Genomic DNA, 128,149 nt, shown 5'->3' with positions numbered 1-128,149 from the left:
AAAAATATAAATTTATATATATTTATATAAAAAATATAAAGCTTTGCTTTAATTTAGTGAAAAATTACTAAAATCATTTGTATTGCACTAAGTTTACAACCTGGTTTTACTTCCAAAGATGGAAGTTTTATCAACACAAAAACAATATTTCAGAAAGAGCTTTTTATTTNAAAAGTAGATTAAACACTCCTTTAACCCAATTGGAAAATGTATTTCATTTTTCTCTATTAAGAAAGAACTGGAACTGAAGTAAAAACTTCAAAAACTGAAGTGCATTTAGAGCCTCCCTCCCACTCCTGCCACTTAAAAAAAAGGAGCTGTTCTTTATTTTTTGGAGAATTTGTGCCAATCACCAATTTGGCATAAACAAAAAGGGGAATTTTTTAGCTCATGTAACTGAGTAGTCCAGAGGTAGTGCTGCTTTTGAGCACAGCTTGATGAACTGGCATAAATGACATCCTTAAGCATCTGTTTTCTCCTCATCGCTTGGCTTAACTTGACTCTTCGTGCTTTGGCTCTGCTCTCTAACAGGCTTAGAAATACTAGCTGTAGGAGGTCAGGGCTTTTATATTCTTTCAACTTCAGTTCTCTTAGTAAGAGGCAAGGTTCTTTCCAATGCAGTTACCAGGGAAATTTTAGTGCATCCCTTTGGTTTAAATTGGGTACCAACCCTTGACACAAATGTACGGCAGGAGAATATGAGTCCTCCATTGTCTGAGGGCCAAGTCATTCACATGATTCTCCAGAATCTGATCCCAAAGGTAATGATCCCTCTGTAGGTGATTAAGGTAGTACTCCTGGGAGAAACCAGAAAGGAGGACAGAGATGAGAAAGAAACCAAGCAAGCGTGTAATTTGAGACAGAGTCCAGAAAAAGAGTGTTTCAGATACTGTCCAGAAAGAGATGTCTTTAACCTTTCCTGCATTTTACTCCTAGTCTTTTCAATTACTGGACGTAAGTAAACATAAACTCCAGACCTGCTGTGTGTGAGGGCAGAGTGGTCCAGGATCCTGAGGGCACTCTTTGGAAAAGAAGTCTTAAACTCAGGGCACTGTAAGCAAATGCACATGGGTGCTGGGCAGGGACACGAAGAAACTGAAAAGGATTGGAGCGACAGTGTTTACTACGAACACTAAGGTCAAGGAGTAGCTAGGGATTTGATTCTATTGAAAACCAGGCTGTGGTTACCAGAATATGGGTAAAATGAGTTCTGTGTAGTACAAAACAAGAGAGTTCCATTACATTCTCTGAATCAAATCCTAGAAACAAAATACTGGTTAATTGGTCAATAGCAGACATCTTGGTTTTCTATTTTAAAGGGCACTATTAGAAACTGAAGCAGGAATTGTGCAATGAATGAGCATAAGATTTAGGAGAAAGTTGTGGTTTCAGCCTCTCATTTAGAGTGTAAATTTGGACAAATCAATTAACCTTTCTGAGCCTCAATTCCCTTACCTGCAAAGTGAAAATTAAAATAAGACCTTTATCACTAGTTACAATGAAGATCAAATGAGCTAATGAATGCACAAGAGGTTTTGTAACTGTTACACTGCTTGGAACATTAATGAATCCACCTTGCTCATCAGTGTGTAAATGTCTGAAGGCCAGGACCTTATCCTCCTCAACTATTCTCATTGTTTAGCCCAAAACTTACACTGAATTTACCTTGGAGATTCAATAAGAAAACATATATTTGGAAGGGAAGATTTTTGCTTTGGTATCTATATACTCATAGGCATGACTGCCTTATAAAAAAAAATCACTTTAATAGAAACATAATAAACTATTTCAAATGTTTTAAGCCATCCTGCATATTTATTGATGCAAAGAAGGAAAGACTGTGAGGCAAGCACATTTTGATTTTGTATTCCTTGTCTTAGGCCTTTATACATTTTTGTTTCATTGAGTAGAAATTAACACATAAATTCCAAACATTCAAAATAACTACCAGTCATTTGCTGTCAGAGCAGTAGTCTGGCTCCTTCAGAAAATTAAGTTTGTATGTGTCTGGAAGAAAACTAATAGTGCTTTTCAGAATTAAAATGTCATCAAAATTGTCTTAAGGAATGATGTAAGATATAAGAGGGTGAGGAGAGATAACATTAGAGGTGAAAGAGATTCTAGGATATTAGAGTGGCTAACTAGACTTCAGAACCAGGTTATCTGGAGTTATTATGTCAGTTCTGTGCTTCTATTTTCTCATCTAGAAGAGAATATAGTAATAGCATTGTTCTCCTAGGTTGTGCTGAGAACAAATTACTTTAATCCATACAAAACACTCTATCAAAGTATATGCTTTGTTTTACCCTAATTAATGTTCATTGTTAGCCTAAAATTACTAATGGATAAAAGGCACTCAAGACATTGCAGGGCATCCAGAAGTATTAACTGCAGAATACATTAACACCTGTAAAGGCAAGTACAAATTAAAAATAAGAGGCAGAGGTACCTGGGTGGCTTAGTTGATTAAGATTGGGACTCTTGTTTTGGCTCAGGTCATGATCTCACAGTTCATGAGTTTGAGACCCATGTTGTGCTCTGTGCTGACTACATGGAGCCAGCTTAGCTTGCTTTCTTTCTCCCTTTCTCTCTGCTCCTCCCTGACTTGTGCTCGCTAGGGCACACATACACCCTACCTCAAAATAAATAAACTTTTAAAAATAAATAAATAATAAGTAAAAATAAAAGATGTAATTCTCCCTGTTGGAAATAAGGGAAAGATTTCCACCCCCCACTCCTTTTTTTGTTTTAAATTTGCTTTAGAAAGTAGGTAATTGTAAATTCTCTCTCTGTTTTAAATGTATGTCAATCATTTTAAAAACTAAAGAAGTGTTTTGTTCGCTGTATGATTACTCAGAAATGCTTTTCTCAAGGACCTGGGAATGTAAACATCCAAGGAAGGTAGGATCCCTGTCTAAGAGACGAACTTCCACTGGCTTCAAGCTGTAAAATTGTCTTCTGTCACAGAGATACGAAAAGTTTATTTTTCCCTTGAGTCACTCCAATTGCCAGGTGATCGTAGGTGGTTGCCCTCTGGGTGATCAGGATGCTGTCAAGTCCTTTTGCTTGAAGACTAGTTATTGTTTATCTTCAAAATATATACACAATGGGTTGTGGCTGCTTGACTATATGAAAGGATAACATTTCTTTTTGTCTTTGCAACCTCCTAGCTGACTGCCTGGGAAGCACATCACATTCTGACTTAATGCTTCCTCAGTAATAACCTGTTTTCTTTCTCTACTATATTTATGGACAGGTTTTCTGGGTTGACAGAAGATTTTGTCTTCAATAATATTTTACCCAAACTTACCTTTCTCTTTCTATGTGCACCAAGTAATACTTGGGCATTTATAGCTATAAAGAGAGGAAAGGAGACAGCTGGTATTTCTCCCTTACTTATATTTTGCTAATTTTTTTCTCCTCTGTACATATAGCAGTAGTCACAAATCTCACCAAGATTTATATAGACAGTCTTTCATTTTTTAAATGTTTATGTATTTATTTAGAGAGAGAATGCAAGCAGGGGAAGGGCAGAGAGATTTTCAAGTAAGCTCCACACTGTCAGTGTAGAGCCCAATGTGGATCTTAAACTCATGAGCAATGAGATCATGACCTGAACCAAAATCTAGACTCAGACACGTAACCAACTGAGCCCCCCAGGCTCCCCTAAAGAGTCTTTCTTAAGTGTTAGCAAAGAATGAATCCATCAGAATCACTTGTTCTGTTGATAAGAAATAAACATACAGGACTCACCATATGCCCAAGTAAGATACAGTTGCCGGTCCTATGGATTGACCTTCAGTACCAGTCCTATGAACCTTCAGTTACCAGTTACCAGTCCTATGGATAAGTAACTTAACTGTCCAAAGTTTCCGCTTAATCCTCATTAAAATGGGGAAAACAACACCGGCTTCTCTGGGTACTTATGCTTAGTAAACTTTCTTATGCAGCATGCTAGTCTGTTTTCTCTAACATTGTGCTGTGGATTTGCTGTCCTTGTCATTATTCTTTTTGTTTCAGTCATGAAAATCTGTGATTATCACTGAATTTCTTGGTTCCGCTATGGACATCTGCTTGCAATTTGTGATTGTTAATACCAGAACTGCCAGTTAAAAAAATAAAAAAGATTTTTAAAAATTTTAAAGATTTCTACATTAGTATAAAAAATGTCCAACAGGAAAACACAGTTAAACACATTAGAAAAATGGATGAAGTATAGGATCAATTTAGAAAACAAAATACTCCAAAGGCTAAAACTATATAGGGGCGCCTGGGTTGCTCAGTCAGTTAGGTGTCTGACTTCGGCTCAGGTCATGATCTCATGGTTCATGGGTTCAAGCCCTGCATCGGGCTCTGTGCTGACAGCTAGCTCAGAGCCTGGAGACTGTCTTCGGATTCTGGGGGTCTCTCTCTGACCCTCCCCTGCTCACGCTGTCTCTCTCTTAGAAATAAATAAAACATTAAAAAATTTAAACTATATGAAAAGACAATTAACTCTTCTAACAAGAGAAACAGCGAATTATGTGACACACCTTCAATCAGACTGGCATACTGGCAAACCCTATGATAAGTATCAAGGATTGTGTACTAAGGTGATGTAGTGATGTGCAGGCATTCTTGGAATGAAAGCTGGTATAGTTATTTTGGAGAGTACATTCATAAGATGTAGTGCAATGTAACATGCGTATATAGCATGACCCAACAATTCTATTCCACATCCAAACATACAAACTGGCCTCAAAAGTGAATTTTGTAGAATGTTTACCATAGTATTATTTGTAGAAGAAGAGAGTTGGAATAATCTAGGTGTCTCTAACAAGAAGTTAAATAAAAATGCAGTTAATATATACGATAGAATGGTTGCAGCAGAGTTGGAAGCAATGAATAACATTTTTACACTGATGTGGACAGATCTTAAAAATATAGTGTCAAGTGGAAAATCAAGATATGGAAAATAGATCTATAGCACAATGCAACATATATAAAGGCAGCATGCATAGAGGCAAGTTAAAACTTCCAGATTGCATAGTCACATTATCTAGGTATGACTTCTTATTAGCTGTGTAAGCTTGAGGAACTCTCACTAGCTCTATGCCTCAGTTTCTTCATCTGTAAATAATGGGAAAAAATGATAGTACTTACACCACAATAAAATTGTTATAAGAACTAAATGAGTCAGTATGTGTGAAAACCACTTTCTTTTCTTTTATAAAGTGTATTTATTTATTTTTGAGTCAGAGAGAGAGATAGTATGCACAGAGGAGGGAGAGAGAGAGAGAGAGAGAGAGAAAATCCCAAGCTGACAGCACAGACCCCAATGTCTGGCCCAGCCTCACAAACCATGAGATCATGACCTGAGCTGAAACCAAGAGTCAGATGATTAGCTGACTGAGCCACCCAGGTGCCCCTCAAAACCACTGTCAAGAGTGCCTGGCACATAATAAGAGCTGAAGAATTCTTAAAATTTCATTATTTATTGTAAAATATATTTAAAACATTTACATACACCCAACAATGCTGTATATTTTTGTAAAGATCTATGCACTTCCCTGATGATCTATGAATGTGAGAATCTATTTCAGGGTAGGATAGGTATAAAATAAAATAAAATGCAGGAAATAAATAAAATAAAATATAAAATACAAGAGAGGACTTGTAAAGATTGATGATGATAGAGTCCCGTGAGTGGAAGTGCATGATGATCTGAACCATTCTCAGCTGAAATCTAAATAAAACTATCTTGCTACTTTAATAACTTCAACTGTATTCAGGCTTTTTCAGGACAACTTGTCACAGTTATTTAAAATACCATTTTTGCACAAATCCTTAACAAAATTTACATTTGATCATGTATCTAGAGAATAATACCCTAAACACCTTATAGGAAATCATATAAAGACATTCAATCAAAATTCAGTGTTCCTAAGTCTTGCCACCACAACATATGCATACAAAACTTCTGATTGTAAAATCAATTATTCTTTGGTTTGCAAAAAGGGACAGGGAAATTGAGTTTGCCCTGCTGGACGGTAAGCATCAACTATTTTTTTTTTTTTTAATTTTTTTTTTAATGTTTTTTATTTATTTCTAGGAGAGAGATAGAGACAGCATGAGCAAGGGAGGGTCAGAGAGAGAGGGAGTCACAGACTGAAACAGGCTCCAGGCTCTGAGCTGGCAGTAAGCACAGAGCCCGACGCGGGGCTCGAACCCACGAACCGCGAGATCATGACCCAAGCGAAAGTCGGACGCTTAACCGACTAAGCCACCCAGGCGCCCCAAGCATCAACTATTTTTAATAGTTTTAAACTTAGCTCTATAAACACATCTGACACATAGATTCTCAGTTATTATTTGTTGAGATAATGAATAGATATTATGGTCAGAGATGTCCACTCCTCTCTCACTGGTGGATTTTGCTTGCATATTTAAGAGCTTATTCATTCTTAGGGATTCAATGGTCACTACTTCACAAATAACAAATGTAATCATAATACTTTATGATCTCTGTCCCTTCATGCCTGTGCTGACTGCCCAATTAATGAAGCCTGACAGATGCTGCTGCCATTTCTTTCTGTCCCCAGGCAACTAACAATGAACCTGATCGCATATTAGAAGCCTTTGGATACAACAGACAGAGTCAGAATTTTGTTTTCTGTTTCCAGCCCATTATCTAAAATGGTTAAAGTGAGGCCCCCAGGCCTGAACTGAACTGCTCCCCTTTCTCTTCTCTCTGCCAAGTGTACAAAATCAGCGTGAGGACATTTCTGCCAGAGTATTTTGATTATGCCCTCATTTCCTCCTGAACTTGTCAGGAGCTATAGTAACTGGTTAAAATCCTCATCAGTTTCTCCTCTGTGGTTGAGAAGACTCTACTTGCTATGATCTCAGTGAGACTTGGGCTCATCATCCCCCCACTTGTGCTTAGAGACTCTTGTGATGGATGGGTGCCACTTGACAGACCAGTGCCCCTGGACAGTTACTGGGTGTGAATCAGACCAGAGCTGACTTATTCCATATCTCTGGGTGTAATGCTCTGGGTCCTTCTCTTGTGTTCCTCAAATCTTGGCCAGATCAATCCCCAAGCCATTTCCCTCTTCCTGCCTGCCTGATTCCCATACTGATTGTCGTTGGGCTTCCATGTGTTAACATAACAAATTGTCTGTATAAATGTGTTTACTATTTTCATTTCAGTTATCCAAGATCAGCAACCCCAACAGAAGTCTGTTGATTAAATCTGAACATATGACAATGAATATGTTTACGTCCTGATCTGTAACTACAATAAGCAGCATTTTTCCCCTAATAAGAAGGATCATTGTCTTTGGTATTTGAATGATATAAACCTGCTGAGTCTTCCTTTTAAGTCACTTCAATAATATATAATAATAAAATGTTTTGTACTGTATAAAATATGTCTTCATTAACAACCCTTTTATTTCCTCCTTTTCTTCCTATTTATTATGAATTTAAAATGGTTTTGAAATTTCCTCACTGCATAAATCTGACTTAGTGATTAAATTAATCACATTTGCCTTCATATGTATCAGTTACTAATTATAGAATGATGGCAATGATGAAAACAAATATAGCAAAGATTATGTTGTAGGACCAACAGAAATTGTTACAAGCATGTCTTAATTTTTCCCAAAGTAGATACTAGCCCTACCTACCACTAAGGATTGCTATCAGAAGTAGATTTGGTGCATATAAGGTGCTCAATACATGTCATATAGGATATCAATATATACTATGGTGCATATAACATATAAGAGAAAAATATTCAGCATAGCTAAAACAAGTGTGATGTGTGGTAATTGTATTCATCCAGAAATTACCTTATTGATCATAATAGAGAAGAGTAATTGCATCTTCCTGTGGATTTTCCTTGAAGCTGACCAATCTAAACAATTCATTTTATCTTAAAGACACTAAGCAGGGCTTTAGAGTTGAAATTTCAGAATATAATGTCTTTCTGACATCCCCGTGCTGAATTTACCACTGGTTGTAAAACACCATGCCTATCATCTCATGCTATAAAGGAAACTAACATGACAGATTTGTTTCCATGTTGTATTGTTTAATGCAGCTTGTCCTTTTATTCAAAACCAAGGTCAGCATTTTCAAAAATCAGGATGGATTTTGAGCTTTCTTTTTTTCTTTTTCACTGAGAATGCTGTAAGTAGCATCTTTTATATTGATGTTAGTTATATAGCCTTTGTCTTGTGTACAAAAATTCAAGCTGGAAGGTTCGTTTTATGTACTCTCTTGCTTATTTAATGTGCATTGTAAATTACCCTGCCACTATATTATCTAATAGATCAAATTGTTTGATGTTTACATAGGACATGCTGTCTCAAGATTGCAAATAATTTCTCAGGCAACTCATGGGAAGTCAGAGAATCTCTATGAAATAGTAAATGCAATATTTATGAATAATGACATTTAAAAAAAAACATAGTTGATATTTTTGAATTCCACTCCTGAGAGAATAAAATTCAAATGAGATTTTGGCAGGTCATTTTGAGCAGGTGAAGTTTCACTTTACCAAAGCCAGATCTGTATATCAAATTGGAGTGCATGGTGAATTTAGAAGAGATTCTTATTTTCATATCCCAATATCTGATGAAAGATTCTTGCTTTTCTACAGTCATTTAAGTGATTGGAAGCATGTGAATTCTTAACAATTTCATATGGACATCTGGGACTAGTAGATTCAGAATTTGGAATTTAAATATATTTTTTGTTATCTGTCAACATTATAACAATCCAAATTGATGGAACCACATAGTTTACTACTCAGAAAAAAGAATTAATAGTTTTCTCAATAATATCAAGAATGATAAAAAGTTGTAAGATACAATAAATATTTTTTTCAAACAATCACATTTTTAAAATTAATTTGGATCTTGAGACAGCATGACACGCTGCCAGGCAGTATAGGTTTTGAAGCACACCATCTGGAAAGAATTCTAACTTACCACTGCAAATTATTTAACTTCTCTGTGCATTAGATTCATATGTTATCAAAAGTAAGAATAATAACAGTGCCCAACTACATGGGTTGTTTTGAATATTAAGTGTGTTAATACAGATAAAGCACATGATATAAAATAAGCACTCAAAATAATTTTTATGTTTTTTTAATGTTTTTTATTTATTTCTGAGAGAGAGGCAGTGTTAGCAGGGGAGGGCCAGAGAGAGAGGGAGACACAGAATCTGAAGCAGGCTGCAGGCTCTGAGCTAGCTGTCAGCACAGAGCACAACGCCGCGGGGCTCAAACCCACGAACAATGAGATCATGACCTGAGCCGAAGTTGGATGCTTAACCAACTGAGCCACTCAGGTGCCCCTCAAAATAATTTTTAATATCAAAAGTCATCGTGAAGAACAAAGGAGAATAAATATTTTCAATAAATGTGATATTTGGCTGTACTAATTTTTCTCATAAATCTATTAGAAATATTTAAAACAGAACAATGGATAAAAGACACAAATATATAAATCAAAAAATATATGTACTGTTTATGATACATATAAACTTCACTGGTAGGCAACGAAATATATATTGGAAAAAATTAAAGTATTTTTTGCCTTTTAAAGTAGTATGGGGGCCATTTGTAGCAACGTGGGTGGAACTCGAAGGTGTTATGCTAAGTGAAATAAGTCAGGCAGAGAAAGACAGATAACATGCTTTCACTCATATGTGGAACAGGAGAAACTTAACAGAGGACCATGGTGGAGGAGAAGGGGAAAAAAATAGTTAAGGACAGGGAGGGAGGCAACCATAAGAGACTCAAATATTGAGAACAAACTAAGGGTTGATGTCAGTGGAGGAGAGGGGAAGGAAAATGGGTGATGGGCATGCAGGAGGGCACTTGTTGGAATGAACACTGGGTGTTATATGGAAACCAACTTGACAATAAACTATAATAAAAATAAAAGCAAAAGTAAATAAATAATAGAGTGGTATAGAGGCACCCAGGTGGCTCAGTTGGTTGAGCATTTGACTCTTGACTTCAGCTGATGTCATGATCTCACGTTTGTGACTTTGAGACCCAAATCAGACTCTGTGCTCAGGGCATGGAGCCAACTTGGATTCTGTCTCCCTCTCTCTCTACTCCTTCCCCACTTGTTCTTATCTCTCTCTCAAAATAAATAAAAATAAACTTAAAAAATAAAAAAAACAAAGTAGCATAGATATGGGAAAATATAGGAAAACATTATGCAGGAAGTTTATACTTTCATAACATTCTTGCATATTGCTAATGGGAGTGTAAATTCATGTAACCAATTTTGAAAATCAATCTGGCAATATTTATCATAAAACTTAAAATGTTTTTATTATTTGACCTAAAAATGATATTTTGTAAATTTGCTGTTAGGTTAAAATAGTTTTAGGCAAAAAAATTAGTATAACATAATTCATAATTGTGAATTTTTTAATCAATATAATATTTTAAAAGTCACTGTTAATTATGTTAATTTAAATTATTAAAATGCATTTTGGAACATAACATGAATTATGATTATGGTGAACTGTTAATTTAAAAAAGAAGAATATAAAGTACACTATGTGTTATGATCACAGCAATGTAAAACAAGGAAATGAAAAGTACTCAGAAGCAAGGCTGAGAGAAATACATCAAAGTATAATTTTAAATTATTTAGAGATAAAGAAATAAAATATGATTTGTTATGTATATTTTTCTAAATGTTTCATATTTCTATAATTAGTATATATTATAAAATAAGAAAGCAAGCTTTGTTTTAGGAAGAAAATAATTCATAAGCACTTAAATTACTAACAAGAGCATTTGTTAATTCAATGCTATAGGAAACATTCAGTTCTCATTTTATTTTTACTTTCTGTTATTTTATTTTATTTTTAATAGAAAGAACATTTTATATATTTTTCAAGTTTTTATTATAAAAACAGTTAAGAGTTAACATATACTGTAGTATTAGTTTCAGGTGTAGAATTCAGAGTTTCATCACTTACAAACTACACCTAATGTTCATCACAAGCATCCCTCCTTAATCCCCCATAAACCTTCAACCCAACCCCCTGCCCACCTCCCCTCCGGTAACCCTCTGTATTTATAATAAACTATAGTTTATTCTCTATAGTTGAGTCTATTTTCTGATTTGTCTCTCTTTTTTTCTCCTATGTTCATCTGTTTTGTTTCTTAAATTCCACATAAAACTGAAATCATGTGATATTTGACTTAGTTCGCTTAGCATAATGCATTCTAGCTCCATTCATGCCGTTGCAAATGGAAAGATTTCATTCTTTGTTATGACTAAGTAATATTCCTGTGTGTGTGTGTGTGTGTGTGTGTGTGTGTGTGTGCGCGTATACACACATTCATTTATCCATTCATCAGTCGATGGACATTTGGGCTCTTTCCATAATTTGGCTATTGTTGATAATGCTGTTATAAACACTAGGAAACATGTATCCCTTTGAATCAATATTTTTGTATTCCTTGGGTAAATATCTAGTGCAATTGCCTGATGTAGGGTAGTACTATTTTTAACTTTTTGAATAAACCGCCATACTGTTTTCCAGAGTGATTGCGCCAGTTTGCATTTCCACCAACAGGGTAAGAGGGTTCCTCTTTTTCCACATCCTCTCCAACATCTGTTGTTTCTTGTGTTGTTGATTTTAGCCATTCTGACAGGTGTGAAGTGATATCTCATTGTAGTTTTGATTTTTATTTACCTGGTGATTAGTGATGTTGAGTATCTTTTCATGTGACTGTTAGCCATCTGTATGTCTGCTTTGAGAAAAAGGTCTATTCATATCTTCTCCCATTTTTAACTGGATTATTTGTTATTTGGGTGTTGAGTTTTATAAGTACTTCACATATTTTGGATACTAACCCTTTATCAGATGTCATTTGCAAATATCCTCTCCCATTCCATAGGCTGCCTTTAGGTTTTGTTGATTGTTTCCTTCACTGTGCAGAAACTTTTTATCTGATGAAATCCCAGTAGTTCATTTTTGCTTTGTTTCCCTTGCCTCAGGAGACACATATAATAAGTTGCTACAGTTGATGTCAAAGAGGTTACTGCCGGGGTTCTCCCCTAGGATTTTGATGGTTTCAGGTCTCACATTAGGGTCTTTTGTTCATTTTGAATTTATATGTGTGTTTATTGTGAGGAAGTAGCCTAATTTCATTCTTTTGCATGTTGCTGTCTAGGTTTTCCAACATCATTTGTTGAAGATACTGTCTTTTTTTCCATTGGATACTCAGAAGCAAGGGTGAGAGAAATATATCCAAGTAGAATTTTAAATTATTTACAACTTATTCTTGCTTTGTCAAATATTAATTGGCCATATGGTTGTGGGTTCATTTCTGGGGTTTCTATTCTCTTCCAATTGATCTATATGTTCATTTTTGTGCCAGTACCATACTGTCTTCAGCACTACAGTTTTATAATATAACTTGAAGTCCAGAACTGTGATGCCGCCAGCTTTGCTTTTCTTTTTCAAGATGGCTAAGGCTATTTGGGGTATTTTGTGGTTCCACATGGAGTTTTGGATTGTTTGTTCTAGTTCTGTGAAAAATGCTGTTGGTATTTTGATAGGGATTGCATTAAATGTGTAGATTATTTTGAGTAGTATAGACATTTTAACAATAATGGTTCTTCCAATCCATGAGCATGAAATGTTTTATCATTCTTTTGAGTTTTTAATTTCTTTCATCAATGTTTTATCATTTTCAGAACATAGGCCTGTCACCTCTTTGGTTAGGTTTACTCCTAGGTATTTTATTATTTTTGGTGTAATTATAAATGGGACCAATTACTTGATTTCTCTTTCTGTTCCTTCATTATTGGTGTATAGAAATGCAAAAGATGTCTATACATTGATTTTGTATCCTACTACTTTAGTAAATTCATATATTGATTCTAGCAATTTTTTGGTGGATTCTTTTGAGTTTCCATACAGAGTATCATATCATCTGCAAATAGCGAAAATTTGACTTCTTCCCTGCCTATTTGGATGCCCTTTATGCCTTTTTTCATGTCTGATTGCTGAGGGTAGTACTTCCAGTACTCTTTAAATAACAATGTTGAGAGTGGACATCTATGTCTTATTCCTCACTGTAGAGGAAAATCTCTCAGTTCTCCCCATTGAGGATGATATTTTGCTGTGGGTTTTTCATATATGGCTTTTATTATGTTGGGTTATGTTCCCTCTAAACCTACTTTCTTGAGGGTTTTTAAATCATGAATGGATATTGTCCTTTGTTGAATGCCTTCTGCATCTGTTAAGAGGACCATATGGTTCTTATCCTTTCTTTTATTAATATGGTGTACCAGGGTGATTGATTTATGAAGAGTGAAGCACACTTGCAGCCCAGGAATAAATCCCGTTTGATTATGGTGAATGAGTTTTTTAATGTACTGTTGGATTAGATTTGCTAGAATTTTGTAGAGAATTTTTGCATCCATGTTTATCAGGAATATCAACTTGTTGTCTTTTACAGTGGAATCTGTGTCTTGTTTTGGAATCAGGGTGATCCTGACTCCATAAAATGAGTTTGGAAGTTTTCCTTCTATTTCTTCTTTCATAATAGTTTGAGAAGAATTGGTATTAACTCTTCTTTAAATGTTTGGGACAAATTCTCAATGAAGCCATGTGGCCTTAGACTTTCGCTTGATGAGAGATTTTTGATTATTGATTCAATGTCTTTGCTGGTTATCTGTCTGCTCAAGTTTTCTATTTCTTCCTGTTCAGTTTGGGTAGTTTACATATTTCTAGGAATTTATCCATTTCTTACAGATTATCCAATATGTTGGCATGTAATTTTTCATAATATTCTCTTACAATTATTTGTATTTCTGTGGTTTGGGTTGTTCTTTCTCCTATCTCATTTGTGATTTATTTATTTGGGCTCTTTCTCTTTTCTTTATGATAAGTCTGGCTAAGGGTTTATCAATTTTCTTAATTTTTTCAAAGAACCAGTTCCTGGTTTCATTGATCTTTTCTACTGTTCTTTAGTTTCCTTATCATTTATTTCTGCTCCAATCTTTATTTCTCTTCTGTTGGCTTTAGGCTTTGTGTGTTGTAATTTTTCTAGCTCCTTTAGGTATAAGGTTAGATTGTGTATTTGAGACTTTTTTGCTTCTTGAGATAGGCCTCATTTGCTATATACTTCCCTCATATGATTGCTTTTGATGCATTCCAAAGGTTTTGTTCCTTCGTGTTTTCATTTTCATTTGTTTCCATGTATTTTTTTAACTTCTTCATTAATTTTCTGGTTGATCCATTCATTATTCAGTAGAATATTCTTTTCTTTGTTTCTTTCTTTTTTTCATTGTTTTTAGAGAAAGGGAGAGAAAGTGCAACCTGGGGAGAGGGACAGAGAAAGACTTTTTTTTTTTTTGAGTTTCTAAATTTATTTGAGACAGAGAGAAAGACAGAATATAAGCGAGGAAGGACAGAGAGAGAGGGAGACACAGAATCTGAAGGAGGCTCCAGGCTCTGAGCTGTCAACACAGAGCCCAACATGGAGTTCAAACCCATGAATCGCGAGATCATGACCTGAGCTGAAATTGAACATTTAACCAACTGAACCACCCAGGTGCACTGAGAAAGAGAGAGAGAGAGAGAGACAGAGAGAGAGAGAATCTTAAGGAAGTTTCACACTCAGCACAGAGCCCAACTTGGGGCTCTGTCTCATGACCCTGAGAGCATGACCTGAGCTAAAACCAAGAGTCAGATGCTCAAATGGCTGAGCCACCCAGGCACCCCAATTTAGTAGTATATTCTTTAACCTCCATGTATTTGTGGTATTTCCAATTTTTTTCTTGTGATTGACTTCAAGTTTCATAGCATTGTGGTTAGAAAAGATGCATAATATAATCTCAATCTTTTTGTACTTGTTGAGGTTTGATTTGTAACCTAGTATGTGATCTATTCTGGAGAACATCCATGTCCACTTGAAAATAATATATTTTCTATTCAGCTGCTTTCTGATGAAATGTTCTGAATATATCTGTTAAGCCTACCTTGTCCAGTTTGTCATTCAGAGCCATTGTTTTCTTGTTGATTTTCTGCCTAGATGATATGCCTATTGATGTAAGTGGGATGTTAAAGTCCCTACTATTATTGTAAATATTATCAAAAAATTTCTTTATGTTTGTTAACATAACAATCTTTATGACTGTTGCTTTAAATTCAACATCAAGAATATTACTCTGTTTCGATTAGATCTCCTGCTGTGACCTTTTCTTGTTCTTTCTTTTGGGATGAATTCCCCCATCTTGGCATTTTGTCTAAGTCTCTGTTTTCCAATGTGTCTTAGAAGATCTTGTTATGTTTCATGCTCCTGAGAGTAGTGGCTTTATGAAGAAGAGGTCATATAATGTCCATTGCCTTGTGCTTCAGGAATTGTCTGTAGTATGTGCTGTGTGCATTCTGCAGCTGTGTTTGGCTGCTCTTTTCCTCAGGTCAGTTGTGTGCTGAGTTTCTCCTCGCCTGCAATGAGGAGTGTTTGTACTTTGTCCAGAGTGTGCCAAGTTTTAATTAGGTGTACTTTGGTCTGTTTGTTAAATGAGATCTGATGCCATTTCCACTAGAAGTGAAGCTTTGCAGAACTCATTGTTTAGTAGACATGGGGCATGTGGGGGGTTGGGGGTTGGCCCTGGTCTTCTAGGGAAGGGGCTTGTTGCACTGGTTCTTAGACATGTTTGCCCAAGGACAGGAGCACCAGCAGACTTCAGGTGGGGGCAGAACTTGTAAGTACATTAGGTAGCCAGTGTTGGCACGGTGATGCTTACTGAAGTTAGTTTATGCTACGTGGTAGGGGAGAAAATGGATCCTGCCATTTCCACTCTGAGGGGAGTCTGTGCTTGCTGTTCTCAGGGAAGCACTTCCAGAAGAGTGAATCATTTCCTCTCATGCATCGTAGGCATTTTTAGATCACTGTTTCACACTGTCAATGTCTGGGTTGCTTGCCTGATGGAGCAAAGCAGTACACTTTGAGCTGTATATCAGCCAAGTCTGCTGACTTTTTAAAAAATATTTTTAATGTGAATTCATTTTTGAGAAAGAGAGAGAGACAGAGCATGAGTGGAGGAGGTGCAGAGAGAGAGAGAGGGAGACACAAAATCTGAAGCAGGTTCCAGGTTCTGAGGTGTCAGCACAGAGCCCAACATGGGACTCAAACCCACGAACCTCGAGATCATGATCTGAGCCAAAGTCGGATGCGTAACTGACTGAGCCACCTGGGTGCCTCAAGTCTGCTGATTTTTTAAACTCCAAACGTTAGGAATCTGGTGTGGTGGGGGCTTGCGCTGTTCTTCTGGGGGAGGGTCTCACCGTACTCAGATGAATGCAGGTTTGACCCAGAAGAGTGGTCACACCAGAGTACAGGGTATGGATTTTGGAGCAAAGCAGGCTGAACTGCCAGTGTCTGGATTAGCGGCCCCCAGCATGTGTCTCTGTACCTATGCTAAGTGGTAGGGAAGAATATGGCAACTACTGGCTATTTTGTTCCAGGAAGGGCAATGGCACCTCTCACAGATGTACACTAAGAAGAAGGAACAGTCTCTCCCCATGCACCTTAGGTGATCCTCAGACTGTGCCATTTAGCCTGGGGTTGCCTGGAGGCCTTCTCTCCCCGAGTAGGGCAGTGCCCTCAGTCTCTATCTGAGCCAAGCCCATGGACCTCTAAAACTTCAGTCTTTGAGCCCCACTAGTTACAAAAACTCACTAAAGTCAGATGCTCTCAGTTCCCAGACGATGGCTTAGGGGAAGCGTTCTCCCTATGCATATCCATGTGCACTCCACCCTCTCTTGCCTTTCTCCACACTGGGGCTCCCTTCCCTCCACAGTACCCACAATCAGTTTCTCCCCAAACCACATCTTTACACTTCCTGCCTTTCTCCATGTGGCCTGTTCCATCTCTCTAGTTCTGCAGTTTGTTCTACCAATCCTCAGGTCAATGTTTTGGATATTCAGAATGATTTGGTAGTTATCTAGCTGTGTTTGATAGACAAGGCAAGTTTAGTATCCTATTACACCGCCATCTTACCTCCCTGTCCAGATCTCAATTTTAATCTGTATATTTTTAATAAGAACAACAGCAGAATATCATGCCACTGATTTAAAAATTATATTCATAATGATCACTAAGGATTCCATCTAAATATCTTAATTGTAAACTTTATTTAATTTTTCAATTATTTATTCTCAACTCATTTTATTAATCAGGAAGCTGAAGTTCAGAATAGTGAGATGAACAGCCTCAGGTAACTGAGCTCATAAATGGTAAGAGTGGAACCTTAGGGTATTCTGATATTAAATGCATGTGTCTTGCTTTAAACTGTGTGGGTGCTTCTTTCTTATTTGTAAGAATTAAAGGAACAAGGAACAGGTAAGTTGTCATACCAATTTTGTTATTTACTCAAGTATTCATTGAGTATAACTGGCATCAGACCATGTGATAACTATTGACATTAAAAAGTAAGTCAGGGGCTCCTGGGTGGCTCAGTTGGTTAAGTGTCTGACTTCAGCTCAGGTCATGATCTCCAGGCTTGAGTTTGAGCCCTGTGTTGGGCTCTGTGCTGACAGCTTAGAACCTGGAGGCTGCTTCGGGTTCTGTGTCTCCCTCTCTCTGCCCCTCCCCTGCTCATGCTCCATCTCTCTCTGTCTCTGTACTATTTAAAAAAAAAGTAAATCATAATCCTAAACCCATGAGTCTTGAAGGTTTGATGGTGACAACAAAGAAACAAATACAGAAGATGTCATCTTGGAAGTATGTGCCAAATACACACAGTAAAAACATCTTGGAAGTGTGTCCCTAGTGCAATGAAAATATAGTGGAGGCATAAAAATGTCAACCTGGGGAGGCAGGAAAGTCTTCATAGAAATGGTGATCTATGAACAGGATTTCACCAGACTGAAGAGGAAGTAGAGAAACAAAGTCACAAATCAGATGGCACTTTAGAGGAACAGTAGGTGATTCTCTAAGCTGCAACCACAGTGCAAAGAAGTAGTGCGTAGAGCTAGGACATGAACAAGCTTATTGTGAAATTATAGATGATTTGAGTGTGATTAAAATATCTGGAGTAGTGCAAAAAAACATTAGACCAAAAAAGAGAAATATTAGTTTCCAGTTTGCCTTTGTTTTTTAAGCAGTCATAGTGAGTCTTTTATGTGCTAGACACCATACTACTTTTGGAGCTTATGTCAATTGGCAAGGACAAATAAAAACCCTGTCCCAATGGAGCTCAGAATCTAGTGGATAAACATACATTTTAAAAATATTTACAATACATCTTATAGTTGCTAAGTGGTATCTGGGAAGGGGAAATGTGTACAGGGAACTAGGACAGTATGTAGGAGATATTAGAGACTTTCGAGTTCAGATTTAAGGAGAAGGTGGAAGTCCATGTAGAGAAGGGAGCAGCAGTGATAAATCCCAGAGGCATGCAAAAACATGCTGAAGTCAGTATGGCTGGAGGATATCCTTTGAGAAGGAGAGATGAGAAGAGTTCAAGCAGAAAATCAGAAGTGGCCAGATGAGTCACAGACTTGTAATGGAATTAGGGGTTATTTTAAGGCAACAGTAAACTTTAGAAATTTTATGACATCACTGTGAAGAGAATATTTTTGAATTACCTCTCATTTATCAATGTGGAGAGTGGATTGAAAAACACAAATCTAAAGACAATGATACCACTTAAGGTATGGCAGCAAACAAGGGAAGGCATAGTGGCAGTTTCAAGTCATTAGGGTCATTGAGGTAGAGAAGTCAATTTTACTTAACCTTCCTGAGCCTCAGGTTCATCTTCTAGGAAATAGAGATGTTGGGCTGGATGGACTCCCTTTAGTTTTCCAATGGAAAAGTTCACCCCAGAGTGTTCAGCTCATGAAACACTGAAAAGAGCATTTCACCCCCACCGGGGACATTCAGAGAGCAGGGCTATGAAAATTTGACTTACCACATAGCTGTCAGGGACTAGGCTGCAAGAGTTTGAAAAAGAAAGATAAAAAGCAGCCACAAGAGAAAGAAGAAAGCTAATAAAGTGAAATGTCTGCTGGGAACTGCTTCACACAGGTTCATTTGTGGAGATTCCTAGGGGAAACCAACAAACTAGAACAGTGTGAAATTTTTATCAGAAAACCCCAAACCACATGAAGACTACCTCCTTCCAGTTTATGCATAAATGTTACACCAAAGGGATTTTATTCATATTTGGAGAATGTTTTCCCCTTAGCTGAGGAACCTTTCATTTGAGCAAAAAGAGAGAGTCGTTACCTTGTCCAGAGATGTTCTCTCCAGGTTCGCTGTCCAGCTCCCTGATCTGTAGAAAGGAGTGGAGATGAAAATATAGGTGTTTGGCCTTTCCATGTTACCACATGGAAAGTCAGAGCAAGCCTTTAAAAAAAAAAAAAAAAAAACGTGAAAAAATAACCAGATTCCTACCATTTGTAGCCAGAAGTGGATGAGTTCTCACCTAGCCTTCTCTTTCTTACACACCACTCCCCTAACTCTATGGCTACCTTCTCCATCATTTATGGCCTTTCACAATGAGGGGCCCACATGCTTTTGGATCAACCTGATTGTTAGAATTTTTTTCAGTCCAGTCATCAACTTGGCCCACCTCCTGCTCCGATGTGCCCTTTTTACATTCTGCCCTATTCGTACTTGATGATGTTATGATCAGATGTATAAAATCTTAAACTTCAAAGAGCTTTTAAGAATCCTATAATCCAACAGCTTCATCTGACTGCTCTAACAACTGAGTTGAAAGTCCATGGCATCCTGTGCCTTCTCAATCTTATTCTGAACCGGTACTGAATAAATAGGGAAAGGATGCTTCATGCCAAGTCACAATACTGAAGAAGTCTCCTTCCTTCTATTACCATGAAGGCAATCTCTTTGCCATCACTCTGAACTCAATAAAAGGCAATAAAATGGTATTTCTATTTCTGAGATTTTCTAATTCACATATTAGTGTTTATCCTGAATGCTAGAATTCATTCTCTGCTTGCCTTTACAGAATTTTAGCCTGATGGTTTAGGTGAAGTTGTTGATGAAAATTAATTCAGAAAAGCATCCGTGTTTATAAACATTAGAAGTAGTATTGATCTGGGGCGCCTGAGTTGCTCAGTCAGTTAAGCGTCCGACTTCGGTTCAGGTCATGATCTCACGGTTCGTNGTATTGATCTATTTCTTCTTGACATCCCATAATGCTTCATTCATTACATTTAGGAGTCCCCTGACATGGTTCTCTCATGTGTCACATTACATGCCTGTCTTCTTTTTATACTGTAAGCACCTTGATAGCAGGACCCATACATTCTTCATTTTTGTATTCTAAACCTCTAAAACTGTATCCATCATAGAGAAAGTGTTGAGTGAATAAAACTTTAGTTTTGATCTGAAGAGACAGTGTCACCTATATTAAAAAAAGACATAAAAATCATGTGAAAAATATATCTGCCAATGAATTTCATTTAAGATAGCTTTAGAGTTTTCCTGCTTATTGAGGTATGATAGAAATTTGAAAAAAATAATTTCTTCAACTTTTAACATGCTTCCAATTTCCTTACATAAAACTAGGAAGGAAATAGTAAAAGACACTAGATCACTTAAATTGTGTATTCTCATATTTATTAAAGGATCATGCAGGTTAAGAAATATGGCTTGAATTGGTCCATCACTTCAAAGGAAAAAATTATATGTTTACCTAGGGTTTCTTTGAGTTTTAATTGGTACAAGAAAATCATGAGCCTAGTCTTTAGCAAAAAATTGTATTACATATGCTAACTTCATTTTTTACACTTTCAACTAGTCTTTATTCATTTCAGGCTGATATAAATATTTCCACAACAAAGGTAGATGTGTAGTAAATGGAGGTCTTAGACATACAGTAACATTTCTCATATGGTAATTCCAATTCTTTTTACATTTAAATCATTGCTGTTACATAAGGAAAGACAAATTCTTCAGGACTGTGGAGGCAGCCATATATTTGTTTCCTGGAATTGGTGTTAAAAAGAAGCTTTGGACAAATGATCATTAAGCCACTGACTAAGACTGCCTAATAAATATTGAACCGTCACCTACAAGCTGTAAACAGCAGACTCTGCTTAAATTTGCCTTTGGATCTTGCCAGAAAGATTTATCCTTGATGTCTCCTTTTACAAGGCAGCAAGGAATCCTTCTGTACAGTCTGTACCTGTGAAAATAATATGTTCCCTTTAGCTTTGCCCTTGCTGCTTAAGGGCCGCGTTGACAAACTAGTGCACATATTTCTGTAGAAATGATATAGAAGAGCATCCTTAAAATATATTCTGTGTAATACAAGTTTAATTAGATTTACCTTTTCAAAAGGGGATATGGATTCTGTGATCCAATAGTTTAGGAAAACTGATTAGACAGGTTCCTTTACTGATGGATTTCTTAAGAGTTTAAAATGCTGTTACACATTCTCTATCTCAAGAAAGGAGGTGGAGAACATAGTGTTTTTCAAATGTAATGACTACAAAATCTTTATTCAACTCTAAAGCATCTTGTGGGAAGAACGTTCTGTTAAAAACACATACCAAACTTATATTTATGTCAATGGGAACAGAAGTTAAAGAACCACAGTCCATTCATTGAGAAAACTGAAGCAAAATAAACTCAAAGGACAAAACAATTATCACTTTCTGCGACAATGCCGACTAAGTATAGTAAGATTTTTTCTGTCTCCATTCTGTATTTGTCTTTTATTCCATAGCAAGAACCCTAGTTCCCAAAAATACTACTGTGTTTGCTCATTTGCTCAGTCCTATAATACAACATTATTTGATTCCTATTTCTATATTCTAAAAGGATATAGTAATAATGGAACTACAGGCACGGTGAGCACACCTCACAACTTGTCTTCCAAATACTGTCCACTAAAAGCAGGAGTACTTAGAGTTACAGCTGATTACAAGATGATTCTGGAATAACGTATTGAGCCAGAAAGTGTGCAGTCACTAAAAAATGAGGGATCACATACAAATGATACAAGAACCAATTTGACAAATGTGCCACTGACCAAATCTGAGAAAGTAAGTCTTCAAATTAAAGAATGACTATTATAAACTGAAACACAATGGAGTATTCTTAAAAAGTATTGCAGAGAGCAGATATGTACAGCAAGAATGTATATATAAAATACACACACACACACACACACACACAGATACATACGGTTGGGTTTAAACATGGGTTTGGACTGGTGAACTGGACGGGTCACTTATACACTGATTTTTTAGAATATAAATACAATATAGGACTTGTTGTGAGGTATGCTCACTGAGACTGTAATTCCATTGTTTCTATATCCTTTCAGAATATAAAAACAAGAGAGGTGCTTGGCTGGCTCAGTCCATAGAGAATGAGAAGATCAAATCTTAGGGTTGTGAGTTGAAGCCGGAGGTTGGGCATGGATCCTACTTAAAAAAAGAAGAATATAGAAACAGGAATTATGTCAGGTGTATTGTAAGACTGAGCAAATACATCGATATTATGGGAGCTAGTGTACTTACTATGGAAGAAAAGACAAATAAATACAGAATGGGGAAAGAATAACCCTGTTGTATTTAGTTGGTATTATCAACACAAAGTAAAAATTTTTGCCATTTGTAGACACTTTCTCTTTTTATGATTTTCTTAAAAACATTTTCTTTTCTCTAGGTTACCTTATTGTAATAATGCATGTAATACACAAAATATGTGTTAATTAACTTGGTTATCAGAAAAACTTCTGGTCAGCAGTAGGCTATTAGTTGGTAAGTTTCTGGGGGGTGTCAAAAGTTTTATGCAGATTTTTTACTTCATAGGGGGGTTGGCTCCTGAAATTCTTGTGCTGTCAAGGGTTCAGATATCTCTATCAAGCTACACAAGGAGTATTATCTTATAAAATTACAAATAATTGAGAAGAGTTACATTTGTTTAGTTTTACGCAGTATGTTAAATATTTTGAGTAAGTGACTCACTCCTTTATAATTTTCTAAAGGGTTAGTTTGCTACTACCCAACAATGCTGTGAAAATAAATGAGAAGAGATTTGGTCAATGAACAAAAACCCACAATAAGCAAAAGAATTCATGAGTCACATATTTATGCTAAAGACCAAGCAAACAAACTCAGGGAGAGGAGAAAACTCTTTGTTAGTGTAGAATGCCAACTAATAATTGCCAAAAGAATGATGGACTTAGAAAAATCACTATTCTGTAACCAATATAGAAAAATAAATTCAGGCCAGGATGATTTTTCATATAGTGTTTTTTCTACATTACCTTTGGCTTAATTATTTGTAACTGAAACTATGAGCACTGATTGCCAAGTGTAGTCCACACAAATATGAAAGAATGAGAGGTTTTAACGAAAAGTTATATTAAAAGTCTGGATGCCGTGCTGATGGTTTTCTTTTTTTCCCAAAATGATTCTGAATTTAATGATGTGACTTAGAATTCTTAGCAATATTTTGACCAATTATCTAAATTGAGTAGCTTATTCTCCACTTCTGTCACTAATCTTCAGAATCATTAACTTTTTTCTTGATGAATTCTGATGAACCATATGTTCTTTCTCAGTTTTTGTTTTTGTATCATTTCAGCAAACTGCAGCTAACATCAGAGTATAAGATTGGTTATATTACCTACACATTCTATTTCTTTTCTTTATTTTTTATAATTGTTTGTTTAGATATTTCCCTGCTGACCACCTGATGCATGGTATTTTCCCTCTCATATTATTTCAATTGGTTATATTTTCTAAGTTGGTAAAAATTAAAGGAACAATAAGGAAGCAACAAGGAAACCTACCAGAAACAATATTAACCTTATAAGAAAAAAAATAGCAGTTTTCTGAATTTATCAATTACTTTTCTTGTTGAACATATTTTTATAATACTGACTAAAAACATCATATGTTTCATATTCTAAAGTAATTGATATATTAGCTGACTTTGTCATAGCAACTAACAGAATTGAAGTTTTCACATTATTTTATCCTTTTTTTATATCTCTTCTTTCCTTCTTAGTCTCTGGGAAGCTGCAGGTATGCATCATGAGCCTATGAGATCATTTTTGACTTAAGATTAAAAGCTAGGTGGCTCAGTTGGTTGAGCGTCTGACTTCTGCTCAGGTCATGATCTCATGGCTTGTGGGTTCGAGCCCTGCATCGGGTTCTGTGCAGGCAGCTCAGAGCCTAGAGACAGTTTCAGATTCTGTGTGTCCCTCTCTCTCTGTCCTTCCCCCGCTCATGCTCTCTCTTTGTTTCAAAAATAAACAAAAACTATAAAAAAAGCTGATGGTTATAGAAACAGAAAGTCATTGGGTAATTTTTTGATGTGATTCAAACTTTGGTGTAGGCAGGTATCCTGTCATAATGGAATCTGTTTCATCACTACCTAAAAATCTAATTTGAAATATCTTTTGATGGTACAGTTATAAACTGACAAATATAAAACAATTATTACAGGATGGATGGTTTATTAAAATTGCTACATCATTTTTTGATTTATTGGATTTCCTTGTCTTCTCTAAAGTTGAAGAGTCAGACATCAAGGCATTTAAAAATAGATTCTCTATAAGTAAAACATGTGTTATAAAAACATCTAACCTAGATGTCCTTACATCTAACTTGATACTCTTGTGGATCTATTATAGTAAGTAATACCATGTGATAATAGTTGTTAGGGCTCCTCACTGCTTTAAATAAATCCTGTAGGAAGCAAAAATGAAAAATCTGCTTAATGAAGAAAATGCAAATGTTTTCTCAGAGTCTATGTATACCCAAAGTCATCTAGATATGAATTTAGCCCTCCTTGAATAAAACAGTGTAAGTAGTTCTGTTCTTTATGATTTAAGAATGACAACAGATACTGTATAAGTTTAGTTTCTTGAAATATGATGTATCCGTCTTGCAGAGGATGTAGGTAGATGAAAATTATGTCAATTAGGTCAGCAAGATATTGCAGGAACAAATTGTTCACCTTTTAAATTGCCCCAAAACAGTTTCTGGCAAAGGAGAAAGATGAATGATAACATCAGAGTTCACTGATGTGGAATTAGGAAATAGTAGTTGAATTGCTGAAAAATCAGAATCTTTGGGAAGTTAAGGATGATCGGCTTCTACCAAGATAATAAAATATGAAGTAATTTTCAATGGTGTTGACACTTAAGTTTCGTTTATCTGGACCTACTTTATTGATTAGATCACAATTATGATTAAATTGGACATGTCATGTTCTGAAAAAGATAAAGACAGGGGCCATGCTTCTTTTTTTCTTTGCAAATAGGATGGATAACCTAGAACCTGATATATGTAGAAGGAACCAAGTAAAAGTTTTCTGATCATATAAATGGTTAAATGAAAAGCAAAACGAATGACAATGTTTGAGGTGTATGGTTCAATTGAACAAAATACCTCACAAATTACTTATTATCCCCTATAATAATTCTCTTTTTACATAATAATAAACTCTAGCCCCACATATTGACTTGCAAAGAAAATTAAAAAGGGCTTCATCTTAGTTAAAATGAATACTGAAAGAACATAATTTTAAAAGGATTTGTTGAGCACCAACTCTGATTTGTAACACAATGGTTTTATCCATTAAAAATCCTAAGTAAAAAAATGCTTAACCTTAGTAACACTTTAATACAACATTTAGGAAAAACAATCAGAGAATAATCATTTGATTTATTCACAATAGCCACCAAAAGTCAGGGAGAAAAGTCAAGCAAAGTGAGGGGTTATCATCTGCAGTGGTGACAGGGGAAAGGAGTTGTTATTTTGTGTAGGTTAGGGAAGGCCTCTTTGATAAGGTGATATGTAAACAGAGTCCTGAAGAAAGTAAGCAGGCTAATCAGGAAGATATCAGAAGGAGGAGGTTTTTAGGCAGAAGAAACAGCACGTACAAAGTGTGGCCTGGAGTGTGCATGTTGTATTTGAGCAAACTGCAAGGAAACCAGTGCCGCTGAGATGGGGGAAATGAGGAAGAGGGTGAAAGTAAAGTCTGGAGGGTTATACCAGCTCAGTTCACGTAACCTTAGGGCTCATTTTAGAAATTTTGGACTTTTACTTGATAGAGATGGGAAGCCATGAAAACATTTCAAGCAGAGGACTCAAATGATGTAACTTACATACATTTCAAAGGGATCACTCTGTGGTATGTGGAGAATAGAGGTGGCAAATGAAGGGTCTATTCAATGCAGGCAAGATATGATGGTGACTTGTCACCAGGGAAAGAGCTTTGGAAGGACCAGAAAGTGACCATAAACTGGACACATTTTTAGGAAGAACCAGCAAGATTTGTGCTTAAACTGTGTGGTCAGGCCCAAACCGAAGGTGTTTCGGAAGGGTTCAGGTATCTTTTATTAACAGGGAGAAGACTAAAAGAGGAATATGTTTAAGGAGATGGAAACCAAGAGCTTGTGGAAAAAGGATGATGTCAACTGGAGAACCAATGGAAGATGATAATTTGGTAGCTGGGTATAGAGTTCGAGGAAGAGATATGAACTGGGAAGTCATTAACTTTTAGGTAATGTCTACTGGATGAAATCACTTAGGACACGACTGCATTAGTAAAGAAAATGGTCTAACTATTAAGATCTAAGTGCCAATTCCTATCCCTTAAAAACAGAACACAGGATTAACGTTCCTTCATCAGACCTATCAAATCCCATACTTGCAACAATTGACGAATAAAGATATGTCTTAAAAATAAAGAATAATTGGTTATTTGCACTCATTATGAATTATCATTTATTTTATTTTTTAGAATTAAAAAGAAATGGAATATATTTTCCCTCCAAAAGGAGAAAGAGAGAAATATGTGTGAGGAAAATAGCTTCTGTTGACAAACCTATGTGTGATTTTTTCAGGCCCAACCACAGGTAATTACAAAGGTTTCCCATAGCAGGCCTGATGGGAACACCAGACTCCACATCCCATTTAGAGCACAACCACTACATTGCAGCCACTGGGAGAACTGAAGTCAAGAGTTCAGAGCCCACTGGCTGGTTCTGCTCTTCTCATTATGTACGTTCTTATCTATAGGACTTTCTTTCCTATCTTTAAGCCTGGGGCAGAGGTCTTTGAGGGCCTCTATTGAGGCCTCCTTATGAGGGAAGGGGAAAGAAAACCTGACACCATTTTTACGCAGGCTGACGCAGTACTTTTCCATTCATAGCCCTTCCTCTTTGGTCTCTTCCCAATCCCAAACCCGTAAGACTGCCAGTGCCTCTTGTTCAGGGCTTCCTCAACCCAACCCCACAACACAGGACTGGTGTGCTGTTTAAGGTGGGGAAATGGAATGGGGGAATGGACACTTTTTTCAGTATCAGACTCTTGCTTAAATTGCAGCAGTAATTAGGGGTGCATGGGTGGCTTAGTTGGTTAGGTGCCCAACTCTTGATTGCAACTCAGGTCATGATCTCATAGTTCATGAGTTTGGGACCCATGTCAGGCTCAGTGCTGACAGTGTGGAGGCTGCTTAGAATTCCATCTCTCCCTCTTTCTCTGTTTCTACCCTGAGCTCACTCTCTCTTTTTTCTCTTTCTCTCTCAAAATAAATAAACTAAAAAAAAATTATAGCAGTAAGTACTTACAGACTTAACACTTTCATTTTGGTTTGTTGCCTGAGTGGGTTACTTCATCACTGGTGGCTCTTTCTCAATTTAGCTGAGTTCTTAACAGTGGAAATCATCTTTTTATAAATTTTATCAGAAAAAAGTCAGTACATTTTACTAACATTGTGTAGATTAAATTTATATTGAGGTGTCTTTCTACAGTGAAATATATTATGATTTCAACATTTCTTTTTTTTTTTTAATGTTTTATTTATTTCTAGGAGACAGAGAGAGACAGCATGAGCAGGGGAGGGTCAGAGAGAGAGGGAGTCACAGCCGGAAACAGGCTCCAGGCTCCGAGCTGGCAGTCAGCACAGAGCCCGACGCGGGGCTCGAACCCACGAACCGCGAGATCATGACCTAAGCGAAAGTCGGACGCTTAACCGACTAAGCCACCCAGGCGCCCCTGATTTCAACATTTCTTGATGTTCAAGTAGTCATTCCAAAAATCCTATAAGCACTATTTTTATAGGCAAATACTGATCTGTCATTATGTTAATGTTTTCATGTTCCCATAAGTGCCTTGGCAAAAAAATAATAATAATAGCCAACAAATCATATTTTACTCACTAAGCTCTTTCTCCTGTTAATTCTTCTAGCAACACTGCTAAGTAATTACACTTTCAATAAATTAATGGTAAGCCACAAACTTGGTTTTATACAAATTACTAGAGTATAACTATAATTAATTAGTCTTCCCAAACTTATTTGTACTGCTTGTTCAGTACTATAATTGATAAACATGATTTAATCAATATGAAAATCTGCCATTGTCACACATGTAACATGATTTTTGCTGTTGTTAAAGCTTATTTATTTGTTTTGAGAGAGGAGAGAGAGTGAGAGAGAGAGAGAGAGAGAGAATGAGCATGAGGTGGAGAGAGGCAGAGAGAGAGAGAGGGAGAGATTTCCAGTTAGGCTCCATGCCGTCAACACAGAGCCTAATGTGAATTGTGAGCCAACTCATGAACTGTGAGATCATGACCTGAACCTAAACTGAGAGTTAGACACTTAACTGACGAGCCACCCAGGTGCCTGAATATGTAACATGTTTTAAGGTTTTCTTGAAAAGACAGAATACTAAAATTTAGTCAAAGCCAATTCCATTTTGATTCTAGCTATGTAGAAACAAAGATTACTCATGCATCATCATGAAAAGTTAAAACAGTCTTTTCAGATGACTTACTTTTACCCAGTACTTCGTTTCATAGGAATTATAATATCATTTAAATATTATTCTTAACTCTGTTTTTAATGTTGTCGTTAGGACTCAAAGGAGCAAAATGTTTTACAGATGACAAATACAGTTCACTGAGATTTATGTAGAGAAAATTAAATGTGAATAGATGTCAATAGGTTCTGTTTTCAAGTCTGGAAATTGCGAGCTGATGAGTTCTATCAAAGTCACTAAACCTCTCTGAATTCCAATTTCCTTAGCTCTAAAATTAAATATCAAAACATTATTTCAAGAATCAAATTAGTTGGTATAGCTTAATAATGACACATATTGTGACTATTCAACACTGTAATATTTTTATTACAATATTAGATTTGTAGAATTTCTTGGGGGAAATGTATTGGATCTTCAGTGTGGCAATAAATAGACTGTACCTGGGGAAATTTGTAGTCTTCCCTTTATACTTCTCAACGCCTTCAGCTCTTTGCCTCTTTGCTTCCTTGTTGCCCACCAGGACAAAGGATCTCACTCTTTTTTTTTTTTTCTTTTTTAATTTTTTAAATGTTTTTATTTATTTCTAGGTGAGAGAGAGAGAGAGTGTGAGCAGGGGAGGGTCAGAGAGAGAGGGAGTCACAAACTGAAACAGGCTCCAGGCTCTGAGCTGGCTGTCAGCACAGAGCCGGACGCGGGGCACGAACCCACGAACCGCGAGATCATGACCTAAGCGAAAGTCGGACGCTTAACCGACTAAGCCACCCAGGCGCCCCCAAATGATCTCAGTCTTGTATCCAAAAGATATTTGTTCCTGTGGGCCCAGTCCTTTCTCTTAGCCAGAATCCTCTGTCTCCTTCCTCACATCTCACAGGGCTAGATAATCTGGGCTGGCCAAAATGAAGGTCACTAATCAGAAACGAATGGTGTTGTGACAGAAAGAACCCTGGAATTAGCCCTGAAAAGTCACAAGTCTTTGGTCTTAACTGACTACTTCTCTAACTTTCAGAAAACAACTACCTCTTGTTCCTTTAACTGTGTGGTAGGGCTAGTAACACTCTTTAGCTACTTTTTGAGTGTTTGAAGATTAAATGAAATAAGTTTCCCTAAGGTGCCTTGTAAACAGTAAAACTTATAAAAAGCAAATAGATATTACAGTTCAGAAAAACATACCCATGTCGGTGGAAGGAAGGTAGTGACAATTCCTTGGAAGCCTTCTGCCATTATGAAGAGGTGTCTGAATATTTATCAGAAACTTTCCAGAGATGAGATCTCTCCTGTATTTTTGAAATGATAGGAATGGCATAAAATACTGCCTAGGAATGAGGTAAATTTAGTCAAGGGGGTCCTATAGGTATCATTTCCGTATTAAGAAACTGATACCACTTAAAAAAACCTGATAACCTAGATGTAGAAATATACCATTTAACTACATATATATAATTTTTATTTTTAAAAATTGTGCAAGGTGAAGATGGTAATGGCAGTTCCTCTGGCATCCCTCTCAATAAGCATTTTACATAACTTATCTGATCATGGATTTCTCTTTCTTGGAGAACTACCAACCATCCCACAATACAGTTACGTGTACTATTCCCCCTGTTCACATACATTACTTCAAAAAGGTCAAATTAAAAACTGGATAAAATATACCTGTCGTTTGAAACCAGTAAGAGGAAGAAAAATTATTTGCTCTCTGGTGAGATCAGGCTGTCTTACTACTCTTAATATCAGCAACTGTATTTGAAATTGCTTGAGGTTCTTAATTTCTATTGTTAGGTCTTATGGCTTTGAATATTTCTAAACTAATTCTCAATGAATAGATGTCATGCTGTGTGTCTGGAATAAGTTTCTGAAACTGAAATGAGTAACAGATGGTTTTTCATACACTGGAAGGACTTTTGATTCAGATATTAAAGATGAGATTCAAAACACTCGGACTATATATAGTTGTTCTAAACTGGTAAATGGAAAACTCAAGTAATTTATTTAATGTGGTTGGATACAGTTGATGGATAGTTGTCTGTCTGACTCTAACAGCACCTTTTCTTCTGGTATATATGAAATTACGAGGTGTAATATATGTCAAATGGTTACTATTAGAAGTGTAGTCAGAATTCCACAAAACAAAACAAACAAATATAGCAGAAAACATTTCAAACTTGAAAGTTGTTAATATACCCTTGAGTAAAGGTCCATTGAAATTCAATGTTATTTAGTGAAGAATCTCTATATTTAGTAGAAATAAAAATTAGAAGTGATCCATGGAAAAGTTGATGGAGGCAGAAGAGGAAAGCTAAGTCTAGGGTTTTTTCTTTGTTATGAGTGGTTTGTGAACACTGAAGACCATTGCCAAAGAAATCACATTCAGTTTCCAATCAGTTTAAACAGGCTTTAAAACAATAGCAAGATTCTTCAAGCATTTAGTGATTATCACAAACAGGCAAATTATTTCCATTGTTTACAATTTACTAAAAAAGTTTAAGTTTGTTACTTGGTATTTTTATGGCATTTAAAAGTCTTATTTCATTATTAGGTGCTCTCATCAATCCTTAGGGCAATTTGACTTTATTACATTCACTTCACTTTTATTACTTATTAATGTACTTTTGAGATGAGAATATGTTTCTGGTTGTGGTATTTCAGCAATTTGGAAAAAATATTATTCTAAAACAATAGCTTTTGGAAAATAATCCATGATGTTTGTAATATTTCACATTGAGAGCCACCTGTTCCTAATCTTTCCGTGATTTGATTGTTAATTTATTTTGCTTTTTACAGAGGTAACCACATATCTTTTATTTTCCTCTATCAAACTGTGAAGGAAGGAAGCACACACACACACACACGCACATACACTATAATTAGGCTAATCTAACTTCAAGTCGTACTCTGCCATTTACCAGTAACATGTATAAACAGATAATTTTATCACCAAAACCTGCACTACCTCATTTTAAAATAACTACTTCATAGGGAAACTGCAAAAATTAAGTGAAAAAATGTATCATACATACATACACACACACACTTATAATAAGAATGCATAAAGAATGTATTATATTTTAGTATGTCTCCGTGATTTCTGTGAGATATTGGTGATCACAACCCTCTTGGATTATCATTTCAGAAGATCTTAGTGATACGTACCCAGTAATATTCTGTCAGTTGTGGAATTATAATTGTGGAGTGTGGAGCCCAACATGGGGTTTGATTCCATGATTGTAGCTCATTACCTGAGCTGAAATCAAGAGTCAGACACTAAACTAACTGAGCCACCTAGACACCCCAGATTTTCTCTTTTTGAACCATTATTTCAATATTTTTTTCAAATAATAGTGACTGATTTCCCCTTATGTGATAGCTATTTTGGCCCCTGATTTTCTGAAGTTTACAACACAGAAAACAACCAATTAATTAATCAATCAATATTTATGTATAAATTTATAAAAGTTACTGCTTATTGTAAGTGCTGCAAAGTGAATAAATGGACTCAGATCAGTCAGATGTAGAGAATAGAGAATAATTGTGGGTTCCCACATGTATAGAACAGTCAGAGGATGCTTCCTTTAGATTACAATTAAGCTTAGCTCTACAATATAAGAAAGGACCATCAAAGCAAACTATAATGGAAAGAATGGTCTAGGCAGAAATAATAAATTATACTAAATTTCTTAGTTGTGAACATCCTGGCATCTTTGAGATGACACTAAACAATCTTGTAGATGTTGGCAAGGCCAAATATTAAAGGACTTTATAGTAAATAAATAACTGAATGAATTTATATTAACAAACAAATAAGCCTCAAATTGCTGTGTGAAGAATGGATTGCAATGAATAAGAGTGGAAAGGGAAACGACAGAATACTGAGTCAATTTAGGAATTCAGAAGACATAATGAAGATAGTGTTTATGAGCTCACAGTCGAGCTCTAAAGAATAAATCTGAAGGTAGAAACAACAGGTATGTGGTATGAATAGTATCTATGGGTTTTCCCAGAATATTGAAGCAAATATTAATTTAAATGCCTTACTTAGGATATATTCTTTCGGGTGGCTATGCTACTTACCAATACCAGTCTTGGGTAAGTTGCTTCAGAAATTGTATATTTAGATAACCCACCTGGCCTAGAGGGCATTTAAGTTAAAAGATAAATATATATCCCTGCATATGTGAGGATCACATTATTCAGAATAATTGGAGAGATGATACATCAAGAATCCTAGGTTCTATCATTCATAACTACTTCATTTCTCTCTTTTTCTTTCATAGTTTATTGTCAAGTTGGTTTCCATAAAAAAACCAGTGCTCATCCTAACAAGTGCCCTCCTCCATGCCCATCACCCCCCTTTCCCACTCCCCCACCCTCATCTACCCTCAGTTTGTTCTCCGTATTTGCCTCCCTCCCTCTCCCCGACTATTTTTTCCCCTTCTCCTCCCCCATGGTCCTATGTTAAATTTCTCCTGTTCCACTTATAAGTGAAAACATATGGTATCTGTCTTTCTCTGCCTGACTTATTTTGCTCAGCATAACACCCTCAAGGTCCATCCATGTTGCTACAAATGGCCAGAATTCATTCTTTCTCATTGCCATGTAGTATTCCATTGTATAGATAAACCACATCTTATTGATCCATTCATCAGTTGATGGACACTTAGGCTCTTTGCATGATTTGGCTATAGTTGAAAGTTTTGCTATGAACATTGTGGTACATGTGCCTCTATGCATCAGCACTTAGGCATCCTTTGGGTAAATTACTAGCAGTGCTATTGCTGGGCCATAGGAGAGTTCTACTGTTAATTTTTTGAGGAACCTCCATGCTGTTTTCCAGAGGGCCTGCACCAGTTTACATTTCCACCAACAACGTAAGAGGGTGCCCGTTTCTCCACATCCTCGCCAGCATCTATAGTCTCCTGATTTGTTCATTTTAGGCACTCTGACCGGCGTGAGGTGGTATCTCAGTGTGGTTTTGATTTGTATTTCCCTGATGATGAGTGACACTGAGCATCGTTTCATGTGTCTGTTGGCTATCTGGATGTTCTCTTTGGAGAAGTTTCAGCAGTTACTTTTACTGCTTAAAATACCTCCAAACTTCCTGAATGAAACACCCATGTTAATATGCTCTCAGTTTTTGTAGATTAAGAATTCAGATATGGCACAATGGGGATGATTTGTCTTGATTCCACTATGTCTGGAGCCTCAGGGAAGAAGATTGGATAGCTAGAGGTGATTCAATGCTTGAGGACAGGAATTAATCTGGGGTCATCTCAGTCACATGTTGAATAGTTTGATGCTGTCAGCTAGGACCTTAGCTGGGGTAAGGGTTAGACTACCTGCATATTATCTCTCCTTGTGATTTCTCTGTGTAGGCTATTTGGGCTTCCTCACAGCATCTTAGCTAGGTTGTAGGACCGAGTTCCCCAAAAGAACTAGTTAAAAGTTACATTGTTTTTACAATATAACATTGGAACGCTCATATCATTACTTCCACTAGAGTTACAAACCTTTCCAGATTATAAAGACATAAGTCTTACCTCTTAATTGGAGAAGGTCAAAATCACATCGTAAGAAGTGCATGTGCATTGTCAGTGTTGTTGCAACTATTACTGGAAAACACAATCTACCATGCAATTGATTCAGTAAATAATGGAACTCTGGAAGCCTGGTTTGCAAAGTGCCAGTCACATCGTTACTTCATTGAATGTATCATCTTTAAATGTTATTTTAATTTTCATCTTGATAGTTTAAGGAAAGTGGGTCATGGTTGAAAACCACATCATTTAAAGACCATTAGGAAACACATTTTTCAGAATAGTCAAAGAAGCATTTCAATTTATTAGCTTTCCTATGATGAATCACAAAATGAATCAGCTTTATACTAGGAAGTCAGCACGGCTCAATAAACTAATCAATGAACTAAGGCTTCGGCATATGGTATATACACTCTACTCCCCCCAAGATATTTTAAACTCATTAAAATGGTACAAACCAGATGCACATGCACATTTTTTAATGCAAAATTTAATCCTCACTAAAAATGATCTCTATTTCGCAAACCCTTTGAAAGTTCTTACAATATAATCACATGCATTCTTAAATGTCTACCTTTCTTACTGTTCAACTAATCAATCAAAATATATTGGACACCAGCCCTATTAAAAAAAAAAGCTGGTGTCCAATTGACCTCTTATGATTATGTATTTATTGGCAAAAGTTATGAAAGTGATAAAAATATTGAGTTACGACTTACATGGATATTGACAGCGAATGCATTCTTCTTCTAACATATGTTCTGCATCATAGAATATGAAATAGAAGGGCCATGAGATGCATATTTAACTCGGCACACATGTCTGTCAATAATACTTTGCTGCAGGCAAGTCACCATACTAAGTGCTTTACTTCCTTTGCTTCTTTTAATGCTTGCAATATGCCTGTACAGTGTCTTCAAAAATAGACGTTTACTTTTTTTAAGTCATAAAGACAAGAATCCTGGATAAGCTGTCTAAGGCTTACTTGGCAGCACAGCAGTGGTATTATGATCCCTGTTCTTTCCAAACATCAACTTTTATGCCTTCAGATCTTGTGTCTGAATTCAAGGGAGGAAGAAAAGAAAGGCCAAAAGCTGACGGATCTAGGGGCTGAATGCACACACCAGCCTAGTATAGTTTTTAACAAGAAAAAGGAGTTTGCTGGAAAGCACACTCAGGTACTTTTTAAATTAATGGGACTAATCCTTTTAATGTCTACATATAGCCTATAGAGTCATTGCATTTATTGCCATCCACGTTTAACAGTTGAGATGAGGGTGGCTTAGAAGTGTTAAGTAGTTTCCTCAGTGCCCTATGGTCAGTAACCAATGGAGTTGGGCTGCAAACTGGGCATCTGAATTCAGCGTGACATTTTCAGCAAGGGTACAATGATGCTTTCTATTATCATTTTGGATGAGAAAGTCATTATTTCAAGAAATCTCCTTTTTATAAGTCTTTCTCCTCACATAATCATCAGGGAGCATATTAATAATTTTGGAGCATCTGAAAGATGCTAAAAGTTTCTACAAAACTATTCTTTCTTAAATCCATTAAAACAAAATGGTAAGGCTTATAAGTTTAAGAAATTTGTCATGGCCACACAAAATAAGGGAGGGCTACAATTTGGTTCCAATTCTGTATCATTTCAAAAGCTGTTTCTTTTTTATACTATCCTAAAAGGGTTCCAATTTTCTTAAATATAATGTGTATTCCAGATGTCACCCATCAGTATCCAGTCTGCATAAGATTTTAGAACTAATTTATCATCTCTCTATCTCTCTATCTAATCTATCTATTTATCACCCAACTATTATATACCTATCTACTAACATATATATTTAATTGTGGTAAAAAAAAACTAGAATATAAACTTTATCAGTTTAACCATTTTTAAAGTGTACAATTAGGTTAATTATGTTTTCATTATTTTGGAGATATCTAAAACTTTTCAGTTTACAAAAGTGAACCTTTATACCTATTGAACAACTTCGAATTTCCCTCATCCATGACAACTACCACGCAATTTTCTGTTTCTATGAATTTGACCACCATACATACCTCATAGTAAGAGAATCTACAGCAGTTGTCTTTCTGTGACTAGTTTATTTCACTTGGCATGTTGTCCTCAAGTTTCCCCCATGGTGGATCATGTCATATAATTTACTTCTTTTTAAAAGCTGAATAATATTCCATTATATGTTTATACTACATTTTCTTTATCCATTTATCTGTCAATGGCCATCGGGTTGTTTTCACCTGTTAGTTATTGTGAATCATGCTGCAATGAACATGGGTGTGCAAATAACCAATTTGAGATCCAGCTTTCAAGTCTTTTGGGTATAGATAGTATTGCTGGATGATTATGGTAGTAATTTTAATTAACAAAATAATTTAAAATATTAAATAGGTATATTTCATTTGGAGATCTCCACCCCTGCATCCTTGTAGTTTTATGTTAGAACAAGTAACTTGTGGTCTTTGACTCCAGTTATATGGATCCATATATGTAATCTTGTTTCCCAAGATTGTCAGACCCTTAATGAAATCTTCTACTTTTAGTGCCATTCTGGACATGCATGACTTGCTGATTCTATCCTTCAATGTCAGTGACTGCAGAAGAAATGCATTTATAGTAATACTTTAGGGCTTGGAGAGGGTATGTGGAGTCTGGATGCTTAGAGAGGTAGTTTTGTAGTACCAAAAAAAAAAAAAAAGTATCTCTTTGATACAGAGAGCAGGCATCAGACCGGCATGCCTGGGTTTAATCCTGTTTGTACCACTCATTTTCTCTGTGTCTTTGGGAAAGTATCTCAACCACTCTGTGCCTCAGCTACTTTCATGTAAATTGGGGGTAATAATAAGAGCTACTTCTTAGGATGTTTTAAGGATTATGCTAGTTATTATGAATAAAGTTCTTAGGACAATAACAAGTAAGTATTATGTGCTGGCTATAATTACTTTAATCATTGTCATTTTATTTGTTATTGCCCACTCATTTTTCATCCTCAGAAGCCATTCTATCTCATAAGTCCTCATAAAACACATGGCTCTTAGTCCCACCATAGTTATTCAATGTGTCACCTGCAATTTCCTATATTGATTATTTGTCAAAAGTGATTAAATTAGAATTGAAATATGGTGTGCTCGTGTTGAATCACAAATGTTCAATTGTGAAAACAGCCAATACTATCAATACATTTTAAAGTTGTACACTCATGCATGATTGAATTTGTGTAAATAATTCTATGCACATAGTAAAAGCTCAGCTTGTGTTATTTTCTTCTGCATTATAACAACTATCAAAGTCAGAAATTATGTCACATTCATTGTGATCCTAGCTAGAAAGGAGTAGGTAGAAAGATCCAGATCTTGTCTTTCTTGGTCCAGCTTCTCTTCCTCCGTTCAAACTGTCAAGAAGAAAAAAGTACAATGGAGACAAAGAGAAAGAAAAACACTACTATTAATTGGAACTCTGGCAACAAATGACAATTTAAAAAAAAAATCTAGCAAAGTAGTCCTTGGCTCTTAAAGCAAATATATACTTAGAAATTTACTGCAACAATGTGCCAAAAATTTTATGTGGCAATATCATAGAAAATGGAGCTGGAGAGACAAAGAAGCTTCCATGATGCATGAGTCAAGCTTGCGAAGGAATTCTGGCCCAGTTTTGGCTGTTGACCCTGCAGTGGGAAACAGATCTCAGTACTGCCTCGGGGTATCTCTAACTCTTATTCTCCATGTAGAGGGAAAATAAATATATGACCCTAAGGTGCATTCATTGTAATCAATTCTGAATCTCCCAGTAGTGTCCTCAAACATTATTCTCGATATTTTCCAATTTCCCTTTAAATCTATTTAGCCTTCTGCCCTTTGCTCTGTATCCCAGATAACTGACTTGTAAGGATGGTATCAAAGTCCCCCCTGACTTCTGGCTTCCAGTAGGGTCTGCCAATGAACACTAGCAGAAAATCAGAGGGAAGAAGCGAAGAGATGCCATGAAATTTTTATTCTCCAAGTTCCCCCCAGCAGAGTTGCCATGAGTTGCCAGTGTCCTTCAGCTGAAGATCACAGTGCCTGTCAAATGTCTTTTGGCCCACAGATACTTCTTTCTAGCTTCCTGCCTATCTGCTTCCCCTTGGTCCTTTAGTGCCAGCTCCTCCTTCTATAATTAGTTTCAGGATTCTGGAAGGTGCTTGGGAGCTTTTCTAATTCTTGTCCATACTTTCATACTTGTCCCAACTTTCATAAGTTATCCTTTCATTAAATCTTTCTCACATTACACAATTCCAGTATCTCATTCTTCTCTTTCTGGGACCATAGTGAAGAATATACCAAAAGCTCTGAGGTGAAAATACATTTTCTTACAAAAAGGAAGAGAGAGGGAAGATGGGTGGGATTATGCATGCTGTACAAATGGTTTGATTTCTTTTACAATATACCTTAAAATCCGGAGTTTACATTGTAAACACAGAATTTAAAGAAAAAGGCTTGTGTTTGATGCATGGTATCTAATAGGTCTCCCACATTGTCTGGTTCACTGTTGTCTTATTTGCCAAATGGAGTGCTTACTATTGGTCTCTCATATCCCATAAACTTTGCTAATGGTCAGCCGAGATCATTAATATAAAGATGCTTGTGTAGTAAAACACATGCTAAGATTAATTATTCACATTAATGCAAAGTGAGGTTTTCAAAATATTTGCTACGAATGTAATAATCATTTAAAAAGACAAATCAGAATGAAGAATTCAAATGTTGACACAATAATTTGAGGGTTAGAAGCTAAAATAATTGAAAATCTAAATCTTAGTATGAATAAAAGATAATTTTAGTAGCATGCTGGAATCAATAATCAGAAATTTGATTCTTAGTAAATGTTGAGTATGTCAACATTTAGTAGGTTACTAAAGTTTCTTATTGTATTGTATTGTGTTAAAGAAGCTTTCCTATGTTATTCAGAATGTGCAATTTTTAACAAACTACTTCTTGTGACTATTTGAAATGTAAATTTTAATAATTGAAGTGCACATCCTGAAATGCAGAGGAAAAGTACATTAGTAATGTGCAAAGTAAATTAAATATTTATTCCAGTAAAATTATTCAGAAAGACCTGCTTAGGTTTTAATACTGTGAAAAATGTTAAAAGCAAGATTTTATATTGACACAAACAATTTTAATGAGGAAACATACTTCATGTTATCTCAGGGAGGAAAATATTAAAATTACTTTAATATTTGCATTTATCACTTTTCTTTTACTTAAAGCATCTTGTGTCAATTTTAGTGACAACAGCAATCTTCTTTCTGGATTAATCTACTTTATTTCAAACAACATTGAAATAATTATGAGGAAGCATGTATTTCCATTAATAAAACAGACTTACAATAATATTTTTTACAAATTCTAAATGAGAGAACATAGCTTCGATTAGTATCTCTTTGAGAGAAGCTGAGACTTTAAAGTGCATTGGAGAGTGATTAATTGCATTTATTTCCCATAAAACTCTTCTCAGCCAAGACTTTTTTCACTTAAAATTAAAAAGAAAATTAAGAAAATGCATTTAAAATGTGGTCCCTTTTTAAACGCCATAAGTAAAGTTATTCGAAAACACAAGTTGGCCAACTTTCTGTGTAAAGTGCCAGAGAAAATATTTGCGCTAAATGGGCCATTTGATTTCTGTTACACATACTTAACTCTATTACTGTGCGAAAGAAACCACAGACAATATGTACGTGAATGGGAATGGCTGTGTTCAAATCACCAGTGCTGTGACCATCGTCTGCTCACTCCTTTTCTAAAAAGGCAGTGCTCTGTATTATATTTGATTGGATGGCTGGAGTTTTCAGATCACTTTTAGTACATATTTAAAACATTTCAGTTGAAACGAAGTTCATATTAGAAATAATAAATAAGCTGAGGAGGATCATACTCTTACCAAATTATGGAATCTTTCTGTGCTTTGAAGAGTTGAGCAGGGTGTGCTTTAGGTCTAAACTCCTCTTTTGAGTAAGTAAGAAAGCTGTTCTAGTGTTGAAATATGAACAATTGTTTTGTCATTCGAGTAGTCCCATGTAATTGAAAGATAAAGGGCCCTACATTTAATTTCAGGTTACAGAATGAATCTAATATAGTTAGCTTGGGTTTCCCATCTGTGAAACAGAGCCTTTTGCTGTGAATATTATATTATTAATATATAATGCTTGATGTTCCAGACAATGTCAGGTGCTTGGGTCACATTAAACCCTCGTCCATCTTCAGCATTTTATGGAAACAGCATTGGACCTGAAGGAAGACTCATAAAAATCCTTTAAAAAAAAGTACTGTATATGGTAGCAGAGAAAAGAGAATGGCAAAATGCGGCAGAAAATACCCTCTTTGCTGATTTTCTGGCTTTTAATTTTCCTGCACTATTTCCTCAAATGAAATAAGGCATTTTCATAACATGGTATTTGGAAGGGCCAAGGTATTATTCGATGTAGTATATATTGTTCTCCTTGGCTCACCTGGGGAAGTATATCTGGCAGTTCATATTAGGTTGAAGTCACACTCTAATATTAGACATCCTAATTAATTAATCAACTAATTAATTAATTAATTAATCAATCACACCCTAATATTGTTTGGAATAATCTAGAAATTCATAGCCCTTGCAGTGAAAATCATACATAAATATAAACTCTTGTTATCTAGCTTTTTATAGTTCAATTTATTTTCAGAACTCTCTATCAAAGGGAAACCCTGACATTTATTTTCTTAATTGGAAAAATGTGAAACAACATTGATCAGAAATTAATTTCAAAGTTAAAGTCATGATTATATACTATAAAACAATAAAGGGATGTATCTGCATAAAAAGTGTTTTTAAAAATACTTTCACTTAAGAGAAAGTAACTTTTTTTCATTAAAAGTTACTGACTTTATTTTGCACTTAGAATCCTGAAAGTACACAATACTTGGAAAAGTTGGGATTCCTTTGCCTCACACTCACAAAATGTTTCCCCAAATGATAAAGCAGAAGCAGACAACAGGAGCCAGTTTACAACCACAAGCCATTAAACTTTTATTATATGAAGTGACTGCATACACTTAATGGATGCAAATAGCTGTTATTACAGTAGCTTACAGAAATCCAAATTATTTCCATTTAGGTCATCCATGTCTTTAAAGTCTGTTAATTAGTCCTTTCTGCTTAATTGCATTATAGTTATCACAGGCTTAACTATTCACAGATTCAAACTATTCATGGTCCAGGTATATGTCACTGTCCAACAATAAAAATGTATTTATTTTGAGACAAATATTTCAGAAATTGAGAACACAAATCAACTTCCTGGATTTATCTGGTCCCACAAAGACAATTTCTATTCCATTTTTCTCCATTCTTTGTCCAAATACATTAATTTTTTCCTCAGAAAGAAGAGAAAACTATTTGAAGAGAAATCCCATTTAATGAGAAACAGATTTAACAGATTTAAATAATCATAATTAATAATAACAATAATAATAATAAATCTTGATAGACCTGCTTTATGATATGTACTTCAGGAGATTATTCTTTTTCTTCATCCCTAACATGGGAAAGACATAGATTAATAGAAAAAAATAAGCATTTGATTCAAATGTTTAAAGTAACAGCAAACAAGATTGTATTGTATCCTTGTAGTGCTTTAGTATCTATTTACACACAAGTCTGTACTGTTCAATACAGGACCCCTGCTCCCCTCACACACACGGTGTCATTCAGTTAATGTTGCCTGTTAATTACAGCTTCATGTCTCCTTTTCTCCTTTCTTACTCAGGAGCTATCTTTCCCTCGCCTCCCCTGAACTCCTATCCCTGGAGTCCTAACCTTCATCCTTCCTCACCTCATGTTTTATAGTTGCTTCGGAACTGTCTTTGGCATTTCCTACTCCAAACATCACATCCCAGTAAGATGAAACTTCTGCAGTATTAATACTGTCTCTTTTATACTTGGATATCTTTGTGAACTCTCCATGAATTTAGAATATCACCCAGTCTCCTGAGAGTTGTGCTCTTGCTCTTTGACTACAGAGCCCGGCCTATCTTTGTAGCCTCATCTTTAATTGTCTCTGTACGCAGCTTAACTTTCAATTAAAATGGAACTTTTATTTGTGCCAAAGCCTCTGTTTCTTTATTCAAGTTATTTACTCAACTGGAAAGTGTGATCTCTAGTTAACCATACCTACTGACATACTGAATTCACAAGCTTCTGTCTCTAGAAATATTCCCAGAGTTATCCTACCTCCTTTAAGTTATATACCTAACCCTCTCATATATGTTTCTTGAGAGTTCATCTTTATACCTTCCCCACTGTATCTAAATCAGGACCTTATCAATAAAAAGTGCTGCAAAAAACTTTTGTATCAGGTTATGTCATTTCCAAAATACCAAAACAAAAAAGGCAGAACTGTCCTTATATTTACTAGAGCCATATGTCAATTGTGTCTGGAAACTCCATCTGGAATGTTTTCGACAGTGATTTGGTAATGGCTTCTATGACTTTACAGTGGCTTGTCAAGGGCTCTGTAACAGTCAACAATATTGACTTGGAATATGTAAGAGTACTATTAATCATTCTTTTTTTATTTTAATGTTTATTTAGTTTTGAGAGAGAAACAGAGTGCAAGCAGAGGAGGGGCAGAGAGATAGGGAGACACAGAATGTGAAGCAGTCTCCAGGCTCTGAGCTGTCAGCACAGAGACCAATGCGGGGCTCAAACTCACGAACTGTGAGATCATGACCTGAGTTGAGGTCTGACACTCAACTGACTAAGCCACCTTGGCATCTCTGTTTTTTTTGTTTTTATAAATGTTTATTTATTTATTTTTGAGAGAGAGAGAGAGAGGCAGAAAGCGAGGGAGACAGAGGATCTGAAGTAGGCTCTCAGCAGAGCCTGATGCGGGGTTGGAATTCATGAACCGTGAGATTATGACCTGAGCCAAAGTTGGATGCTTAACCAACTGAGCCACCCAGGTGCTCCCAAAAATTGTTTTTTAAGATGATAAAACTTCTTGAAAGAAGAGAGGGACAGGAATTAGATCGCATTCCCTTTGAAAGTAATTTTGCCCCAATTTCTTGTAAAAAGAGTCTAAATGTATCTTTACCTTTTTATTCTCATTTTTAGAAATACTAAGATTTGTACATCTCTCTATCTGATCTACATATTTAAATAAAACTGCTCAAAATGCCACTTGCTTTGAAAACAAAGCGCTTGTTTCAATGGTATATACAATGAATGTATATGGTAAAGCATCTTTCACATTTTTATCAATTTTATTTCCACTTGTTAATATTGCCAACATTTAAAGCCAAGTTAAATGGAACACCAATGAGAAATTCAAAGTTATTTATATTAAGCATTTTAAAGTATTTTAAAATACAGTCATGCTCAGATAGAGTTGAAGAATCCCAGAATTAAAATTGCCTTCATGAAAATGCACAGGTTATAGCTTAATACACGGAAATAGCCATAATACATTTTAGTGAGGTGTTTCATTCTTCATGGATACTTCATTTTTCATTTATCCATAAATGAATGTTCACATTAAGAAAATCCATCAATACTCAACGCTATAAAAATGAATGCATGAATAATTTGTAAGTGAATATATACATGGCCAAAGTTTAATTTGGCTCTCCATTCAAAAAAAGTAGTGTCGGTGGATATTTGGGCATTATCAGTCAATTCATGCTTACTTTTTTTCAGAGGTTTATAATCAAAGTAAAAAAAAAATCTGATTTAGCTGAGGAACACACAATGAAACGTATTTAGCTTAAAAAGCTATATATTCTAAAAAGATAAGTATAATCATTTCAAAGCCTCACTCATGTAGTCACTAACCATGTGGGGGAATTGCTGTCTTAAAAACATATTAAATATTAGTGTCAAATGCACAGATGTGGCCTTCCTCCACATACCATAGGATAGGTTTGATCACAGCACTCTTTATCTTCATACTTGCTCTTGGCAATGGAAATGATTTTTAAAGGTTATCACCAAGATCACTTTGGTGATTTCCCAAAAAGTCAGGTGATGATGAATGAGTACGGAGTGCTTATAAACAACTGATATGCCAAACTATTTACAGGAATGTAATGATTAAAGCCTAAATTTAACTCTCCTCTTCATGAAAAAAGCATTAGAGAAACTATTAGCCAACAGGTTTTACACTATAGTGAGGCTTTCTCTGCTTTTATCTCTAAGAATGTAGAGGGCTCCCTCACTCATGTTCCTTAGAGATGCCTATAATAGAATTTTATTTTTAACATGATTTTTGGGCCTGCTTTCATTTTTTAAAAAAGAGAACATCATAACAATATATTATAACAAAGGTGTAAAACTGACAAGATCCAAACATAGGATCTGGAAAAGACAGTATATGACACACACCTAAAACTATGTTTCTGGAATGTTTTCAGTCTGGCAATTATTAATAATACATATTTAAGCCCATATCCTCAATATGAATGTTACTCACTTTGTTAGGTAATAATTCTTTATCCACAATGAGTATATACAAGCATTGTTCCTCAACGTTTTGTTAATTTAGAGAATGTAATGCTTTCGTACAGCATAAAGAAAAAAATCAATTCTTTCTGTATTTTGTTTCAGTGTTGGTAGATCTAAACATTACAGTGTTAACTTCTTCATACTTAGTAAATGCTGTGAGGAAGAGAATAAAATGGTAAGTGTAACTGTTTTTTCACCTTGTGTTTGAAAGAAATGACTTTGGTGGTTTCCATCCTAGTTTGTAAATCACCAAAACTAAATGTAACTAGAGTTCTATTTAATATTATGTCAGGAAATGAACTTGATTAAAATACAGATAAAAATTTGTCTTGTAATAAGGTAAAAATTGGCCTTTTAATTTAATTTGTTCTTGGGAGTATAATGTCTGGATAGAAATGCCAGGAAATCATGATTTTAACTAGCTCTATTCCAAACCGGTCATACAGATAAAAAGTAAGAAAAAAATCAAAATAACAATATTTTCCAAGCAAAAAATTACTACATAAATATTAGGCATGAGATTAGGCTCCCATTACAAAAAGTGATAGAATACATTTAAATAAAATATTCTTAAAGTAATTAAAGTATTCCATCTTTAAAATATGAGTCACAAAATTTATAAATTCAACATCTTAATGGGATATAAGTAAAATAAATATGATTAAAGTAAAAATATATAATAGTCTTTTATATACTGTATTTTGCAGTTAAACTACTTAACATACGTTTAAGTAAATTAACATGAAAGCTGCTACTTTATTTACGTTTGAAGCCATAGAATGTTTGCAATAGGTTTACACTTTAACCATCCGTTTCTTGGCATTTTAAATTTAAACTTCATGTTACTGAAGTGCAGTAGATTATATCAGATTTAGTTAAACTTCTTATGATTTTTGCCTAGTTAACAGAATTTATAAATAAAGGTAGCCAACCCAATAAACCAGATTGAACAAGGCAAAAGCTGTTGGGAAAAATATTCGAGAATAGGAGTCAATTTTGGCAATGCGTATGTGTATCCTTCCTTCCCTCCATGATCCCGTTCTGCAGTCTTCAAAGCAGCAGAAGAAGCTGGCACAATCTTTGCCCTCCAAACACTGGTACCCATAATCCTCTTCTCCATGTGGCAGGGAAATGCTATTCATTGGAATCAGAGTGGACCCGGGATGGAGACCAGGGGACATCTGAGTAAAATAAGAAATGAGTTTTTCAGAAAAAAATCTCATAAAGAAAGATCAATTTGTCTCCTCAAGGCAAACTCTATGCAATAGAAATAATCTTAGGTTTTAGAAATCAAAGAGGTGTTCAATCCTAATGCATTTTTAGGTCATAACTTACTTTGTAACATATAACTTAATAATATTATACATTCCAAAGACGTTGCAGGAAAAAAAGAAACCCTCAAGTGTGCAATATATTTCATACCTTTAGAAAACTGGCCCACCAAAATATTGTTAACCATGAATCTAATTCATGGTTATATGAATATATAACAAGAATATATGTTTTACAGTAAAACATTTACAATGCTATAAGTAACTGTTTGCTCTTATTTATATTACATAATTTATGTATTTTAGTGATAATGAGAGCTAATAGCAAAGATGACATTTTGATAATGCAGAAAAGCTTTGAAGAGCTGTGAATGAATTAGAAAGACATGGACAGGGTTTGTAGTTAAGTGGATAAGTGCAAGGCATCATATTTGGGAGAGACAACACGCAAGAGTTAAAAACTCAGGTTTGACAACCACTGTGTCCAAAATTCGGTGCATTCTACAAATATAGCTAGCCTCATAGTTGGAATTATATCAGCACCTGATTTCTGTGATGGCTGAGATGAGTTAATTACATGACTTATTTAAATGATAAGTGCTCCATCTTTCCCTCTTACAACAGCTATTATCAGGATTATCTGGGACACATATCAATTAACACTTTATATTACCAGGCTCTGAATAATACTTATATAATGAAAAGAATTAAAAAATATATTTTAAAATCAAGCAAGTCCAGGATAAAGAGAGACACTAAAGCAATCACTTTGGAGACAGACAGGCTGGGCCAGAAATTCCACCTCTGCCCAGCAGAGTTATGGCACCATGAACAGGAAATGTTAGTGCTCTTCTTTCTGTCTCTGTCTTCTGCTGTGCAAAAGTCACACTAATACATAGATCCATTTGGTGACTGAGATACGGTACATCAAGCACAAAGCAACGTATTTGAAACATATATCAAGTGTTTGGGGCCAGAAGGTAATCTTATTCCCATCACTACTGTTGATGCCTGTGGGAGACATATCGCAATCTAGCATAAAATACACTAGAAAAACAGTAACAATAACAACAACAGTCTGGACCTCATAAAAATGTGACTTGAAAAGAACATTAATGAACCCTTGAATAAATCTGTGATTAAAATATTAATGAAGATTGAAGTTTTCGTAACTTTTCCCTCAGCACTTCGGCATATTTTAGGGATTATCTTAAAATGTGAATCCTACAACTTGTTATAATCAGTGGTTTTATTACCTAACCACTAAATACAATGCTGAATTTACCAAAATTATTTTAACCTGATCTTAAATCCTATCCTGATGAAAATGTTTACATTTTTTCAAACTGCATGTTGAAACAGATAAATCTCAAAGCCTTGAATATTAAATATTGTATGGAAAAGATTTTGAAAAATTAAATGTAAAAGCGAATTTTTAAAAATTTGGATCTATACTCAAATCCATTTTATTCAAAGGAAACATAGAAACCAAACTACTAGAAATTAAAATTCAGTAAATGTAAAAAGTAGCAAATAATTACATTTAGTGATAATTTAAAAAGATAAATGCACCACAGAAGTCATAATAATAGAAACAGAATGTGCAACCTGAAGATAAAGAGCAATGCCCTAAACACAAATCAATTCATGACTCCATTTGCCTGGATGTATCATAAAAAGCAGAAGCAGTATATTATTAAATGTTAATGACATATCTTTTCAGCTTGACACTTGGGGATACTTGACTATACTCCGAAATTTATTGGAGCACTAAAATTATGTACAAAATGAGGCAAATTGGCATTCACTTCCTTGTCACTTAAAACTTAAATAACATATGTTTGAATGCTAATCAGAGTGAAACATGATTAAAATACAAGTTTGTTTGGTGTGCCTGGGTAGTTTGGGAGTTCAAGCCCCACATCGGGCTCTGTGCTGACAGCTTGGGGCCTGGAGCCTGCTTCGGATTCTGTGTCTCCCTCTCTCTCTGCCCCTCCCCTGCTCTTGCTCTAAAATAATTGCTCTTTATTGCTCTTGCAATAAAATAAAATATTTTGACACATAGGTTGTGACCAGGAAACCACTAAAAAATTAATCAGTAGAATATGCACATTCCAAACCTCATTTATCTGAAGTGCAGCTTTACTACCATTCTTATAATTTCTCAAGTAGAGATTTTGTTATCCCCAAAATAGTAAGCATTGAAAAAATAAAAAAATAAAAAAGGTTAAGTGATATAAAAAGAAACTACATAACTGAATAGAAGCTTCTTTTACTTTAAATAGTATAGTTTTGAGAAAATACCATTATATTGTTATTTGAAAATGTCACTAAGAATATGAGAAATCGATCACATTCTCATTACTAAAGATATGTATGTCTGGTTATGTATTAACTACTATACTACTTATGTATTAATAATAGAGTTAGGGATACAAAATATATTTCAAGCACCAAGATACACTAATGCCAAATAAATATTATTAAGTAGTAAATAAAACACTTATGTACAAATTATATTTATGTATGTGTTTGTTATTATTTGTATCATACACCAATTCATTAATGTTAATGGATATCAGTAATATGTATATCAAATATTATTAGGTCATGTTATTGATATTATGAAATATTGACTAATATTACTGTTACTAATTTCCCATTTAAAACTTTGCATGAGAGAATGCCAGCCTCAGGACAGGTTTTCTCCACTGTACTTTTATAAAATCCAATTTAAGTAACAGTGAGGATTTCAAAACCTACAAAAATCCACATCAGTGTTAACAACAGACATGAGGTGGATGTTAGTGATGCTGAGTGGCCAATCAGCATGTCAGATATTGTGCTAAGTTTCTGAAAGACAGGGAGCAGGTGAAAACAAGTCAAAAAATAAAGTGGACCAAAGGAAGCCACATTTGAGAAGAGGCTCAGGAAATGGAAGCTTGAGGATAGGAGTTGTGCTTCTCATCAAAGCTTCAGAGATGTTTAAAGCAAGAAGAATGGGAATGATGAAGCAAGATGGAAAACATGGCATTAGTTAAATGTCCATCTCCGGAATAGCTACTGCAGTTTGAACCATCACTCATCTCCTATGCAGGCAGCTCATGTTTAGAACCTAGAAACTTCTACAAATAAAGAGATAACCTCATGCCGCCCCAGAGAGGATTAGGGCTCCTGAGGGTGGTATTGGAATGTCCTAGTAATACCCTCATCATCATTTAGAGTGTATGTGTCCATGTTTGGAAGCACTAAGATGTTGTGCTCCCCATCCTCCCTTCCCCTCACACACGGAAGTGAAATCTCACACTTGGAAATTCAACAATTATATGCCAACTTAAGAGTCTATTGGAAAAAAAATCACCAAGAACTTCCAAGGTGAATTTTCAAGGTAAACTAACACTGTAAAAGAAAACTATGGGGATGAACAGCTAGAATTACTGATTCTAAAAATTCAGAAAACATAAAAGAGAATATTTAACTTTTGAATCAGTTTACTCAGAAATACTTAAGAAGATAAATTGTATCCATTTAAGGCAAAGAGGATAGAAAACAGGAAATAAAATCTCTCGGAAATTAAAGAAAAATTTGTAAATTTAGAAAAAATTCTAAAGCATTGTAAAATAACATCTTGAGGGAAGAAGTTGCCCACAATATATAGACAAAAAAATGTATAAATAAAACATAGGCTAAAAGGAAAATCTGGAAAACGTGGATATTTAACCTAGGAGGCCTACATCTATTAATAAGAATTTTAGGAGAAATTTAGGAAAACACAGAAATAAATTGAAATAAAGAATCAAGGAAATTCTCAGAAATAAAAGATAGGAATATTAAGTAATGAGGAAATAAATGAGGTCAAAAACCAGTAAGTGTACTTGTCCTTAAGGAATTTTAACACCATGGAGAAAGGTACGAATGAAAATTTTCAGGTAAGAAAATAAAAAGACTTACTAACAAAAATAATAATCAGCTCAGCATTATAATAAGTGAAAATAATGAATTAAAAGGTAGATATTTAAGTGTATTATTTGAAATTTAAAAATTAATAATAATTATTAAAGGTAAGATAAAATATTAAAGGAAAGCATAAGAAGGAGTCAGTGGGAAAGCTATATTTTTCTTTTATACCAAAGAGTCACAATTATTTTGAAATTTGTCAAATTCAAGAGTCAGAAGTATAATGGAAATAATCATCAGAGGAAATTAAGAGCAAAAATGGTAAAATGTGGTTACTTCTGAAGACTAGGAGCAAGTGTTCATGGTAAAGAATTTTATTCTTCACTTGTACATTTTATACTATTTGATTTGTTCATGAGTTTAACCATGCACTTATATTACTATTACACTTAATTTTTAAAGTTTATTTATTGTTTGAGAGAGAGAGGGAGAACGGGAAAGAACACGTGCATGCAACACTGGTGAGGGACAGAGAGAAAGGAAGAGGGAAAATCCCAAGCAGGCTCTGCACTGACAGCATGGAGCTCCATCCAAAGGACAGTGAGATCATGACCTGAGCCGAAATTAAGAGTTGGATACTTATGTGACTGAACCACCCTGCCACCCCTAAAATTAATTTTTTAAATGAGATGTTTTTGTACTTGTGATTAATCTGTTCCATTTCAGCTACAATAATCTATGATGGTTTCCGCAGGAAGAGAAATGTGAGTGATATTTGGAAATCAAGGTTAAAAAAAAAGAGCTACTATTGGTGGTATTTATATATCTCTAGAGGAACATTATATGACCATTGTCACAACTGATATTAAATGGCTATGCCATCTGTTGAAAACATCCCACATCTACTGATGCCTTACAATTATTTAAATAACCTTGTATTTCACATCTCATCAATATCAAGTGATCCCTCCTCGAAGCTTTGCCAAATGCCATGATGGGAAAGACGTGTAATTTGTGAAAGTGTGCATTTATATGGCTTTCCGTTATTTTAGTATTCTGAAAGGTAGATGAATGTTCATTTATATAGATATGTACTAAGTGAAGTAAGAACATTTTTTTGAAGAGAAGGAGCTGAGGGGTGGGGATTGTGGGCAAAACAAATAGAAACTTTCCCATACATTATCTTCACTTTAATACCCTAGTTCCTGCTCTGAGTAATATATTACTTCTTGAACTATTGCGATAGTTACCAGATATATATCTCCCTGCCAGTTTTGTCATTCAAGTGTATATTCTATGTTACTTCTAATTGTCTTTCAGGAACATAGATACAAATAGCCATCTTGCCTAAAAACATTCATGGCTTAACATGCTGATAGCACAAAATAGAAATGTTTTTACCACGGTGCTGGAGACTTTCCAAAACTTGGCCAGAGACCACTTTTCTATCCTCAACCTAGGTTATTTTCTTTCCTAAGATTCCTATTTTCTAGACCAGCAGTGTCCAATACAACTTCCTGTGATGATAAAAATGTTCTGTATCTGCACTGTTCAATGTGGTAGTCACTAGTCATCTGCAGCTATTGAGCATATGAAATGTGACTAATGATACTAAGATACTGAATTTTAACTTTTGGTTAATTTTAACTAATTTAAATCAACATAGCCATATATATGGCCAATAGCTATTGCACTGGACAACACAGCCTAAACATATATCAGTCTCTATCTTATTCTCGTATTTAAGACTCAACTTGGCTCACATGGTTCTCTGTCTTTAAATGCTCTTCTCAATTTGTTTTCCTGAACTTTGCAACTTTTCAAGGAATGAATTCAATGATGTCACACTTCCTATGAATTGTTCTCTGTCAAATCACCTTTGAAAACTTTACCTCATAGCTTTTTGAATGAATGATTTACACTTGAAATGAAAGGAAGCCACCTCACTCTTGGCTCACATTGACATAGCCAATTCTCATCTTCTCATCGCTGTGTGCTGAGGTCAGTGTCTCGCAGACCATATCCCATATCCCCTGGTCTCTCAGGTTGTCCTCAATGCAAGGATAGACCACATGGGTCAGGCTTCATGGTATCTGTCTCTATTTCAATATGAACATCTTCTTTAAAATATGCTAATTTATATTTATTATAGAAAATATTCTGCTTCTGAAAAAGTATTTGAAACCAGGTTTCTAACTGAGCTAATTCTCTTATAGTATTTTTATTTTTGATTTTTAATTTGTATTACACTTTATTATCTTATGGTTACATGTATAGTATATTTTTCCATAATTATATTTCAGATCTATGAAAGCAAAGAATACATTCTACTGGGTTTTTTTTTTTTTCCTCTCCAAAGCACCTTGTCCATGATCAGGGAAATAAATTTCCACGATTGCATGATTTAACCAACTTAAGACATTATAAATATGTAAGTCTCACTGCAGATGGGTATATCAAACCCCTGATATAGGCATAATATGGTTTTCTGAGATTTCTAATCATCTATAGGATGAATATTCTACTTTCAACATGAACTACTCTTTAGTTAATGAGTGGCTGACCACAATTGCATTTCTATGACCTTTGCGTGTTTCGTAGAGTCTTGATTCCATGCTCCAACACTCTTAACTTCGTAGATTTTTTAAAAAAAATATGTTGACATAAATGCACCTGAATCATATTCTTCATGAGTTAAATCAAAAAGCAATAATATGTATTATAAGGGATGGAAATATGGGCCAAATTAAAATGTCAATGATATTCACAATAAAAAAATAAAGAGGAAAGAAATAGATATGGAAAGATGGATGGAAGAAGGGAAAGAAGGAAGGAAGATGCGAGGTAAAGGGGGAGACACAGAGAGTGAAGGAAAGAGGAAGAGAGAGAGAGAAAGAAGAATAGAAAGAGGAAGGAAAGTAGTGAAAGGGCCTAATATATCACATGGAGAGTAAGGTAAAAAGTATTTTTATTAATTTTTTAAGAGGGTTATTGAAGCTAAAAATCTATTGTATCAAATAGTATCTCTTTTTAAAATAAACTGGAATATTCTGAGATTCTCAGTTAAGCACGTAGACCTCAAGAAGGGGATTTTGGTCTTGCCTAATAATAACAGACATGTTTATCTTTCAGTGACTCACAGTCAAGGTCTCTGGTTCTGATTTGAGTATTGCTGTAAGTCGTTTAGAGACAAAAGGGGAAAATGCTAGGTTTTAAACTACTCAGAATTTTGAGTTTATGAAAGAAAGCGGGGATATGGAAGAAAGAGAAAGAAGAGAAAGGGTAGGAGAAGGAGGAGAAGAGGAAAAAGGAAGAGGAGGGACAGGGGAGGAGGGAGAGGAGGAGGAAGAGCAAGAGGAAGGAAAAGAAAAACAGGAAGAAGAGAACAGTGATCACAACAACAATAACAACAAAGGAACATTTGACAAGCTGTAAGGCAAGATGCGGCAAGATTTCTGGGTCTAGGCTGTGCATTTGATTGTCCTGGCTGGCAGAAGAAAAAAGACTCCACAAAACCATTAAATAGAACACTCGAGAAAAAAAAAGCAGGGCTGTTTATTCTTCATGAAAGTGTACTCTGATTTACTTGATTAGCAAGACCATATGGTTGAACGCTGAACCAAGCAGGGAGTCAGATTTGATTACTGTTCCTGGTTTTTCAATCAAAATGTCATTTACTATTGAAAGAGATCATAAATCACATAACTGAACAGAAAGGAAAGACTACAGAACTTTATTCTGGATAGCTCTAACAACATTTTCTGTACCTAGGTAGTCAACGATATATATCAAATTAACTTTTGAGGTTTGAAATTTAGTATTTCAGAGCTCTTATTTAATTTATATTCCTTATTTTTTCATTTTTTAAAATTTTGCTTCTTGTGCTTGATGCTAATTTTTAAATACCCAATGTATAGATTTTTTCTTCCTTAAATAACTATTGTTGAACATTGCCTAGGACATGGGTGCCCTTAATAAATATTGGATGAATGGATTATTTTAAAAAATCATAATTTTAAAGTTTTCCCTCCAATGTTTAAGCTTACTGGGTGAGTGTGATAGCTGAACTAATTTGCTATAGTCTTAGAGTAGCCACTTTTTGATTGAGTGTCTTTGATAAGATAACAATAGTCCCTCATTATATATTTTTACAATGAAATTAGAGAATCTATGTGAAATTGTACATTTCCTGCCTTTTATCTACAATTTCCAGAATTAAAATTTTCAAAGTAGTAAATAGCTATGGGTGAGTAAGTGATGAAATGGAAAATCCAGAGAAGATGCTTGGCTTTGATTAAAGGAAAATAGTAGAAAACCTGAATTTTTCTTTACCTAAAATTTAGCAAACAGATTATTAAAGTTGACATTATGGCTCCCTGATGGTTTATCCATTCAGGGACTATAATATGTCCTATGGATATGCTAAAATAAGTCAAACTGAGAAAATCATGGGCTAATTCTACAATGTAGGTTATCAAATGTGCACTGCCAGCAACATACTCTACTTTCCTGGAATATTGCAAGAAACTCAAAGCAAATACACATAGGGTTTGGTCCTTGGAGTGTAACATGAAAAGTACAATATAATTTAAAATGGTGTCAAAATTTGACAAAGAAATTAATGAAAAATGGGAGGAGGGGAGAAAAACATTGAATCCTAGAACTTGTTAAGTTAGGAGATAACATGGAAAACTCCATGCCTCATTATATACGGTCTATGGTAGGTTTACAAGCTTGCCACTCAGGGATAGATGTTTTATACGGTCCTCATTTGTTTAGGTATTTGGGAACAAATCCACTTTGAAGAAAACATTCCCTGAAATTAGCAATAAAGTGGCCATTTTTGGGGTCAATATTGGTGAAACAGGTGTTTAGGTTTCTGAGTCCTATGAGAATAGGAAACACAAAAGAGAGATTACAAGCTTCAGTTCTGGCATCAGAAAAGACCTGGGTGTGAGTCTTGGATTCTTCAGTTCCTCAGTCTCTCCTTCGGCAGCTCACTGAGCTTGTACTCATAGGAGCATAAATGAAATCATGCACATAAAATACCTGGCATACTCCGTAAGTGCTGGATATTACTTGAAGGTTGTTATAGTTGCCATTATAGTAAATTATAGTTGATCATCCAACACTTAAGTATCCTGAAATTAACAGAATCACTTCTAACATATCAACTTGATGTGATATATGTTGAGGTAGACATATGCTAGCGAAGGGGGGATAAGAGAGTGCTAATATATGCAAACCAAAAACACTTCATAGCTATGACTTTCAAGCACAGCTGAATACTAATATTAAGCTGAAAACTAATATTAATCTCTAAAAATTAAGTAACTTTGTGGGCCATCTTTTGTTAGAAGTCCAAATCCTAACACAAAAAAGAGCATCACAAAGAGATCTTGAATAAATTTGGGAGGTACAAAAAATCTACCAGTTGGGGAAAATTCACAACATAAACCACTCTTTACAAAGGGGTTCTAGAATCTTTCCTAAGGGGAACTATTAATATACCTCTCCTGGGAGGCCATGTTAGGTACTCCAGTGTCATCCGTGTGTCATTTATCTTTTGTTAGGGTACCTCAAGAATCCATATTCGTCTAAGTAAGTATAATATTAGTATTCAGAACACCATCTTTCATATAGTAAGCTGCTGTCATAAAATACAGATTTATATACCATACCGAGCTCTTGTTTTTTTGCTTTCTGTCTCGAGTAGTCTTTCCTTTCTTGTTGCTGGTAAAATAATGCAAGGTGCCATATTCCATCAAGGCTGCAAAAACAAAAATGAAACAAACAGAAACAAAGAGGTCCATCGCAGTCACATAAGAAACCTTAGGTAATGACTTCCTGGCGATTGTGCTCAGAGTCGTCATAGTCAGGACTGTGGTGATACCTGCGGAGGGAGGGGGAAAATAGGAGATAAAAAGTAACAGATCATTTTTGTTCTTCCATCTGATTTGGCAATGCTGTGAGTGGTCATAAACAATGGAAACAAAAGGATATATTACTCCTGATTTATAGAAAAAATTACTGGTAACCATGGCTGCATTACGTTCGATGTGCTCTTTGTGTCTGTATGAATTTTCTTTTTCTTTTTAAGCTTATTTATTTTGTAGAGAGACGGTGAGTGGGAGAGAAGAGGCAGAGAGAGAAAGAGAGAGACAGAGAGAATCTCAGGTGGCCTCGTACTGTCTGTGCAGAATGCAACGTGGGGCTCGATCTCACAAACCGTGAGATCATGACCTGAGCTAAAATCAAGAGTCAGATGGTTAGCTGACTGAGCCACTCAGGAGCCCCATGTGTCTGTTTGAGTTTGCATCGTCTAAATTTGTGGACTGCAGATAGTTGACTCCCTGTACTCATTCGTTCATTCTTCCACAGCAATAAACTCTCCAATTTGTAGCTGTCATGGGGCTGCCTGGAAGAACTTCTCTGCCCTTCTCGCAGCTATGTGTGGACACAGCTGAGGAGAATAAGTCAAGGGTGTAAACAACGGCCAATGGATGGCATTAAAAATGCAAAAAGGAAGTGAAAACTTTCAAATTTCCAGTTATAAAATAAGTAAGTCATGAGGATATAAAGAATGGTGATTACAGTTAATAATACTGTGCTGTATATTTAAAAGTTGCTGAGGCTAGATCTTAAAAGTTCTCATCACAGGGGCACCTGGATGGCTCAGTCAGTTAAGCGACTCACTTTTGATTGCAGCTCACAATTTGTGAAGTCAGGCCGTGCTGACACCCTGGAGCCTACTTACAGGATTCTTGCCCTCCTCTCTGCTTCTCCTCTGCGCTCTCGCTCTACTCTCACTCGCTCTCTCGCTCTCTCTCTCTCTCAAAATAAATAAACCTAAAAAAATTCTCATCACAAGAAAATACATTTTGTAACTATGTGTGGTGATGGATGTTAACTAGACCTAAGGTGGTAATCATTTGCAATATACACAAATATTGAATCATTATGTTGTACTGCTAGAACTAATATAATGTCAATTGTATTTCAATCAAAATAAAAGATGGCATAGGGATAGAAAATGCCCATCTTTCCCTCTTCCTCAGAGCTTCCTGCTGGAATACAATGGCTGGAGCACCAGCAGCCATCTTAGAACATGAGATAATCATGAGAATTAAAATCATCCACAACACAGCAGAAAACTAGAAGGAGCCTGAACCCCTCACACTGCAATCACCCTTCGACTACCTACCGCTGGTTTTCTCACAAGAGAAACACATACTCTTCTACCTAATTTAAGCTTTAGAGATTTGAGCTTTTCTGTCACAAACACTTAAAATTAATTCAAACTAGTACAGTGTTTTCTTATACAATTACTTGAATTAAAGTTATTTTTTAATCTCAAGTTTAAATAAACAATACGAGCAAGATTATATCAATGACTACTTAGAAAGCAAAGAGAAAATCTTCGTATTTTGAAGAATTCGGCATATATAATTGGGATAACACCCTGGGCCTCAGCCCTGTGTATGTATCTCTGGGAATATCTGTTTGTCCTTAGTCCTGGCTATCTTCTGGTTCTTACCACAGCTCATCTTAGCAACTTTAACTAGCAGCTGCACATGCTGTATCTTTTCTTACCTAAACTGCTACAATTCTTATTCAATGTCCATCAGATATGGCTGCAAATTCTGACTCTTCTATCTCTTAGCTCTGAGACCTTAGGAAGTTTCTTAGCTTCTCTGTGTCTTTCATTGAAAAAACTGGCACAGTAATATCTTGCTTACTACTTATAATGAATTTACACATAAGGTATTTATTTTCTTCATTAGTTCTTAAAGTGGAATTTAGAATACTGATTCTATATCTTCTGTTCTAATATTAGCATTGTAAAACTATCATTTCCTCTCTGAGCAATGCTTTAGTTGCATCTCACAAATATGTATGTGTTAAATTCTTATTAAAATTTAGTTTGAAATACTTTCTAATTTCCATTTTGATCCAAGGGTTATCTAAAAGGTCAATTTTAAATTTCCAAACAGACGAGGCCACTATTTTTTATATTATTTATATCAATTCTTAATTTACATCCATTTGGTCAGAAAATATATTCTGGAAAATTTAGTCTTTTGAATTTTGAGATTTTGGTTAATGTTTCATATGCACTTGAAAATTGGTATGTTTTGTAGTTAGGTGTAGTCTTCTATTAATACTAATCAGGTCAAGTAGTTGATACTTTTATTCAGATTTTTTACATGTTCATTGATTTTCTCCCACATAATTGTTCTACATGAGTGAGAAAAAATGTTAAAATATCCAAATACGATTACGGATTTCTTTTTTCTCTCATTATTCCTGACAATTTCTGCTTCCATTATCTTTAAACCAAAACTATTTCCTAAAGGCTAGGCATACAGTAAGTGCTAAATAATTTCCATGAATAAACAAGTCTTTCTTCTTCCTCACCTTCCACATTTTTTTCTGGTAACTTACTAAATCACAACATTGTCACCCTCAGAAAAAAGATAGATTTCCAAATGTATTCCTGGCTTCCATACTTACGTCCCAATTTACTAAAAAAAGTCTTAAAGACAATGTGTGCTTTGATTTTAATATCAATGACTACATTAAATTTCACTTAACTAAAATTTTCTTACATTTCTATTCATAAGGCAATGAAAATTACAGCAGATCTTAGCTTTCAGATATTTATTTCTTTAATTTAGTTATTATTATCAGTGTTTCACATAAAAATAAGATAGTGGATTTCCTATAACACATCTTTGGATCCATGATAATAAGAAAATATTTGGGTTATTAAGCAGATTTGGTGATGTTGCCTCCATGGTTTCCTTTGCTCAAAGTTCTACAGGTCTTCCTGATGTGGAATAAAATCCAAAGTCCATAAAATGACCTATTAAAACTTACATGATCTAATCGCTGGCTAAGTCTCTAATCTCATTTTATACCTCTTCTCAGTCAGTTCTAGACATAGTTGCTTTTTTTTCCTGACCGTCAAGCATGGCATGGCAAAGAAGGTCCCACTTTAGGACGTGGTGGTTCTCCCTGTCCGGATTATCTTTCTACTAGATGGCCACCAGGTTAGCTCCCACACTGGACTGGCTCTCTGCTACCTCCTCAAACAGGTCTGGTCTTCATAACAGGTCTTCCTAACACAATACCAAACAGTATGTTTACACACATTACCTGCCACACTCTTACATTTATTCTGCTTTCTCTTCATAGCCTTTATTACTCACTGACATTATATGCTTTTTATATTTGGACATTACCTACATACCCCACTAAAACATAAATGCCATAAACATGAGGATTTTATAACTACTGTTCACTGTTAACACCATAGCACCTAGAACGATGCCTGTTTCATTAAAAAAAAAAATTGCTAAGTGTTTGTTAAAACACCATGTGGAATAAAGAAACTCAGGAAATTGTCCTTCATTGATATATGTGTGTATGTATGTATGCACCTATGCTTGTTTTAATAAAAATCTGGATCCTCCAAATCATAAGGCCCACAATTATGAGAGATAGTCTTCAAGTTAGATCTGGCTATGGCCTATCTTCATAGTTGATATGCTAGTATTAAAAAATATGAATTCACATAACAACACAATTCCATAATTGGCTATCCCTTTCATGAAACTATGGCATAGTTTTGGGCTTTATACAAATATAATAGTAGAAATAATCCATTCAAATTTTATTTGGGAAAAGATATGAGAGTAGTGCTTAAAAAACAAAAAAATATATAATATTTAAGGCAACTCAGGACAGCATACAAAGAATCTCAAATTATTTACTTTAGGACATAAAATAATTTGAAAAATAATAAGAGTTTATATAGGAAACAAAACTTAGGTATGAGTACATTTTATTCACTGGCTCTATCTACACCTCTCTTTAGACTCTCAAGGGCACAGGATTTTCAAGTAGAACTGGGTTCCTCAGGCTTTATCTTGCTACTTTTATCTGATTTTCATTTTACTGTGTTTATTAAATGTAGTTATTCACTAGCTATCATAGAAACCACATGAAACCCTCCTTTGTTGAAAATAGACTATTCCAACTTTGTATTTTTTAAGACACAATTTTCAGTATTATGATCATGTCTTGCGCTGATCTTGGGAATGAAATTGATCCATAAGATTTCTTTGTATATCAATACATTAATGGAGGTTATTTTCTTTTAAACAAAGGTATAGTAATTAGAAACATTTTCTTGTATGATTTTGATCATTACAATTGACTGCTAAAGAAAGAAACTAAAGGTCTATATTATCAAGTATGAATCACAAATTGCTCTTTTAATCAGTGTTATTTTACAGGCAACTCTCAAATATTCATAGACTAATTACACATTTTATAGATTACAGAAGCCTTGAAATTTTTGTCCCTTTCAGCGACTTGCCTTCTAGAAAAGTTGACTGTTGATTAGCACCATTGTAAGAGCAGGAAATTTTGAAGCCTTCTAAACACACATCAGTCAATAAATGTTGCCTATCAATGATTCAGCTAACAAATAAAATGAAATCTTGATGAAAAGTGATTGAAAATACTGACCAAATTAAGATTCAGGGATTATGCATGGTTTTTGCTTATTAATTATTGCTGAGTATTTATGCTTTCCTTGAACTCCATGAGCAGGAAAAATATGATATTTTCTGAAATTAAATTCTTTGTGATTTGATTTCTACTTGTTTTTCATATATTCCTTTAAAAAAATTTTTTTTTAATGTTTATTTTTGAGACAGGAGAGACAGAGTACGAGCAGGGGAGGGGCAGAGGGAGAGGGAGACAGAATCGAGAGCAGGCTCCAGGCTCTGAGCTGTTAGTACAGAGTCCAATGCAGGGCTCAAACTCACAAGCTGTGAGATCATGACCTGAGCTGAAGTCGGACACTTAAACAACTGAGACACCCAGGTGCCCCTCATATATTCCTTTCAACGTTATATTGCACTAGAGTGGTTTTAAATTTTTGATTGATTGTAACATAGAGGAATATTCTAATATATTCAACTGTACACTTTTTTTCACAGTAAAAATACAATNGGGAGAAGAAGGGGGTAAATGGTGGGGGAAAGGGAGAGAGGCAAACCACGAAAGACTCTTGAATGCTGACAAAAACTGAGGACTGATGGATGTGGGGGTGGGATGGGCATGGAGGAGGGCACTTGTGGGGATGAGCACTGGGTGTTGTGTGGAAACTAATTTGACAATAAACTATTTGTAAAAAAAATAATAATAAAAAATAAAACAACGCAAAATTGTAAAAAAAAAAAACAATAGTCCTATAATACTATAGCATAATAGTACATATCATACCAAGTGATGTTCTTGCAGGTACTGCATCTTTATTGATCCAAAAAGACACCCAGGAAAGAACAACTGTCAGAATACATGGAATGTAGGTCTGAATAGTGAAATATCCCATTCGTCTGCTCAGGTCAAAAAAAATTGTCATAATAACATAATCCCCTAGAAGAAAAAGAAAAGTTTTATTTTTGCTTTTAAAATATATAAAATTATAGGTTCCAACCTACAGATTTAAGTACAAAGCCATGTGATGCTAGCACCATTCATTGATTGGTGCTTCCTTCTTACCAGAGATGGTGTGAGAAATTTCAGTTGAGTTCCGTAACCCTACAAATGCGAACTGATATAATCTCCAGTACTTAGGATCAGCCACTTCTACAGAAGGTTTTTTCCACTTATACTCAATTTCATTTTTAGGGTATCCATCTAGATAAAAAAATAAAATAAAAATATAGAGATTAGCAAGATCCACATCTGTTACTGTTGCAATACCAACATTATTCAAAAACAAGTTCTTTAAAAATTCATTTTTGTATTATAGCATATGTCAAATACAGAAAATATGGCATAAAATGTATGTGTATAGTTTAAAAAATAATCATATAATGATCAAATAATGATAATCCATGCCATTCCACTGTGATCAAAAAACAGAATCATGCTAGTGTCTAGGGAAATTGATGTGTCCACCCCAATGCAGTATTCTCTCATCCAACTAAATGTAACCACTAACCTGATTTCTCAAATCAGAAAATAGATTTTCTGATATGCATCTCTGAAACACATAGCTTATTTTAGGTTCTTTTTGAACTCTACTTGATTGGTGCCATATTAGATGCATTCGTTTATATTTTACTTCTCTTGATACAGTATTTGTAATAGTCATCCATGCTAATATAAGTAGTTTTAGTAAATTTCTTCCATTGTAAAGATGTGCTGAAATTTACTTATGCAGTTTGTTGTTGTAGACACATATAATTTTCTTGTTGACTATGACTAACATTGTTGTTTGTAACATCACCACACAAGTCTAGCAAATTACATATACGCAAAAGTTTCTCTGGGATATGTATCTATGTATGGAAGAAGTAGGTCATGGATGGCATAGAATTTCCACTTTATGAAACAGTGCCAGTCTTTTCATAGAGAGTAGACCATATATTCTCTTACTAGCCAGCATGTAAAAATACACATGGATACATATTCTCATTTAACTTCATGTGGACAGCCTATTTTTACTGGTCCGAGTATATTTTATTTCACATTTTCCTGATTATGAATGAAACCTAGTAATTTTCTCATATGTTTATTAGATTCTTGGGTTTCTTCTTTGGAGAACTGCTTGTTCTATCAGCTATTCTTGTTTTGGATTTTTTCCCCCTTTTGTTGATCTGAATTATCTGCATATTCTAAATACTAGATTTTTGTTACTTATTTGAAAATGTACTTGCCTAACATGGAACTGCATTCTTTAGAAAAAAGTTTTGTTTCTGCCACATGTCAAGAAAATACACAAGGGCTTAAGTGAAGGAAATTTAGGCTGCAAATTCATGTGAGGGTGGGTTTGCAATTACACACTTTCAAGGAATTATTTCACCCTCATATGCTGATTGTAGAGGCAACTGTTCTCTTAGACTTTAGTCACTGTGTTTGTGTGAATGAATGTGTAAGGGGGGAGGAGGCGATTCATGTTACCCTAAGCGCCCAGCCTTTGTAAACCAGCTGTATGAAGAAATTATGTTTTAATAGATCTCTAATCCATAAATCTGTCAAAGTCAAAGCTCAACTTTCTGGCTTCATTTTTATTGCTTCAATTCTTTCCTGGTGATTACTCACATGTTTTTGAGAAGATTTTAATAATATAGAGTTTTAATTTGTTTTCAACACAAGAGTTGGTCTACCATATTATAGGAATGGAATTCAATATCAACTTTAAAATTTCCAAAACATTGTATCATTTTATGCCAGGATCTCTTCATCAGCCATGCAATGAAATAGCTGTCATCTCTCCACTAACCTATTTTAAAATTCTGTTTTCTCTTTTCTTTTTTTCACTTTTTCTCTCTTGTTCGATAGGGCTCTAACCATCTTGCTTTTCCATATTTTCTATATTTTTAATCATCATTGTATGTAGGAGTGTAGGCAAAAATAAAAACAGTGAGCTCACTACTTAATTACTCTAAATTTAATGATATTGACTTTTAAAATGGGGATATATTAAAATCTTTTAAATGTATCTGTTGTAAAATATTAGGAAGAGACAGTTAAATTCTCTACTGGATCCATATAGAATACCTGAAAAAAGTTAGCTCTGATTATTTTGTTCATGTCAGTGATAATCAACTGAATTCACAAGGATAAAGTATTAATTTCCAACAATGACAATCACAGTCAAAGAGATATCACACCAAGAATGCAGTCATGGTATCCAGAAGCAAGTACAATAATTGCTACATTTTCAAATATTTTCATATCGACTATTCTTTGAATGTTGGATTAATCAAGTCTTTGTTATGATTTGGCTGTTTTGTTCATTAAGAAGTAAATGTTAGAAAATGAAAGCAGTGAGATAGATTATAAATTTAAAAAGACATTTTAATATGACACAAATCATTAAGAAAAGTCAACAAAATTTAACAAAAGCAACAAGAGATATTTGGGGATTTTGTGAGTGAAGAAGCAGGATAATACTTGTGAATAGATAAAATATACAATGAATAGATTTTAGCATGTAATATACAAAGAACCCAAATTTCAGTAGAAGGAAAACAGCACTAGACAATTTGTGGATATAAGTGATTGGATTTGGTCATTTATATATTATCTAGAAAACTTTTTTTGAAATTAGTATGTANGGAAAGGGAGAAAGGCAAACCATGAGAAACTCTTGAATGCTGAGAACAAACTGAGGACTGATGGATGTGAGGGGGAAGGGGGAGAAGGGCATAGGGGAGGGCACTTGTGGGGATGAGCACTGGGCGTTATGTGGAAACCAATTTGACAATAAACTATTTGTAAAAAAAATTAGTATGTAAATATGTCGGTAATTATGAAATAGAATTGATATTCATATAGAATGACAAAAATTATTTTCTTGAAATAAAATATTTTTATATCCAAATTATTTAGTTCTAATCATTTCATGTGTTTCAATCTTTCTTTCGAATAAAATAAACTTATTTCTACCTTGGCTATTCCAAACTCATTAAAGTCTTCTCAAAGATTTGGTATTCATGTAGTAAGTATTATTCACCAAACCAATCTTTGAAACATATTTTATAATCCAATGTAATAAAGTTAAATCTTGCCTCAGGGAGATGAATAAAATTTGAATCAACATTTTATTCAGGGGAGTATTAAAACATTTGAACACAAACCTATCTTCAGAACTATTTTATTTAATCAAAATGGGAAAAGGCACTTGGATAAGACCAAAATTTGTAAGGAATGATATAATAAAAATATACATTTACATGCACTCACTGTCACCTTTTAATTTAAAAGCAAAAACCAAATATGTCATTTGTAATTAATTTATGAGAGATGAACATAATGTCCACTTCAGAAAATTATATAAATTGTATTTTATCTTACTTTATTTTACAGTTTTATATAAACAGGGTCTGAGGCTAAACTTCTATGAAATTATCATGTATTTTGTCACTTACAGCTTGAAAATTCCAGTGGACAGGAATGTTCATCCATAGGAAAGTTATGAAGCTGAAGATAACATTCTGCATTAATTGTCAATCTATTTAAATAAAAAAATAAATATTAAATAATAAGAAATAATTTCAAGTATTAAAAATCCTTTGTATAATATTCAAGAATGATGTTGGCCTAAAATAGCAGACAGTGATATATTAGAAAATAATAATAATTATAATACCTTAAAGTTTTAAATATTAATATTATTATAACATTCCTAAGTGACTATGAAAAGTCTAACATTTTCCTTTCTAGTCAATTAAGCTACTACTCTATACATTTTAGTAAATATGCTTATGGTTAAACATTTATACTTCAAGATCACAAAAATCATGCATTGCACACACACACACACACACACAATTAACTGAGTATACATGGTTATGTAAGGTGATTGCTTTCTCTTAAGTTTTCATGAACATCTTTTCGTTAAGGATGATTCTTAATAAGATTGGGGTGATTCTTGATAAGTTACGTAAAGATACATTCTAGACAATGAATTAAATAAACTTGCATCTTATATATATCAACTTTCATTTAATCCTTTCTTAAGGATGCTTTATTACATTATTGAAAATGTTATAGCAGGTTGGGCTCCTAGAGAAAATCCTCATCAACCATTCGCATTATAGGTTAAAACACATAATGCTCACACCACACCCCCTTTTGGAGGGGGATGGAAGAAATCAAGAGATTTTTCTCCTTTGCTTTTCCTTCCTTTCATATGCTAGTTACTCTCAGCTTTTAAAAAAAAAAAGTTTCCAGGGGCACCGAGGTGGCTCAGTTGGTTGATCATCTGACTTAGGGTCAGGTCATGATCTCACAGATTGTGAGTTATTTTGTGGGTTCAGGGCCTTCATCAGGCTCTGACCTCGTGGTGCCTGCTTCAGAATCTGTGTCTCCCTCTCTCTCTGTCCCTCCCCTGCTTGCAGTCTGTGTGTGTCTCTCTCTCAAAAATAAATATGCATTAAAAAAAACTTTTTAAGCATCCCATTATTTTAGATTTTAGTGTATGAAAGGGACTGCATATTTCTTTCTTTGTAAAACTGAAAATGGAAAATTTATGACTTGACCAAATATTAGTATAAAAATAAATTAGAGCAGCTGTATTTTTTAAAACAGTATTACCTTAGAGTATATAGAACTCGTCCATCATTCCAAATTCGAAGCAGACGATTAGGAGTTGTTATCCAATGTGCATCAGATTTTCTTGAGTTTCTGAAGAAAGTGTCAGGGATCCAAATTTTTCCTACCATATTACTGTTAAGCATAAGCACTTTCATGGTGCTATTGAATTTTAAACGACTATCAAACCAGGTTTGGGCAAAAATTATATCTATTGTGTATTCCTGAAAGATAAAAAGAAAGGTAACACCTTATAATAGTAAAGTCACTACTTTAGATGTTTTCTTTTGATGCTTTCATTTTTATATTATAAAATTTCTGTAAGTGAATAGCACTGAAACTCAGTGTTTTCAAATAAAAAATAGGCCTACCTCAATTTTCCTTTTTAATTATTTGCCCGAATCATATAAAATAAAGTCCAAGATTTCTAGTATTAACTGATTCCTAGGGTGGCTTTATAATTGGTTTGTAAATTTTATTCAAGATATTATAACATGTAGGATATAGTCTTTTAATATAAAAATAAATTATCTTAATGTTAACAATTGTATCAATTTTTGTGATAGCCACATGGAATGTCAGTTAAGAAAATCACAAATAAATACAAAATCAAGATACAAATATTCACCAAATTATCAAAAAGCACTTACATTGTGTTTTGTCCAAAAAATTAATTACAATTACTTAGATCCACTGTTTTCAAAGTGCACACACACACACACACACACACACCTATTAAGTGCTTATAACATGCCAAGCACTCTGTTGAGTTTTGCATGTATCATGTCATTAAATCCCTACTGCAACCCTGTGAAATATGTACTGCTATAAACCTTTATTTTTAGGTTGCCTTTGAGCAATACAAAAGTAAAATAATTCTCCCCACATCACAGAGGTATTAAGTAAATGTTTAGGAGACTGAATAACCACAGCCTGAATCCAAAATCCACATCCATGACAACCATATGTAATAGTGGTCATAGTGGAGCCTGATGGGTGCCAGGATTAGAGCACAGTATTAGAGCACATTATCAGCAAGTGACTGTTAATAGGATATTGCAGGGCTATGTGGGAACCCTGGAGGAAGTGATTAGGTATTATCTACCTTTGTATCCTGACAAAATGCCTGCCTTCTTATAAGCATTAAAATTGATTTGGTAATATTAATAAGAATGTCATAATTATCAATGCTGTTGAGGAAAGTGATTAAGTATGTTTATAACTTTGATATTAAAAGAGACAGAAAAGAGTGAATTGAAAAATATGAAATAGTGTGGGTTACTTGTGGTGGGAGACATTGGTTGCTTTCTCTTGATGCAAGGCTAGCAACTGGTCCATTTACCTGGATGGACATATTTAGTTAAGAAATGGAAGTGTAATTAGGAGTCTGACCAATGAATTGAGATTTTTTAAAAAGATTCTTTAAGAAGAATAATAAGTATACAGACAGGAGTTAACTTGTTAAGGAAGTTGTATCGAATCCTAATTCCCAGGCAGAATATTTATCATTATAATTTACTTGACTAGAATATAGAGGAACTAGAATAGAGAAAGAATATAGAATAGAAAGGAAAACCTTATTTTATGTATTTTGTAGTTTTATTTTTTATTTTATTTATTGAATAAATTTGACATGTAACATTGTATAATTTTAAGGCATACAGCATACACAAAGTTACCTTGATACATTTCTGTACTATAAAAGATTGCTATGTAGCAATATTTATCATATATTATTTATCATATTTTATTTTATTTATCAATATTTATCATATATATAATTATGGTACATTATTGTCTATATTCATTATACTGTCCATTAGATCTCTATGGCTTATTTACTACTGATTATAAGTTTTTACCCTTAACCACCATCATCTTATCTATTTTAGATAAAGAGTGTTGCAATTTGGGAAAGGCACATACATATTAATAACTAAAATAAAACCTTGGTTTGTGAGCATAATTTATTCCAGAAACATGCTTGTAATCTAATTTTTTAAATGTTTTTATTTATTTTTGAGAGAGAGACAGAGAGAGAAAGAGAGACTGCATGAGCAGGGGAGGGTCAGAGAGAAGGAGACACAGAATCGGAAACAGGCAGGCTGTTAGCACAGAGACCGAAGCAGGGCTCGAACCCATGAACCGTGAGATCATGACCTGAGGCGAAGTCCGAAGTCGGATGCTTAACCGACTGAGCCACCCATGCGCCCCCATGCTTGTAATCCAAAGCACTTATATATCAAAGCGAATTTCAAGAACCTTTGGATCAGTTGTGATCATGTGATGTTTGGCGTCGTGTACTGCTCATATTGCAGGACATCGCTCATTTGTCAAATTAAAATTTATTAGAAATTTTTTTTGTCTTGCAGAAAACTCACAGAACAAGTTACTTGCAATCCAAGGTCTTACTGTATTTAAAATCCAACAGAGGCCTCTACCTTACACAGTTGAGATGTGCTTTATAAGGGGTTAAGAAATATGGATAAATGGCTAAGGATAGTTTGTCCATATAATGATGTAATATGTGATCATTCAATACTTTACCCATATACTTAGCATCTAGTATGTGCCAGTCATTGTTATGCATGGATATGAAGACTTGAAGTCCTTAAGCACAAAACACTCGCATCATTATCTCCCCTTCACATAGTTTTGATTGCCATGAGGTTGCCAGAGCAATTTAGAAGGAGAGATGACTAAGATTTAGTTTTTTCCAACTTACTATGGAATGGCAAATGATCAAATTGTGCTGTGGAATATGAGCTGAAGGTACTTTTGCAACCAGGTAAGCTCTATACATTCCATAGCCACAAACTTGATGGTCACAACTCAAGCTGAGTTGTAATGCAAAACACATCTCATAATGCATAATAATGAGGTATATTTGTTCTGTAGATGCTTAATCATCTTACTAAGGACTATAATGGAGTAGGCATGCATTAGCAGGGAAGAGGGGGTAGCAGGGCAGAAATGGGTCCTTCTATAAAATATCACTGGTACTTTCTCCCTAAATCTTGTGAAAAATCCTTGGCCAGCTTTACAACAGTTATCTTTAACCCCTATTCTGACCTCCTGCTTCTCAGGCCTGATGTCTTTTCTTTACAATAAATTATGATTTATCCAAGCAGCCTCTTCAACTGACACAAATAATTAACCATTCACAGTGTAACTTGTGTTAATGACATGGTTTCTGGTTTTAATAGCAAATGCAAATAGAAGAACGGCTCATGCCTATTCTGTGGTGGATCCTAAAAAGAGTATTTGATAACATTATGTGTCAGAATTATTTTGTACTTTTGTATGGACTCAAACAGTATAAACTGCTTAAGATGGAGGATAAGGCTTACATCCCTGCCAGGATTACGGCTTGGCAAAGCTCCAACATTGTTTGGTAAAGGGGACATCATGCTACCTGATATATACTTTGCTGCAGTATTCCTAACTAATAGGGCATTAAAGGCTGCACTTGAAAACTAACATGTTAAGGGTGGGGCTTAGCAAGCAGCTGTAAATCCTGCTTAACAGCTGCCAGGATCTTCTTTAGAATACCTGTTGATAAAAGTGCTAATTGCCATTGAATGAGTTACAATTTCTAAAGAGTAAACTCTCTGAGCAGGGAGTCTCATGGGAAATGGGAAATTTTTCTACTCATAATTATTCCCTCAATCGAGGACCAAGAAGAGAAAGATACAGAGCATGTGTCTTGATAAACCAACCTTCCTAAACCCATGGCAAATACTAATACTTCCAAGCTCTTTTAAATTGCTAATCCTTAATAAGTGCCTCACTGAGATAAGAAGGTCATTAAGGTTTCTGCTATTTTATATGTAATCGAAAAATCCAATTTTGTTTACTCATTTGTGTTAGTATAATCAAACTGTGTTATTGTTCTTCATGTTCCTATTTAGAAGTTATAATTAGCTGGGTAATAAATAAGCAAAAGAAACATGAAAAGGAGTGTCCATTCACTCAGGACAAGTACAATAGCTTCTAGTATAAACAATTTGAAAAAAGGAACAGTACATTTAACATTTGAGAGCCAATGTACATCATGAGACTTACTTTCTTTCCTTGCAAGTTAGCTGAGAAAAGAGCAATAGTGAATAAAGGTGAAGAAGTGAGTCATTTTGATTTTTAACTCAATCAAATCAAAATATAGTTGATGAAAGTGTGTGTCTTATAGTCTTCCTACTACACAGCCAGACTTGCAGTTACGCACTGCATCTCACAATTAAAAGTACTAGTTAATCCAGTATTGTCCGAGTAATGGAAGAAACTTCACAAAAAAGGCAGACCTGTCTAAACAATTAATGTAGATGCATAATTTCATCATGAAGTTTGTTTGATCCTGATCTGGTCTTCACACCATGGCATTAATCTTTCCCTAAACCATCTATTCTCATGGCCAAAATACTATGCTAGGTCAAATAATGTTATTAATATGTTCGATGAGAAGCCTACAGACATGTAAAGAAAAGGTATAGGCATAGCTAATCCACAGTACAAATAGCTTTAGAGGTAAAAGTTCATAGGTAGCTGCTCCACTTTGCTCAGTTATTATAAAAACACCAATTCTTAATACTATCACAATATGGTAAGTAAAAAACTTGGTGCTATTCTAATTTTCAAATAGAAAAAGAGATAAGGAACAAAGAGGATATGCCATGATAAATTATTGAAGTCATCCAGAAATATACTGAGAGATATTCAAAAAGTAAACATGAATCTTGGGTTTGGTTACAACCCTCTGGGCTCTTATATTTATGTCTCTAAATGTAGATTTCCAAAAGAACATAACATCATGTGCACTCATCAGTTAACTTTTAAAAAATATTTTTCAGTAATTAAGTTACTTCTATATTGTTCTGGGTTTACAAAGATGAAAACAGAGCCTTCCTGTTATGAATATACTCTATACAAAAAATAAAAATTAGAAATTAAAAAAACTCAGGAAAGGTAAAGATAAAGAGAAATGGAGACTGTAGAGGTTATTTTCAGCTAGGGAAATTTGAGGAAGACTTAATGACAGAAGTAGTATTTTACCAAAACACTGAAGGATATGTGAACATTTGGATACATGCTGGGGTTAAATAATAGAAGTGGGGAGGAAGTAAAGAGGTAGTGAAATGTAGGGCATAATGGGAAAAAAAAGTACATCATATATAATGAAAAAAGTACTGTATTTTCTGTCTATCAAGAAATGTGCATACCTCAGACACACAGAAAATTCCACAATTGGAAGAGTTTTTAATAACAATTATCTAAAATTATCAATTACCAATAATTGGCCCTGGAATCTAGACTCAGTTCCATCCCCATGTACTACTGAACTGAGTGTTATCAACTGAATTCACTAATACTTCATGTGTTAATTTTATGGACCATGCTTCATCATGCATTTTCTGCTAAACATTTATTCTATAATATTCAATATACAAATTCCAAGAGTAAAACCTCAAACTTAATATAATCACAGACATCTAAACCCTACAAAGGAAATAATTAAAAAAAATTCCCACTCCTTAAAAAGTTTATAACATATACTGATGAAGAGAGAGTTAGATTCTAGATGAACCCGTTTTATTCAGGGTTCTCCAGAGAAACAGAACCCATGAAATGGATGGATGGGTCGATGGATTGTTGGACAGACAGAGAGACAGACAGATAGAATAGATAGATTTACTTTAAGATATTGACTGATAAAATTGTGGGGTCTTCAAAGGCAAAAATGGGCAAAGCAGACCAGCAGGCTGAAGAACCAGAGAAGAGTGGATGTTTCAGTCTCAAATCAGAGTCAGCCTGGTGGCAGAATCTCTTCTTCCTTGAGAGACCTCTGTCTTTTCTCCTAAAGCCTCATCTGTTTGAATGAAGCCCATCCACATTATAAAGCATAAGATTTACCCAAAGTCTACTAATTTCAATGCAAATCACATCTAACAAGTACCTTCACAGCAACATCTAGACAAATATCTTGGTACTATAGCATAGCCAACTTGACACATAAAATAGACCATTGTGATAGAGTTCTAGCAGTGGGGGTGGATATTCATGGATTCAGGAAGCCTTAACAAAAATTATGCATGTGTTGATTTGCTAGGTAAACGAGAATTACTAGTTTTTGTAGTAGGAAGGATCACATTTCCCCAATTCATGTTTTCTATATAAATCTGCACTCTTCTTTTTGTCCCATCTCTTAGTCACTATACCTCTCAGCAGAGTCTGTTCCATATTTCTTAACTGACTAAATGTGATACATTAAAAATGATTTATTCATAAGTTCTCTTCTCTTTTTCATGTTCTGACTCTGAACTTGATCTGAATAAACTGTCTCAAAGTCTTACCAGAAGGTTGGAGTCAGGTAGGTGCACAGGAGTACTGGCAAAGCCATTTGAGTCTCACCTCCCCAGCCTTATTCTACAGCCCCACTTTAATTACTCCTAGGAAATATATGGGTTTTGTTTGTTTGTTTGTTTGTTTGCTTTATCTCCATTTGCCAGTCTTTTATGCATGTTTGTCAGTAGATTCAGAATCCATGCGGAGGGATAAAAATTGGAAAATTATTTATTAGTCTTTTTAAACACCAAATATGCCCCAGAAAACATTGATTACCATTGTTTTCCACACAAATATTCATTTGCTAAGAAGTTTCAGATTCAATTTTGATATTGCATAAAGGTAATGAAATTTGGAATGCTATTTTTCAACTGGCGTTCTCCCAAAATAAGCCATATGATTACTTGAAGATTAGTTCCAAAATGTTACCTACATTAAGGTTACTGCATGGGATCAACCATACAATATTGCTTATTCCCTGTACTTTCATAGGAGAATAAGAAGTGTGGACTGTCCTCTTCCAAGGCATCTACTGAGAGGGTAAGAAAAGTTCTGGACATGTCAATATCTCCTTCTGTCAGTCCACCATGAGCAATCAATTACTTCAGATCTTTTAAACAATAAGTTCCTCTAAACATTTATAAATTTATGACTTTAACCTTCTATAGTTATGCATGTCTTGAGAAATTTCATCAAAACTATGAACTGATAACAAAATATCACATGGAAGGACAATTTCTTGAAAAAAATTCTAGGAACTTCCCCAATGCATAGGCATCAAAAGGATGTTTAACATTGCCCCACTTTTCTGAGATGGATATAAAAGAGAAACAGATATGCACATGGAGTGCATGGCGTCTGCCACACAGGGAGCTGAAGTGAGATACGAAGACAATCTGGAAGGCAGAAGAAAGACTTTCCAGATTCACTGTACACTGCAATGAGCCCCAAAACAGAAACACAAATGGCTGGAGAAAAAGCAGCCAAGGGAGGAATCTGATATATAGTCAAGAGAAACCCACATTCTTTTCAGTATGGACAGTTGTACTCTTCTGAACCCATGAGGTGAGACTGCATTTAGAGAGGAGCAAGTTAGTATCGTGATTGGGAGGTCAATGGTAATTTTGGGAAGACTCCCAGACTTGAATTCTGAATATAACAATTTTTAGCTGACCTTGAGTAAATTTCTTAGCTTTTTTCTTCTTTTTTTCTTTTTTGTTTTTTCTTTTTCTTTCTTTCTTTCTTTCTCTCTCTCTTTCTTCCTTCCTTCCTTCCTTTCTTTCTTTCTTTCTTTCTTTCTTTCTTTCTTTCTTTCTCTCTCTCTCTCTCTCTCTCTCTCTCTCTCTCTCTCTCTCTTTCTGTTTGAAAGAGAGGGAATGTGTGTGTGCATGCGTGCATGAGCTGGCAGTGGGGGGTGGGGGGTGTGGACAGAGGGAGAGAGAGAGAATCTCAATCAGCTTCGACACCCAGAGTGGAGCCTAATGCAGGGTTCAATCTCACATCTATGAGATCATGACTCCAGCCAAAATCAGGAGTCGGAAGCTTTTAATCAACTGAGCCATACAGGTATTCCAAATTTCTCAGCAATTATGGCTCACTTTCCTCCTCATGAGTCAGGATAATACAGAGTCTAGTACATAAGGTTCTTGCTAATATTCAATGTAAATTACTTAAAACAATGATTTCACACAAAGTAAGTAAACATTCTATAATTTTATGGTCATAATAATAAAGGAAAGACTTCATAGCATTTTTTAAGTTGATTTATTTATTTTGAGAGAGAAAGGGGCAGAGAGAGAGGGAAAGAGAGGGAGAATCCCAAGCAGGCAGTGCAGAGCCCAATGCAGAGCTCAAACTCATAAAATTATGAGATCATGACCTAAGGAGAAACCAAGAGTTGGACACTTAGCCAACTGAGCCACCCAGGCACCCCTTCATAGCCTTTTTAAAAGGTGGCATCAGGGCCTTGGCAAACATTCCAACTTACAGAGATTATAAGACACAGCCATGCAATGACTCCTCTGGAAAACATGAACAGTTTATAGACATAGTTTTTATCTTTGAAAAAATTTCTTCATGTATAGAGACAACCAATTCTAATACCAATATTCCAAGTCATAAAATTTCTCGAGCTTCCAGAAAGCTAATCTATTCTAAATATTCATATTATTAGCTCATTTGCAGAATTTGAATCAGTTAATCAGTTTCTGTTTCATGAAACATATGACCCACTCAAAATGAGACACTGAGTCTTGTTTTTCTCCTACTTCAGTGGCCCCTCCTTCTCAGTCTCCTTTGCTAGGTTCTCTGCATCTTTCATGTGCCTAAGCAATGCAGTGCCCCAGTTTAATACCAAGCTGTTCCCTTCTCTTTACTTCCAAAATAATCCCATCCAATCTCGTGACTTTATCATGTATATTGCCTAAAAATTGTGAAAGCTATATTCCATGTGCAGCTGCTTCTCTTGAAATCCCAACATGTATGTACAACTGCCTCCTTAGCGTTTTCATCTTGATTGGCTAATAGACACCTCAAGCTTAAAATTTCAGAATAAAACTCTTGATCTTCATCATCCTCAAAATCAATCAATCAATCAATCTTGTATCTCTGCCCCATCTCATCAAGTGACAACTTTATCCTTCCAAGCAAGTGAAAGTCAAAAAATCTTGGAGTTAGACTTGACTCCTCTTTTTCTCTAAAACTCTATATCTGGTCCATCAAAATACCTTGGCATCACCATTTTCAAGTTATTTCCAGAATCTGATAACTTCTGATTTGTTTCACCGTCATCAACTTTCTTCTTGATTATTGCAATTACTTGTGACTAGTGTCCCTGCTTCCACAACTGACCTCCTATAGTTCTTCATTCAAAAGGATAGTGTTCTCACTGAAAACATTAAGTCATATCATTATCACTCCCATGATTAACACTTCTCTATCACATTCTCATATTCATTCAGACAAAAAAAAAAATACCCCACAACCTTTAAATGTATTTAGGACTCCAGATGATCTTAACCGTAATTACACCAACTTCTCTTACCTCTTTTAACCCTTCTTAATTTTACAACAAACACTACTATTCTCCTTGCTGCTTCATGCACATTCTTATCTTAGAGGTTCCTGCCATTCCCTCAGACAAAGCACTCTCCAGATATCTCCATGACTTTCTCCTTGAACACTGCTGATTTCTATTCAAATGTCACCTAATGAGTGACTTCCCTTGTATATTATATACACTAAAACCTTCCCACTATCCTGATACTATCAAGTGCTTTGCTTCACTTCTCTATTTTCATTAATTATCACTTAATATGTGCTTATTTTACAGTGCCCCCCCAACTAGAATGTAAGCTCTGTGAGGGTAAAGACTGTTTGAATATCCAATACTATAACCTAAACTCTTGTTTAGCATGCATTCTTCTATAATTTTTTATTCTTTAATTTAAGTACAATTGACACACAATAGTATATTAGTTTTAAGCATACTACATAATAGTTTAACAACTGTATATGATTTGCTATGCTCAACACAAGTGTAGGTACCTTCTGTCACCATGCAATGCTGTTATAATACCTTTTGTTCTATTCTCTGTCTAGTACCTTTTATTCCCATGTGATATTCATTCCAAAATGAGAAGACCACATCTCCCACTCACTTTGCTCATTTTGTCCAGCCTCTATATTCCTCCCACCCTGGTGTACTGTTGGTACAAATGTAAACTGACCTAGCCACTGTAGAAATAATATGGAGCCTTTTCAAAAAATTAAAAATAGACATACCATATGATTCAATAATTTCATTACTGGCTAATTTGAAAAGATATGTGTACCTCTATGTTTATGGCAGCATTATTTACTACAGGCAAGATATAGAAGCAGCTCAAGTATCATTGAAAGATGAATGAATAAAGATTTCATATATATGTATATATATGTGTAAACAAACACAAACGTGCGCGCGCGCGCGCACACACACACACACACACTATGAAGTATTACCTAGCCATATAAAGTATGAAATCTTGTCATTTGTGGCAATATTGGTGGAACTAGAAGGTATGCTAAGTGAAGTAATCCAGAGAGAAAAAGACAAAATACCATATGATTTCAATTATATGTGAACTCTAAAAAACAAAACAAATGAAAAAACAAACAACAAAACGCAGAATCAGACCTATAAACCCAAATCTGAAAACTAGCATTTGGCATATAAAAAACAATAAATAGTTGTTAATGGAATAAATGGAATGTGTGTGTATTATATATATATATATACATATACATATACATATATATATATAAAATCATCCCCAATGTCTACAATGCATTTGAATTAATCTTTAAGAATTAGGTAAAATCNACCAAATGTTTAAAACAGAATTAATACCAATTCTTCTCAAGCTATTACAAGAAATAGAAATCGAAGGAAAACTTCTGGACACATTTTATGAAGCCAGCATCACTCTGATTCCCAAGTCAGACATAGATCCAGCAACAAAAAGGGAACTACAGGCCAATATCCTTGATGAATACGGATGCAAAAATCCTCAACANCCAATAATGAAGCAACAGAAAGAGAAATCAAGAAACTGATCCCATTCACAACTGCACCAAAAAAAACATAAAATACCTAAGAATAAACCTAACCTAGCATACTAGAGATCTGTATGATGAAAACTATAGAAAACTAATGAAGGAAATTGAAGAAGACACAAAGAAATGGACAAACATTCTGNGAGGAGAAAGCAGGAAACAACCTCCTTGACCTCCACTGCAGCAATTTCTTACTTGACACATCCCCAAAAACAAGGGAATAAAGAGCAAAAATAAACTATTGGGGCCTCACCAATNATATGAACAGACACTTCTCCAAAGAGGACATCCAGATGGCCAACAGACACATTAAATGATGCTCAACATCCCTCCTCATTAGGGAAATAAAATCAAAACCACACTGAGATACCACGTCATGCCAGTCAGAGGGGCTAAAATGAGCAAATCAGAGGACTCTAGATGCTGGTGAGGATTTGGAGAAACAGGCACCCTCCTACGCTGTTGGTGGGAATGTAAACCGGTGCAGCCCCTCTGGAAAACGTGNCATGAGAGACTCCTGAATGCTGAGAACAAACTGAGAACTGATGGGTGTGGGGGGAGGGGGGAGATGGGCATGGAGGAGGGCACTTGTGGGGATGAGCACTGGGTGTTATATGGAAACCAACTTGACAATAAACTACTTGTAAAAAAAAAACCAATTAGGTCAAAATCAATTTTGTCAATTATACGTCAATAAAGCTGAAAATAACATTTCTTGCTGTAAGAAATTTGTCTTCTTATCTAAGCAAGATAGAATACCATATTTAGAAAGAATCTGCATGTCTCATGTTTTAAATCATTTATATTAATTACCCCTTTATAGGTTTTTTTTCCATTGTCCATATTCTCAATGCAGAAAATGAAGTTTCTGACACTGCCAGTGTGCTGCTAGAATAGCATTGTTTTACTCCTTTAGAAGCACTGACTTCCAGTATTTACTTCAGTAGTTTGGATATAATTGTGCATATCACAAAGCTGAGTGTTCTTATTAGAAAATCCAAGGCTTAGCACATAATTTGCAGAATTTCATTATAGAAATTTGTCATAATTTCCATTTTAGCAAGGCATCAAATGTCAAGACATTTATACAAATTTTTCTCCTTTCACATTTTAATTAAGTTGTAGAGCAATTGATGTTAGTTCAGCCAATTTAAGACCTAAAACTTTAGTATATTATTAAAATCCTTTCCACTAAAAACTGTAACAATAACACACTGAATAAGAGATACGGCATTTATTTAATTATATGCACAATTCTAATTACATGTTAGATAATCAACAGGATGGATACTGATAGTGAAAGGGTGTATTATAATGAGATGTTATAATGTACACTGGCTGGATGGAATCAGGAAATCATACTATACTCCCAAATCTGTGACTTTCTAGAATATAATGCTGACCAAGTCACTTATTCTGTCTCACTGGGAAAATGAGGGTACAAGGCAAGATCATTATTATCATCTTTCTGAGCTCTAAAGTTTGGTGATCATGAGAACACTGATGATCAGAAGAATGCCATAAAATGTTAGATATTAACTTAAAATATTTTAAACATAAACTAGGATAAAGGCTAAAATGGACATGATGTCTTTCAATGACCCTTTCTCCAAAAAAAATACTTCTGATCTGTAGGTGTTTTTGTTACTTTCATTTAATCCCATTTAATTTCCACTAAATTGATTGTTGGATATGGCTTTAGGGGGTGACTGCCAAACCTGGGTGACTAAAAGTCTTTGAAGAACACTTCAAAATTCTGATTCCGGATCCCCGTCATGAATTACTTAATCAAAATCTCCTGGAACAATGGCTGAGAATGTGGAGTTTTCTTTTAAAAAATGTGTTTATATACAGCTTGGGTAATAAAGGCTTGAAAAATTTTGACAAGATTCTAGCCCTCCCACAACAGATTTATATACTGTATTCACTAGGCTTTTGCATAGGGGAAAAACAAAGTAGAAGAAAATAAGAAAATAAAAGTGCGATCCTTGCTATACAGAATAACAGATCCTTAATTACAGAAGCTTAGGACATTTGAACACACTTTGGAGTTAATATCTACAAATGGGAAGATTTGTGTACTATTCCCACAAACTGAGCCATGTAGACTGCCATCTTTCTAAATACAAGCTCTCTTTATTAATCAGCATAGGAGAACTTGTGTGTGTGTGTGTGTTTAACAGAAGTATAGTTTTTAACATTCAACTAAAATATGTACCTCTATACAATTTTAAAATGCAATCTTCTTTTTTTTAATAGTTTATTGTCAAGTTGGTTTCCATATAATACCCAGTGCTCATCCCCAGAAGTGCCTTCTAAAATGATCAACTATTAACCACTTGAAGTTACTGTAGGCCATGTTAATGTACTACTACATGTGCAAAACTTCCTTTTCCTATATGTTTATTGTTTTGTTATGTTTTTATATTATTAGCAAAGCATTAACACATGTCACGCTACTCCTATAAATACATTTTATATTGAGATACAAAACAATTAAAGTGGTCGCCTATTAAATTTGGGTTCAGTATTGAAAGCCCTTGGTAGGTACCATATAATTCAATTTTAAACAAAGGGTAAAAAAGCAGGAATCTGGAGGCTATGTTTGAATCTACTATAACAAATGAAGAGTGCCTTGGAGCAGCTGGGAAGCAGATAGCAAGGCCAAAACCAGTTTTTAATCACATGTATGAAAGTCACAAGTTGAAACAAACTATCTAGACCCTCATTCTGCCACAACTTTCCCTCCTAAGCCTAGCCTGAGGCCCAAACTACCAAGAAGTACAGGCACATTCTACAACATTCTATATTTACTAGTTCATAAAGGACTCAAATTGTAACTAGCCCAGACTCTCTACCTTGAGGCATATCGTTAGAAAAAAATTCAAAATATGCACCTCCTTAATCACAATAAAGTGGGAACGTTCCAAATGTTAAATAATGGATTATTAATATATTATGGTATAAATTCATCCCCAAATATTATGTGACTTTAATGATATTTCAAAAAAGTAATTAATTGGAAGAACAGTCACGATTTAATAACTGGAGAGATACAAAGTTATAAAACAATACAGGTAATATTGTAGCATTTGGTAAAACTATGTACATAAAGATATCAAAATGACAGTAACAATGGTGACCACTGGATAATGATAATCTAGATATTTTTTTCCCCTTTGCCCTAAATGGAATTTCTAATTATCCCATATTGGGCATCCATTTATTTTATAAGAAGAAAAAAACACTATATATATAAATATATTATTTATGTATATATAGTTATACATATATATATATGTATGTATTTTGAAAAAATGTATAGGGGCCCCCTGGGTGGCTCAGTGAGTTGATATCAGACTTCAGCTGAGGTCATGATATCGAAGTCCATGAGTTCGAGGTACACAACAGGCTCACGCTCACTGCTGTCAACTCAGAGCCCACTTCAGATCCTCTGTCCCCCTCACTCTCTGCTCCTCCCCCACTCACACTCTCTCAAAAATAAATAAATAACACTAAATAAGTACATAAATACATAAATAGTATAGGGTCACCATTTGTAACTTAAAATACGTATGGGTTCATACGTAACATTCTTCCTGGCACTTCCCCTTCTATACTGATTTAATTTGCATTTTTTAGTCATCCTCCCCATTAGATTTCATGTTCCTCTGAAGGAAGGAGGTCTTATCTTATATAACTCAGTAGCCAATGCACCAACTGTCACAATACAGGCAGTAAATAAATACAAGATAAACAAAACCACAAAAGAAAATTAAAATGTATTTGTTTATATCAAGAAATAATACATTTAATAACTTTTAGAGATTCAGACATTAATTTAATTTCCTAATCTTAGAGCTTTACCTTCCTACTTAAGGGGCAAATGAACATATGAATGAATATAGGATCAAAGAAGCATAAAGTTGAAAATAACCCTCATTTGTTTATAATTTCGTCTTTACTAGTGTTGATTCAAAAAGTTCCTCAACTTTATATTGTTTTAAGATAAAGCTTATGAAAAGAAATAGATTTTAGAGTAACTAATGCCAAAAAATTAACATAATATGCAGAAGTTAAAAAATTAAAACCATGGAAACAAGCCTAAAAATAGCGTACAAACCAAGCAAATAAACTTAAAATTGTTAAATATAAATGCATTTCTTCAAGCACTTTAATTTGTCATGGCCAAGAAAACAAAACCCTTTATCTTCTTCTCCATTAGCATATTATACAGGTGAATTACCCAGATATATATATATATATCTTGTTTCTATGCTTCTGTTGTTTCAGTTTCATAATTCCTCAACTTACTGTACTTGGCAAAGAGTGACTAATTCCTGTTAAAATAGCCAAAGGAATAAACAGGATTTCTTTGATATGTAGAAGCTATGCCTAAGGCATTATCTCTTTGAATCTAGAAGCAACAGGGACAAAAAAAAAGAGGGAATGAGAGATAGAGGAGAGAAATCAGTTGAATATTAGCAGCAATTTCATGAAACTTTTCATGAAATTTATTCCTTGCAGTGGAAGAAATTCTTCAAGAAAAATCTCTGTATGAACACCAGCTTTCTCAATATATTTAGAATGTTTAAACACAAGTTTTATCTCTGGGAAGTTTATTATCAAAAATGAGGCTGGTAAAGTAAATAAAGACTTAAAAGTTAGCTCTCACCATTTTTAACAGTTTACTAACTATAATCCCTCACTCCTCCACCCACCCCCATACACACATTGGGTACTTGGCTGTTCCACTTAAATGAGTAGAACAAAATTTGATTGCTGGGAAAATACCTTACTTCCAGTCCATAATGAATCATGTCTATTACTTTTGTGGTTCTGCATATACCTTTGTTTAAATAAGAGTATTTTTTTTCTTTCATCGGGAATATTTGGATTTTCATTTTCTGTTAAAAGGAGTCTGAGAGGGGGCATTATTTTTAATTAAGTCCATACTGGTCAGAAAGAAAGCATCCTGATTTTTGCCAAGTTCACTCAATTCTGTTTGTGTCCTGCTCACCCTCTGGTAGACATCTCCACCAGGTAGTTATTTCGCATTCCAGCCCGGCTGGTGCTCCAGCTACTTTCTAACTCGTGCTCCTTCCTCACAACTGGTGCCCTGATTCCTACTCTCTGACTCCGTTACCAAGAGCAATCGCAATTTAATGCGGGAAGAATCTATTCAACTACAGCTCTACATCCTAGGACTGTGTAATATACCACTCAGGCAGTTAGAATGATATGAAGTAAGTTCTTCGGACATGAACTGGGACCTCATTCTTTATACATTTTTTTAAGGTTTTATTTAAATTCCAGTTAGTTAACATAGAGTATAATATTTGTTTCAAGTATACAATAGAGTGATTCAGAACTTCCATACAATGCCCGGAGCTCATCACAGCAGGTGCACGCCTTAATCCCCATCACCTATTGGATCCCTCTCCCCAGCCACCTCCCCTCTGGTAACATCAGTCTGTTCTCTGTAGGTAAGAGTCTGTTTCTGGTTTTGTCTCTCTCTCTTCTTATTTTTCTTTTTCCTTTGCTCATTTGTTTTGTTGCTTAAATTCCACATGTGACTGAAATCATGTGATATTTATCTTTCTCTGGCTGATTTATTTGCTTAGCATTAACGCCCTACCCTCTAGGTCCACCCATGTTGAGTTTTCTCTCTGGGCCCACACTATGAAATTACTAATCTCTGTAATCTCTTAATATTGGACTATATAAAAGAGTACCAGTTTCTATAAGTAAACTCACATCCAAATTATACCTGTAGTTTTCTTTCCTTTTTTCTTCTTTTTTGCCTCAGAAATATTTGGAAAGGTTTATTTAAATGTTTTGTGTTCCCTTTTAACCAACTACCAACAAGAGAAAAATAAATTACTGCTATTCCAAACATGAGTGTGGCTTCAGAGGGCGTAGGCATGCATGTTAAGAGTTGGGCAGTGTCTGCCTCTCCGGGCTGCTCTCCCCGGCCCTGCCACACAGGGGTTGGATGGGGAGTCCCAGCAGTTCACTCCTTCCTGGGCCCTAGAATGAGTGAGTGAGCAAACCCCGCCCCCTCCATCCTTTAGAGAAGGACTTGGTTTCCCCTGCAGGTAGGGACATGAGCATGGTAGAGCCTGGTGGTTCCAGAGGTGGGAGGAGAGGGAAGATCACTCTTAGTGATTTCCATTTGAGTCAGAAAATTGCTACACCTCTTGAATGTTGTCTTAGCTATCAAAGATAACCTGGTATTTTTATATTATCCTGAGATATTTACTCAGAAGAGTAATAACACATAATTTCCCCAAAGCCCCTCAAATTAAAACACATTTTAATTCCAGGCTAAAAACCTCTTTTAACATTATATTGCCTTTAGTTCCAATTGTATATTTTTGTTCTCTTTATATTTATGATTGTTTATTATTATTAAGGTGTTTTCTTTCATTTGAATTCCAGTATAGTTAATATACGGTGTTAAAGTAGTTTCAAGTGTACAATATAGTGATTCAGCAATTTTATACACTGTAATGCTCATAAATTATGAGTTTTAATAAGAGCACATGCAGTTGAACAGCCTTTATCCAAGTTCCTTTATTTTTGTTCAGTCTTCATTAATACCTCTGTTACTCATTTTGAATTTAAATGTAAACTATACAAATAATCTATTTATTGACTAATTTAGTGTTTAATTATTGAGTATCCTAACTTTTGATAGTGACACCAAAATTGAAGTCATTAATGTAACCATGAAAAAAAAATAAGGAAAAACATATCTTACTGTAGAATAATCTTTTAGGTCTTATCAGTAATCTACAGAGATACTATTTTATATAGCTAGCTTAAAAAGAAATAACAATTTTACATGAAACCAAATTTTGGCTAATTAAAAAAATAAAACCATGAAACTAGTACATTAATTTTGTTCCTTACCAGTAACTTAAATTGTGTGAGTTGTTAAGGGGAGAAAAAAAACACCCTACCCTCCTACTTGCTTAATTATACCAAGTCTGCTTGCTTGATTACACTCACATTCAAAGCAATTTTGTTCATTTTATGAAAACTGAATTCTAATTTTCCTGCATTGTTTAGTTAAAACAGTCTTCTATGTAAACTGCTCCTTATTAATCCTCAGTATGACAATGTTTCCCTTTTAATAAACATTATCAATTATTTCATGTTTTTTTTCCCTTGTATGTACTTTTAGTATCACCAATTTTAATAAGAACTTCATTTAATCAGCTTTTTAAAAACCTATCACTGGCCAGGGTTACAAGTTTGTGGTTTGCCCTACTTGGAAAACTAAATCTTTAATATTATGAAACTTTTATACAGGAAGATCACCAGTGAAGCTTCTCAGTAGCCATTCTTGTCAAAATATCCCTGGAATACTAATATGGCCTTAAATCCTAATTCTCTTTATTTTAATGACCACATTTATTAAATGAACTCAACAAATTGAAACCAAGAGCCCAGGACAAAACACATACAGTTCAGAACATGTAGACTTCCATAAAATCCAACGGGGTTGTTTTCTTAGAACTAACCATTGTAAGATTCTCCTAAGGGGGAAATGAGCATTTTTGTAATCTATTATTTTATGAAATCTCAAATTTGCATAATGTTAATACACACAAATATATAGAATGTTTCATCTTTACAAAAATCAACCATTTGTGTAGGAATTCGATTTGGGCAGAGCTGACACTCAAAAACTTATTGGAACTTCCTTTTCCCTTGGTTTCTTTGCCACTGTTTTATCTTCCTTTTGTTGCTAGGCTTGCTGTTTCATTTACTACCTTAGCTCATCTTTCAGATCTTTAAATGTAGGTGTTCCTTAAGGTCTGATATTTATTACTTTTTTCTTCTCTTTAAATCTGTTTTTCCCATCTCTCAGAGGTGCAGCTAATTTCTGAAAAATACTTGCTCTAGCTCTTTCTCCTGAGAGTTAGCTCCTCATTTCAGCTTCCCACATTCAACTTATTTCCACAGCCAATTCAGATTCATTTGCAATAAGGAGACAAGGATGTCAGTTATGGTGTGGCCAAAACGCTGTCAGTACAGTAGTCAATGCAGGCAGCTGTGAAAGTTAATGACAATTGTGTGAACATCATATTAAGTAAAAGAAGAACTGGGGCTGACAGTAATACTGTAGGAATCAGCAGACACAGGCAATTGTTAGGCATGATGGCTATTCAGATAAAAAAGTGGTTAAGGCAGGGGCGCCTGGGTGGCTTAGTCGGTTAAGCGCCCGACTTTCGCTTAGGTCATGATCTCGCGGTTCGTGGGTTCGAGCCCCACGTCGGGCTCTGTGCTGACTGCTAGCTCAGAGCCTGGAGCCTATTTCAGAGTCTGTATCTCCCTCTCTCTCTGACCCTCCCCTGCTCACGCTGTCTCTCTCTCTCTCTCTCCTAGAAATTAAAAAAAAAAAAAAAGTGGTTAAGGCCTATAATAAAGACATGATTTGACTGTTATACTAAGGATAAATGAAGTAAGAGAGAAAATCAGCAAAATCTTAAGAATTATCCTTCAGTGGTGTTATGGGCTGAATTGTGTCCCCCTAAAATTTATATTGAAGCCCTAAACCCTAGTCCAGAAATTCAGAATATGAATTTTGGGTTGCCCCAGAATAGAAGAACTGTTGCTCAGACTAAAGCAAACTCTCAAGTGACCTCTATAACCCTCTTAACTAGTCTCACCCATCTTCTACACTGTTATAATAGTGATCTGTTAAAATATAAATCCACCTATGATACCCTCCTGGTGAAAAGCTTCCAGTCATTTTTCTGATCCAAGGGGATACAATTCATGCTACACAGAGCCTTCTGTTACGGCTTAGAATACCATCCTTAATAAGGACCTTAGGGCATCTTCCAGCCCCATTTGCTCACATGTCACCTTATGTTACAGTGTTATCAAACCGCTGGAAGTTTCCTGATCTTGTCGGGTTGTTTCATTTCTCCATGACACTGTGTGTGCTCCTCACTTTGCCAATAAGTCCTTTTCTTTCACTATTTTCCCTTCAGTGCTTCTGACTGTCTCTTTCCAGATTTCTTCAGGTAAATTTTTAAGTCTTAGCATAGCTCCTACCAAACACAGTACATCAGAATAACAGACTACACATGCTTTGATACAGGATATTTTAGCTCTATGTGCCCTGAACCTGGCACACAGTAATTTCACAATTCACCCTGAACTCATTCAGAATTACCTATCAGAATTAGTCACATATCCATTTTATTGTGAAAATATATACTCAAGAACTCTACGGCAAACAATTATTTAATATTCATTACTCACCATATTTATGGGATCAACTGGTCCAATGCTGTTTACATAAACATCAGTTTCAATTACTGTAGGCCTCACTGCAAAGTAACAACACAAAGCGTGGTCAAAGATAAGATCAGAGGTTGTGTTAAATAAATCTTAGCTTTAAATAAATCTTCATCAATAATATATCCATCATTTAAATAATAAAACATTCCTCATTAGAAAATGAAGAAATATAGCCCATTACAAAAACACAAACACCTTTTTTGTTTACAAATCAATTATGTATGTAAATATAACACTTTTAACTAAAAAAATTTAATGAACAACCTAAAAATGTTATAAATATTTAAATCATCCATTAAAATTAAGGAAGTTAATTCAATAAAAATTGCTAGATAATTTTCTCTCTGTAATATCATAGGATTTTAGAATCTGAATGGATATTAGAAGCTAAATATAATGCAGCCTTACTAAATGCATATCAGCGGTGTACCAGTAAACGTTTAACAGCTTTGCTCCCATAGTGGGTGGGGAGGAAGCCCTGATTTGTAGTTCTTGCTGATATCCGTGGGTGACTATTCCTAAAAAGGCTGGGATTTAAGGATACCAATGTGAAGTCCCAGAAAGCAGACTGGGGACAATATCAAGTAGCGATTGTGAGCCAATATAAGGATGTCCTAGCATACAATGGGACCTGAAGTACAGTTATGAGGATTAAAGAGATAATGTCAGTTTTAAAGCATCTACCTTCAGGTCTGAGTCTTCTGGGGAGCGTCATAAATATTTGTTACTTCTTTCTCCCTTGTTAACAGCATTCCTTTAGGTTGTTTAAGTTGGCTCCAGAGTTAGGTGTATTTTTATCTAACTTTCATAGAGTATGTGGTAGAAATGTCACTATAGATTTCATCAGTTGTGTTTCATACATAACCATTTCTGTCTTTCCAGTTAGCCTTAAGTGGTATATACTGCGTATCACTGTTTTTATATTATATCAAAATGTGTAGTGCAGGTCAGCCTTTTAAATGCTATCAAATGACATGATTAAATAAACACCTGCAATACCACCATATTTGATTATGCTTTTTTGTTTGCCATGAACAATATTTTAACATGGTTTCTTTTATTCCCCCTATGCCATCAAATAAAATATAAAGGGTTTATTTATTGATTTAGCAAATACTTGTTGAGGGGTGAATGTAAAGGATTCACAAAGTAGATAAGAAAAAAAATATTTCAAAAAGAAAACCTATCAGATACCTCACAGAGATTTAAATAGAGATGATGCAAACAAAACAGAAAACCCATTTTGTAGACTGAAAGTCTCTATACCAAAGTAGCATGTTTAGTAATATTTATGCAATTCCCCTTGATAAATTTTATCTGATTTCTCATTTCTGGCCTAATATTTATCATTCTTACAATTCAGACACTATGTTCAACCTGACAGGACACACCTCTGCCTCTAAACATAGCTGAGTCAGTCGTCGGAGTCTCTATCCGGCCCCAAGTCACCGGTCTTGGAAAACTCCAACCTAGAGGATCTCCCACGCTAGCAAGATAATGGAATACTTGAGGCATTTTGAAAAAACAGTGCCTATAGAATTTTAAAACAATATTAAATTTTACCTTTTGTGATTAAAAAATAAACTACAGTTGGAAAAACATAATAACATTTAAATAGTTTGTTTTTCCTCAAATAAAGATATTATTACATGGCATACATTTTTTCTTAGCTAGAAAGATAAATGAGTTTTGCTGAAAGTAGGTTTAGTATGCAAAACTATAGGTCTGTAGACATGTACAATACATGACAAAGTACTTCAATCTGCTACCCAATAATTAAATTTCTTAAATAAAAGTAGGTCATATGATTTATAGAAGGCTTTATAACTTAGGCTGATGACTTCTAAGATGATTTGCTTTAACTATTTGCCATTTATTTTTGGCTGTGAAATGAAGCCAATAAATATCATATAAAATTAAGATAATTTTATATATATTTACGGAATGGATTTTATGAAAGCCAATTAATAAAATATAGGTTTATTAGTTCCATATGTAAGTATATTTATTGTCAGTTAAAGCAATTAAGTGCAATGTGCAAGTCTTGTTTAATTAGGTTTTATTTTTCAGTTCATCTGATAAATCAACAAACACTGAATATCACTTTACTGCATGATAGTAAGGGCTGAACATTGTCTATGCCAAGAAATAAATGATTCTTGGAGACTTTTCTATATACAAGGCATAATTTTAACGTTTACACTATAGAACATTTTAGATTTGAGTGATCTATCTCGGTTTCCTCATATCAATATTTCCTTAGCCAATTATAAGACAAATATATGTATACTAGAAAAGTATTAATTCTTGCATAAGGACATGATCCACACAGAAATATTTCATGGGCAACATAAAGCAAGCTTATCTGGAATGGGACAAATGAGGAGTCACATTTAGTGAGTCCAATCTAGAACATGGTTATTGATGAAGAAATCTGATAAATAACTTAATAAATATATGTTAGCAAACCAGGAGGATTTTTAAAGTTATTACATATTCTATTTTATAACTTTGAGTTGACCGTATTTCATCTAGTTCTTTAAACTTCAGGCCAAAAACGTGAGGAAGAATAAGCCTGAAAGTGGACTCAAATACTTCAGATTAATTTTGAAACTACCACGAGAGATTATATGCTTTAAAATATACAGTAAAGAGGAAAACAACAGAAATCTGCATTGTTCCTTAATGACTCATTACCACTTTGATTGCCTCATACTAAGAACAATACTTGTGGGTGAAATCATTTAAAATATAGGCTTCTTGGTAGAGTAAATAGTTTTCTTAGCACAATGATTTTCTCAGTCCAAAGTTTGTTCAATTACAGGGGTGATATTAAAAAAAAATATCATTATTTCCATTCAATCATTTAAAAAAGAAAACTAAAAGGACATTGTCATTCTAGTCTCTTTAAACGATCTTTAGAAACTGGCCATAGCCTATGTTCAATTTTTCAACACACATGGAGATGAGAGCTCTCCTTTTTGTGACAACGTAACAATGACTGAAGAAAACATGTACTCCCATAGCAAATTACATTTTTCATAGATGGAAAGCAGGTATAAATGACAGTGGATTATTTTTGCAAAGCCTCTCTCTGCGTTGTGATACTAAGTATCTCACTAGAATACAGCAGAAACTCTCAGTGGGAGTGAATATATGGAAAAAATGGACATTTTGGGCACCTTAAAGAAAGTGCAGAGAATAGTATGAAGAAGCAAAAGAAAAAAGAATTTAAAAAGAAGAAAGAAGTGAGGTCAATGAAATTTCCACATTCAGCTTCCACATAGTTAAGACAAAACGGAATTTCTACAGTTGACAAAGCCAACTGTAGAAATGGATAATCAGTTTGTAATCAGAAGATATAAAATAAAATGGATTTAAAAATATTTTCTTCATTATTATTTTTAATCATGCTTTCTTGGATGACATATTCAAACAAAGATATCTTTAATAGACTGTGTAGCTTCTGGGTTACTTTTTTATATTAATTCAGATAAATAAATTAATTAAGGTTAATTACAAATTATTTCTGGTCAATTAAAAACTCTAATGCTAGAACATAAGTTTAATGGTCTTTTCCATTAAAAAAAGAAATAAACCCATTGATTCATATGATACCATTATAACACACTAACTCTGAAATAACCATAACTAGTGTTTTTCTTGCCACAGAGTACACAGCAGGAGTTTTCAACACAAAGATATCACATTTAGGTCCAGATATAATTTCCAGGACTTGCTAACAAAGAAAAGTCAACTAGCACTCACCATTTCCCTCTGCAGGTTACATATGGACACATAGGTATTTAGATACGTGTGGATAAAAAGGTACATATGGATAAATAAGCACTTAAGTGTAGTCTAATACCTTAGACAGCAATACTTACACAGTAATCCAGAAAAGATACTAACACAATTTTGCATAGAAAAAAATGCCCACCAGGAACACTTCAGCAGTCAAGTCATTTATTACATATACAGGTAAAATGCTACTTTGCCTACTTAAATATAAATTAATCAAATTGAAATAAAGTAAAAATGTATTCTCTTAGCCAAACTAATGATATTTCAGTACTCAATAGCCAATAACCAATTTAAGTATTCAATACACATATAGGATAATTTAAATATATATTTAATTATCTATTTTAATATAACTTAATTTGTATATATTTAAGCAAATATATGTATAATATGTATATCTGCAGTTAAACATCTCTGTAGGCACCAGACTTAGCAACCTGCTCCTGCTCCTATACCTGACCAGGGTAAAAGAAAGAGAGGAGCCGTGGGTTCTAGAGAGAGAAAAGCAGTGGGGTATCTGCACATCCACTCTTTAATGTGTCTAGGATATTTTAATTTCTTGTGGGCGTAATTCACATCAAAAGAAGTTGACTGGGCTAGAAGGATCTCTCCAGGTTTTTGACCCAAGAAAGTTGTGCACCAGCAGCACATATCTCATATCTGTTGATGGAAGGGCTCAGGCTGGTGCAAGGTAGAACCATCTAGTTTTCCCAGGTCAAAGAAGTAAGCAGTATAAAATGCCTATGAACAAGCAACAGAATACAATCCTACCCTCCTACTCATACAAGTTGTTACTTATACAAATGCCTCTCAAAGGACATCAAAGGCCAGATGGGATTTGCCTGAAATGAAGTAGAAACGAACAAGACAAAGGTTTCAACTGCACCCAATAAAATGAACACAAAGACCATCCCTCTTGGTAGCTCCTGGTTGTTCCCATCACTAGGAACCTCAAACACTTAAGCAGGTGGAATAAAGAGCAGATCAGACCTACTCACCACCTCACCCCACCAAGTCCCTCTCTAGTGGCACTTGTCTACCCCATGACCTGGGAGAGTGAAAGCATTGATTCTGTTCAGATATTAATTTTTAGATTAGTTCAAACAATTTGAATCACTAAAACCCTTGGAAAACCATAGACTCTACCCTAAAATTTGTTAAGAAATAAAAAAACATTAAAAATAGAGTTGAAAATTCACTAGAATTACACAATCTTTTAATGTTAATTTGTTAAGCTTAGAAGTTCTCAATAAGCTGACTGTATAAATTTTCATAGCACCGATGAAGAGTAAAGATACCAATGATATTCTGGACAGAAAAGAATGCCTGCAAAGGTCATCTAAACAAGTCAGCCTTTCATTATATATATTCTGAGGTACACAGATCAAGTGCTACTATGCTTGGTAGTATTATCAAGGTTCTTGGACATGTTTAATCTACACTATTAAACAAAGTGATGATGTCACAGATGTACATAGAATTTGAAAATCCTTATCTTGATCTGAAATAATATACTTAAAATGCTAAAGAGATAAAGTGGAGCTATCAACATGGCCCTACACATGGAATAAAAAAGATTATATACACTAGCTTCTATTCAGCAAATATACATTCAGCAAATATTAAGTGAGTCTTAAATTTATGCTTCAGGCACTGCTTTAACAACTAAGGGTATGGCGATTTCTACTTTTAGGGAACTTATTTATTGGAAGAAAACAGACTATCAACTAATAATAGTGAAGTATGGTAAGTAAAATGTAACTACAGGTTTCTGCTTCTCATGATAAATAACTGGTATCAAATTAACCATCTCAATGAACATAACTATAAACTTTATTTAAAATTTTAAAAATTATTGAAAGAATCATGCAGAAGCTAACAAAATCAGGATTTGATTCAACAAGCTATTGGAAGGAATGGAAATGGAGTGATATAAGCTCTACATTATGCTGACCACTTTTCCCCATTGGTGCATTTGCTGTTTTACTGCACAGAAATGGCTTAGAACTTGCATCTGTCTCATTGGCTGGAGTTAATGTCTGTCCAGACAGCTAAGCCTTCTCTGCAATTAGGAAACAACAGAGAAGAATTTAATCAAACATTCTACCTGCAATTTCTCCTCAAGGTATTTACTAATTCCTAAATTGTGCAGATGCACAGTGTGATGCTAAGAAACCTAATACAAATCAGCTGATAAGCACCTAAAATACTATGTAGATATTTCAGCTATTTCAATCAAGGAGAGGGGCCATCAAGGAGAAGGAGTCCTAGTACAAACCTCAGGCTATCAGTGAAAACACTTCAAAAGTTTATGGCCTGGGTAAAAGGAAAGTTTTACAAAAGGAAATATACCAGTTTGGGCCAAATGAAGGCAATTTCCTTTACTTGATAACCAAAACAAAATTAGAATCCTCTTTGGAAGGAAATAACTTCATCTAAATCTCTATTATTTTTAATATACTCTTCTGGGATTCAATAAAAAATCAACATACAATAAATGAAACAGGCAAATCACATTAAACCAAGAGATAAAGTGAAAAAGAATTTTTTAAGAAGTCACACAAGTCACACAAGTGGTCAAGATACTGTGATTATCAAACACTAAAATAATGAAAGTTAATATGTATAAGAAAATAGATGAAAAGATGGCAAATATGGTGTCTGACTTCAGCTAGGTTCATGATCTCACGGTTCGTGGGGTGGAACCCTATGGCAGGTTCCGTGCTAACAGCTCAAAGCCTGGAGCTTGTTTCAGATTCTGTGTCTCCTACTCTCTCTGCCTCTCCCCTGCTAGCACTCTGTCTGTCTCTCTCTCAAAAATAAATAACATTAAAAAAATTAAAAATCAGTTGCAAATACTACAAGTAAGAATTATTAATCCAGAAAAGAGGCCAATAATAAAAAAGAGAATGAAGGGCACCTAGATGATTCAGTCACTTACGCATCTGACCCTTTTTTAAAAAATTTTTAAATGTTTTTATTTATTTCTGAGAGAGAGACACACACACATACACATAGCATGAGCAGGGGAGGGTCAGAGAGAGAGGGAGATACAGAATCTGAAGCAGGCTCCAAACTCTGAGCTGTCAGCACAGCCCAATGCGGGCTCGAACCCACGAACTGTAACATCATGACCCGAGCCAAAGTTGGCACTTAACTGACTAAGCCACCTAGGAGCCCAAGCTCTTGATTTCAGCTCAGGTCATGATCTCACAGATCATGGAGTCTACCCCCACACTGAACTCTGTGCTAACAGCACAGAGCCTGCTTGGGATTCTCTCTCTCCCTCTCTCCCTCTGCTCTTCCCCAACTCGCACTCTCTCCCTCTCTCTCTCTCTCGAAAATTAAAATAAACATTAATTTTTTAAAAGAAGAATGAAAAACATAAAAAGGAAAATTATGTGAAAACATTTGAGACTTACTGAACACAGGAAAATGTCAAACATATCTGCAATGAAGTCACAAAGAAATTGAGATAGAAAAAAATATTTGAAGAAATATTGGCCAAGAATTTTCCAAAAGCAATCAAAGATTCCAACAAATAGATTCAAGTAGCCATATGAACTCTCCCAAATACCAAAAACAAAACAAAAAATCTGGGGACCTTTTATAAAACCTTATATAAATCCACAGACAAAAAACTCCTACAAACAGAGGATAAAAGAGTTTACTTCTAGAACAGCAACATTGCTGTTGAAAAGTGATTTTCAACAGAAAATAGACTGTAGAAAGAAATGGAGTGAGGTTTATAAAGTTTGGAAAGGAAGCAGCAACTATCCTGGTTTTAAATGTTCATTGAAAATATTCAAATGGAGGCCACACAAAAAATATTTTCATATATAAATGGAAATAAGGTTGTGCCATGAAACTTACACCAAAAGAAACACTGTACGGAATATTTTTCTAAAAATAGGAACACAGTACTGATGAAAGTGAAGAATAACAAATGGGACGGGTGCCTGGGTGGCTCAGTCGGTTAAGCATCCGACTTCGGCTCAGGTCACAATCTCATGGTTTGTAGGTTCAAGCCCCATGGCCANACGCTGTCTCTCTCTCTCTCTCTCTCCTAGAAATAAATAAAAATATATTTTTAAAAAAAGAACCTGTTTAAAAAAAAAACTAATTGCTTTTAAACACTTTAATAATAATAGTGTATTTTGGTATTTCAAAATATAGAATAAAAATACATGGATATATGGGGCACCTGGTGGCTCAGTATGTTAAGTGTCCAACTCTTGATTTCAGCTCAGGTCATGATCTCATGGTTCATGAGACTGAGCCTTGCATTGGGTTTTGCACTGACAGCATGGAGCCTGCTTGCGATTCTATCTTTCCCTCTTTCTCTGCCCTTCCCCTGCTTGCAAACTGGTCCCCCCACCCTCAAAATAAATAAAAACTTTAAAAGTTTATAAAAGAAATCCCAAAAAAGGGAAAACAAAACCTCAGATATTAAATACAAAAATATCACAAAAGTTGTTATTATGAAACAACTTAACACTAGTAAATTTGAAAATATATTTTCCTTAAGAGGTTCCGCTTACTAAACTTGACTACGAAAGTAATTCAACTGGGAATTCTGGGTGGCTCACAGTCCGTTGAGCTGGTTTAGTGTCTGACTCTTGATATGAACTCATGATCCCAGGGTTGTGGGATCAAGCTCTGGTTGGTCTCCACACTGATAGTTTCGAGACTGCTTTGAATTCTTTCTCTCCCTCTCTCTCTGCTCTCTCCCACTTATGGTTGCCCATTCTTTCTCTCAAAATAAAATAATAAACATTCAAAAATTAAATACAGTAATTGAGTTGTTAAAAAATTTTCCCAAAATCAAAATCTAGACCAGCATGACTTCCCAAATAATTTTCCAAAATATTTAAAGAAAAAATATCATCCATTTTCGATAAACTCTTTTAGAAGGAAGGAAAACATAACTCATTTGCAGATGCCAGCATGATCTTGGTTCCACAACTGAAAGAGACATTAAGAAAAGTAAAATAAATGGCTAATATCCTTCATGAACATGGACATCAAATTCCACAACAAAATATTATCAAACTGAATCTAGTGATATTTTGTAAAGTTACCATATCACAACCAACTGGTATTTATTACATAACTGCAAAGTTTTAAAAATCACACAAAGCTACTTACAGAAAAAACAGTAAGTAGAATAAAGGGAAAAAAACAATGAACATGATTGTTTCAGTGGGTGCACAGAAACCATTCGAAACACTGGGGGAAAAAGAATTCTAGTAAATAAGAAGAGAAAGGAACTAACAAGTGTTTTAAAAAAGACGCCTACAGCAATCATACCTAATAGTGAGATATGAATTGCTTTCCCCGATATCAGGAACAACCCAAGACTATTCAAAATGTACTCTAGTCCTACCCAGGTCAACATGGCATGAAAAAAGCATAATTTTGGAAATAAACTAAAATATTCTTTATTTGCAAGATAAAAATCATTTTCAATGCAGTCATTACTTGTAGTGGTCAACTATCTTTATAGAAAATCTAGAAGAATATAACAATAAATGATTAAAATTGATAAAGAAACTTCACAAGGCTTCTGAAGACAAAAAATATTCAATATAACCATTTTTATTTATGTTGCTAATGTAAATAATTAGAAAATAATTTTTTTAAAATCTATTTACACTTGCAACACAAAATCCAAATATACAGAATTAAATCCAGTAAAATATATTTACCATTTCTTCACAGGAATATGTATGTGTGTGTGTGTATATATATATATATATACATATATATATATACACACACACACATATAAAGAGAGAGAGAGATGACGCTTTGGTATAGTAAAATTTGGTATTTGTATAGTAAAAATTTGGTATAGTAAAAATTCAATATGGTAAAGATTTCAAGTTCTCTATATTGACAATAGATTTAATGCAATTCCAATAAAAATGTTGGCTGATCTATATTTTTTGATTGTTTTAAAAAAGTCACAGGGGGCACTTAGAAGTTAATTATTATAAAACGTATACAAAAATATAAATGACTGAGAGGAGCAAAGTAGGATTACCTGCACTATTACCGGCTTAGAATTCTACATTAATTAAATCAGTGCTGCCCTGGAACAAAACTAGATCCGTATTTACCTTTCAAATACTCTCTTTTATGAAATATCTCTCGGCTTTTCAGGCAGTTTTATCAAAACTTTGCTGTTGTACCCTTTTATTGCAGGAGTTATAAAATAGTTATATCAAAAATATTTAATGCCTTTCTTCCACATCAGATTGCAAATTTCTCAACAGTTCCAATTTAACTAATAATTATCAAATTTAGCAGTCTCTGACATACAACAGACACTCAAGGAATATGAGTTATACGATTAAAATAACATCAGTAAATAAGATTTTCATAGTCACAAAAACCCCAAATAGATAACTCAAACTTACCTCCTATATCTGGGCGAAGTTTATTGTCATAGCCTTGCAGCAAGGAGTTGAGAATTTGTGTTATATCTCCTTCATGAATCTTTGGTGCCAAGACCCAAGTTTTGTTCACTGTTAAATCCTCATCGTCTTCATCATCCACTTTATCAACACTAAATAATTCAAAAAATTGTAGAAATGTCAACAAATTGTGTATTTAAAAACAGTTTAAGGTAATCACAAGTCATAATTTTGTTAGGAAGTAGTAAGAGAGGAAAAAGCATTAAAAATATATTTTACATTCAGTGAGACTGATACTTTCTTCATATGAACCATGCTGACATAATAATACTCAGAAATTAAGAATTCAGAACAAGAAATGTAGCACCCATAATTTTGAAATAATAAGTTAAATATCGGCCACCTCCAGAGTTGTCATTTAAGGTCATAGAGATTATGCACCGAAAATGTGAACGATGGTCTTAGATTTGTGCAGTATATCATCTGTACAACTCTATATGGTAACTCTAAACCACCATATCCCAAAATAAAAAAAAAAATTAAAAGGTAAAAGGTAATAATTGCGGTAGTGAGATATTTTAAAATGAATGTGTAGAAAAGAAGAACAAAGGAAAAAATATTGAACACATCTATGCCCCTTCCTTTCAATTCAGAAGAACCCAGACACTATATTCTAAGAACTTTTTCAGAGATTGTCATGTCATCAAATCAGTAATGGTAACTCACCTGCTACATCTATGGAGGGGGACAGGACTTTCAAGTTTTATGAACAGAAGTGAAACTTTAGAAACCAAATAACACCATTGCTTTCATTTTGTAAATGAGAAAACTGAAGACGGTAAGGAAGTAGCCAAAGTACAAACTCACTTTTATTAGCAAACCTGAGAAACAAGTCCTAACCAACTCTCCAGTTAAAGCTTCCTGCTATTCCCCTCTGTTTAACAAGCATAAGGATTCAGCTTAATTCTGTGCTGTGGTAGAAAATGCAGCAATATAGATATTCATCTACAATTCATCAAAAGTAACAAACTATTCATCATTACTCATAACAATTGCCATCTTCAAATGACTATGATCATTCTAGACTTATCACTTTACTCCAGTAAATTTCAGCCCTCCAGTGAAAAAGGTTAGAAGAATAAACATTTACATTGGTGAAATCAGGTAAATCCAAAATATATTAGTTATTTCCAAATGTTTCAGAGATAGGCTTCCCGCTAGCAGGAAACAGGCAAATTTATCTCAGTATCTTTAGTTATTTTTCCACACTATCCATTTGGATCTCTTTTGCTTTGGACCTAAAACATCTTCACTAATGCAGACTACACCCTCTTTATCTTTTAACTTTTTTTTCTGTTTTATTGAGATATAGCTGATGTATATTATAGTATGAATTTAAGATGTATAACATAATAATTTGATATAGAAAATGATTACCACAATAAGCTTAGTTAACATCCACCCTTTTTATCCTTAACAAATACAAATTTTAACATTGTAAATGAAAACTTCACCTTTAAAGTGTCCTCTACTCATTTCTTCTCCATTGTAGTTATAGTGATAATTATTATGGACAGATAATTATATAGGGCTACAGATGACCTACAACAGACATGTAGTATCAGTGAGAAACTGATGTCGTAAGCCACTGAGATTTGGGGGTAGTTTACTACCACTGTATACAACTTAAATTTCCACGTAAACACCTATGGTACATTTAGTGAACAGGTTTTCAATGAAATGCTATTTATATTAATTGTTTTGTTGTATTTAACTTCAAAAAGTATATACTACTGAAATATAGGTATATGATATCTTTAAAATAATTTATTTTCTCTGGATGAAATATATACATATACACGCACATGCATTCATTCATATACTAAATCACTGAAAATACTGAAGTATTAAGAGTCCCTGCCAGTGTGTCCTCCAGGAGCATTATCTTATCCAATTAGAATTGCTAAGATATTGGCAACAACCCAAATTTTAGAGCATCCATTTAGCTTTAACTCCCAGTTTATGGAATGAAACAGCTGGTGGTTTGAGGCAGGCCACTGCACATATAAGCAGTCGATCTTTCTCTGAAATATGATTGTAGTCAAATGGAAGTTTCCATTAAAAAAAATAAAAGGCTCTTCTGTTTTTTAACAGTAGCAACATCCTGATAATCCCAAAGTACAAACTCATAGTGATTTATAGCCCTCTTTTCCCAGCTAGCTTGAAGGTAATATGAGAATCTCAGTGCTACCACAAAGCTAACTGTGCTGATTTTTGGCAATAATAGAAAGGAAATTTCATTATAATTAATTTTCTATATCTTCCCTCCAAGCTTTCTAAATTACCTTCAGGATATTCATTAATTACATTAAGGTCTTATTGGTAATATTTGGTGATTAAAAAGCACTTGTCATAATTTTAAAAATAGTTCACAGAGTTGATCTGATGTCTCAATATCTTTCACAGGATGGGGATTATTTGCAATGTGTACATATGTTGAGTGACCATTCACATGGGGAAAGAAGTATGATTTTCTTAGGTAACACTGAGCATTTCTTCACTCATGCTCAAGCACTTCTTTTAAATAATTTGACTAAGTATAATTTTATAGTTAATGGAAATACATTTATACCACTGAGCATAAAATTTTAATAACTATTATTTTAAAGATTGACATTTTTATTGTTACTATCAACTACTGAGTATCTATAGTGCAGCATTAAGTTCTTACCATGTTTTAGGAATTGTGTGCTAGGTTCTTTCTACATTTTATGACATTTAATCCAGAGTAATCCCATGAAATAAATATTAATGTTTCTATTTTACAGATGAGAAAAAATATATTTATAGAATTTCCAGGACATACCTTTTAAAATAATAGAACCAGGAAGATTGACTTAATGTGAAGATTTGTTTTGTCCCTCTCATTTTTTTGTTTTTTTTGGAAGTTTCCATAATATCATCACATTTTATCTTTATTAAAAATTTCAGGGTGGTTGGACTGTAAGTTTTCTTTGTTTTCTTTTCTTTTTTTTTATTTCTGAGAGAGAGTGACAGTTTTATTTATTTCTGAGAGAGAAAGAGGCAGAGAGAGAGAGAGTGAGAGAGAGTGTGAGCAGGGGAGGTTCAGAGAGAGAGGGAATCACAGAATCTGAAGCAGGCTCCAGGCTCTGAGCTGTCAGCACAGAGCCCGACACGGGGCTGGAACCCGTGAACCTCAAACCCACGAACTGTGAGATCATGACCTGAGCCAAAGTAAGACGCTTAACCCACTGAGCCACCCAGGCGCCCCTTGGACTGTGAGTTTTCTAATTCATAAGAACACAGCAACTCTTATGGTAAGTAATTAGTATATTTGCATTGTGCATGGATAGGATGCTTAATCTCCATCACTGAATTCCAAAAGGTTGGAATAATAATTTCAAAGAATCACACACATATGCTCTGACAAAAAAGACTTTCTAACATGTGTGTTCAACTTCCAATCCAATGCTTTTAATTCATGTATAGAGTAAATATCATGTACTACAAATGTGCTAAGTCCTGAAAATAAGACAAAGTTGTATTCCTGACCTAGATTATCTTATTTTCTAATAAAGGAGAAAACAATTTGAACAAACAATACAAAAAACCATAATATATAAAGATATTATTACAGTATTATTTGTAATAGCACAAATTTTAAATAATAAGAGTGCATTTAAGTAAATAATTATATAGCCCTGTGATGTAATGAATGTACCCATTTGATTGGTTTTGTGAACAGTTTGTAAAAAATAGGACATTATTTTCATAATTTAATGTTATGTATAATATATAACAATCTGCTCTTATCAAAGCCTATGGATAAAATGGCTGAAGATTTAGCATAATGAGTATACTAAGTATTCTATGCTAAGTTGAGCTATAGAAATTGAATTTTGTTTGTATATTCATAGTATGCTATGATCTTTCTGAGCAATTTTATAATATAAATACATGAAAAGGAGTTCATTTGTCATTAATGCCTACCTAAAAATGAACTGCCTTTTCCTATACATCAAATAGTATTCTGAAATAAATTCCTAATCATAAAATTAAATAATTCAATAGAGCCTTTTAGAGAGAGAAGCAGAGCTTTATACTCGGTCAAGAAAACACCAGGGGCAGCCCAGAAAATTTGCTACTCAGTTCTCCCTCCACCAGAACATGGTTGACTGATGGCCCACCTGCGGGCCCTCTAGACCAGACCTGCATCTACACCAGACCCAAACTTCCCTTGGGCTGCTCTTAGCAAGAACTGAACATAGTGCAATCGTAGTACAGCTCCATTCCTACAGGACCAGGGGCTCCCCTAAAGGGCAGCTTATGTTAGGCCACTCTCACTGGGCTGCCCAAAACTTGATTAGAAGTCTGAGACTCTTTTGACACAAACTTTTCTTTCTCCTCAACTTTCACAAGTGTCAGACTTCCATTATTATCTGAAGCCTCTCTCTCCTTATCTCCACTTCCTCCCATTTACCTTACACAGATATTTCTCTTAAAAAATCTCTTACATCTCTAACCTCGTCATGGTATCTGCTTCTCCAAAGCTTCTGCTTCTCACATATTATTTAACTGACACCGCCAACTATTTACTAAAGAAAAATTTGAGTCACATACATCAGTGTTGGATTTTTTTGTTTTTGTTTTATTAGACTGTTTTTAATACATTATACAAATCAATCAGTTTATATAATTACTGTTTGTGAAAACGTACTCTAATGAGTTATTACCATTCTTAATAAAACAACCAAAAGGTTGGAGCCAGTAATAATGATAGACTAAGTAAAGCAAGGTATGCTCTACCAAATAAATATAAGGAGAATTACAAACAGAATTATAAAGGTATATATACTATACCTAGAAAAAAATAATATAGGTCTATAGCAAGTCAATCAAGTAATATAAATGGTCTTTCACACAGAGGCTAAACATTCATCAGAGTTTTGCCTAGCATGGCCCTGGTTTATACCTGTTGTCTTAGAATAATAATAGCACCCTCTTTTATTCACAAAATGACCTAATTTGGATGATAAATTATATAGTCACCCTGTATATAGTGCATATAAAGGTGACTGCAAATGTCCTGGTTCTGACACCTGGGGAAAACTCTTCCATTAATCTGTTTAGATGGTCAAGACCAAACTCCAAAGCCAGGCCTCATCTGTGATCTGTTGTTCACGAGAGATTAGCATTAGTTCGTAAATTTCAAATATGCTTTTATAAGCATAAGACAAGTGGTAAGTTCCAAGAAAGAAACATACCTATTCTAATGTTTCTGGGTAGGAGACATCCTAATGTCAAAGCCTACAGGAGCTAGCTTTTAGAGACGAGATATTGATTTTAGAACTGAAATTCAAAGAAAATAAAAGTAAAATAAAAAAACGAATGTTCTTGCTTTCCTTTTTCTTTTATATTCTAGCTGCTAAATTCTTTTGTACAAAGCTCCCTTCTACAATCGTAGCTCTGAATCATTTTTATTGTTTGTAAAAGTTAGTAGGGAAGCAAAAGAAGTAAAAGCGTGGTAGATAACAGGGTTACAGATCTGCACTTTCAAGTTTTAGAGAGGTGAAATGATAGTCCACTCAATTCTATGAGTTTCTTTTTTAGCACAATGGAATATAAGACTCATCACTTAACACACATAGAGAGAATACTTAGGAAATTTGAGGTAGGAGAAGGGAGTTTAGCCTGGAACATTGAGTGTGTTCACTCAACGTTTCCAATATGCNCTCACGCTGTCGCTGTCTCTCTCCCTCTCTCTCTCTCTCTCTCCTAGAAATAAATAAAAAATTAAAAAAAAAAATATGCCCAGTGTCTAATTCTCCCATAAAACTGACCACATTGCATCTTAATTAACTACCTTATTTATTTATTTATTTATTTATTTATTTATTTATTTATTTAAAACTATTTATTTTTGAGAGAGAGACAGACAAGAGTGCAAATGGGGAAGGGGCAGGGAGGGAGACACAGACTGAAGCAGCCCCCAGGCTCAGAGCTGTCAGCGCAGAGCCCCGTGTGTGAGGCTCGAATTCATGAACCACAAGACTATGACCTGCGTCAAAGTTGGACACTCAACTGACTGAGCCACCCAGGCGCCCCCTTAACTACCTTATTTGTTTACGACCTTGTCCAAGCTCCTTGAAGGCAGGGATTAAGGTTTCCAATGTGATATAATTGGCATCTAGCCCAAAGCCTGACACATAGTAGGTGTTCCATAAAAAAAAAAAATTCACTGAATATATGGAAAGAATATTCGAGCTCATCTCACTATTTGCAAGTAAAATTACAGTGGATCAGGAAAATAAACAAATAAAAACAAAAACTATTGGCCTTAATAGGATAATTTGTTAATGTAACTAACCTAATATAAAATTAATTTAAAGAACAAAGTAGCTTTCTGGTACCAAAGCCAGTACTGATACTAGTACTAATCCCTCACAAATAAAAACAAAAAATTTGTTCATAGTGACAGTATGACTTATAAAATTATTAAGAGGAAATGTAACAGGAAAGCTATAAGCCTTATGTGTTAAAAAACTGAAGCCTATAGGAACAGAAAAAAAAGGCAAAGTAGGGGCGCCTGGGTGGCTCAGTCAGTTAAGCATCCGACTTCGGCTCAGGTCGTGATCTCACAGTTTGTGGGTTCAAGCCCCACATCAGGCTCTGTGCTGATGGCTCAGAGCCTGTTTCAGATTCTGTGTCTCCCTCTCTCTCTGCCCCTTCCCCACTCATTCTCTGTCTCTCAAAACTGAATAAATGCAAAAAAAAAAAAAAAATTAAAAAAAGGCAAAGTAAATATTTCTGGCTATAAAACAATATTGTTAATATATAATCCCCAAATAATCTTGAAATTTAATGAAATTTTAATCAGAATCCCATAGTTCATATGTATGAGGTTAAAATCATAAGTAAATAGAAGAATCAGTATGAGTTTATAAGAGATTATTGAAAAAGAGAATTATTAGACGAAATTTGCCCTGACAATAAAAAAGAAAGCATATTCTTAGAGGAAGGAAAATAAACTATAATTTTCACTATAGTCTATTAAAAAGAGACCATTAGGTTAAAGGTATATTAAAATAAATACCACATTCTCTATTGTTCAAATTTACATACATAGACCCTGACAGAACATAAATTAGAAACAATAAAATTCTTCATGACACTCACATCCCCTAAGACTTTGATGCTCTTAGGAATCAGATAAATTCTAGAAGTCTGCTAAAAATTTTACAAAGTGGAGGCATAATATTGAGGCTTATTAAATTATAAAACATATTAAAAGATCTAAAACTTAAACGGAAGAAAGAAATGGCAATGTATTCCTCTGAATCCAGAAAAAGACACCTTTTTTTCTTAAGTCTTAGGATCACAAAATGAGAGGTTAAAATATATTCACTGGCATAAGGATGCTCTCAGACCATTCACTTAAGAAGGCAGAGAATACAGATCGGTAGAGCAGAAACAAGAAAAATATCCTTCTAGTCATTCCAGTTATGATAATTTGGAGGTTTTTCAAAAAGAGCTGTTACTAAGGAAATGTTCTCTCTCCCTCTCTCTCTCTCTCTCTCCCTCTATCTCTCTCTCTCTCTCCCTCTCTCATTATGTCTTTCTTCTTCACTAATACTGACCCAAATTTATGCCCGTGACAGTTGAGATCATTGTCTTTTCCCAGAGTTGCAGTTAATGCCAGCTTCCATGATGTCCCCACTATGGTCCCTCTAAACTGAATACCAATTGTAGCATTTCATCATCAACATAAACTACCAGAGGCAGGTTCACTGGGGACAGGGGCTCTGCCTTCTTTGTCCTGTACATCTAGCATATATTCTGTTCCATATATGTCCATACACAGGACACAAACGCGATTAGGGGAAGGATTCTGTCTTACCACTGCATCCCCAGCTGTCAGAACTCTGCTTAACACACAGTAGGCACTGAGTAAATATTTGCTGAATGAGTGCTAATGCTCAATAGATGTTTACTGAATGAATTAATAGCTAAGACTATTTCCTGAAACATGAGGCTTCAAGTTGGTTCAACTATTTTAGTGTAGATAGAATTAGATTCTGAGATATTTAAAAATAGAAAGAGACATAAATTTCATCTGCCTCCCACAGAGCATAAGAACTCTAACAAGCTTCTGCTTGAAGAAATCTAGTGATAAGGCATCCATAATTTTGTTAGAGGCCTTTTGTGTTGAAAGAAAATTTGACTTCACGTAGCTTTCACTACTCATTATGGTGTGTCTGTTACACCTATGTGTAATAAATTCAACCATCATTTTATTTAGCATCCCTAAAAATAAGTTGCTATCTGAATCTTCAAAAAACCTTATCTGGATTCCAAATTCTTGCTTTTTAACTCTTTATCCTATGGTGTTTTTCTAGATCAAGTGTCCTACTTTGTTACAGGTCTTCTTAAAATAATTAATCGAGCACTACACATAATATTCCAGATTATGTGATAACTACACAGAGTTTTATATCAATCTATCAATTGTATCCTCTGTCCTCCCTTTCTTTCATCATTCCTTTTTTCATCCCCTTCTTCCTTTTCCCCCCTCCATCCACAGTCATGTTAATTGCTTGGATTTAAATTGCGTTTGTAATCTGAGAAGTGTGGTGGTTGGTTAAGAATGCATGCCGGCTCTGGGTATAGAATACACGGGCTTGAGTGCTGGATTCAGCACTTGTCAGCAAGAGGATGTTGAGTGAGTGCCTAAAAATTGCTGTGCCCCAGTTTTCCCTTCTGCAAAATGGGGAGAATAATAGAATCCAAACATTATTCTCCCTTCATACTTGATTGGTAATTTGGCTAAGTATAATGTTCCAGGCTGAACATTTGTCTTTAGAATTCTGGAGACCTTTCCCCCATAGTCTTCTGGTATTGCTGATAAGAAATCTCATGGCTGTCTAATTCTCTTTCCTTGATTGAGATCCATTCCAACACCAGACTCTTCTGTTTAATGTTGGAGTTCTGAATGTCTATTTCTTTATTGTGACTACAAGATGTTTGGCTTTTATTAATACCATAAATCTAGGCCTAGACATGAGTAAAAGCTGCATATAGGTTGTACTCATATCTAGTCTATTTCCCACTGCAAATGAAGCACGTTCTACCCTGTATGGCATGTAACAGGTGTTCAAGAAATACTCCTTGAATGAAAGAATAAATGATCTTTCTGGAATCCCAGCGAAATCTAATAATGCATAAAGGTTCAAGGACTTTACTGCGCTTGAGACAACTTGGACCAGTATAAAAATCACTGTAATTCCCAGATTATCTGTCGTTATATCTTTTCAGTTAAAGTTTTAAGTGCTATGTACTTTGCACAAATTTTCTCTCTTGGTCTTGAGACAAGCTGGAAAGGAGGATGTCATTTCTATTTTCACAAATGAGGACTCTCTGCCTCAGAGATTTTCCTCAAATCACCCTACTGGGAAATGGTGGAGCTAAAACTAGAATTTGCATTCTAATGGGCAAGTCCAGGATTCTCAATTGGTGCCATGTATACATGTGAATTATTCTCCTGAGGTCCCTATACTTAATTTATGCCCACCTCTCTTTTCCTCTTTCCCTCGTGGCAGTCATGTATTATATTTTGATAATATCTCAAGAGCCTTTTCCCCCCAGTTTTCCACCCTAACTTATCTCCTTTCCTTTGGGACCTTTGCCTTCATTAATATTTTCTTAGACAAATTTTAATCACCTTTATATAATTATAAAATATTAGATTAGCTTATTTAATGATTGAATGAAAAGTCAAACATTTCCGTTTGCTGCTTAGGCAAAATATATCTCATACAATATTATGAAATAAAATGGAAGAAGGGTATACCTAAAAGAGTCTAAACACAGGAGATTTATCAATAATGGTATTTGCATTTTAGCTTCAAAAGCATTTTGTCTCTCAGTCTTTCTTTGAATTTATTTTGTTGTTATGGAATATCATTACTCAGTAATTTTGTCTTCAAGTTTGCATTGTATTGTATTAGAAAATTAAGTCAAAAATCTCTATGCCTAAAGAAAAATTATTCACTATCACCTCCACAAAATATATTACTGAAATTACTTGAAAATAAGATATTTTAGAAAGCAAATGTATTTGAATATTTTCATTTTGGCATATGAATGCTAAATTGTATGGTTATTGACTCATGAAATTCTCTGAAAAAAACCAAAGCAAGTTATTTTCCCTGGCCTCTCTGAAAATATAACTTCTTAGTCAAAGCTTATCATAAATTACTTTTTAAAACAACTAAAACCTCCGACTATTTTTTCAACTCTCTTCTTAAAAATCTGATTATAATTAGATTTTCTCAACATCACAAGTAAGTCGAATCAGGCTTAAGAGATTTTAACCAACTTATCAAGATGCCACAGAGCCTCACAGAGAATAAAACACAAAAACCATGAGATTTTAGTTACAAGAGAACAGGCTTTCATAGTTCAGGAGTATAAAAATCAATATAGTGTCTCTTCTCTGTGCACTTGATGGAAACTGATGAGGAAACAAGCTATTGTCTCTGATTAGATGTAAGAAATAACGACCCCCCAATTTGGTAAATCCCCATATAGATGACTCTGATTTTAATTTTAGAAAGCAGCATGTGATATCAAAATTCTGAAAAACAGAACTGTGATTAGTTTTAGAAAGGCACCTCAAAAGAAGGCAAAAGGGAGAAGGAAATTTTAATGTAAATGGCTTATACATGCTGACACCAATTCTCTCCAACTAAAAATCAAAAAGATGAAAACTTCACCACAACTGTAGCTACTTTAAAGTGAAGACATAAACTCTCATTATGGAGGCCCTGACAGCTAATTATAAAAGCACTATATAGCTTTATTTTTTTTAACATTCTTGCATTTATGGGCCAGAATAATCCAAATTATCTGAGGTCTTGTGATAAATGAATTATTTATCTATTTTGACTGCATAACACTCCTCTCTCACTCATTCATACCTATAGTAAAACAAAGCACATGGAATTCCAATTAGAATTTCACTCCTGAAAACTGCAAGGGAAAGCCAGTAGAGCAACCCTTGAGTTATTTTGTTTCAGTTCAAATCTTAGTGACTAAGAAAACGTGTAGAAATCATTAATGATCTCCAACCACCCTTCATATCCCAGATGAAGAACCTGTTCAAGGAGATTAAAGACTCTTGACACAGATGATCATGTCTCCAGACTTCTAGAACCATCCCTGTCGATTATACTGCACAACTCTTTAATTCTGAGCAACTTGAAGAGAGTTCTGGAGCCAGTCATGAGGATCATAAGGTAAATATCCTCAAAAACAAGATATTGCTTAGAATAAACCATGTTTGTAGATAGACAGTATGCCTTTTACGAGTCGGCCTATTAGGTTGCAAAGGAAACTTGTATTTATAAGGGTAGAGGAGCACACAAGTTGTTATTCAGAAAGCCACTGGGTAAATCTGTTTTTACTTATGAGAACACAGATTCATTTGCAATATTGTGAAGATTAATGAACACACTGATACATGATCTATCAAAATATCTTCTATAATTTTATAATATATTCAAAGAGATAGCCATTATTTGGTACAACTCATACACAACAAATAATGAGTCAGTTGTATGTTTGTGCCCATGCAGAACATTTAAGTTTCTAAGAGGAAAAGGTAAATAAACTAAAATTGTAATACTTAAGAAAACATTGCATGTCAAACATTTTCTGAAAAGCCTAGTATTTCTTAGCATAGCTTACTTAACCCATTCTCTGTTTTTGGAGAGGAAATATAATTGTTCTATCTGTTGGTAATGACAACAATATTCACTGTAGCTATATACTAAAATTAATCATCATAATAATTTATTTCAGTAATGATACAAGTAGTTATAAAGGCATGTTTTCATCTGCTTAGTGATCACATTTTATTCTTGAGTTCTAAACAGGATCACATAATACAATACTATAATTTTAAATATGCATTTATATAAAATACAATTACATGATATATATAGTATATCTAAGACCTTAATAGCGTCTATGTCTTAATATATTTGAATTCCATTCAGCCACTACTCCTATATTCAAGTGCAACACCTGACCATTTTCTTTTTCTACCAGAATTATTTCAAAGTTTTATTGGAACATATTACAACCCAAGAAGCTCAAGTCTTGTTCCTGCTAAATTGGAGGCTTGGGGGATACTAGTCTCTCTCTTTGCCTCTTGGTCTCTGTCACACACACTAACACACACACACACACACACACACCACATATTCATATACATACATTTTTTTTCTTACGTGGAGACAACCAATTAAAATAAAAATTATTCAGATACCTCAATAAAATATATAGGGTTATCTCCAGCTTAAATATAGCACACCCTCAAACCCAAAAGATTTTTAAGCCATATTTATAATCTCCCTTGATATAAAACTTCGGTTTTTCCAGAACAGAAAAAATAAATAAGGGAAAAAGCAACGTTAGTTTACAGAAAAGCATCATACATACCATGTTGTGTAACAAGTTTCTAAAATAACTTTCTCTTTAAAATGTAGAATTATCCAGAAAGTTCATCAGTGACATTCATTCACTAAATTTAGTAGCAAAATCATTTCTACTCCCCCCTCCCCCTTCCCAGTAACTGAACCGTTACTAGTTTCCACTGTCTCAAGTCAAACAAAACAAAACAAAACAAACTCAACTCCCCTCTACGCTTTCCCACATAGGCTCATTTCATTCTATCTGAAAATAAGTAGGTCTAATCGGAAAATAAAATGACGGTGAAATAACGCACTTGGGCCCAGGGAAATGCAAATGGATTAACTTAGAAAAAAAATTTTAAAGAAAGAGAAATGAGGGGGGAGGGGATTGACACCAAAGAATAGTTCCAAGCCCTTGAATGTACTCACCAGTTTCCCAGATGCAGGGTCAGTAACAAGAACGTCAGCCTCACCACTCTACTTTGGCTCCACAGAAGAAAAGGGGAGAAGAGAAAAGCTTTCCAAGAACCCATCAGGATTGCTTTTTGGGCTCCGCTCTCCCAGCCAGGACTTTTCCCCCCACCTCAGCAGCAGCCGGGTGCGTACGAGAAGGGAGAGTGTGGGAAGGCAGTACACCTCCCAGCCAGGTAGGATGCGACTCCCAGCGGAATTGAGCAGGGGAGCCAATCAGACCGAGAGGATGCTGGCATAAATTATCTGAAAAAGAGTTGGGCCAATCTCCGGCCCACAGAGGCGGGGCTTCTTCTACTAGAAATCAGAGCCCAGTAGGGAAAAGGGCTCTGTCTTTCCACAAGAAAAACAAACCTCTTCTCTCTCGCAGCCTCGGAGGAACGTTTGAGTGGCCTTGACAGACTCCCTCCCTGGGCAAAGAAGTTTCCCTCTTCCTCCTGGCTTCCCTGCTGCCTGACTCTATTTCGGGGGCTACTGCCTCTTTCTCTCCAGCGTTTGGATTCTGAATCTGTCTTCCTAGGCAGACCCGTGAGAACCTTACAGTACCTAGTCGGTTTCCCCCAGGCTCACGAAGGTTCTGCTATTTTTTTGTTAGTCATCGTTGTTAATTTTGTGTGTCGGCCGGTGTCTCGTTTCTCTTTACAGAGCCAGCACCGGGCACAACGCCCGGCACAGATGAGCTCTCAGGAGATGCTGCATATATAATTGAATGAATGAATGAGCGGGCTTGGTGCATTCCTGGTAATCACGTTTCTAATCCCCCCTCCCCCTTCCGCTGCCCTTATGAGTGAGAAGACAGGCAGTCTCCTCTCTCAGGGCACCAAAAAGGATGCTCATGAATAATCCCTGGCAAGAACAGTCTCATTTTACAAACACAGAAGCAAAAATTCTATTTTAAAAATGTCCTCTTAGCCATAGGAGTTGGAGACCTATTACATGGTTAGTCCTTGCTCTCTGCTCCCTCCCCAGTTAGCTTAGCCTTTGTGGAGCTTCAGTGTTTGGTACCTAACTTCAGAGGCTCTGCTTTGAGTTTGCAGCAGAGCCCAACAGTTACCATGGCAACCAGAAGCCTCTGGCAGCTTGAACAACTGTACAGACTACAGACGAAGACAGTGGTGGTGATGGAAGCAGGCTGGCTCTGCCCAGCCATCTTCTGCCTCTATCCTTCCCCAATCCCTGCTTCCCACTGAAGCCACCTGGGGTAGAGGTCTTAGGCAGTCTCATTAATCACCCCCCACCACCTGGAATTGATCAGATTCGGGGTGAACCTCACGTAAAAACCAGAGTTACTTGAGAGTATTTATCTCCGGGGCAAACGATTCAAGGCAGAAGTAACAGTGTTTGTACAGGAGCATAAGGTAACTGTTGCTACCTTATCTCCCGAAATCACTTAAAGGAACCGGATGGGGGTAGCAAGGTTACAGATATTTTCTTGCCCAGAATAACAGATGGTGCAGTGCTGGGCTTTTCTCTTCTCTCTGATTGATTCCCCATCTTTTTAGTCTCCTCTGAAAATAGTATTGACTTCCTTGTTTTCCTTCTTCTACTAACCATTAATTAGGTGGCATTATTCTCTTCCACAAAGCATACTAGTCAAGGTAGCTCATACCAAATAATTTATATAACAATAAAGTTTCATTATAATAGATTTTGAGGTGAATAAATTTAGTTAAAAGTTGATGTCAATATAAATCTGAGTAGATTTTTTTCTGCTTTAATTAAGAATGTGCTTTGGATAGCTATTTAACTGTTTCATTGGATGCCCATACTAATTCACTGATCTGATTAGCCAGTGAGCCAGGAATTAATTCACTAGAAATATCTAGTGAATAGGAAATACCTGCCTGGTTACTCTTTCCATTATACTAACATTAGGGAAGAGTTTTTCATATATTAATGGGATATGATACTGCATAATATTATACAATAGTAGTTGATAGTTCTTCCACTAAGAATTCTTAACAAGGTTTCACTCTTGTTCTCATATATAGCTGAAAGATGCTGAAAACAGTTAAGGGAAATTAATGGAAAGGAAAGGTGAAGGATACACCCTTGGGTAATTACATGTTGCCTGTTTACTCTTATGAAAGAGAGAGGACTGGAGTAATTTCCAGACTGGGAAATTTCCTGTATTTTCCAAAGTCTAGATTTTTGACAATTTTGTATTATAATATTTTCAAATTTATCTCACTCTTCTTTCAAGTAATTTTATCTGACTCTATTTCTATCTCTTCCTTTGATTTTTTCTCTCTTTTTATAACATATGTCTTCTGGAAAACTGATCCTATTCTGCTGTCATGGTTAATTATAATTCTCTGTAAACTGAGTAAAAGGGATCTGAGCCCTCTGGAACCTGAAGAAAGAATAATTATTTTGGATATCAGCCGTGTCTTGATCCTGATGTCTGTCTCATTGGATTTAATAAATCAAATGGGGCAAGGGAATGGTGACATATATTGTGAGTTCTGAAAAAAGCCAAGTTGGTATGCTATACTTAGCAAACAAACCATAGTCTCACAGACAATATGCCCCCTGGCACTCAAGGAGAAACAGATCAGGTGCCTTGCACAATTCCAGAGTAGAAAGCCAGAAATTGGACCAATAAGGGACTGGTGGAAGCTCTCTGTCTTCCATTGTGGCCATCATTTCCAGCTTGAGGCAATTTGACCACAGGAGACATTTATCAATATCTGGAGATATATCTTCAGTTGTCACAACTTGGTGGGTGGGGTAAGCTACTGGCATCTAGTGAGTTGAATCCAGAGTTGCTGCTACAAATTCTAAAATTCAAAAGTAAGCTGTCCCACAACAAAGACTTATGAAGTTCATAGTGTCAATAGTACCAAGGTTGAGAAGACCCTCAATATAGACAAATAAGATAGATAGCCAGTTTCTTCTGTAGCTGATGATTTCCTTATATTGTTATTGAAGTCTCCATTCTCTTCTTCCTTTAATAAGCTGAGCCACAAGCATTATCCAGTTGTATCTAGCTGTAATCATGATCAACGTATTGTGCACAGCAATTTTCGTTTTTCCAGACTTTGTTCCACAGGTATCATCTTAGAATAAAAGGCTTGAGGTTCCTATTAAAAATGCAGATTCGTGGGCTTCTCTCCAGACCTAATGAATTATGATTTTTAGCAAGAACCTCTGGCAATTATCATGCATTCAGCAAGTTTGAGAACAAGTTTCCTATATATAATCATCTCACAATATAACCAATGCAACAGTGATCTGATTATGTTCATGCAGCCCAGGCCTTTGCAAAGCCGGGTTTTGACATGACTCATCTATTATTAATTTATTCATTAAAAGATATGTATTGAAAAATTCAGATGTCAGACACTGTGCTTGGCATTAAGAATACAATAATGAACAAGATTTACAATTTTTGCCTTAGTTTCCTGACTTATAAAAAAGAGATAAGAATTCAATTTCACTTATAGAGTGCTTTTCAAGATTACATGGATTAATACATATGGATCACTTAAAACAGTACATGGATAGTAGGAATTACCACCATAAATGGAATTGTTGTTAACTCACTGAGAGTAGGTTTCATATTTGATTTATTTACTCTAGCCCATAGTATAATCCCTGGCACCAAGTAGAAATTTCTAGTAGGTACAGTCTAATAGGGTGGATGGAGAGGATTAGGGGACATAGCTGTTCTCACCGCACCTTAAACATTATCATGATACCCAGCTTCTCCAAAGCAAGAAGACACTTTGAGTCCTGTTCGATCTCTCCCAAGCCACTTTTCTTCAGATGGCTACAAACTGTATGTCAGTCAGAACAATAACAGCTCCCTAAAATATCGTTCAGTATCATACTGGTTCTATCTTGTCCTATGCCACTCTTCAACTTAAGAGGTCTTTCCTCCTCTTCATTTGCCTACTCTTTTCATTCTTCCTAGTTTAGGTCTCATTTCCCCCCCAAAACTTTTAATTATTCACACTAGTCTGTTGTATAGTCTGCCCTGTAATAATAGTTAAAGTCTACTGAGTATTCAGGACATGTCACCAGGCATTATACTTAACAGTTCTATAATTACATACAGGTGAATAGTCCTCTATTCACCTAAAGCAACCACTTCATATTCATATCAGAGAACAGATCACCATTTTTGGAAACTACCTGTACTGCTACCTAAATTCTCAGTTTTACATTTTTAAATTTTGTACTGAAGAGTTATATGAGTGCTTATCAGAACTCATATTAGATATGTGTCTATTTCATATTATTACAGTATGTGTATATTTAATTAGTACCTTTCTCTTCCTAAATTGTAGCACAATGAAGGCAGAGATTTCATTTATTTTCATCACCCCCTTTGCCCAAAGCAGTGGCTAGCACGTAATAGACATTCAATAGATATCTGTAGAATAAAGAAATATTCAATGTATAATGGAATGAATAGACACATGAATGGCTTTAATCCTTTTTCTATATTTCTGGAGCCATTAAGAGATCTCTATTCAACAGTGCAAGTCTCAACTGCCCAACTCTAAGTAGACAAAATCTAGATTTTGTTGTTTGACTGTTCCTTCCCATTGACCAGGGGAATTAATTATTTTTCCAATTTACAAGTCAACATGATCAAACGTAACAAACCAAGGCATCTTAACTTATGAAATCAGGTTATTATTTAAATCAAACAGGAGAGAGGGCCAGCACAAAGAAATTTCAAGACTGAAGGCACAGACTCTTTCTTTGTTAATTGGTTCAACCTCCTTAATCTTGTTATGTGGGCCTCTACAGTGCAGCCAAGAGAGGTCTGTTCCTTGGTGGCAGACAGCAATAGATCTATAGCTTCCAACCCTAAGTCCATCCCATTTTTTTGTTGTTTGTTTCTGTATTGTAATTTCTTTTTTTTTTTTTAACATTTATTTATTTTTGAGAGACAGGGAGACAGAATTCAAAGCAGGCTCCAGGCTACGAGCTGTCAGCAGAGCCCTGATGCGGGGCTGGAACTCATGAACCAAATCATGAGATCATGACCTGAGCCGAAGTTGGCTGCCCAATCGACTGAGCCATCCAGGTGCCCCTGTATTGGAATTTCTTAATATGGCTTTTTACTGCTGGCTATCTCTAGTTTTTCTTGTACCTTCCATATTTTCCTTTCTATCTGATTTCCCCACCAACATGCAAGTATGCTCATTTATAACATTAAAATATGTATATACACAATATCAACCTCATCTCTCACTCCATCTTCCATTTTTAATCACTTATTCCCATTAATAGCCATGCCTTTCTACTACTTCATCACTTACCACTCACCAAACTCTGTGGTCTGGCTTCTGCCCCATGACACCAATGCTTCTATGTTGCTAAACGAGCAGACGTTTCCCCTGGTCATATATGATCTTTCATCTGCATTTACCCAGTTGACCATTCCCTCTTTCCCAAAACCCTCCTCCATGCCATGATACCATGCTTTCCTGGTTTTTCTTAAGCATCTTTAGTAACTCTTTTTAGGCTTCTATACATGTTTGTCTTATCTGATCCCAACATTGTGGAATTGCTCAAATATCAGTTCAACTTCTTTTTGCATCATCTGCTTACATTGGACAACCTCATCTATTTTCCAAGCTAAACATATATTTTAAAAATGAAAATATATCCCTTCAAATCACGTTTCAAGTCTGGAATTTCTGTTGGACTTTAGACACATATATCCAACTAATACCAGCCTATTCAAACAAGAAAACTCACAGTTTCTCTCTATATCATCTGATCTATCATAAATGCTTCAGCTTAATTCCCATATGATTGCTGTAAAAATTAAATTAGTCAATTTATATAAAACTCTTAAAACAGTGCCTGGTGCATAGTAAGTGCTCAGTCAATCTTAATTATTGTTATTGTTATTGTCATTCTCCAATTTCTTTCTATTTCTCCTGCCAGTTAATCCAAGCAGGAGGCTACCACAACACCTTCCCATTTCCAATAATGCCTACCTCTAGTTTATTTTTTATATAACTAACAGATGGTCTTTTAACAAATAGAAAACTATGTTCTGCTCAAACCATTCAATGATTACCTACTGTATTTAGGACAAAAATGTAATATTATTATTATGGTCTTTGAGACCCTCTAGCTTCTGGACCCCCCTCTCTGGTCCAGATAGCTGGACCTTAGCAGCTATCTCCTTCTTCAATATGTTCTAGCTAGAATCGTACTCCTTTTGTATGATGATGATGATGATGATGATGATGATGATGATGACGACGACTCACTGATACCTTTGGACTTTGCAGGGGATTTCCCTATACCTTGATCACTGCATTCACCCTTCACCCTTTGTCTGACTATTGTCTTCTTTTCTGTCTTAGCTTAACTGGCACATCTTCATACATCCCCAGTTCTCCAATTTAAATTAAGTCCTCCACTGTGTCATCTAATATGACTCAGTATTTTTCCTTCTTTTCTTTTCCTCTCACAGCACTTCCTTTCCTTCCTCAGTACTTTTCCTTCCTTCCTTCCTCCCTCCCTCCCTCCCTCCCTTCCTCTCTTCCTTCCTTCCTTCCTTCCTTCCTTTTCTTCCTTCCTCTTACTATATTTCATAACTCACTGATACATTTAATTTAAGAATTAGTCACTAAGCATTAGGGCTTCAAGCATTCTTCTCTATACTAAAGATACCATAATAACTAACAGTTTCATGCTTTTGTGGAGGTAGCACTTTATTGAGCTCTCTATAATATAGATTACATATATCTTCATTCTAAAACATATTTTTATAAACATTTGTTTAATTTTTTGTCTCTTATCTGGACTGTCACTCTTTCATAACAAAATATTTTGCCTTTTTTTCTGTTTTCCCCACTGCCCCTGGAATACTGCCCCATCATAGCCATTAACTGAATGAATAAATGAATGAAGGAATGAATTACAAGTAACATAAGTTGGAATTACATGAGCAAACCCTTGTAAGCATCATGACTCATACGATTAAGTTATATTTGGAAAAAGATGGAATGTAGAGTTAGGTCACATAAATTTAAATCGTGTCTACACTAATTATTTTTTCATAATTTTTAGCAAACCATGACATCTCTCATTATCTCAGTAACCTGAGGTTTCTCAATTAGAAAATGGAGATGACAATTACTCCTACCAAAACAGGTATGAAGATAAAGGAAATAATTTTAGCATTACTTTTTATAAACCATTAAATAATGTAGAAATATTAGTTGTTGATATTATTGTAATTATGTTTTGATAATCAGTACAAAATCACAGTAAGTAAAGAAGGCATGGCAAAAAAATACTAAATATCAAGCGCTAATATTGGTGTAGTCCTGCAGTTTTATAAACATTATATGTCTTAACTTATTTAGATATCTCAACTTATTGAAAGCCTATGACAATCTTGGGAGGCAGGTACAATTATAATTCCTGTATTTTACAGATGAGGAAACTGAAAAGCAGATATTTACTTCCCTGAGTCATGCAGCAAGTAAGTACTAGAGCTGAGATTTGAATCTAGGGATTTAGGTTCCAAAATCCATGTTTTGACCTGCTATGTGATATTGTCTTTCAGATGAGAGATAAATCATAAGCTCAGCTTGAAAGGAAATCGTCCATATTTCTGCTAAGACAACTTTCCCCTTTCAGTTTAACCAATACTGTTATTTTAGTGACTACATACTAGGGCATCGTTATTGTGAAAACCTTTCATATTTTATTTTAAAAGACCAGCCCATAAAAATGTCAAAGGTGGGAAAGAGTTTTTGAAGAATGACCCTTATGCAGCCATGTTTCAAAGGAATATAAGTCCTGTTTGGGATATGAGACACTTACAGGAAAGAGGTCCAGCACTTGGAGATTCATCAAAGCCTGACATTTAATGGAAAACTTAAAAGGTCTTGATGGAGCTTTATTATATCAATTACTCATATAGTCTAATATATTTTATTTTAAAAATACCTTGCTGGCAGGACTGGCATTGAAATAGTAGCCCCAGGGCATCTTTGCATGGGCCCTACCCAGTATCTAACTCCCTTAACATCCAGTTTATAGCCCTCAATGTGTCTATTTGTCTGGTTTTGACTAGCAGCTAATGAGTAATATAGTTTCCTATAGCCATTAAGGTCCAGAGAGAGAGAACCTCTTTCACCTTGCTTATGTCCTCCTTCTTCTGTCTCACTGTAACTCTTGGTCCAGCAAAGAACACGGCAACTACATGTAAGTATTGGGAAACTATGGATAGTCTTCAAGTCTCATCTTAGCCATGTGAAGGGGTGCCATACACACTAAAAGAATTGTTTTTAATGACACAAATCTGGGTAGCCCTTATAAGCATAGATTCTAAGTTTATTGCATCAGGGTGAAAGGATTATAATGCTGGATTGTCAAAATGTGTTAATGAGTGCATGTACTAAACAAAGATTCTAGATTCCATATGTTTATTCAAGGGACTAAAACTATTTCTAGCAGCTTGCTTTAGTGGTTGATCAAACCTTTAATCAAAGGTAACAAATAATTAAGTTAAAACATTTGTGATACTGGAAAGTAGGTATCCAAAGTATTAGGAAGAAATGGTAGTTCATATGGATTTATCTCACTCACCAACTCTAATCTATGCACCTAAATTTGTTCAAAGACACTTCCTTAACTTTAATATATTAATCATGGAAGCTCCACCAGCCCTGAAGAATCCTGGGGTGACTATTACCTGTAGGCCAAGGATGACAGTGGCAAATGCTACCATCAAATCCCAAAATCCAATGGAGTTAATGGGATATCAGGGATTCCTTATATTCAATAAGCATGGCAAAATCCCAAAACAGCAGGAGCTGAGGGACAGCACTTAATTACCAGGATTAAGGTGGGCATGGTTACAGAAATGGACACTATAAGCAGTATAGTGATCAGTATAGTTTGCTCTGTGGAGGTCCTCGATGTCAGTCAACTGACCAGGGTGTCCTTCAAACTAAAGTAGATGGTCAGTCTATAGAATCGTATAGATTTGCATAGTAAGAAAAACACTAGGTCTGGTGAAGAGAGGTGATTTGAATTTCCAGAAGAGAGTCCAAGCCTCTCAACCAACTTTTACTCTTGAGTCAGTTTCTGGACCCAGAGTCTCTTAATAATGGGAATATTGGGTTCCCCTCAAAATGGTTGTGGCCACACAGACAAAAACTTATTCTGTAAATCTACCTCATAGCCTTCTTCCTAGAAATTCTGCCAACATTTATCAGAGTTACTGTATTGTAGAAGTTGAATATACAGACTCTGAGGCAAAAAGATCCTTTTTCTAACTGACAGCAGTTCCTAAAGATCCAAAATGCAACTGTAGTCCTATTAGGCATAGTAGACATCTACAGAGATAACTGATGTTTGGTTTTGTTATCATAGTAGGCCTGTGTGCACCTAAACTCACGTCATTTCATCCCAATATAAACACACTTAGCAACTGGCAGAATACCAGATTAGTTCCTTGACTTGTGAGGAAAAACCCAAGTAAAAGCTGCAGAACTATCTTTACTTATCAACATAATAAACAAAATGTTCCATTTACAGCAGTTGCTATTGTATTTTACAGTGTTTGTCCCTAAATAGTAAAGTGTTTGGGGCAGAGATTCTCTTTTTTGTTCCTAATATCTGGCTATAGTGGGCACCTTGTAACTGTTGAATGAAATAGAGTGAATTTATGAATTATCTGTAAGTCAGTATGTCTATCTATAGAAATAAGAATATCTAAGTCATAAACAACATAATCAAACATTGGAGACTTGTTAGATTTGGACGCACAGCATGGGATATGTATGAGTTAATGAGGGGAGAGTTTTGTCATCAGCAATAGAGATGGTATTGGTGCAATATGAGCCCTTCAGAATTGTGTATATTGCATTTTTGTTGATCAAAACAAGACTTGAAAGTTAATGAGGGAAATTGTGTCATGAGCACAAAAGAGGAATAGATTTGTCTGGGTATTCAGGATAGCGACATAGACCAAGAGTAGGGACAATTGATCTCTGAAGCAAATTATGAGGTAAGGACTATAGAAACAAATTTATATTAAAATGTTTTGTAGGTAGAGTAGATTGGAAGGAGAAAATGTATACAACATATATGTATAATATTTTAAATATTTTCCCAATATGAAATATTTGTTTAATTAGTAATGCTGATTCTTAGAAGTCTTTATAATATGAATTTCAATGACATTTTATCATCAAACATTATGAACATCTGTTATTCTCTGAAAACTGTATTTTATTTTGTTATTATATTATTAGTTCTCTAAAGTCCATAGTTCACTTGGTAATAGTTTCTTACTTATTGCTAAGTCATCCAAAAATTATTCTGCCCAGTACAAATGCTTAAAATTTCTATGAAGGTGTGGAATTTTCTGCCATAATCTTTAGACATACATTTATCACCAGCATAGATTTTCACTGAAAAAAAGTTTTAACATAAGGAACATGTTAGATAATCTTATGCCTTTATGAATATTGAGAAGTAGCACAGGACTTACTAATTTTTGAACCATATTTCCAAACCTGGCTATTAAACAGAAGAATCTACTGAGCCTTTAAAAATAGAAATTCTACCACCTTGTACAATCTTATTCAGAGTTTCGAGAAGTAAAATCCTGAAATTTGTATTTTTATGAATCTTTTTTTTTTTTTAATTTCTAGGAGAGAGAGAGAGACAGCATGAGCAGGGGAGGGTCAGAGAGAGAGGGAGATACAGACTCTGAAACAGGGTCCAGGCTCTGAGCTGGCAGTCAGCACAGAGCCCGACGCAGGGCTCGAACCCACTAACCGTGAGATCATGACCTAAGTGAAAGTCGAACGCTTATCCGACTAAGCCACCCAGGCGCCCCTTTATGAATCTTTTCAGGAAATACATAAGTAAAGAATATGTGGACCTACATATACATCACTAATACCAGGGTCTCCTGAGTGGCTCAGTTGATTAAGCGTCCAACTCCTGATTTTGGCTCAGGTCATGATCTCACTGTTAATGATTTCAACCCTGTGTCAGACTCTGTGCTGACAGCTCAGGGCTTGCTTTGGATTCTGTCCCTATCCTTCTCTCTTCCCCTCCCCACCTCTAGAGAAAAAAGGGAAGAAATAAAGAAGGGAAGGAAGGAAGGAAGGAAGGAAGGAAGGAAGGAAGGAAGGAAGGAAGGAAGGAAGGGAGAGAGAAAGAAAGAAATCACTAATATCAAATACAATGGCACAACACAATTGATACATATTTGTTCGATGAATATATAAGTAAACTAATTAATCACTTTCCTAAGAATGTTAAAATATTTCCAGGAATTTAGCAAGTACTTATAAGCCAGTATAACAGTGATTCTTCTCTTAGGGTTTGGTAACCTATAATGAAAGGATGGATGGAATTCATAGTCTTTGAAGTCCTTTTTTACACAAATAATATACATGCTTTTTTTTTTCCCCCCCTGGGAAGAAGTTCCATCTCATTCTCATTGATTCAGCAAATACATGACTACCTACAGGGATCTGTACTTCCCTCCCTCAAAGGTTAAGAACTATTGCCCTAAAGTACTCATACAGCTGTTGATTTGCATGTGTGCTGATATTTCCTCTAGGCCCACCACCAACATCATTTAAATTTGAAATTACCATGAATCCATATATCCTTAGAATAAAAAGAGTACAGTGTGAGCGAGAAACAAAGTCAGATAATAAGACTTATCCACATTAATTTACACAGGAAATAGCCTCAGAAGTTTTGGAGTTTTTTGGGTTTTTTTTTTTTTCATAAAGGGATCAAGGTAGAGATTGGTACTTTGAGATAAGTTCCTCAATCCTCTTCTATGGTTCAGTTGCCTACATTACAAGAACTTGCTGCTGACAGGGTAGAAGTTCATTTTTTTTATGTCCTTGTAGTCCACAGTATTTCAAGCTGTCTAGTAGCTGCACTCTTTGTGAGTTTAAAGTTGCTTAGTCAACCAAACAAGGACAGTATAGACTGAATTGATTAATGTCACCCTGAAGGGAGATTAAAAGGCCTTTTTTGTAAAGTAGTGAAACACAGGGGGCTAGGAGAGAAAGTTGACTAATATGTTGAATGACAGAATTAAGTTTTGAAAAAACCTTGATGCAGAACTGAATATAAAGAACATCATTTAAGTTGTTTTAAATCATGGATACTGAAATGTAAATTACAAACGGTAAAATTTACCCTGTTTACTTGTACACTTATATAGGTTTTAACAAATGTATACTCTTGTGTAACCACTGTTGCTATGAAGATCCAGAATATTCCAATCATTACAAAAATTTCCTCATAAACTTTCATAGTCCATGTCACATCAAGCCCTGGAAACTGTTGGCTTGATTTCTACCTCTATACTTTCTTTGCCTTTTTAAAGAATGCAATATAAACAGAACCATAAGTTATGCAATCTTGTGAGCCCGTGTCTTTCATTTGGCTTAATAAATTTAAGATTCTGCCCTATCAGGTTTTTATCAATTTATGTTCCTTTATTGCTAAGCAATATTTATTTTCTAGCTGTTCTAAGCTTTATTTATTCATTCGCCAGTTAATGCACATTTTTCTTAATGCATGTAATTGCTACTATATACATTTGTATGTAGGTCTTTTTCTGGATGTATATATCTTTATTCTCTTAGTTGGATGCCTGGGAGTGTAATTGCTCATCACATATTATATTATTATACTATATTATTTATATTATAGTTTCTGTATTATGTTATTTTCATGTTATATCTAATTATGTTATATACATAATATATGCATCTTATATATTATATATGAAGTGCTAAATTGCTCTCCAAAGTAGCTGTGCCATTTTGTTTTCCTGAATGCAATGTATAAGAATGGTTCTACCATCTTGTCAACACTTGGCATTGCCAATTTTTTTAGCCATGTTACTAAGTGTATAATGAAATCTCATTTGTGTTTTAATTTGCACTTCCCTAATAAATAATGACACTGAACTTCTTGATTGGGTTTGACATCCATATCCTTTTTAAAATTTATTTATTTATTTTGAAGAGAGAGAGAGAGAGAAGGAGGGAGACAGTGTGAGTGGAGGATGGGCAGAGAGAGAGGGAGACGAAGAATACAAAGCAGGCTATGCACTATCAGCACAGAGCCCACTGCAGGGCTCAAACTCATGAACCATGAGATCATGACCTGAGCTGAAATCAAGAGTCCAATGCTTAACCCACTGAGCCACCAGGTGCTCCCATATCTCTTTTATAATGAAGAATCTGTTCATTTTTCCTACTTTTAGTGAATAACAATAATTATTATTATTATTGAATTGTGAGAGTTCATACAAGCCTTTTAATGGATACAGGAATATTGTGCTTCACAGATACTGTGATTTTACAAATTGAAGTTTTGTGGCAACTCAGCATTGAGCAAGTCTATTGGAGCCATTTTTCTGACAGCAGTTGCTCACTTTACATCTCTGTGACATAATTTGGTAAAGCTCACAATATTTCAAACTTTTTCATTATTGTTGTCTTTGTTATGGTGGTCTGTGATCAGTGGTCTTTGATGTTACTATTGTCATTATTTTAAAGCACCGTAAACCATGCCCATATAAGATGGCAAATTTAATTGGTAAATGTATGTGTTCTAACTGCTCCACCAACCCCTTCCTTTCTCCCTCTCCTCAGGCTTCCCTATTCCCTGAAATACAGCAATATTAAAATTAGGCCAGTTAACAACCCTACAGTGGCCTTTAAGTGTTCAAGCGAAAGAAAGAGCTACACATCTCTCACTTTAAATCAAAAGCTAGAAATGATTATGCTTAGTGAGGAAGGCATGTCGAAACTCGAGATAGGAGGAAAGCCAAGCCTCTTGCACCAAACAATTAGCCGAGTTGTGAATGCATAGGAAAATTCTTGAAGGAAATTAAAAGTGCTATTCTAGTGAGCACGTGAATGATAAGAGAGAGAAACAACCTCACTGCTGATACAGAGAAAGTTTGAGTTGTCTGCACAGAAGGCCACCAGTCACAACATTCCCCGAAACTGAAGGCTAATCTAGAGCAAGACCCTGACTCTCTTCAATTCTGTGAAGGCTGAGAGAGGTCAAGAAGCTGCAGAATAAAAGTTTAAAGCTAGCAGAGGTGGGTTCATGAGGTTTAAGAAAGAAGCTGTCTTCATAACATAAAAGTGCAAGGTGAAGCAGCAAGTACTGATATAGAAGCCACAGCAGTTTTCAGAAGATCTAGCTAAAATAGTAAATGAAGGTGACTACACTAAACAACAGATATTCAATAGAGATGAAATGGCCTTCTGTTGTAAGAAGATGCCATCTAGGTCTTTCATAGCTAGAGAGAAGAAGTTAAGGTCTGGCTTCAAAGCTTTAAAGAACAGGTTGACTCTCCTGTGAGAGGCCAATGCAGCTGGTGACTTTAAGTTGATGCCAATGCTCATTTACCATTCCGAAAAATTCTAGGTCTCTTAAGAAGTATACTAAGTGCTCTGTAAATGGCACAGCAATGCCAAGATGAAGTGTTGATAACACAGTTTGCTGAATATTTTAATCCCACTGTTGAGATCTACTGCTCAGAAAAAAGATTCTTTTAAAAATCTTTCTGCTCAGGGGTGCCTGGCTGGCTCAGTTGATAGAACATGTGACTTTTGATCCCAGTGTTCTGAGTTTGAGTCCCACATTGGGAGTGGAGATTACGTAAAAATGGTAACCTAAAAAAGCAGATGTACAACGAGATTAATGTTATTTTCATGCCTGCTAATACAACATCCATTCTGAAGCCTGTGGATCAAAGAGTACTTTCAACTTTCAAGTCTTATTAGTTAAGAAATATACAATTGGTAAGGCTATAACTGTCTTAGATAATAATTCCTCTGATGGTGTATTAAATTGAAAAACTTATGTAAGGATTCACCATTCTAGATGCTGTTAAGACTATTTGTNATGCAGCTGGTGACTTTAAGTTGATGCCAATGCTCATTTACCATTCCGAAAAATTCTAGGTCTCTTAAGAAGTATACTAAGTGCTCTGTAAATGGAACAGCAATGCCAAGATGAAGTGATGATAACACGGTTTGCTGAATATTTTAATCCCACTGTTGAGATCTACTGCTCAGAAAAAAGATTCTTTTAAAAATCTTTCTGCTCAGGGGTGCCTGGCTGGCTCAGTTGATAGAACATGTGACTTTTGATCCCAGTGTTCTGAGTTTGAGTCCCACATTGGGAGTGGAGATTACGTAAAAATGGTAACCTAAAAAAGCAGATGTACAACGAGATTAATGTTATTTTCATGCCTGCTAATACAACATCCATTCTGAAGCCTGTGGATCAAAGAGTACTTTCAACTTTCAAGTCTTATTAGTTAAGAAATATACAATTGGTAAGGCTATAACTGTCTTAGATAATAATTCCTCTGATGGTGTATTAAATTGAAAAACTTATGTAAGGATTCACCATTCTAGATGCTGTTAAGACTATTTGTGATTCATGGGAAAAGGTCAAAATATCAACATGAACAGGAGTTTGGAAGAAGTGGATTCTGACCCTTATGGATGACTTTTAGGAGTTCACGACTAAAGTAGAAGAAGTAAGTGCAGACGCGGTGGAAATAGCAAGAGAAATGAATGAGAAGTGAAGCCTGATGATGAGACTTAATTTCTGCCATCTCATGATCAAACTTTAAAGACTGTGTTGCTCCTTCTGGATGAGAAAAGAAAATGGTTTCTTAAGATGGAATCTACTCCTGGTGAAAATTCTGTGAAGATTGTTGAAATGACAACGAAGCAATTAGAATATTATGTAAATCCAGTTGATAAGGATTTAAGAGGATTCCAATATTGAAGGAAGTTTGACTGTGGATAAAAAGTTATTAAAGAGCATTGCAGGCTACAGATAAATTTTTCACTAAAGAAAGAATGAATAGATATAGCAAACTTCATTGTCATCTTATTTTTTCCATTGTTCTTGCATTTTAAGAAATTGCCCGAGCCACCCCAACTTTCAACATCCACCACTGTGATGTCAGCAGGCATCAACATTAAGACAAGACTCTCCACCAGCACAAAGTTTTCAACTCAGAATAAAGCTCAGATGATGGGTTGTGTTTTTAGCCACACAGAATTTTTTAATTAAGGGATGTGCATTGTGTTTTTAATTTTTAAAAATTATATTATATTTTAATATTTAATATAATTATATTATATTTTGATANTTCAATAGACTTCCACATAGTATAAACAGAACTTGTGTATGCCCTGGGAAACAGAAACACTCATCTGATTCACTTATGTGATATTTGTTTCATTGCAGTGGTCTGGAACCAAACCTGCAGTATCTCTGAGGTATGCCTGCATATGATTCATAAATATTTCCTCCAAGTATGTAGTTTGTATTTATATTTTCTTTAGTTCTTTGAAGACCAATAGTTTTTAATTTTGATGAAGTACCGTTCTCAATTGGATATTCTTTAGTGTTTTCTGTTTTGTTTGTACTATCTAAAAACTCTTTCCTAATCCAAAGTCAGAAGGGTTTTCTCTTATGACTTTTCAAAGTTTTGTAGTTGTAGGTTTTGTGCTTAACTTTATGATTCAATTTGTGTTCATTTTTATTTATTTTGCAAATTATGCTTTAAATCCCCTTTTTTTCATATAGATGTCCAATTGGTGAATCACCATTTGTTGGAAAGTCTATCCTTTGCCCATTGAATTGCCTTGCCAAATTCTGTTGAAAATTAATTTCTAATACATATATATATGCATATATACATACATATATATATATGTAGTCTTATTCTGAGCTATCTATTCTAGTCCTATGATCTACATGCCTACCCTTATGCAAATATCAAATTATCTGGATTATTATAGATTTAGGAGACTACAGGATTAATGTTTGAAACAAGATGTTTAGGAGACAAATGAGAAATCAAATTAAGTAGCAAAATATGACAGCTATCTTGGTATACTCCCTGTGGAGAATAAAGCTGGTACTTCTCAGTAAAAAAGTGAATTTTTATTGTCATATTAGAAATTAGTAAAAAGAGAAATGTAGTTTGAGACAAATGTTTTGGATTCTCAATTCTTGTACTTTTTGAAATATGTAATTGTAAAACAAATTATGTAACCTCTCAGAATTTAATATACAGATTTGTAAAATGGAGACAAAAGTATTGAATTTACACATTAGTCTGCAAAATCATTTTTCAATTTAAGACATGCTTTAAAATTGTTGGTTATCATCATTACCAAAAATTGAGGGTACTAACAGTGAATGAATATGTCATTTAGTATATGTCTACTATATACTAAGCACACTGTTATGTATTTTACATCAATTATCCCATTTAAAATAAGTTTATAAAGTGTTTATATTTTAACAATTGTATTATCTAGTCTCTTAGATTCTTGATCTCTGCCTCCACTCAAATTCAGAGACCCACCACTATTTCTGCACCTAACTGCTCCATCTCCAAAGCTATCATACCGGTATTATAATACTCAGGTCAGAAATATACTTTTTGCTGTTTGTGTGCTTTTCACTGAGCTTGGCATCAGTTTATTCTCCTTGCCATTAAAGTCTTAAGAATTAAGATTGAAATTTGAGTGCATAAGGAAAGAGCCAAGGAGGAACTCAGTATATGTAATGAAGACCATAGGAAAATGTATACATAGAGTCTTCATGATACAAATATGTGTAGTCCAACCCTGTTGATAAGAACTCAGTGTTCTACACAGAGGTGTGGTGTCAAAGCCCTGTGATGGGATTTGCCAATGTGTTTCACACACAAACACTAATTCCATAGGATTTTAATTATTTCAAAAAATGTATTCCAAAAAGTAGTTATAGTTGACCCTTGGAAATGCTGGAGGTAGGGCCAATATCCTTCTTGAAGTCCAAAATTCATGAAAAAATTTTGACTGCATGACATCTTAATTACTAATAACCAATTGGTGACTAGAAGCAGACGTTTCCAATAACATAACTAGTCAATTAACACATATTTTGTGTGTTATATGTGTTATATATATATACTATATTCTTACAACAAAGTAAGCTTAAGAAAAGAAAATGTTAAGACGATCATAAAGAAGAGAAACTACATTTACTATATTGTACTGTTATTTATTGAAAACAATCAACATATTAGTGGACCCATGCCATTCAAATCCATGTCGTTCAAGGGTCAACTGTATTGGATTCAAATGAATATGAAAATACTGACTAAGAAGACTCAGACTCCTATCCTATAAAAATTCTCAAAGGCTTTTATGTGTTCTCGTAATTTCCAAGAAGCGTAATTAATATTTAGTATTAGTTATAAGATCTCCATATTCATTTTTGTTTTGTTTTGTTTGTTTTCTTAGATTATCTCACAGCTTAAAGATTGTATAGAATGCTTTACAAAACATTTCACTGAAATAAAAAATGACTTTGCTACAGTGTCTTCTCTGCATGTTTCCTTCACAAACATGTGGTAGCTTTGGGACACTAGTTTAGCATTCAGTGATTTGATTTCCTAGTCAAATATCTTTTCTCTGGAGATAAGGACTCGATTTCACAATTGAGAAAGGAAAGTGAGACAAGAAAA

The 128,149-nt window shown here is 34.9% G+C and overlaps 1 protein-coding gene across 1 annotated transcript; it reads right to left on the bottom strand.

Moving 5' to 3' along the window:
- Positions 1 to 41,372: 41,372 nt before the first annotated feature.
- Positions 41,373 to 109,725, bottom strand: GABRG1 (gamma-aminobutyric acid type A receptor subunit gamma1). The gene is made up of 9 exons (XM_077757827.1): positions 109,558 to 109,725; positions 96,638 to 96,786; positions 86,373 to 86,440; positions 66,162 to 66,382; positions 64,994 to 65,076; positions 61,614 to 61,751; positions 61,335 to 61,487; positions 55,718 to 55,929; positions 41,373 to 46,049 (listed from the first exon to the last, which is right to left on the bottom strand). Exons 1-9 carry the CDS (start codon positions 109,659 to 109,661, stop codon positions 45,780 to 45,782), a joined length of 1,398 nt encoding a protein of 465 aa, XP_077613953.1. The 5' UTR covers positions 109,662 to 109,725; the 3' UTR covers positions 41,373 to 45,779.
- Between the last annotated feature and the right edge of the window lie 18,424 nt (positions 109,726 to 128,149).

The sequence above is a fragment of the Crocuta crocuta genome, unplaced genomic scaffold (genome assembly GCF_008692635.1).
Source record: "Crocuta crocuta isolate KB4526 unplaced genomic scaffold, BGI_CrCroc_1.0 scaffold282, whole genome shotgun sequence".
NCBI classification, from domain to species: Eukaryota; Metazoa; Chordata; class Mammalia; order Carnivora; family Hyaenidae; genus Crocuta; species Crocuta crocuta.
This window is presented reverse-complemented; position numbering and strand designations above follow the sequence as displayed.

Excerpts from the sequence above, each read along its gene's own strand:
- GABRG1 (XM_077757827.1), bottom strand. The coding sequence starts at position 109,661 with ATGGGTTCTTGGAAAGCTTTTCTCTTCTCCCCTTTTCTTCTGTGGAGC. Across the intron at positions 96,787-109,557 it reads ACCCTGCATCTGGGAAACTG|TGTTGATAAAGTGGATGATG; the intron begins GTGAGTACATTC and ends TGAATTATTTAG. Across the intron at positions 65,077-66,161 it reads CGAGTTCTATATACTCTAAG|ATTGACAATTAATGCAGAAT; the intron begins GTAATACTGTTT and ends TTATTTAAATAG.